Here is a 141,030-nt window from a genome sequence, read left to right as displayed (position 1 = left end):
CCATCTTCTCTGACTGTCAACTGGAACACCGTTTCCTCGGGCGTGACGTCAAAATACCCGGCTCCAATTTCCGATCTAAGTGGAAAGCAGCATAAGTTCAGTGTCTCGGCGTTAAATATTCACACTCCCTCAGCCTGCCAGTTTCTCTCTTCCTCAGCTGTTCCCAATCTCCCGATTTCCTCACTTGCATCGATTCTCGTTTTCTGACGCTTCTTTTGTGTTTCAGCTCACCAGTTTTCATTTTCCTTCCACTTCTCATCTGACCCAGGTTCCCTGTCACATTCCTTTCCCTTCCTCATCGTGATCATTCCAAACTACCGTCTGCATTTTGGTCCAGCTTATGAACCAAAACAGCTTATGTTTTGAACATAAATTGGACCAAATTACAAAAATCCCTATGACAAAAATCTGCTGGTACTTCCTCCTCTCCCACCCCTAAACACTAACAAAAAAAAAGTCCAGATACTTCTACCAAGAAATACTAAGTGGATTTTGAGATGATGTTATCAAAGCAAGTCAGGCTCTTTGGATGCATTTTGTTTATGTGTTTTGAAGGATTTTTTTAAGATTCATTATATTTCAGTTCTAAAACTAATTCAAGCCAGCAAAACATGTCATTGGTTAAATGATTTGACATTAGAGTTTTGCACAAGAAAGTAGTCCAGATCTTACCTTCTTTCAACACTTACTGTGTAAATCAGCACTATGACTTTTTTTTCTAGCTATTATTATGTCTTATGTCTTATGTAACATTTCATATGTATGAATGCGAATGTTTGGCTGAACTGTCTACTTTTTGACTGAACAAAAAAATATTTTCTCCCCTCTATTCTGACTTTTACATCCTTCAGAGACAACCATTACCAGCCGTCACAAAGGAGCGCTATTTAAACCCTTGCTCCCGTTGAAAGCAGCGGCGCTCCAAGAAAAAGACGGAGGAAAAAAAGGAAACAAAAGCCGATATGGACCCCAGGATGACATGAAGAGGAGAATTAGGTTGGTAAAGACAGAAAGAGAGTGAGAAACAGAAAGAAGGAGAACGGTACACAGAGGGATGGAGATGAGGAGGCTCCATTGGGGTGCAGTGGGCTGTGAGACGGGTCCATTCACCCCCCATCTAAACACAGTGTCCCACCGCGCATCATCGCTCTCACCCGGGCAGCCAACGCTGTGACCACAGACACAAAGTTAACCAGTCAACTCCATTACAGTGCAGGGGGCGTGTACAGACCTGCCACACCAAAGGGATCACGCCGGCCGGCCAAGAATATTAATTGCTTTTAAATGAAGTGGAAGTCTCTTTATTGGGTGTCTGGTGTTGGTTTGTTATCTGCGGGGTTGAAAAAGGCCCGACCGCTCTTTGGTCTCGCCGCCTTTGAAAGAGAAAGTGACTCTGGATGAGGTCATTGATCAGTGGGGGCTATATACTCCTAGTGGGTTTTTGTGCGTCCTGCCCCTTTAACTACCCCTATTATCCTCTGCCCATTGATGGCTCAGTGCGCTGCAGGTTAATATACATATTTGTTAATGATGTTTTCTCTCGTGCGTGGATGCAGTCCCGTAAGGATCTTTGTTTTGCAGAGTCAACATTAAAGACACAGAATTCAGTTGTACAGTTTTCTAAATTACTGATTTTTAAAATGTAATTTTACTAGACAGAGCTCCAGGTATAATATGTATTAAGACGTAAAACTATCTTTCAAAATCTTTACTTCTGTAGTTACAGTCTGAATACTGCTGTGTTAAAAAAGACAGTTTGGATTATTTTCATAAACTGTGTAGTTTTGAAACAGCACAGACCAAAAATGGGTTGAAGCAACTATTGATTAATATTAGAAATACCACAGTGAGAAAACTATGACCCATCATGTCGATTAGTACACAAGTTATATTTGGACAAAATGCAGGATTTCTTAAGATTAAATTTGCATTCCAACATAATTAAGTAAAAAACATGAAGACAATAACTTATGCTCCAAAAAGATTTAACTAAAAATGATATTTGCATTACATTATTCATAAAAAACAGTGCAAAATATTGCCTGTTAGTTGTGACCAGTTCTTTGGTCATAACATGAACGTGGGTCATACTGTAGCTAGCACACGTTCGTTAGCTTGTTAGCAGGAGAAATGTTAGCGTGTTATGTTCGTTTCTGATGTACAGCTATAATGTTCGCGGGTCAATTTGACCCGGGAACCTCTATAGTGTCAGAAAAAAAAAAATCCTCCAAATCTTTTTTGTGTCTGATTATTAACTCCTATACTAACCATTTCAATCAATATTTGTGCAATTATGTTTTTTATTCCTCACAAATAAAGGATCAATGACGACAATTTACTCATTCGGACATAAAAAAATGTGATTTACATTTTTTTTATGGCCACTGAAAAACCTAAACACAAAATAACACTAAGTATCTTTGAAAGTGATTTTTTGTAAATTTTTTTATATTACATTTAGATTTTTTTTGAAGGGGTCATCTTTATAATTGAACTTGAGACACTATTCTGCCCTGGGTCAAATTGACCCGCTGACTAAAATCAAGACAAATGAGTCCTGAAGATGATCCTCCAGGTGGATTTCCAGTTTAAACCTGCATGTCCAAAACATAACTGGGTTTTTCATCACATGCTGCCCAGATTTTTATGTCATATTTAGCTGGTGTGGAAGGCATATATAGCGTAAATGAGCAGCGACCTCTGAATGCCAGTGGTGATCTTTATGAATGCCACAAATCTTCCACCTATTGTGACATTGGAGCCTGTTTTATAGAACAGAGGAAGTTACAACCCACATGTTCCACACTGTTCTATTAGCTGCTAGTTTGTCTTGTCCATCGATTGTCAAATCAGATTACTCTGGAGAAAAGTCTCCAGAAACATTATGGCCGATAATATTACCCTGCCTGTCTCTGCATCCCTTAGACTGGCTGTTGATTCATCCTTTGACTTGAAAACTCTGGTCAGAATGAGGACCCCCCTCAAATATGCATGTAAATGCATCTGGTCCAGCTCCTTCCAGTTCTCTCCAAAAACTCGCCTTCCTTTTAGACTTGTCATTTCAACAATGATTTCCTGTATTGCACTAGGCATGAGTAGCTCAGACTGACTTGATGTTTGTGATGTGAATTACTGCCATCCTGGCATGATCAACAAGAAGTTCCAGAGCTTCCAGGGTTGTCATCTTTTTATTTCCCTGCTGCTCATTTCCTGATCTCCAACAGTGACGATATTACATGTACCTTCAGTGTGTAATGCGTTTAGGATTCCCTTGCAGAGAGTATTTATGTCCCCCCACCCACTTCTGCTGAGTGTCCACTCAGTGTGGGTGGAGTTTGCCCACAGGAACAGAAAAGGTTCCTGTCAAAAGTTGTATGAACACCTGCTTTCTGGCAGCTTCCTAGTGAAGTAAAGAGAATAGTGAAAGAGTGGGTTTGTGTGCATGTATAGGTGTGTGTGTGGTGTGTGTGTGTTCATGCATGTGTGGTGTGGTGTTTGTGTGTGTGTGGTGAAATATGTCTCATTGGTGCAAGGAAACAAATAGAATTGGACATTGTTTTAACCTTTTTACCCTTCAACTTGTATGGCGGGTCAAATTGACCTGAACAGTACGTCTGTAACAAATGGACCTAGGGGGGGCTGCAAGTGTGTAAAATGAACCATTTTCATTTTATACATAGAGTGCACCTATTAAGACAAATAGAAAAAGTTTCATGCAGAAAAAATACTTCTAACTATTTTTTTTTTATTTTTAAACTTTGAAACGGGTCAAATTGACCCGGAACATAACAGGAGGGTTGCAAACAAAATTCTTCTTTGGTCTGAACTTGTCATTAACACAACCTGCGCAACTTTTGCCCTAGAAGCATAAACCCATCATTCAATTAAAGAAAAAAAATTTGTATGCGTATGCGTACTCATTTATGTAATGGGAAGAAACATTTGTTACAAGTTACTAAATGAAACAGTTTGATTCAAGTTGTTTCTGCAGCAAAATGCCTGTAATAGTTCATATAGTTGGAAGAAAAAGCTTTATTCAGCAGTAGTTCACAAGCTAATCTCTATTTTCACATAGCAAACTTTAAGAAAAGCTACATTCATACAAGACTCAGCAAACAACAGAGCTGCAGCAATAATACAGGACTCCATAAATCATATTATTTAGTTCCTGGCTTTTCCTCTGAGTTCTTCTGTGATCGGGAAAGCTATAAAACTATCATGCTTGTTTCCACAGGACAGCAAAAGTTAAAATATTTACATCTGTATTTGGATGAAACAATACAAGTCTTACCAAAGCTTTTTTGCCACATCTATGAGATAAAACAATATTAAAGTAGGAGAGACATTTGCTTTAACAATTGCTGTCAGTGTGGAAAGGTGTAAAAGAACATGATGGAAACGCACAAGTTCACGAAGCTACTGTGAAAAATCTGTCAAATTCTTCCAAGGAGTTGAAAATCCCTGCAAATTCACTCCGATTTCAGATTGGGGTGAATAAGTTCCTCTATTAAAGTATTCTAGGGTCAGATGTTGGCCTGTTTCTCTTACACCTGAAGTTTAACCAATATTGGCAACAGCAATGGTTCCAAACACAGCAGGATATGTGTAATGGAACGGTACAAATAGGAAATAAAGGTTGCAATGGCCCAGTCAAAGTCTAGAGACAAACATTTAATGAACTAAAGCAGTGTTGAAAATCAAGTCAACCACAGTTACTCCACCATGATGGAAACTAAAAAAGTCATTCAGAAATAAATACAAAAGGATTGAAAATACACAAATTATTCAATCATGGAGAGTATTTATTGTGGTTTTGCACTTTTATTAGTAATAACAGGCTCATTTTTAGTACCTCCTCATCTGCGAAACACAGGAAGCAAAAAATAATGTGCTTTTTTCATTTGTTTGTTTTCTTAAGTGTGACTATGCAGTTGTGAAATGTCTCCCTATAGCTCTAGTGACCACCATGCCAAGTGCACACTTTTTACTTTACGCCAGTCACCAACTCGCTGTTGTTGACTGCGTTACCACCGGCCAGCCCTGCCAGGACTGCACAATGGCTGCTGTAGCTCAGATCATGTACGTTACAGTGTATCCACCACGGTGGTCCCCGCTGAGCTGTGTGTCTGAGGCCTATAGCAGGCTGACGAGGAACAGAGGGGGGTGGGAGGGTAAAGGAGAGCGGATAGAGAACATTATCTATAATTCCCCCGCGCTGTCTCTCGCTTTCTCAAAAGGGGCCCAGGCACCAAACAAAGCCTTGCTGCTAGACAGCTCTGAAGATGAAGACGACACTGAGGTTTCACATCCGCATGAATACGGCTAGATATTAATCCAGCTAAGAGAAGAAAAAACATGCTACAGGTTGCTTTCTAAGCTTTCTTTGTGGGAGTATTTCTTTGTGCTGCTGCCTGGCTCTTGAATAGAACCCCCCCCCACCCCCAAAGCCCCACCACCACCACCTCCTTTGCTTCTCACTATGTCCATTGAAAAAAAAAAAAGGCTTCCAAATAAAAGCTATTAGAATATTTGTGTAGATGAGTAATAAGTTATTAGTTGCAATTACTGGTCATCTATTAGCCTGGTATAATAGACTGATTAGGCAGTGGGCCTTTTAACTTCTGAAGAAGTAATTTGGAAGACAGCCTACCTTTGAGAAGCCAAAGAAAGGCTTCCTTTGTTCGGCCCGTATCAGGCTATTGTACTAACAGACATGTTATAATGGGATTACTAGCGACTACCATGGATGGATAAAATCAATGGCGAATGCGTCATTTTGTATAATTCACAGGTACTGGAGATGAGAAGAGATCTGTGCTAGTGAGAGGGCACTTCAAACAAGATGAATAGGGAGTGGTATATGCATCTTACCACCTATATTTAATGTAATTGACCGCATATGGGAGACGGTGGTGGGATGTTTCACTGCCTCGGCCTTATCCCGCGGACGCCCTCGATGTGTTTTTTTGACTTTGGGAGCGATTAGAGCAGCCTCGTGGTTGCTTTTTTGGGGGGGCCGGGGGGCCATGACGTGTTTAACCTTGGAGAAATGGGAAGCGTGAACTCCTCCGTACAGGTAGCGGTGCTGGTCCTTTGTCAGAGATGATGGCGAAAAGTTCCATTTAAATTCAGACTGAGCTTTTCAAGGACACTCGATTGTTGGCAAACATGCCCCCTTCGCTGGAAATTTTTTTTATTCTGAAGAACAACAAAAGCACTTGTGGTCATGGGGCAAATGTTCTGTCTTTCTTTTTCTTTTTTTTTTTTTACCTAGTTATCCTGTGCCTTCTTTGTTATACTCAGTCCAAAGAGATGCTGGTAAAATTCAAAGCTCCATCTTAACCAGCTTGTTCAAATTTTATAAAGTAATATTAGGAAAATGTGAGGTAAAATTAATATTTCTCCGAAACTTACAGAGCTGTGAAGAAATACAGATTTCAATTTTTTTTTGACACAAATATTTCACATCATTCTGGTTAGATTACTATTTAATTTAAGGAGAAACAAACTATCCAAACCAACTTGACCCAGGGTGAAAAAGTAACCCAACCCATACACTTAAATAGAAACTGTCTGACAACATGAAGTAGGATTAAAGTTCCCACAAAGCAATGCATCATGGCCCAATGTAAAGGAAAACCAGAACTAATCAAAAATGATTGACATTCATCAGACTTAGAAGGTTTATCAATCATTTCCATGGCTTTGAGTCTTCAGCAAATCTCACTGAGGGCCATTATTCACAAATGGAAATGGTACAAAATTGCTCCAATACCCCATTTCAGTTCAATCTTTCATTTCGACATCCACACACGTTCTTTATGCCTGCCTCAAAGTCGCGACATAAAGAAGCCATCCGGCCGATATTACAGCCCTGATCCACCTCAGCAGGTAGTCATGAATCCTTCGGCGGTGTGAACGGAAAGGCGTGACATGGGACTGTGGAAGGAGTGTGATGTAGCGATAAAATTCAAAGCGAAGACGGCTTGGTTGAAGAACCAGCAGCAGTCAGAAGCATGTAGTGAGAGCAGACACACCACATGATCCTAAAGACTACACATGATCTGAGAAATACTCTGTGTTTCTCTGTGGAATTTGATATGAATGCTAGCTCACAGCAACTTCTGTTTACTTTACTTGTAGAATCCAGAACAACATCTAAAGAAGGCCACTATTGCCCCTGTTCAGGTCTATTTTCATGAGGTTTGAACAACAGAGAGACTGGATAAAAATACTGTCCATCGTAGAGTTTCAAAAGAAAAAACACAGGTTGAAGTTAAACAAACAAACAAAAAAAAAGTTTCATGTTTGACAACCTTTAGTCTGATAATTCCCAAGACCGGTGAAAATATTCTTTGCACTGGTTCGACAAAAGTGGATTACAACTAAAAGCCAAAAGCATTTCAGAAAAAGAATATATTTAGTACAATTAAACATGGCGGTCGCTTAATCGTCAAAAACAATCAGTAGAATAATCGATTACTAATGTAATTATTATTTGCACCGCTACTTAGGTTAAGTCTGGTTGAAATTGGTGACCAAAAAAAGAACAAAAACAGAATAAACCTGTACAGGACCTTGTCACTTGTAGAGTGACGAAGTTTTGCTCCACGTCTCCTCATTCAGCAGCGGCCGCAGATGGAGCGACGCGTTGACACAGGGTCAAATAACCCAGAACAATATCATGCTCCTTCCACTTGCAAATGACAACAGGAGCGCATTGCCGTCTTCCTGAACCACTTGTCTGCTCTCTTTGTAGCGACACGTCTTCCCTGCTTGTTGTTTATTCTAATGCGGCCCGCGAGGAGCAGCTGGTGGTGACACGGGTTGATTATGCCGTTCTTACAGTGACATATTCAAAGGCAACAGGGGAAGGCGCCATTGTTGCCCGCGATCTGCGGATGGCAGTCCTGCCTGTTGAACCAGCTCCACTGTGGTGATCTTATGGTCAGAGGGAAACCCGCTGTGCTAGAAGGGATACGTTCAGGCCAGGCTGGCTTTGAAACGGAAAGTCTTCCATAATGGTAAACTCCTGGATGAAAAAAGAAAACTGTGTAGAATAGTCCTGCCACAACAAAATGTAAGACATGTGATTAATGTATTTAAGACTAACTAATTTTTCTATGAATTTAAGGCTTTAATTACAGATACATTAACATAAGATTGTTTTAAGGATGTGTGGACATCGTGGTTTCATGCAGGAAGATTATTGGCGGTGCAACGCCTCCAACCTCAACGTGTCGTGTTACTGATACTTAGTTTCTGAGTGAATAACCACCCACTGTAGCTTACCAGCTCGCAAAATAAAACGTTTGCATTTTTATCAAAAAACATGAGGTTTCTTTTTGTAATTTCTGTGTTTCCATTAAGCACGTTTGTTTCTGTAATTCCAATTTGCGCAATTATGTAGATGGTCAATAGAAACACAGCTAATGATGAGTCTTGAATTTTACTTTGGAAGTCAAATTTAGTTAAAATTGACAACTAAGCGTTTAAATTTTAAACTTTGATAAAGAAATAAAGATATTAGTTTTAACTGGATGAAACTGTTGATGTGTAAAGATTGTTTGAGATCTAGTGACTTGTTTAAATTGATCATCAAAGTCAACATTTGTATAGTTTAAAAATAAATATAAAGGGTCACAAGAGGTTGGATTTTGTGGCTATTAATCTTCAAAAAAATTTAATCCACTGCCTTTAAATCCCTTAATGATCATAATTACTGATTAATTCCTTATCTCCATGCCTTGGTTTTGCTCTACATTATGAGAAAATTGCATATGGAAAAGGGTTTTTGTTTCACCTAATGCCTCATCTACTCCAAGCGCTTACATGCCCTCCTATGCGCAGTGCATAAGCACTCGTATATGTCCTGAAGCACTTGCTGCGCTCTGTTCAAAAGCAAAGGATAAAACCATAAACACAAGCAAATAAGAATAGGAGAGCCAGTCACTCAGTCAGTCCAGCCTCTTCATCACTAGGCCCAGTTTGGATCATTTGGTCCGTAATTGGTGCCCACAAGTGAGCCACTCCACATGAATGGAAGTGCAGTAAAGCGACAGTGGCCATGTTCAGTGTCTGCTCCCAGGTAATAGCACTCGTTCCCCCCCCCCTCTCTTCTCCAGCCCAGTTTCCCTCTCCCAGGCTGCTTCTTCTGTTGAATGAGGGGATAAAAGTAGGAAGGACGATGCAGAGGAGAGCTGGGAGAGGAGGGGTGGAGGGGCAGCAATATAGGCAATCCATAATTACCTGTAATGAGACTTTTGTCTTGAAGCATTACGGGGATGTTCTTGAAGTCACTGTGGAGGTGGTTTTCAGATGGAAGGAGAGCTGCACGCACCTCAAGTCCTCTCGTGGCCCATCTCATCCATATGTGCAGTAATAAGTAATTACTGAAGTCTTATTGAAGTCCACGCGGAGCATCCTCCGTCCCTTTCTCCCGAGGCAGATGAATACCCGCCACTCACCTATTACACAAAGTGACACTCCTGAAGATCCGACGTGTCATCTCAATCTTCCTCTTGAGTCCTCCTCGTTCCTGCCTCCATCCCCGCCTCGGTTTGAGAAAACAGCTGGCGTCCTTTGATGTCTGACCAGCGCCCGCGCTGGGTCAACGTCACTGCTGCAGCCGACAGGGTAGCTATTCATGCCAGTCTTGGGGCATTGAAATCATTTTCTATATAGCACCATGTTGCAAATAGCTACCCCGGGCATCCTGGGCTGCTGCCTAACACCTTAGCGGCTGATAGCTCTCACACAGGGAGCAAAATTACAGAACTGCTCTGCTGGCTGTTTGGTCCTATTGGACGCTGTCTCCTAAGTCCACTTTGAAAATCTGCCCCATTGTGTCAGTTGACAGAAACCATCTTATGAACTAATTAATCTTTGTTGAGTGCTAAGTAGGTCTTATTTTGTAGCTGTTGGAGCGCAGCCACCTAAAACTTTGCTCTGAATTACAACAGTGCAAAACGTATTCAAAGATAAATCATATACTGCCATGTTCTGCACTGATGAAAATGAGGCCTTGAGTGATTTAAATGATGCTTTAGGTTCTTTTTTGGCCTTCTGGATGAGTCGTCATTGGAAGCTAGTTTGGCAGCTAGCATTGCACATGCTAAATGTAATGATCTAGTTTCTCCTCTGTTCTTGGAGTTCTACTCAAATAACATCAACTAATAAATGAGTGTTGAAGGTAAAAAGAGAGAATATTTCAAAGTATTTTGTAGTGAAGTTCAGCTAAATAGTTTCAAATTAAACACCTGTTTGCATCTTCATTTCATATATATTAAAGTTAGCCGCTCTGTAAGGCAATGCAAACAGCTACTCTGAAAGGGACCAAAACCCAAATGGGTTTTTAAAAAATCTTCCTGCATGAAACACATACTGACAGTTTGCTGTTTTTAGAGTTTCACTTTCACATCAAACTTTATGTTACTGTTGAATAGAAAAGTCACAGAGCACACATTTATATTTATTCTCAAGGTAGAATTTCCAACACTCAGAGGATTCTATTAATTTGTTGAAGATACACAGCTCATTGAGCTAAATGGGAGCGACAAAGAGGATAGATATGACGTGAGGCTGATCAGCTACATTACAGTAAAATGACAGGAAGTGATTACAGTAAAATCATTACATTCCTTCTGAAGAAAATTGAGCAATAGAAAGGTCCTCACCTTCGAAAACAGTTAAATTCAGTTTTTATTGTGGTCGTTTTCAGGCTTGCAGCTGTAAAGGCCCCGTTAACAGAGTAAGAAGATCGACTCATGAAGTCCTGCTGCTGGCCTTGACATTCTCTGAGATTGAGAAGGCTGCATGGCTTTGGAAAGACTTTGAGACTTGTATCCCTTTGACTTGAACTGCCCAGTAAGAAACATCTAAAGGCGGTGACACCATAAAAGCGTGTTTTAAGAAACAAGGACAGGCTATTGAAAAAATGTGGCCGTGCAGAAGGAAAGATAAATTTTGTTGCTGAGAGAAAAAGAGTGTCTAGAAGCAGCAATTTACTTTTCCGGCCCGTCGTGCTGATGTGGTTTTACCACGCTGTGGTAGAGTGTCTCTTTCATGCTATGTTATTTACAGGAAATTCCAACATCATATTTTGAACTTGGTGTTTGTAATGTGATGAAATGTGAACAAGTTCTCAATGTATAAAAACACAGGAAAGTGTGTTTTAAGAAACAAGGACAGTCAAATAGGAGACACTACGAGTGACAAATGGTCGTGTCTGAACCCTCAGCTATTGAGAAACGATTACTTCCTGAAGACGTGGACTCAAAGTTTCCCAATCGCTAACGTTTGCTGCTCCAGTTCAATGCTGAAACTACAGGCAGACTACAATCCCAAAGCAGCGCAGAAAATCGACGTCAACCTCTCCTGCTGTTCACTGATTGACCCGGTTGAAAGTCTACATCAATTACACTGTGAACTGGTGGCATCCATCATTTTATGCTTAATCTGGGATCGGGTCACTGAGGCAGCAGCCAAAGGAGAGAGGCCAAGTCTTCCCTCTACCCAACCACTTGGGTCAATGTCCTACAAGGAAATCCCAAGACATTCCCAAGCCAGTTGAGAAACATAATCCCTCCACCATGTCCTGGGTCGTCCTCTTGAGTCTGTCCCCAGTTGGACATGCCCAGACCACCTCAAATGGCTCCTCTTGATGTGGAGGGACAGTGTCTCTACTCTGAGTCCCTCCTGGTTGACTGAGATAGACCCTATTTCCAAAGGAGACCCTGGACACCCTGCAGAGGAAACTCATTTGGGCCTTTTGAATCTATTTCTTTTGGTCCACATTCAGAGCTTGTCACCAAGAGTCTTTTGGCTCAGTTCTCATTCGGATCATGGTTCTCTCGGACTGGTGCATTGCTCACATCACTTCCGATGCCACACCAATCCGCCTATCGATCTCCATCTCCAATTTTTTCTAATTCGTGAACACATACCAGAAATAAACCGGTGGGTGTTGCTTCAGTAAAAGTATAAAAACATGTCAAAAATGTCCAATCCTTGACTGCCAATGTCCTGCAAATATTAGATATGCCGTTGGTCTACATGCAAATGAAATAGCTCAATTACTTCCTCAGCCTGCCACCAAGTTCTACAGAGAATGACCTAATTATTCATTCAGCTTGAAGTCTAAAAGTTGTAGACACGCAGGACCAGAGATTGAGACACCTGGTCTAGACGGTCGCCTTTGTTCGAGTAGAAGAGCTGTACCAGCACTGGCTGAAATAAGCCGCAGCAACGGCAGCGCCCACAGGGAGATGTTTTCAAGCATCTTTCAATTCTTACTCCATTAGGATGAAAACGTAACCTGCTGCAAGCTGCTCCGTCGGAGTTGTGGTGAACGCACTAAAAACAGCTGTGACCTTGCTGCTGTTGGAGGATGACTGTGGTGAAAGGGAAACAAAAACACACACTGTGATGCAACGAAGAGATAAAAAAAAAAAAAACATTAAGCTGTTGCTTTCCTCATTGTGTTGTCGTGAAAACTAATTCAGTGATGTTATGCAGCTCCTGTAAAGATAATTTTCCTTCCCTCTAACGTCGACCCTCATCAATGCATTGCTCCCATCAGGCTATTAATTTGTTTTCAAGGCTTTAGGTTGACACAAGCCACCAACATGCTCATTAAAACAGGCAAAGGGAAATTCTTACACCATTCGAAGCATCTCGAAATGTGCTTGAAGGGTGGCATAATTTGAAATGCGTGGGGAAAAAAAAAAAAAAAACACACACACTTGATATGTATATATGAACTTGAAAATCGAGCTGAAGCTCTTCAGCCCGATTGTTCAAAAGACAGAAATAGATCTCTGATCTAAGTGCTGCTGTGGCTGGGAAATAAATATATGTATTTAAAAAATTAGAGGTATTTATGAACTAACAGAAACACACTGATGAGGGAGACGCTGAATGCTTGATTCTGAGCCTGTTTTCTACCAGACATTTGGCTTTCAAAGCAATAAATGACCCTCTGGTGACCACACGTGCTCAGACTCACACACCGATGTCTGCACTTGTGTGCCCGTGCAAAACAAAACAGCTGTGCGGGTGGGCCTCGTCTTTGGGCCTGCTTGTTTCTCTTTTGATGGAGGGAAGTCGCGTTGCGCTGCTGCTCTCAAAAGTGCATTCTAGGGCGAGGGAGCGTGCCATGTGGATCGGTTTTCAGGGTCCACTTGGCGCTGGGACTAATTTGCATTCCATTGTTTACGGATAAAAGACACCTATTCGGAGGACAGAGTTTACCAGCTGCCGTCCAGGACTAGTCCTTATTAGAGCCCTGCTGTTCCTCTGAGAACGCCAGCACATGTTCAACATGCGCTGCCGCTCACACACAGCCACGAGGCCCACGCATGCACAGACACGCTCAAGGACGCACGCGTGCACCCCCGAAGCTCTGGCAGCGATCCATTCGTACACAAATGGAAACACAAGAAAAACACAGACGAACAAAAACACACACAAACTTTACCAAATATAAAGAAACACTAGCGGAGGATCGAAGCGGTAATTATCTACCCCAGAGGCAGAGGTATCAAGAAGAGGAAGGGCAAAAGGTCAAACTCACACAAGTTGAACTCAGACCCCGGATAAGCCACTTCAGTTATTTGTTTGGATAGTTTATTTCCCTCCCATATTTGAAAACATTAAAAAATGGTGTGACCCATAATATCCACTAAACGTTGGCAATAATGTAGCCTGGTAAAAACCAGTCTCTTGTTCAACACTTATAGAAAGGTCTGGATCTTTGGCTATTGAGAAACAATTGCTTCCTGGAGGAGTGGACTCCCAACTGCTAACATTTGCTCACGGCGTATATAACGCGCCAGTTTGACACTAAGAAAGTTACAGGAAATGATCTGCCCTGAAAACAACCATGTGCCGAGACTAACAACATCAGACCAACATGGACTGAATAACTTCCTTCACTGCTTTTGCTGCCATTGCTAAAAAAAAAAAAAAAACTTCCTCTGAACAGCGATTGGCTTGGTAGAAAATCTACTGAAGAGAATCCACTTCAATGGGAGAAAGACTGAGCTGTGAAGAGAAATTTAAGTAATTCAGAATCGCCTGTAGCAATGGTCAGGCTAGCAACAATGACAACACTAGAAGAAAAATTTTGAGGGAGAGCATCCCAAGCCCGGCTAATGCAGTTCATGGCAAACCATTTAAACCATTGTAGCTTTGTAACACTCTGCTGTCAATCATTTAACGGCAACAGAATCGGGACAAAATGGGACTACTGTGAAGGTAAGTAACTCATAAACTGCAAATTACATTTTTGAAAAGGCTCATGAAATACGTTAAAAGTATGTCAAGTCTCCACCAGATGTATTATCACAGATGTTAACTCAGTTATTACTGATTATCATGATTCTCTCATGTCATAAAAATGGCATGCAGAGCCATCTTTTTCAAAAAAAATATAACTAATATCTAGCTTCCACCATCAGATTTGTCCTGGCGAAAAATGTACATTTGTTTATACAAATATCTCATTTAAAAAGGGCCTATTCCAATAGTGTTTAATGTTTTTCATTAAGTGAAATTGAAATGACTGTATTTCGGGGACTTTTATTAAATGAGAAGTTGCGGTTACTACATTTTTCACTGTTTAGGGAAACGTCTTTGCGGTCAGTGAACTTGAACTGAACTCCTATCGATGCTCCATACGTGACCGTTATCACGAGCTGCAGATGGAGGCAGCATAGGAGAGTAGACAAAAAGAAGAGGTGTTTAGGGGATATGCAGCTACCACAAATTACCTCACTGAGGACTCTGACCACTTAATTAGTTATTAGCAGCACTTTGTTGCGCCTCCTATCAGAGGCCTATTTGCTATCACTCCAAATGTCATTTAATTGCAGATTGAGGGGGGGATTTGGGATTGAAAAAGAGAAACAAATTGTTCAATTTAGCCTAATTAGCACAGAAAATGAAGAGGGTGTCGGTGTGACCCTGGCTTGAAAAACCTATTAAGAACAAGAAAAGAACTGTCCGTCCGTGCTCACAAAATTACAGACAAAAATTATAATTCACCTTAATAAAATAATTTACATGAAGCTCAAATATATGCCTCTAATGTCTACATTGCTTAGGATTTTTTTCTTTCTAGTTTGTAAAAGAGCTTCTGAGGTTCAGTCTGCTAAATTTGGGTTATTTTTTTTAAATAAATGTAGGATTATAGTCAGAAATACAGTGAAAGAGTGCTTGCCCTCTTCCAGAAATCTTCTGGTTTTACTTTTTCAGTCATTTAAATGTTCCAGATCAAATCAACTTAAATGTCGGACTGAAAAAAGTAAGTAAATATTTTTAAAAAAATAGCATTTTATTTATTAAGGGAAAAAAACCGATACCTAAACCAATGTTGTCCTGTGTGGAAATATAAGTAAAATAAGCCTCTATATTGAATTTTAAATTAATTATGATTAACCAAAATTTTTTTGGCTCAGTTTCACCAGCCAGGCTCAGACCTGATCCACATCTAGACTGGAAACTCCGTCAGTAGGACTTTACATCTTCCACCTGAATGGAAAAATGTGTTTTCTTTCTTCAAGGCTTCAAGAACAAACGTCATATTTGATTTTTGCAGCCCAGGTTCAGGAGCTCTCACAGATTTTTCCTGGAACAATAAATCCCTAAGAGCTACAGACAGACCAGGTGGCATTAAAAAGTCTTAAATTTGACTAGCTGAAACATGGGGATGCTCCAGGTTAGCCTAAACTAACCATTTAATAAAAAAAATAACATGTAAACTTCACACTTTGTTACTGGGGGTCTTTTCTCGTGCAGTGATCTGAGCAAATGGATACCAGTTATTCAAGCTATCACCTTGTTATGAAAAAGGAATCAGACAAAAATATTTAGAAAATTGTGCTCGTGTGTAAAAACCAAGATACAGAACACTACCTTGTGGCAACAGCAACTTCAAAAAACAGAAATAATTGGATTCCCTCAATATTGATTAGCTTAATTAAAAATGATTGTGGACCACCACTGATATGAATGCAAGTGAAAGGTAGTCATTGAACTAAATCCAGCCCTTTACTCACAACCTAAAGGTCGTATGAAACAGCTGTTTGCTGTGCTATGGTTTTTTTTTTGTAACCATTACTCCAATTGTGGGATACTCAGAAGTGAAAGTGGGGCTATGTGATGGAGTATGACCGCTGTCACAATACAGACAACAGGAAGGCATGGTGAAAAATGTAATTTCCCCTCCTCTGTGGGGGGGGGAACAGAAAAGTGGGGTGGGGGGAAGAGAGGAACCCGGCAGAATTATTGCCAGCAACTGCTAGAGCTTGTGATGATTACAATAATGATGTCTCCGAGTCAGGGCAGAGCCAGTGCCGCGGTCACACAGAAGCTGATCAGAAAATACAGAACTGAGAGGGCACAGAAGGCAGTTGCATTCCTCTTATTATTAATACATGCTAATAAGCGATAAAACGGCACCGTCTGGCATTCTGTAAATATGCAGTGAGGAAGACAACTCTGCTGGGAAGGAATTCCTCAACTCTTAGTGAAAGTTGTTGATTGTTTCCGTTTGTTTGCAGCAGTTTAGTTTTAAGCGCATGATAAAAATCTAAATCACACAACTTGAGACAGCCTGAACACACATAACTGGGATTTCTTTGAAGTGATGTGTCATTCAGAGGTTATTACGGTATTAGTTTCATATATTTTACTAATGGTAGTGTAACACTGCATAGTGATATCTAGATTTGTGTCACCATAAAATAAGAGGTCGTGGGTAGAGGAAGAGCAGACACTGAGAGGGAATAGTGTAGCTTTGCAGACTTTTATTCAACCGTCTAACCGAACAGCCTAACGCCTCCGACCCTCATAAAAAGGAGCCCCCATCAAAGAGACTGGAGAAAAAAACCCTCGAAGAAGAAAGAAATATATCCTCTGTAAGGCACAGCGCCCCCACTCATCCATGCAACATCCCCAGCAAATAACCAATCTCACATAAAACCATATTAATTGAAAAGGAAAAATAAATCATTTTACATACTTCCCCCTCTTTAAATGAAATGTCCTCATTTCAAAATGAAGTTGTTACATAAAAAAAAAAAAAAAATCCACTTTGAGGTTTTATTTTGTTGAAAACACTTTTTCCCCCTCCTAGCATGCTGAAGCTAACAGCTAGCGTCCAAGTTAGACCAAGATTTTAGTAGCAAAAATGTTTGAGGAGTTTCTATAAACCTCTGAGCTGCTTTAACATTGGCTTTAGATGTTAAATCTCATATAAGGGAAAGACTGCACTGCGTTAGAGAGTAACAGTAAAAAGTCAGCGAAAAATAAAAACAAGGAAAGTTTCTAAAATTATATTTTCCATTTTGCAGGACAGACTGCATGGTGAAGCAGTTGGTAGAACTGTTGCATGAAATGAAGAAAACCCTGAAGCATACCTTTAGTTTAGAGCAGATAGGAGACTAAATTGCTTGTAAAATTTAGCTTTGCTAGCTAGCTAACATTTAGTCAGACGGAATATTCAGAGAAGCTTCCATATGACTTAGCCTGTCTGTATCTTGTCTCTTGTTTTTTTTTTAAGCAAGCACATAAAGTTACTGAAACACAAACAATATAAATGTGGGGGGAACTTCTTCTGTGCTTAAGCAACAAAGTGTTACTGGCAATCCTGATGAGACCTTTTTGTTCAGCATACAGCAACTCAAATACTACTTCCTTTCATACTTCAAAATAAAATCTCAAACGGTTGCAGGGGGTCAAGCCCAAAGCTTTCACCTCCACACAGGGGGCTCATGATAAAACTTCAGAGTTGGTTACACTATGACAGCAGCTGGAAGACTGACTTTGCATTGACAAGAAATATGGCAGTCTTAGCCCAATTATTTATATATAAAAAAAGACACTGAAATTAATATATTTCCTGCTCCTAACCTCTCAACAGAGGTTTAAAACCCATCAATTTAAGTTAAATTAGTTAAATTAGTAAGTGAAACAGTTTATTATGTTTTCTTTTTGAAGTTTCAACCTGAAAGCAAAATGAAATAGTGGGGCGTGATTTTGAAACGCCTCCAAAATGTTAGAAAAATATATCAGAGGGCAATTGGAGCAGTTTATTTGCTCAAATAACTGATGAAGTGTTTAGTTAATAGTATGAGATAAAACTGAATTGTGTACGCAGCATGAAGCTCTGCATCAAAGAGTCCTAAAAGAACTGAAAAAAGGCCTATTGGGGCAGAGCTTAGATGTGAAAACATCCAAGGAACTTACAACAGATATTTACGCTGTGTTTCGGTTTGTCAGTGTCTTTTTGTGTGACGGAGACAGAGGTTATCTATTTTCAAAGCTTTAATCAGCACACCAAGAAAACTACTAATTACAGCAAGCTGGAGGTCACGTCCTTAAATCACAATGGTCCCACCACATATTGGAAATTTTTAATTTTTTTTAAATCACCAAAAAATGAAAAGCAAATTTAACTGACAATAGAGCAGGTGATTTATTTCATAAGTCAGGGTTCATAAAACCACATCAGGTAATTAAATACACTGGACAAAAGGGCATGTGAAATATATTTTAAAAATATTTTTGCAAACATCTTTTCAAAACCAATTCAGCTGAGAAATTTTGAATTTCTGTTAAAAGGTTATGCAGTCAGAATCCACCTTTGTGTTTTGTTTAGTGCAGTGGTTCTTAACCTTTTTTGAGGTACCAAACCCACCAGTTTCATATGCGCATTCATTGAACCCTTCTGTAGTGACAAATAAAATATGATTTTTTCCCCTCATGATTTTTTTCTAGTTGAGATCACCAAGTCTTCATAAAAGGTAGAGTCTCTGAGAACAGTTCTTCAAAATATAGTCTGTTTTCAGCACAGTTGAGGTGACTGTCCAGGAAGCACTGACTGGCTAAGCAATGTAACGTGATCCTCTGCAGCAAGTGATGGCATCACGACTTTACACAAGTGTCTTTACCTCCCCGGCAGAGGCTCCGCCGAACCCCTGAGACTGACTCAGGGGTTCGATCGAACCCGGGTTAAGAACCACTGGTTTAGTGATAATTCAGATTAGGTCCAGTAAGTTAAAAGTAACAACTAAAGGTGCAAAGTCTGAACCGAATTTCAGTAAATTCTGCAGAAACTGATAATTATTTTATAGTAAATTTAGGTTAATTTCATCAGGCTAATTTTCTCCCGCATGAAATTAGCCTGGCATTGCCTTCCACACGATTCTCATCTCCCTTCAGTGCTCCACTTGGGATTTCTCCCATTGTCTTGGATTCCTCTGGTAGAATTTTAACTGGCCCAGTCAACAAATAATAAGTAGAGTTGTGAACAATAACGTCAATTTTATGCTGTTTTTGTATTGTAGTCTGACTGTAATTTTAGCAATGGCAGAGGAAGAAGTGAACAAAGTCATTCAGTCCGTGCTAGCTACGCTGCCAAATATTGAATTCAATGTTGAACTAGCATGAACAGACATCTTGTTCAGATAGACACGTCTCCCTTCACAGTGGACAACCATCCTCCAGTGGACTGGAGGATGGTTGTTTACAGCACAGACAATTTTCGGTACGCTTCATAGCAGTTGTAGGACTTCCTTTATCTTCTGTAAAAGGCCATGATCCGTTTCTTCCTCTAGCACTAAATTCTGGCATTTGTTTTGGTTGCATTTACCCAGAATGCCCTGTGCTATAGTTTGCTTCCTGCTTTTGGAGCGGTCTCTGGTCCACTTGCATCCACACATACATTTGAACTGCGTTAGAGTTCACTTCAACCTAACCGAGACCTGGGTTTGCAGGCAGACCAGAGTTTGATTTATTTGGTTGGCATTAGAGTTCAGTTACTCATTCAAATCTCCTCAAATGAACTGAACTTTCAAGACAAATTAACTAGTTTTCGATTAAGCAGGACTAACCAGGGCTGGTGTGAATGCACACTAAAGATGGGTAAAGACTATGTCAGATATTTACTGCTCCTAGTCTGAATCCTAAGTGATCCCATGTATGAAAGCAAAACGAAGAAACTCAGCTTCCGTCAAGAAGAGTGACTCCAGCTAAAACACAGAAAAATCAGTAGTTTCTCTGCACCCCTGTCCTGAGAAGACATGGTGGTCATCCAGGGACTGTGGGCGGCCGATTCGCACAGATGTTCCCCCTCACATCCACGAGGGTGACACCGTACTCACTGGTTGGCCCCCCGATGCCTGGCGCCCGTGCGCCCACTAACACATCTCCTCTCGGGTCCCCTGTCTTCCTCCTCCGCCGCCGCCCTACGTTACACACAGCTCCGCATGAGTCTGATGGGTCCTGAAAGCCAGGAGACATACGCAGCTGTAACAACATCAATGCGCTTCGCCAGGTTTTCAAGTCAGGGGCCAGCATCTCGTTATAATTACTACCTACGTATTATTTATTTTGCTCCAGAGCGGGGACGAATTGTCATGGTGCTTCGCGGGACAGTTTTGTGTTTACCTCCCCTTCCTCCCTCCCCTCTCTCTTTCCTGTCCTCCTTTCTCTCGTCCCGGGCGGCAGGAGCGAACACAACAGTTTGGGAAGGATAGACAGGGTGAGGGGCAGGGGGGAGGTTGGTGGGGGCAGCAGCGATCTGCAAATCATTTATTTACGTTTGGCATCTGCATAATGAGGCAGGGAGCCAATGGCAGTCGAACACAGGGTGGCATGCCTTCAGTTTTAATGGGCACGCCGAGGAAACTTCCAATCCTTCTTGACGTTTCTCATAGCAAAATAAACGTGCTCCGGGTCGGAGTGTCTATTAGGGAGATAAGAGACGAACAAGTCAATTATACTTCAATGACTGCATAGCCAGGGGACCTCATTAACATGATCAGGAGGCCCGTGCCGCAGCAGCCCCCTTCATTCCCCCCTGTGTGTAGCCCCTGATTAAGTTCTGGAAGAATGACATGGCCTTTTTCATGTTGGGAAAAGGAACCATGAATATATTCACATGTACACAAGCAAGTACAAACCTACACACACACACACACACGCACGCACGCACGCACGCACGCACGCACACACACACACACACACACACACACACGCACGCACACACACACACACACACACACACGAAGCGGCACACGAATGAACCGAGCAGACATAGCCAGGACGTGGTGTCTGGCCAGCCAGCCAGAAATTGTTGACACATTCAAATACGAAAAAAAAAGAGAGAGAGAGAGAGAAAAAGTGAGAGGCATCCTCCACCGATGTTTGCGGGGAGGTTTAATCCGCTCGGAGAAGTGGATGCGTCGGGAAAACATTTGTGGCAGCGAGCTGTCATGCACAGCCTGGATGCATGGCCTTGGGTTGCAAGTGGAGAGGGGTGGTGGTGGTGGTGGTGGAGTGGGGGTAGCAGGCTGAAGCGGGAGGCGCGGGTTAAAAAAAGCAGAGCCTGGGGTTTGGTGGGCGGAGTGGTACATGTTTTTTTTTCTTTCCATCTTTCTTCCCTTTTTTCCCCTCCACCCTTCATCCCCTTCCTCTTGTTTTCTCAGAGAGGACGCTTCGATCTATTGACGTTGATGGGATGAGTGCAGACAGGGCACAGGGAGAGCGGCTTGTCTTTTCTAGTGCTTGCATAGTGTGCATCATCTCCAGCCGCCGCTCGGCTAAGGCTCTAATTATTTAATTCGAGCACTTCTCTCTGGATCAGCAAAAATTGATCAGCAGCTGTCGTATCAGCGGGGAGATGCCTCTTGCACTGCGGCGCCTCTTTTCACTTTAAAATAAAAGAAAGGCCTTAAAGCTAGCTTGAAATAATTACAAATGTATTCTGTTCAGAATATTTTTTTTTAGCAAAAATCATGCTTAGATTTAGCTTCACGGAAAATCCAGAATCAGATACAACAAAAGTAAGACACTGTGGAGGAGCCACCTTAAGGTCACCAAGACACAATCCCCCCCATTTTTGAAATTCCTTCACACTTCTGGGTTTTGTTTGCATAAAATGCATCTTATTTCCATAAAACAGAAAAGTAAAGCGTGTTTGTGAAGAGGCCAGCCTTTGTTCCCCAAGCGCACACTCAAAAAGCGTTCCACGGGAAAAAGGAAAAAGCTCCTGCACGTCACTGCTCCCTGAAACATAACTGATTTGATTATTTGATGACAGCTTATTTCTTAAATCTGTTCCGGCACCATATGTGTCTAATGTGCGGCTCGCCCGCCCGTACGAAGGCCCTGCCCTGGGGACTGCGAGAAGACCGAGCAGTTTCTCCTGAACCTGGAGGGGAGGATCGGCTTGTGAACTCAGACAGGCATGTATACTCGCTGTGCAAATGCGCATTGGACTGGATGTAAGTGCATGTTCAAGGAAATGTCCTCCTGCTGCTGCACTTCTTCTCTCTTGCTCTCCCACGTTCTGTCTGTTTTATATATATATATATATATATATATATATATATATATATATATATATATTTATTATTACTATGAATTAATAACGTTGCTTAAGGCTAAGAAGTGCTGTTTGCGAGTATCTTGGCCCGGACGACGCGGGCAAATCAGGCAGAACGGATCTACGGAAAACCGCTGTCATTATTTCCATCCCTTCCAGAGGAACAGCCTCGTTATCATAATTGGTTCCCTGTTTCTTTTGGTCCTTTTTTTCATTGTAGGACTTTTAGAAACAAGACGACACGAGCCTTACATTCAAAACTAACATTACCTGCCTTGCAGCCAGTGTTTTCAGCAGTTTAATTGGCTGCTCGGATGATCTAATGCAAAGTCGTGGCGCCATTTTTCCACGTATGTTCCACACGCCGCGTACCGATGAAGTCAAATTCTAAGATGGCCGAAATTATGAAACGGAAAACATTCAATATAAATACTTCGGTGATTATTCTCTCCTCTCTTTGTCCAGTTCTGCTAAATTCAGAAGGGTTCTGTGGTGATCCATTGTTCTGGTTGAGTCCACCAGATTTTAACTTAAAGTTTCCTGCAATTTCAAATAACATGATGTATGAGTGACAGGCCTCATAGGCGGTTTGTTATGTCTCCAGTTGATTAACTACTTATTATATATTTTTTCTCTTATGGTCAGACCAGTCAAGTTAAAATAAAATTTTCACATTTGCCCCAAATCCATCAATAACCCATCTGTCTGAGAGGTAGGGTGGCTTAAATTTCTCTCTTTATACAAAGGAATAGGAGTGATGTGTTGTAATATGAAAATATGTTAATTCTCAGAATCACAGTTTTGACGCTCGGATCAATTATGTTGCATCTTGTCACTAAAACAATCAATTGTTCTACCAATAATCCCACTAATATACTTTAAACTATATATATATATATATATATATATATATATATATATATATATATATATATATATATATATATATATATATATATATATATATATATATGTATGTGTGTGTGTGTGTGTGTGTGTGTGTGAAACAGGAAGTTGTGGATTACTTAATAAAAATTCCCTAAAAACTCAGATTAGCAAAAATAAACAAAAAATACATGTAATCAAATATTATGTGATTATTATTATTAGTATTATTTACAATTCTTACAGGATATTGTTAAATATGAAATTAAGATTATGAAATTAAACTGAATTAGATAACTACAAATGAATTTATGTGGAATTATTAAATTATTTTCCTTTGAAACTGAACAATTTAATACAGCCACAGGTCTAAAATTTGATCATTAATCTGAAAAGCGATAAACGTCCTCCAAGTCCCTGCTTTTATTTCATTCCATCCTCCCTAAGGTAAGAAGTAACTCGCAGTCAATAACAGGAAATATTTAAGTATCAAAATACCTGCAGAAAGAAATGCAGAGTCCTTCCAAACAGATGGAAGCGAAAAAAACCCCCACAAACCTAGTAATCATCAAAATGTGAGAGTTGGTGTATACAAATTGTCTAAAAAGAATTAGGAAAACCATAAAGGACATTGGTTATCTTGATTAGTTCTCTGCCCTCTCAAAAGAACTTTTTCCCCAACAATCGGAATATACCGGCCTTGGTAATTCTCCCCTTGAATCAAATCAATTCACGAGCGCTGAAAGAGGTCACGCCATGGTCTTGGGATACAAGTCTTCTTTTATCTAACTGCAAATAAAGCGCACCACCGCTTCAAGGTTTGCGCTGAAACAAAATTTCCCGTGGAGGAAAACCACAGCAAGGGCACGTTCAGACACTTTTGTCCAAATCCATTCTGCTCATGCAGAGCCAAAACCAGAAGTCGTTTCCAATCGCGGCCGAAGATTTTGTCGTCTAACTTCCATTGAATTCACACCGTGGGCAAAAGGAAAGAGGCACGATGTCGGACTTTGCAGTCTGTTGAAAAAAAGCATGTATTTGCCACTGAAGGAAGGCCTCTTCGGCTTGTCATATCTAAACTATTCAGACCTCAGAGGACAGGACTCTAACTGACAAACCTCACTTTGTCAGACCATTAGGTCTGGAGAGAAAAGGGAGCTGGTCAGGTGATTTTGAATGGGGAGCAGAATGATTTATTTTTTGTCTCTGCTGCCTAAGATCTCTGCTGAAGAGACGGCTGTAACAAGATTTGCTAGTCATGGATGACTAGCAAATCCAAAGCTTCTCGGCAGGGCGGAAAGCAAAAACAATCGGTCGAAACGTAACGATTACGGCACATAATCATCGTCTTGCTCTTCAGACGTCTGAAAGACCAAGAAGCACCAGTCAATTCAATACTGCCCCTTATATTGACATTTTCGCAGGGATTCGAATCATTGGCTCGTCTCCCACTAATGCTACTTATTACTGGGAGGAACTGAAGCACATAATATCCATCCCTGCAATAACTTGTGAGCCATACGAGAGCTGTTATTTCTGGAACAGAGGACGGCACCCTCACTCTGCCACAGCAGGAATAAGTAATGCTTTGTCGTAGTTTCAGACATCACATTTCAGATTGGTACTTTGACTCAGACATTTGCATGTGAGCATTCTGAACTAAAGGCAGATATTCTTGAGAAAATGAAAAGCTTTAAGAAGTTTAGTTCAAATAGCTCGTACTCAAACCCGCTTTGGTAAAGTGCAGTGTGGATGATGGCATAAACATGGCTGCTCTCATTCAAATATCTCAATAGCTGTTTGAAAATGGACACTCATGTTTAAGCTGTGCAGCTTCCTAACGGTGGGAGTGCAGCGAAGATTCACACCGACGATTAAAGATTAGAGTTTCAAGCACTTGGCTCAGGGATCGTACAGGACATGCTGGAAGTTTCCAAACAGGGTACTTAATATATTTACATAAAAGTCAAAAACTGTCAAAAAAAAAAAATAGAAATTAGGCTCAAAACATGACTGATTTCCACTCAGGTAGTAAAAGAAGGAACTCAAACACAAACCGACCAGACAAGACATGACCGGAAACATAAATAGTGACTGATCAGACCACTGCTGACACACAATGACTCAGAAACTGACATACAAAGACTCACCTGACAAACAAATACTGATCAGAATAGAGCTAAAAAAATAACCTTTAGATTCAACCAACACTATTAGGTCAGAACTGGCTGCCTGCAGTAGAAGAAAAGCTGAACAAATGATAAAAACAAACTTCCTTTCTCCTTCCAATCAGGACTTTTCTTTTGTGGTTCTCCATCTGCTCCAATTTAACTGCCAACTCAAAATGCAAAGAAATCAATCTGCTGCCTATTAACCACCAAGCAAAGTACAACAGGCCCAGAAATAAAGTTAACTATATGTGCGCTCTCCAAATAGTCAACTAAAGAGTTAGGCTAACGAAAATGCCAAAGATTTTAGGTGAAAAATGAAAATCTAGATCGTCTAGTTTTTAATCTATTTATTTTATGAATGAAACACAAGCCGTCACAACCCCATCAAATCCCCACACTGTTGCCTCATGTCCTTCCAGGTCGAACCGGCTACCAGCTGTAGCAGTGGGCATTATAAACTGAACTGTTTCATTACTAGGATCTAAGCTATGTGTTTATGTGACCGGACTGAGCTGACTTCATAATAATTAACTTAGTATTCATGTACACAAACTGGATCTGTGTTTTGTAAGGAGCCTCAAGACGACATTTCTTTTCAGACAAATTGAATTTAATTGTGCCATGGAATTTGTTGTCGCTTGTGGCTGTAACTTGGCGAAAGGTGGGAAGAGTTCAAGAGTACAAATACTTTTTTCAAAGCCCCGTGTCCTTCAAGAACATGGCTATTCTTGCGCTCACAATAACATTTTGTTTTAATTGAGGTCGCTCCATAAAACCAATCATTTTACGGTTGCAAACATTGCTAGGTTGATATTATATACATGGCCGTGGCACCAGGGCTGCGTCCTTTTAAATTATCTGAACCGCAACACGTTTGCGAGATACATTAGCACCCTCTCAGAGCTTGCTCAAGAGCGCGCATTGTGCAGATTCTATAGCGCTCCACTTTAATGTGTGAGCATTGTGCGGCAAAAAGTTGGACCTCAGGAATCGTTGCTCCTGCATTCATCAGTCTCCCGAATGCTAAAACGGGTCAGTGTCAAAATACTCATGTGAAGATTAGTGTTTGCTGTACTTTCACACTTCTACATGTGGTGCCAAATTGACTGGTCAGTAATTTGATTTTAATTATTCTTTTTTTTCCTCCTCCCTTTCCCCACGTTGCAATCCTTCACTTGCCTTCATGTTGTTAGATACAGAGACAAGGCCTGTTTTGATTGTCATATTCAATAAAGATGGTTTGGGGATTGGGGCAATTAATACCTTACAACATCCCAACAGGGAAAAAACAGGGAAGCTAACAGAGGCATTTCCTGAGGACATCATAAAGTCTCATTACATCAGCTCTTATTTGAGCAATTGTGCCTGCAGGGAATAAGTTTGTTTTAAAGGTCACACCTAGCAAATGTTTGAATTATCAAGAACAATGTGATCCTGAGCTATAAGCTCTGATTAACAGGGGGATGAAAAACAGAGGAAGACATTCTTGTCAAAGTAAAGGTAAATAACTTTTACGTTGCCTTTTATTGTTTTTCAGCACTTTACGCTTCATTTTGGTGCCAAATGTTTTGAGTGATAAGAAAAAAAAATGGATGTGGATGTTTTTGTTGACAAACAAAACAAGAGAAGTCGAGGTTGTGGAGTTTGACTGGGACAAAATGACTGGATTGAGGCAAAGTTTTCATGTGCCACTCGACACAACGTATCTGTTGAAACAAATGGATGTGATTGGCTTTGAATCTACTGTTCAGTACATGTAAAGCTAACACCATAAGTAGGAGCTAGCAGAAAATCAAAACAAACTGAAGGATAGTGAATGTGTTGGAAGTGACAATGAAGCATCTTTAAGTCGTTCTAACATGGGATTCTAATATATTTTAGAAAGTGATTTGATTCCGATGCTAAATATAAAACAGCTGGAGTTAGAAGGTGGAGCTCTTTGCAGCATAATGATGGATTGACATTTCCAATCAGGAGCTTTTTCTACTGAATCTTTCCTCCTCCTCCTCTTGGTGCTCCTCATTTTCATTTCCTCTTGTCATTTCTCGATTGCCTTTTATTTCAAAGGGCTCCGGCTGGACGGAGCGAGCGCTGTATACATCATCTACCAAGAATGCATTGCAGCGTAAACATCCTTGTGACAATATGTTATTTAAATTTATAAAAACTAAACAGCCTAATGTATTTTTACTGTATAGATTTTACATCTGAAATTAATGTTTCTCAAAGTCTTTTATCACAGCTGATCATAAAGGCCTTTAAGGATTTGATCTTGTAACAAATATAATTATCAAACGTCTGTTGATTTTCTCCAGTCATATATCAAAGCAGAAACTGTCAGGAAAGTCTAATGGTTAATTTCTTTCTAGCTTTGAAAAGTCCTTTCACAATCCAGTTCTTCTTCCTCTGATTTTTCCCCCTCCTGCTGTCACTCTGATACCACAACCGCTCTTGACTCTCTGGTAGTTCGACTGATATCTCTGTGTGTCAGCTCACACTGTCCAGGGTTAGTCCAGACTCTCAGAATTGTAACCTTATGATCCTCCAGGCCAAACTTAATGGGACACCAGAGTCCCTACCCGCCCCAACCAGTCCACTGGATTAGTGCTACTCCTATCCCATCACGTCCAGGCCCATCACCAAGGGTCTTCAGACCGCAAAACTGCAAATATGAAGCGGCACCTCAGAGCCCAAGACCTGCCTGAGTTTACCCATCGCCTCGGGGTCATGTGGCTGTGCGGACCTGCTTTCATGGCCTGAGGAAACGGAACGAGCGGCAGTGGAGAGGGCCTAGAACAAGGCCGACTGACCCAGAAAGACCAGCGATTTCAGATACAGGATAGTTGGACTCAACTGTTTTCCTGTATATGAAATAAAGAGCATATGAAAGGTATTTCTGCAATGAAATGTCCAGTTTGGGATTGATGTAGGATTAGGAAAGACAAACGAAGGAAAAAGGTAGAAATAAGACCGACAAAGTATGACGTGGGTCTGGTTCTGAAACGCTACGTTTCTACATTTGATTGATTTAACACTGTAACTTACTGCTTTGTAAAGGTTTTCATGTTACAAAAATATTGAATGGACTAACTGAACTTATACAGAGATGTTCCAATCATTTTGACTAATCAAAGTGCTTTACACCAGAGTCACATTCACCCATTCGCACTCACAAACGCATGATCTGATTACAACAATACGTAGATCGGTAGGCGATTTTGGGGTTAAGTGCCTTGCCCAGGGGGACATCGACATGTGGCAGGAGGAAGCTGCAATCAAACCCAAAACCTTCCGCTCACAAGACGACTACGCTACCCACTGTCGCCACAGTTGAAGTTTATAGTTGATTTGTAAATCATGGTCTTCTGGATGAGAAAGGGAATGCCCATCGATCCCTCCTGATGGACAGACTGGTCCACATCTTCAGACTGATCTTCAACAAGTCTCTTGAGCTTTCTGATGTTTAGGATTTTGTCTCTAGTGAAATTGACCGGACAGGGGTGGCTAATCACTCTGTCCACGTTTCACCTTTGCAGGGTTTTAAGTGTCCAGTTCATCGCACAGCAACACAGAGTCCGACAACCAAACCTAAACTACAAATTGCAGCTTATGGCCATAATGACCATCATTCAGTTTGGAAGAAAAATGGGAAAGTTTGGAGTTTCTTAACACAATCCCAACTGAGAAGTAGAGTGACAAAAGCATCAAGTTGTGGGGATATTTTGCTACAGGACATACTGGTGCACTTCCCAACATGAATGACATTGTGACTAAATAACAGTTGGAAGCGGAAATATTGAAGTAAAGTCTGGGTCTTTGAAATGGCAATGAGGTATGAAGCACTCTGAAGGCGCTCAGATCGAATGGCTGCATGATTTGCTCTATGCATGGGCACATAACAAAAACAATGGCGGATAGCCTGGTGCTGTGTTCGCTACTTAAAACCCCTAGAACCCGACGGACCCACCGGTGGGTCCAGCTGCCACGACCTCGGCTCGCTCTGTAAACAAAGGCTCCACGTGCCTTTAAATTTTTTTTATTTTTTATTATCCGCTAAAAGAGGCTTTGATCTTTCAAAAACTATTCCGCATAAAGGTTTTGCCCAAAATGTTAAGTTTAAATTTATTTATACCCCCTGAGGGTGTAAGATTAACCTGTTCAGCTTGAAGTGACTTCTGATAAGGAATATACATGAGGACTTCCTTCATCTGAGTTTTCTGGAAGCTATAGGGACATCACAGCTGACTCAAGGTGTTGTAGCGGGCTCCTCTAAAAGTGAAAATTTTCCCCAATCTGAAAATACCGGCGGTCTCCAGACAGAAGCCTTGTGTAAACTTTGCCCAAAATTCTGACTTTACTGGAGGACATTTCCACACTTTGTTTCATTTCGTTACAACAGAGGATGAACAGAGCCGCAGTTTTAACTTCGGAAGTGTTGTTGCTCGAGATCAGTTGACAACAGGAGACACAACGCTGAAATAAACTGATAAACATACTAACTGCACTCCCTGTAATTTGTGTTCGTGAACATTTAGACATGTATATGTACACCTGTGAGAAACACACACTCAAACACACATCAGTACACATATTATTTCGGACCCATTCTTTACCTATCGGCAGATACAGGTTTTTCTGATTAGAAACCCGGCTCTCCATTCATCACCTTTTCCATTATGTGACGGTGTTTTCAATTAGTTACTCGCTGTTTACAGGTATTGTGCTCACAGAGACCAGCGTGGCCTGGCCTCCAGGCTATTGTCGCCCTCCACAAAGGATAATTAACCATCCACCTATACGCGGCACGTAGAGGATGGACACACACTATGATTTCACTAAGACAAGGATACAAACATGCTTTCATATGTTGTATCGATTGGATTATTCTGCCTGTTTTTCTGGTGTTTTTTTTTTTTGTCTCTCGGGGATCGTTTGACCCGTGACACTTTTCCCAAGAGTCTTTTTTTAAGGGAATTTTCTGTTTGGAGTTTAGGATATTACAGTGGCCATTCAGCACAATGTCAAGAGTCTGACCAGGTGTTTTTTTTTTTTTTTTTACATTCAGGACTGTGAGATAGTCATTGAGCAGTACAATAGACGATGAATCCTCTCTAGGGGATAAAATAATGACCTCAGGCTGTTGGTTTGTAAATTGTCCTTGAGGATTTTTTTGATTTTTTTTGCACGGACAACACACCTTTGTTACAAACATGGCAACAACATAAATGGATTTTATTCCTGGTGATTTGGTGGATTTCTATAATCATTCTGAAGCTCCATCGCCTCACATTTTAGCCTATATTTCCTCCCTATGAATAAAAGCAAACGTGACAATAACAATTCGCAGAAATCTACTATTAAAATCTGGATGTATATTATCAATATGCATCTTTTGATAAGTTGGAACACGTAAAGAAGTTTGACGAAACTTAATGCAGGGAGGCAATGCTGGCTACCAGATGGGACTACATGTGTACAATCTGATAAAATATAGTTCAGGTTAAAAGGTTACACTTTATATTCATGTAAGTCTCAAATATTAAATTATGTATGATCAGCATTTTTTTTTTGCAAGATGGAATATTCATGCTACAACTGGAATAAGAAAAAAAACTCAATATTCATCAACATAATACAGAAATATGGACTTGATGAAAAGTCTGTTCAAAGGTTGTTTTCAAATAGCCTAAGGGCCAAAATTCCTGCAAAATATTGTGCCAAAAATATTTCACCAAAATCATACAGTTTAAAAGGGAGCTGCACCAAATGCTAAGAAAATATATTTAAAAGTCTCTCCCCACTGTGATTATGGCATTTATCTAATCTGAATAATCTCTGTAATTTATCATATAATTGCAAGATTTGACATTCCGAAAATAAATGAACTGGAAACGCAAATATTTGGAAAAAATTTGTTTTTGATAAAGTTTTGTCAATAGCACGAGGTTTTCTTTTCTTCTTTTTTGTGACTTTATCAAAGTGGTTTATTTCTCTGCAAAACTGCAATGGGAACACTGTTTTCACATCACACGAGTCACATGTTCAACAACCGAATGTTTGCCGCTGGCGCAAACCACGAAGAAGAAAACAACAGGAAGTAGTTGGAGGATCCTGTTTTTTTAATGAACAAACTTATTCATGTGTGATTTTAATTGCATTTTTTTTTCGACATTAGCAAAATATTGACAAAGTTTTGTGCAGTTAAAGTAAACTGCGAAGTGATGAACTGATCGGAAAGAATAACAAAAAAAAACAAAAAAAATTGAGCCTTTGTTGGTTGTTTAATGAATCAGGTGGATGGACTCAGGTGGAGCCTTTAGCAGGTAAGGAGATAACAAAGCAGGCAGATTTACATGCCACAACTGATGCTGATCACTTCAAAGAGGACCTGGCCATTAATAGGCAAAGGGAAAAACACTGGATCAGCATCACATATACATCTGACCGCCACAGTGACTCACATTTTGTGCAGCAGGACAGGCACCATGACCACACAAGCTAACGGAGACAAACTACTTTTTATACCCCATAACAACCAGGAGCTGTTGTTGCCTCTCACAATTAATTAGGCAACTTATTGAGCTCAAGATGCAATATGCATGTTAATTTAATGGGCTAGGTCTGGTTTCAGAGAGAATGAGCAAGTGCTTTGATGTTTACAAAACTTGGCAGAAAATCACTGGCGGCGAACAATTACAGAATTAATGAAGATCAAAAGAACAATTGCAAAAGGCTATTCCTGCAAATACATGCATGCTAATATCGGAGGATGCGCGCATGTTGAATGCGATGTCGGCCCATCGCGAGCGGCCGAGCACATTCAGGCTGAACATCAATGCTCTCCTACCGGTCATGAGAGCATGGAGTGTGTTGGTGGGCTTACCTTTCTTTGTTAATGAGTGCTGTTTGTTTTGGAACAGGTTCATACTCACTGAGTATACAATACAGGAAAGAAATGCACCAATCATTACAAAAAAGGCAAAGATGTTGTATTTAGATATCACCTTGTGTTAGATAAGGTACTTGATAGTACTTGTAGAGCGAATTATCGCACCAATCTGATCAGTTTTTTTCTTTGGCGGCGTGTGGGTACTTCTGGCACCAGGTTTCCTAGAACCATACAAGGATAAGTAGGCATGGATGGATGGATGGATGGATGGATGGATGGATGGATGGATGGATGGATTGAGATAGCTTCTTTTAGATGTGGATTCATGCATTGGCAACAAGGACACAATAATATGTGGTGGGGGATATTAACTCAAAATCTTCTAACTCCAAAATCAACTGAAGTTTGCAGTTGTGCCATAATCTCTCTCTTTTCGGATAAAATATTGAGTTGTACTCCATGAAACTATTGTCATTGTTATCCAACAAACCTCTTACATCTTCACAGAACGGCTGCATTAATCGTAGGGCTGTCCATGTTAGCTCTGGCGAATAATCTAAAAAGTCTAATGCCTTACATAACACAGATTGATCGCATTACCTATTTTGACCTACTTAGTTCGCAGAAGGTCTTGTACTGCAGTCAGCAATGCAGAGTCGCAAGAGTGAAAAGATGAGAGTCAAAGTGGTGTGCTCAGCGGCAAATATCGCTTTAAAATGTTGACATTTTGCCTCATGTTTTCCTGTCAGATAACTGTCAAATAAAGGCCACAAAGGCCCCCAAAAAACAACAAAGTACTGATGGAAATTGGGGTAAGAGCTTGGTATACTACTAATAGCAACAACGTCTCATTCTTCCAGTTTATAGTTAACATTTATAAATTACATTTGAAACAAAATGACTTCTTTTGAACCTTCCTGAATATGAAAATTGAGATGTTTGGCTTTCAGCATATTCTTAAACAGTTTTTGAAAACTTAAATTTCAAGCTGACAAAGTTAAGCATCGTAATTAATCATATCATTAATCTGAATGAATTCTTTAATTGACTACTAGTAAAAAGAAATTTAGCCTTTGAAATCAGGTTGTCTCTGAATGCTGTTATTTCATCTAGGAGTATCAGGTTAAGGGGAACTGAATACAGAAAGCACTCCACACTTTTCAAGGGTTTTTTTTGGGGGGGGGGGGGTGAGGTTAAATTTTTTTTTCGAAAACCATGTATCATTGTTCTTCCACATCACAAGTGCATCTACAGATTTATTCTGTATAAATCTGAATAAAATGAAATAAGGTTTGCGATCGTAATGTGCCAAAATATGTCAAGAAGGCTTATGAATCTTTGCAGGGCACCACAATGGAGATAAGTTTAACAAAAATGTCCCAATAAACCGCTATTGAGATATGTAGCAAAATTCAAAGGATGTCTTATAATGCTTATTACTCGTCTTGCTAACAGTTTGCTTTTTGCCCTTAAAACATTTTCTCATATTTTCACTCATTCCTTCAGATAATTTCTCAGCATCTATACTATACAGTTATTCTTACACTTGGATCATGATCTTATTACATTGAGTGAAATATTAGTGTTGGGTAGAAGTATAAATCGTGCAAGATCTGTTCATATATTTTGTGTGTAGCCATTCTGAGGATATAATCTATCAGAGTAGTAGAATAGGAAAAATGAAGTGTTTATTTAGCAGATTCCATTTTTAGGCTGACTTGTTGGCATGTTGGAGCAGGAATGAGCGATTTGGGTCACATGCAAATATCCTGCCTTTCACATTTTTACCATGTGTTAGTCCATCTGGAGCATGCAGCAGAATAATAGGCACAAGCCCGTCTACCATGTACGTTTACTCCAAAAGCGGCAAACACATGTTCGGCAGCTAAAGGCATTGTAATGTAATGCCGCTTCAGTAAATGTTGAATTTTCATCTCTCTCTTTTTTTTGTCTCTATTTTAAAACTGTTTCAATCTGCGTGCTTAAGCTGAAAACCTACAAAAACTGGGGCTTACCACCTGTTGAGTTTGATGTAAAACACATAAACATAAAAAACCACTCAAGTTCTAAAATGACAGCAAGTGTCCCATTTCAGTTTGATTTAGTTACTTTTCTTTTTTCTCCGCCGTGACGAGAGCTGCAGGGACTGAGGTCGGAACGCCTCGTGCTGCGGCAATAAATTAATTAAACACGACTCTGGGTCGTGATCACACATGTCACGTTGGATTTCGGCGTCGGAGTCCTCCCGAGTGCCGGGTGCGGGGCCTTGTCTAATTATGGAAAAGTTGTCAAGGCGTCGGCGCTCCTGCTTGGTAGCCGCGCGTGGTACCCGCCTGAGAAACAACAGGCTGTCGGAAACCTGCGCCCACCAAAGGCCCGTCGGGCTGAAACCTGTGCCGCGCGCCCGCTCTTGCGTTGCGTCCGCGAGACAAGGGACGTCTCTCTGAATTATCCCCTGGATGATTCACAGGGAAGGCCGAGCAGTAGGAAGCTGCTGAGCAGAGGTGGTTTCTGGGTAAATGGTCCTTGTTCAGTCCACCACCAGCCAGGCCGAGCGCTGGAAATTTTGCTGAGGGAATAAAGTCTCTCCATGTTGCAACTATGCTAAGCTAAAGCTAGAGCAGAGTTTGAGGTTGTTCAGTTTGTTTCAGGGTTTATTCTGTCTTGCTTGGCATGTTTTAGAGTGGGATCAGAGCAGAAGTGCATGTTTAGGTTTTTTTATGACCTAAACTTATAGCAAGAAAAAAAAAAACTAAGCGAAGAGCAGTAAAGATCTCTACTAGCAGTCAGTATTACAGCAAATTTGAAGAAGCCTCTGACTGAAGTCACTATTTTCCAAGACAGTCTGATGAACAGGACGGTCAGGGATATCCATAATTTTCTTGATTTTATGTGATCTTTCTTAAAGCTGAGTTAAATTGGAAGGAGAGCATAAGTGAAGATCTATTTTCATCTTTTGTTACTTTTTGTCAATTACATTTAGGACTGTACTTTGACTGAGCCATTGTAGTCCATGGAATTTGGAGACCCAGAAGAAAACCCAGGGCGCATCGGAGGGACTGTGTCTCTCAGCTGGTCTGAAAACGAACTGGGAAGTTGAACCTTTGCCCAGGCTTACACATTTCTTAGAAGTACATTCATGAGACACAGCATAAGACAGACAATCTGTGGAAAAAAAAGAGAAAAGAAATTGAGCTCCTCTGCCGTCTCCCAGTACTAACTACGGAAATACACAGCTTGGTCAGGAACAACCAATATCAGAGCCAGGAGGAGGGTTCTTTGCACTGTCAATCACCTTTGTGTGTGCGCTGCTCACAGCCTGCCACTTTCTACGTTACAGCTGGTTCCCACACAACAGAGCCTGCCATAAATGCTAAGGCTAGTTAGCAAAGCCACCGATCACAACAGACAAACAGCTTTCCTGTAGCACATTGAGCAGCATTGATTGACAGCACTAAGCCCCGCCTCCTGGTTCAGATTGGTTGTTTCTGACTGGTAGTGGTGGATTTTTGCAGAGGGCAAAGGTAGAACTGGGAGGAGCTTGATTTTTTGTTTTTTACATGTTTCATACTTGATTGTCAAGACATGGTGACAGTTTTAATAAATGTGTAAAATCAATATTTATTTTGTAACACTTACGTACTGCAGCGTTAAGAGATTTTATCGCAGGAATGTCCTGAATTTTGTTCCACCAATCAACATTGACTAGTTTACCCGAAAAATACATCCCCACAGTATGACACTGCCACCACCATGCTGCATTATAGGGATTTCAGTGACATTCTCTTCACTAATGTCCTTTAGCAAATATACGAGTTATGCACAAGTTTTTGTTGGCATGTAGAAATCCAGTAGAAACACAATGTCTGCAGATCAACGTGAAGAAAAATGAAAAAGTTTAACGAAGTCGATACTTTAGCGAACAATCCTGCCATGACTCTTCTTTCCTCTTTATGTTTTGTTTATTTAAAAAAAAGAAGTTTTTCTCTGTATGTGGCAGAGAGCAGCAAAGTTAGTGAATGGAGTTTTTCATGAGAAACCGAGGCGAGGTGGAACACTGGCTCATCTTTTAATTGGGTTTTTGTGCCGATATCCATTCTGGTCGTGAGTACGTTGATTTGAAAAGGAGGCCGGGAAAAGTTGCACGCTTGCTGCATTCCTTTCATGTTTACTGGTAACACTTAGCGATCAATACGTTTCAACTTTCAGCCAGCCACCATCAGCTCTCACAAATGTGCTCTTTGTGCCTGAGAGGAAAGCAAAGAGAGCGGCGCACAGGTGCACAGAAAATCCTTGAGGCAGCCTGAGCCTCCGCTGTCCTGGCGGACAACAGAGGAGCCGCACGATTCCCACCGCCGATGGTAGGTGGCTGGAACAAAACATTTACCTTCATCCAAATAGTTTCTTTTCTCTCTCTCTCTCTCTCTCTCTCTCTCTCTCTCTTTGCTTGTCAAGGCTTGTGGTTCTGGGTGTTTGTGTCGACAGTTTTATATGATTAACCTCGAGGTTTTTTTCAAACAGAAAAATCTTTTCTTTTTTCCCGCTTTTTGTTAAGTTTCTTGTTATATAAATATATACATATATTTTTTTTCACAGTTCATACTTTCAGATCAGCATCCATACTATAAAGTTGCTCTTACAATAATTAGAGCATAAAGTTACTACACTGACCGAAAGGATTGCATACAAAAAATTACAGCCAAAATCAACACTAGAGTGTAGCTCTGAAATATATTTAAATCGTGTAAAAATGTTGATTTATGTGGCACACACATTATTAGAAACTAGGGCTGCAAGAAACAATTTTCTTAGTAATCGATTATTGTTATGATTAACTGATTAATCATAAAAAAACCTGACAGTTCACCTGACACAATATTAGAAATACATCAAAAGATGCAAACAAATAAATTATCTTTTTACATAAGAAAATAAATGTTTTATTGCCAGAAATGCAAAGCATTCCTTTAGTGAAGTGATACTAAAACTATGAAACTTTTGGATTTTTGGGTGAAACATGTTTGTTTTTTTATCTCAAATGCAAAACGTATGTTAATTTAGTACACTTTTGGTTTAATTATATCTATTTTTTTCTTTTAGCGAAAAGGCATCTTTTGAGTCTGTATACATTCCACTTGTCGATTAATCTATTACTAAACGAGTCGTCGATTTTTTCAATAATTGATTCGTGACGATTAATCTGATTAATTGTTGAAGCCAGCACCTTACTGGCTCTCCATGACATGGATAGTGTGTCAGAAACAGTTGAGATTTTACTTCACTTTGGTACGACAACGTTTCTCAGTTGCTCCATTACGATTGAATGACTGGAGGATGGAGCTGGTCATCAACAGTATTTAGGCTGTGGCGTTTAGATGAGGCTTCAGACTTCACCAAGACTGTACCAAGGAAACCAGGAAGCATACATAACACAGCTTCCTGTAAGAGTAACCGTTAATGCTGGATATTAAATTAGTAAAGACAGCAAAACATGCACATCTGTAACATCAGTTCATGATTACATAAAAACCATCACAGGAGTAAAGGGCAGCAATTATTAAAATGTTGATATACTCCTATGTGTAACATTTAGGTGATCATTTACAATCTACATAATCCAATAAGTCTCATTAGTTCAGGTTATCAGTATCATCTACAGGGTTTGTTTGCTCTATAAAACTCACTGGTAAAAAGAAACATTAATCTTAAGAGAAAAAGCAGTCTTTAATAAACTTGATTTGAATACAGCATGTTCTGTATTTAATACATGTTACTGCATCTATGTGGTTCTAACCTCAGACGCATCAAACAGCGAGGGAAGCTCAGAGCGTCTCAAATACCGTGTTAGTGCGCCCTCTGCTGGCCATCTGCAAAACCGTAGAGCGCACATTCACTTGAGAGAAGTAACTGAGTTGTTAGTGTTTAACGACTTTCATAGCATCAGTAAGATTAAAAGAGCTAAGCTAACCTGAATAATAAGAACAGAGAAGGAAAGAAAGCTATTCTGGTTTCATAGTTTGGCGGAGATAGAGAGGGAAGAGGGAAATGTCACACGGGAGAGGACAGGGAGGACGGCTAGACACAGCCACACTAGCAAATATCCCCTCAGGGTTTGGTGGGGGGAGCTTTACTGATTAGCACTAATCAAAACGTCCAAGTAAGGTGCCATTTAATGAAACTGCAAACAAGGTCAGAGGGGTGTAAGGTTACAGATGCCAGTCACAGAGTCTGTCTGTGACCTCCGAGGTGTCAAAGGCCTGCAGGGCCTGCAGGGCGGGGCCAAAATGTGTCAGGCAGAAAGCTTAAAGTTAGCTCAAAAACATGCAGGCAGTGCCAAACCAGCATCAATACCCTGCTTCTCCTAAAGAAAAGTAGACAGAAATAAATGAGAAAACTCATCACCGTATTTGAATGACTGCAACTGTGACAAATGAATAAAGCAGGATGAGAATGTTAGAAGGAGAGGGAGTGTGATCTGCTATAATTGTTGTGATAAAAGGTGGAACGAGTTGTAAACATCAGACTTCATCTTTTTGAGTGGTATTAAGTATAAAAGCTGAAATATTTAGCAGGAGACTTGGAATATTTCATATGTACCGTTATATTTTCTTTTAGGGATGTTCTGCTAAATCTGCCCCTGATTCACTGGGTGCAAAACACCAAGAATAACTTTTTTTTTCTAGAGGTACACGTACAAAACTACCTACATAGCATATAAGTAGATTTTAATCAATCAATATGAGCAGAAATTGTCAGTGCAGTAGCTTAAAGACTGTAAACTTTTTTTTAGGACAGTTTTGCTCATTTTGTTGGTTCTGCCATGTTAACAACAAAACAAAACAAAATCTAAAACTCACATATGGTTAAATATTAAAATTGTTGCAAAAATGTATTATATCTATTTCAATAAGCTGGCATTATGACAATTTCCCTGGCAACCACAGCCAGGATGCCATTCACTGAGAATGACTAGCTTAGCTAGATTAAGCTTGCTAGCCAGCATTAGTGCTGGTGCTAAACTAGCTGCAGCCGGATACAACCTAGCACAGAAACTTGTTTAAAAACAATCGTTAACTGTTATGAGGTTGATTCATTCATTCCTCAACTTAAACATTTTTAATGCCTAATATTTAATGTAGTAATAAACCAACTACCTACTTAGGCCAACAGCAACAACAGCGAAAAGTTACATATCTCTGAAAATATGAGCAAAAAATGTGAGTTTCTAAGCTGTGCAAATACACTTAAATCTGGTGACAGTATTTCTGATAAACACTGGCAAAGGATCAAAACCGTCTGCAGCCTGCACACTTAAACTGGCCCCTGCTGACATTGAGACATATTGATCATGAGGACAGAACTGGGGTTGCCTGAGGCCAAAATGGGGGATTTAGTGGCTGAGCGAACGAAAGAAATTGGGAGGACCAAACGGCTCTGAGAGCATCGCCTGAGGTGGGACGCCAAGCACTGGATGCTGGCTGGTCTGTTTGCTTACTGGGAGCACTGGTTTCAGACGAGCCTGGGCAGTGGGCCAGCCGAGGCCTCTGGTAGCCCACAGACTGTTTGACTAGTTATTGATGGATTAAATAATGTCACTCCCCCCTCTCTCCACAGTTTAACCCACACCACACCATATACGGCAGGATCACAAAACGGTTCAGTTCACCTGCTGCATTTGTTTGTCTTTCATTCTGCTCATATTTTTGTGCTTTTCTATGGTTTAATTTACTTTATTATTAAAGCTGAGAAGAGAATATTAGTTTTGGTAAAATTACTAAACACAGTTACATGAAGTCACATGTGGAGTGCCTCAGTTTTGACAATCCATTTGTCACAATGACATCAACTGACCACTGGAGGGAGCCAAAACATCATCCACACGTTTGAGACGAACAGGGAAAATACGGGATTTTCTTATGATTTCTTCAGCCAGAAGAAATCATGAACGTTATAGAACTTTTAACCTTTATAACTCTGGGAGCATTAAACTGACCAGAACACGTTTAATCAAAAAAAAATTTTTATTTTATTTGGCAAAGTGTCTTTGGATTTTAGCCGACACAGTCATAAAATAACTATTACAGTACAATTAAAAAGTTAAACCATAAAATAACATCCCCCTCTATGTAAAACAAAGTGGCGACAGCAACTGGTGCAATATTTCATAATGCAAACCAATAATGCTCGAGTTGTCTTTGGTGAATTTAAAGTACATTAATATAATCAAAAGGAAAGTTATGCATACATCTTTTACATCCCAACTCCCGATCCTTGGATAACATTGCACCTCAGTAGTAATGATCCCTTTTAAGGGCTTTTTTTTTTTTGGTTTCTGTGTACAGATCATCAAAGTTTACACGACTGCACAGCTACGCAGTCCTCTGGCCACTGGTACGAGTCAACGGCGAAGTCGTCGTAGTCGGTGCTGTAGCAGATCGAGCGAACGTGCGCTTCTTTGTCGGACGGCTCGGGGCGAAGAGCGGCCATTTTGTGGCAGTAAGCGTAATCCATGATCTGTAAACGGAAAATTTTTGGGGCAGGGTGGAATTATACTTCTTGCTATGTTCGCATGTTGACGTGGCAGGCTGGATTTAACTTCGTCTCACCTTAGCAGCCAGTTTAAGAGAAACCTCCCTGATGGAGCAGAGAGGAGGATAGAGTCTTCCCTCGGCGAGATCCTTCTCAGTCACCTGGTCAGCAAGGGCCTGCAACAAACCGCTTAAGTCAGCGTAAAGAAGCTAATCGGGCTGCTAGGAGGAATTGCTTTTGTTTTAAGATTTTTCAGAACCTTTATAAACATTTATGGTTAGAAAAAAAAAGAAATAGGCATCTTATCTCATAATTACGAGATTCAGATCTTGTAATTACAAGAGAAGAGCTTGTAATTAGGAGACAACTGGAGAGGTGCCATTTAAAGACACAGAATGACTGGTAGTCTGTCGCTCTCATGGTCAGGGACTCCCACGGAGAACCGTCGCTTTAATTAGGGATTGATTTTCATTTTCCGAGAATGAGAATGTACATTACCCGCCGATGCTCGATAATAAACTGTTTGTGGAATGGCTTTATTCTTTCAGCATTGTAACGTAGTCTAAAGTATCGACTTTAGAATGTAATAAAACCAAATTATGCGACAACTGACAAAAATTGTAAGCAAAAAAATATCCTTGAACACATTTTGTAATACTTTCTCCTGCAGTATGTAATAATGTTATTATATTTTGAACCGATTATTAAAAATGCAGCCTTTGCCATTTTAAAAACATTGACGGTTTAATAATATGGCCCATCAGATGATATGAGCCATAGTTTGTGTTCGTCTTGATCAATATGCTTCTAAGAATAATCACAATTTAGATTATGCATTTTAAACTTTGATCAATAAATACCAAACTTTTAGTTGCCGACACTCAGACTCTTAAACTCACATGTCATTCAAGCCAAAACAATCAAAACGGTTGGTTTTTTTTTACGAGATCTTATCTGGTCTCGTAGTGACCAGATAAGATACCTGTTTTTTATTTATAAATTTTTTTTGGTGAATGCAAAATAAATTACATCTAGTGTAATTGCAGGATTTCAAGCTAGAATAATGTAAATGAGATGATTTATCTTATTATGTAATGCCGCAGTGCATTATGTAGCAATGTAATGAAATAAGGAGTTTAAATGTAGCGAAACATCATTAAAGCCACCTTATGCAATAACACACACAAAATATAATAAAATCCTTGGATGTATTTTAAGGTAGAGGGTTCTGAAGATGAGTCTGAAAAGCCACCTAAAAGACCAAAAATTCTGTGTTTATTGACCAAAGTTTCAATTTAAATCTACAACATGATCGTTATTAGAAGTGTAATTAACAGGATGAACACAGTTTATGATCGTTTATTCCTCCATTCCATCATCACTTCTAAAAACATGAACTTCCTCCTCATTTTGTACTAACTGCTGCAAAATGTAATGTTATTACATAACGGGCAGAAAGAAGGAAAAAAAATGCATTCAAAGAATTTTACAACATTTTGCGTCTATTATCACATCAAGTTGTTTTTAACAATCTTTCATTACATTTTGAAGTCTGATTTATTACGTTGTTACATAATGCGGCGTAATAGCCCAGCCCGTCTCTAAATCCTCAGTGTAAGCTTTCATCATTCAATTCAATTTTTACAACCGTTTGTGCATCACCTCTGCAGCAGTCAGGAAGACATCCTCTGTGATGTGTCGCAAGGCACACGCGGTGACGCCCAGGCCCACGCCGGGGAAGATGTAGGCGTTGTTGCCCTGACCGGGATGGAACGTCCTCCCATCAGGCAGGGTGACGGCGTCAAACGGACTGCCGCTGGCGAAGATGCCACGCCCCTGCAGCGAGACAGAGTTCAATATAATGCAAGTTAACCTCAGCACAGACATGCATAAAGCACTATATATCATACTCAAGATTATCATGGAAATAAAACCATAATTAAAAGAAAAGTCATACCTGTGCTTTACCTGTGCTAAACTTCATAATAATTTTGTCTTTGTTTTTAAAATAATAGTTACACAATGTTTTACATAGCCATCCATTCACACAGCAGTATGTTGACTCTTTGTGTCAAACAAAAAAATAACAATTACAGCGTTAACCACAATGCAGCACTGCGTACCTCTGTGAATGTGTAGCATTCCTCAGCAGTACACTCGGCTTTGCTTGTTGGATTGCTAAGGGCGAAGATGATTGGTCGTTCATTGAAGGAAGCCATGTCCCTGATGATCCGCTCAGAGAAAGCTCCGGCAACAGCAGCCACACCTGTGATGTGAGAGCACTGAAGGTCAGTGGGATCCTCGGTCTGGAAATGATCTGCTGATGTCTGACAACATGAACAAAAGTGTTGCTCACCAATGATAGCTGTGGGTTTCAGATCCCTGACCACATCCTCCAGGTTTTTCATCTGAGGATGCTCATGGGCGAATCGCTCCTTCTCATGGGTCAGGTTGTCCCGGCCCTAAGGATGCAGAGTGAGGGGATCAAGTTTAAAAATATTAAAGAAAGAAATAAACATATAAAAAAAAAAAAAACAAATGAAACAATCATTGGAAAAATATGATTAACCTGCATCTTTTCTAAAATTGGTCACAAGCCTACTATGTTGGTTTGAAATGCACAAAATAACCTGAATAGCTTTCCTGAATATTTGAACAGACAAAATCTTCCAGGGCAGGTAAAGTAACTTTTATAGTTCCCTAACCCATAGTGCCACAAGGTTTTCTTAACTCTACCAAATACTTTTAATCATTCATCCATTCCAAGGTAAAGCTCAAAGTGAAAACCAGGATTCAAAATTTTGCTCTTTAAAACTCCAAAGTTACATTTCTTAAAGGGGCAGTATTATGTAACAATCCTCTTTTTTTAGCTTTACATCATGTTATAGTGTTATTCTCCCATTAAAAACATACCTGCAGTGTTGCGTTGATTCTTTCATGCATATTTGAGACACTCTTTGATCTCCCGTGGCAACCAATCAGCTGTGAAAAACGCCTGTGTGAACCTAGTCCTGCCTTCGAGACAAAGCTCCTCCTTAGAGCTGCAGCTTCCAAGCTTGGTAGCTTTTGCCTCACAGAGCAGCCCTTCCCCATGTTTCCCCCACTCAGCTCCTTCAGACTAGCCAGCAGCAATTAGCAAACACCTGGTGAAACTGTTGAGCTCATTATAGGAGCTACTTCTCAGTGAAACGCTGGTAAAGGGGTAATAGAGGAGCCATGTTGTGATAACTTCCTGAAGGTAAAGATTCAGAAAGAGCAGGCGCTTTTAAAGAGACAGAGTCCCAATTTAAAGGCATTGAATTACAAAGTAACATTTATTTGAAATAATATTTAATATATTTTAACAGTTTATTGATTGTGCTATAAAAACACACAAAACTGCCCCATTAACGTTTTCTCACAGCACGAGGTTTGCATCGGTCACTGCTGTGAGAAAATAAATTGCACCTTGCAACCCAAGTGGATTTTCTTAAGCTAAAATGTGAAGGTAACAAAACTCTCCAGTGGACCACAAGGCTTCTAACTGAATATTAATATGTGAAGACTTTGGATTGGAAATACATGGGGTCTCTGGCCTCAAAAACAATTAGCTAAGGCAAATCGTTGCAAATACCTGCATTCTGTTCGGTTTAGTTGGTGTGTGTTTGGGTGCGTGTGTGTTTTCAGTCCCACTAAGACACCTTGACGATGAGTCCCTTTGAGTCAACCATCCAGATTTTTTTCAAGCTTTCTTCTTTGCCGAGTCCCTCCTTCTCCATCGCCATGGAGATGAGCTCGGCAATTCCCATCGCTGCCTGGAAACAGCAGAGAAGGAAGGGGAGAGAAAAGGACAAGAGGAAAAAAGAAAAAAAACAAAAACAAAAAAACTGAAAGTTCTGGTTTCAAAACGCCTGACACTGCACCTCATTGGTCACATTAAAGACTAGACCATGATTTATTTTATTTTATTTTTTTTACGGCTGATGCACGAACCTCCCCGGCTCCTTGGAACACAATGGTGTGGTTGCTCATTTTGCTTTTGGTGATGCGGAGGGCGGCGAGGAGTCCGGCTACTGCTACAGCTGCTGTTCCTGAAGAAAGAGACCGGAGTCAATTAGACTTTTCTAACACTGAACTCAGAGTTTATAACATTAATGTTACTGTTTATACGTTCAAAGACTGAATTTTGAATGGATTTGAAAGAAATAAAAAAACAACAGATTAGAACTGCCGTTAGTTTTAGGGTGAATACTGTACATGTAAAAGAAAGGTCTGTCTTTTTGTCCTGAGCTAAAACCCTTCAAAGAAACGACTGTCGTTCAACACTGAAGACTCGGCTCCTCATTAGGCTTATTAATGACATGAAGAACAACAAAATGTTCCACACTCTGACATTTTATTGGCTCATTGTTGACTTTATTGTTCTGCGGCGTCTCAGCCTTTCCGTTCAGAACAAACTGAAGTTCTTTTTGCCATGGTCCACCACGGCTCTTGGTCCATCAGTGGCGTTACGGTGTAGAGATTGTGATAATTGATTTATGTGTGGAAATGTTGTCTAGTGACTTGTAGGAACTCAAGGGAGAAAGTTTCCAGATTTGTGTCTTTTTACGGATTTATAAACTAAACTTTCACTTAACTCCTGAAGAGTTTTGTCCGTCAGGGTTGGGAGACCAGTTTATGCCCAAAACTGAACTTCCTGTCTTGAGCTTTTCGTTCAGTTTTTTCATGTAATGTTCTTTCATTGTGATGCCATCTATTTGGTGGAGTGCACCACGTCCACCTACAGTAAAACACCCTCACAACCTGATGGTGCCACTGTATTTCACAGTTGGATGAAGGTTCAGAAGATCATTATGCCAAAAGAGTTGTATAACTTAAAAATGGTCTCAAAACTGCAATATTATCGTTTATCTCGATAACTTCTCATGACAATTTATCGTCCAGCAAAATTTGTTATTGTGACAGGCCTAGTCAAAGTAAACTTTGTATATGTGGACTTAAGTTTGAAGGAAGTATTGAAGCACTTTCTAAAATTCTGTCCATCAATATTCTGGCGATAATTGAATAGAAATAATTTTGGTTGTCCCGACTGATGTAAAACAAGAATAGATGAGTTTGATTCAATGTGATATAGTAGGAAAAAACTATACATGTAAAAATCTGGTTTCAAATGTATTCTCTGTGCTGAAAAAAAACATCTTTCTTTTCTTTTCCTCGTCCTTCTCATCTATCTTTTCTGCCGCTTTAACCTCACTTTTTCTCTTTATTCATCATTTTAAACCAAAACTCTTCATACTCTGTCGGTGTAAGGTGAACGGTTTCCCCGGTTACCTTGGATGTCATCGTTGAATGTGCAGTATTTGTTGCGGTACTTGCTCAGGAGTCTGAAAGCGTTGATGTTTGCAAAGTCCTCAAACTGAATCAGACAGTCCATGCCGTACCTGCGAGCAGAAGACATGCATTTTATTCGTGGCTAAACTGCCACGCTGTAAAGTATGCAGTGGGAGAAAACAGACAAGGCATAACTCTGTCAGAGGGAGGAGCTGCCGCTCAACGTGGCACAGCAACACGAGCAATCAAGAGGAAGTGTTAACGTTTTGCTGTTAATTGAAAATTAGGCTTTTTGGAGAGAAATGCAATAGAACTTTTTCCACCTGCGCGCCCCCATGTGATTTTAGAACACCTCAGAAGGAGTTTTAATGAGGGAGCTCAAACACGAAATAAAAAGCCGGGTAACAAACATCTAATTTCAAGGGAAAGAGCCAAAGCAGTAAACCAGCAGTGTTCGCTTTTACAAGTTGCTGCTTAGACCACCTGTGCTACCCAGACAACACCTGTAAGCTTCCCAAAAAATACCCCATCTTTTAACAAAGCATAAGCCCAGCACTACAACTCTGTGAGTTAGATTCAGTAGTGACAGAGGGGAAGGCTTCCCAGGTTTCCAAGGCTTCCAGCAGATGCTGAGAAGTTTACTGGAGGTTTGCAGTTCACAAGCAGCATCTGGTCCTATGACAAAGAAGTTTCTCCTCCGTTAAAACGAGAAACAAAATGATTCTCTTCTTCGTCTCATGTGATTCTCTACATCCTTTAGCCTTTTCTGTAATATTAAACATCGTCATCCTCCTAAAATAATGACCTAGGTCTGTGAAAGTATTTCAACAAAAAAAAAAAAAAAAAAAAACTTAACAAAAAATGACTTGGGCTGTTATTTTAGGAGGATGACAATATACAATATCACTTTTAAGGGAAATACTGTGTTAATAGTGAGAGTTTTAATGTCTGTGCAAAAAAGGTTTTCTGCCTCATAATGACAAACAGGTCAACAGTATCAACAGACTGCGATTTTTCCTTAAAAAGGTAAACGAGCCTCATTGTATTGGCAGGAAACTAACACTGCACATCTCCTTGAACACGTTGCCTCCATGGTCAAACACAGTAGTGGCCGGGTCAGAGTGTGGGGGAAAGGTTTCTGTTTTGCGCAGAAGTTTAGGGAGAAATTCTGCTCTGAACTCGGCACATTCAAAACGAGGCTGTGGAAAGAAAACAGGAGAAGGTTCGTCTGAACTGGAAATTTAAGACAACACAGCTTCTGTTCCAGTGACGGAGCGATGGAGGAAATTGGGGACAGGCTGGATAAACATCAGTTTCCAGGACCGAGGCACTGGATAACAGTGAGAGGTGCTTGTTTTCAGAGCCATCCTTTCCTTTTTGTTTCCAGGTATTCCGGTCTCCTTTGCTACCCTAGTCCTTTGTGAGGAAAGCATTGTTATTGACCAGCTCAGTAAAGCGGTTTCCCACTTGTTATGGTCACTGCAGAACCGCTTAGGTTTGCAAAGAGCTGGGCGGAAGTGAAGCAAAACAAACAAAAAAAAAAAAGAGATAAATTTCAGATGCAATAAAACTTTATGTCCTGATGAGAGACTTCTGTCCTGTGACTCACAGCAGGACACTGGACGCCCCGGCGCAGACGCAGACAGCGGCGCGAGCTTCCTGCCAACACCGGAGCAGCGCCGACACGAGAGAAATGTGTTTTCTATCAGACACGCAGCGCTGCTGAGAGACGGCAACAAAGACGAGGAATTATGAGGCCAAAAATGGGAGCTATAAACATTTCATTGTGTTTCGCCTCGAGGACTCGGAGACGGGCGACAAGGCGCGGGGTGGATGCGGGCGCTGCCCTATCGCCAAGCAAAACAGCGCGGCCGCTGTTGCGAGCGCGAGTTCACGCGAGTTCACGCGAGTTCACAGGCTGGCTTAAGATGATCCGGAGGAGAGCTGCGTTCGCCTGCTGCTGCTCGCTGGGAAGGACCGAGCTGCTTTCTTTTAACTTAAGCTCGAAAATAGATCTTTTAGTGCAAACCCTAATTGCCTCTCAGATTGAACATAAAATAAACGCATGCATACTTATGAGCTTTCGGTGACCACAAATTGCAGAGTGAATATCTGTGATTGTGGTGTTAAACAAAGGAACACCACTCTGCTGAGGCGCTTCGTTCTGATGTACGCACCAATAAAGATAGGGTTCTTGTTCGGTGTTTTATTTTATTTAACAACGTGTATGTGTGTGGGGCAGAGTTTGCCAAAAACGAAGCTTCTGTTCAGCGTTCGGTGTCTTTGTAACTTTCACTGGACACCCTGGGGACGTCAGAAAGTCCCAACGTGTTCCCATGCCAACTAAATTTAAGAAATGACAAAGACGCAAAATGATTTGCTTTTATGTTCTTACGGAAGAATTATGGGCAGAAACCTACGCAGGCCAAGGCACACCCAGGAGATTTAAATAGCTTGGTATTATTCCTGACCATGCTCTAAAAAGCAAACTAATCCCTGAGCAGCAGAGGTTGTACCCAGCTACTCTAAATCCACCAAAAAACAGGTGGATTTGTGATCATTGACCATATAAATTGGGTAACTTAGCATTTTGAAAATACATTTGTATAATGGGAGTGCGTCAATTAAAAAAGAAAAAAAATGTGTGATGGCTTTTCTTGGCTGTATCGAAATTGATTTATTTCGCAAAACTGCAATGGAAACACTTTTTTCGCATCACACAAATCACATTATCAAAAACCGGATGTTGCCACTGGTGCAGACCATGAAGAAGATGATGACAGGAAGTGGTAGGAGGATGATGGCTTGACATGTTTTTTAACGACTTACCACGTGAACAAGCTTATCCACTTTCGATTTCAATGGCATTTCTTACTTAATGGAACCACTGTAACTGTGAAATTGTGATTTTTCAACATTAGTGGAATACTGAAAGTTTTGTGCACATTTGTAATAGAAACAGCTACCGATGCAGAAAAAAACAACAAAAAAACAAAAAACAAACAGTCGATGTGCAACAATGGGCGATTCAAATCTGTTTTTGACTACCATCTTATTCAGATTGTCATTCCCACTTCATAAATGATGAATTTTAAAAAATGCAAACTTAATTTGCATACCAGACAGGTGTCTGTCTCCTTTTAAAGCTGGGGTATGCAAGTTTTATATATAGATATATAAAGAACTTTTTTAGATATTACTTAAAACTGTCTCTATGCCGTGACAGTGTAGTACGAGACAGATAATCTGCGATAAGATTAAACTCCTTCATCTCCTCCCAGTGCTAACATGAAGAAACGCACCAATCCAGGTCAATCAAAGTGCTTTGTGACGCTCTTCATGGTGAGCTGCACTCCAGAGAACTAGACAGCTTTTAAATATGAAACCTTTCATGCATTTTTTTCATACATCACAACATTTAAGTCATATGTCTGTTTGAAGAAATTTGAGCAATAGAAACTCATAAGTATTGAAACCAATATGGGGCAGCGGGGGAAACCAGTAGTCTGTCAAAGCAATCTGAGCCATTCTACCAAAACAACACAAGACTGTTTTTTGGCCTTTAACTTTTACCTTCCTGTGATTTATGAGTCACCACAAGAATATGTTAAACAGAAGCAAAGAAAAAATAAATTCAATCCAGGGTTTGCAAAAACTTTATTAAGACTGCTGAGGTTGTCTTAGGGGATCTTTTAGCTGTCTTTAAGAATCTCATCAAGACCTACTAGAGATAATTGCAGATGGAAAGATATGACAAAGCAAACATTCCTCATTTCCGTGTGTTTGTTTAGTCTATAGCTCTCATTTAGGTTCCTATAGATGTAACAAGTGACTCTTTCAAGAAACTCAATCTGGTGTTATTACAGCTGAAATGTGCCACTACAGGGAAGTAGCGCGATGAGCGTTTCTTCTCCTTTCAGTGTCGAGACTGGAAACTGATGAGGAGGTACGAACCGATTCATTTGGCTGGAGCGCCTTCATGAGGGCCGGACAGCCTTAGACGACCAAAACAAAGGTCACAGACAAGGGCGCTCTGTCCAAACACAGCTGTTGAATCTGTGTGTAGATTCAAGCATTTGTGTACAGACACACACACGCACGCATTCATAGGATGTGTGTTACCTTTGTCCCTAAGGGGTTTTGTGGAGGAGGCCTTAATAAATCCCCAGCCCACTCCCCGTTCTCCAGAGAGCCAGCATCTCTCAGCACACATTATTTCTCAAATCCCTGAGCCGTCATTAAAAAAAAAAGAAAAGAAAAAAACAAGACACATTCTGCATTCTTTCTTTCTCTCCCTTTCTGCTGCTCCCTCCATCGGCCTGTCTGCCTGATCCTCACTTTTTTTTCAGTGCCAAGAGTTTTAAAATAGCTGATAGCATTCCTGTAGTGTTTGTATGCCAACCAACCTTGTTTAGGAAATGTCTCGAATCCCCAACCATTCAAAAAAAAAAAAAAAAAAAAAGACAGATATTAACTGGGTAGTTCAGTTTTGAAAGACTTCAAGTTTCTGGACAAACTAATGGTATATTCACACCAGCCCTGTTTGGTTGGCTATAATCAAACTCCAGCTTGTTTGCCTGGGCGGTTTGGTTCGTTTGGGGAATGTGTGAATGAGCAATCAAATTCTGATGCAGACCAAACTCTGAACTCTGGTCCACATAAAAACTTGGGTTTCGGTTCATTTAAAGTGAAGTTTGGTGCGGTTTGAATGCACGAATGACAAGTGGACTGGAGGCCGCTCAAAAGCATGAACCGGACCATGATGCAGGGTATTCTGGGTAAATATAACCAAAACAAAGTAGTGTGTGTCTGGAGCTAATTTTACCAAAAGGAAAAGAAATCCTACAACTTCTAAAATCTGACGCCACTCCATTTTTGTTTTTTGTTTACATTTAGTGAAGAAGAAAGTTGTAATAAGTGTCTTCTTCAGAGGTTTTCCTTCAGTGGTTCTTGATGCAGCGCCACCACAGGCGAGGAGGTGAACAGGTTTTTCAAAGGATTTGGTTAGTTTCTCACAGAGCAGTGTGAAAATGAAAGTATAGAAATGCCCAACCAAGGACTGGAATTGCAAATTTGCTCTTGGTGCAACGCATCAGTTTCAGACTTGTTCTGTTCTATTTTTGTGTTAAGTAAATGAATGACTGAAATCAGAAGAAATATATATTATTGGGTTATCCTGCTGGACGTTTTGGATGGAGAAAGATTCAGTTGTTGATAATTCTGGCAGTCAAAAATGTTTTTTTTCTTAAATATTTGAATAGCTCCATAATAACATGCAATGAAGGACTAAATCAACTTAAAAGTTTCTCATTACTTTGATCCAGAAAATCCTAACATAAGAAACGTTCAAATCCTCTTCTACGTTTGTCACAGTCTTGCAGTATTCAGTGGTCTGCTGAAACGCTCAGCACAGTTCAGACTCATTCACAAACATTGTTTTTAAGCCATCTGAAAAATGCTGAACTCAAGTCACTTCTGGCTAAAAATATTTAGTCTGAAAGCAAAATATTTCTTGCACTGTCTGTGAAATAAGAAGTTAAGTGTAGATTATTATAATTTTATGCTAGGGTCTCAATAGTAAACCTACTGCAGTTTCACCTCCGATACCAATATCTGAAGTTTAGTATTGGCCGACACCGATCCGATACAGAAAAACAGCTGAAATGAATATAAATATATATATATTTTAAAACAGACATAAATGTATTTGATAACATATTTATTTGATAACTCTCCACCAGTACAGCACATTTAAATACACCAACAGCTTCACAAATTTGGTCAAACGTGTAAAAACAACACAATTTTAATATGAGACTCAGTGCAATTAGGAGTAAAACAGACAATAAAAAAATAAAAATAAAAAAAATAAACAAACTGTAGATAGAACAATAGATTGACTATCTTGGTCAAACATGTAAAAAAAACTGCAACAAACCTTCAAAATGGTTCAGAAAGTGCAATTGGGGATTCTAAACTTGATGTAAACTATAATGAAGCGTGACGTCGCTCAGAGCGCAAAGCATAGAATTACACTAAATAGATCTGCTATTATGGATTGGACACATTGTCAACAATACCAGATCTAGAATTTTTTTTTTTTTTTTACATCGGGACCAATACAGATGTTAAAATTGGATCGGTGCATCTTTGATTTAAACTATTTGTGTATTTGTGCCTGGTGTTTAAATGTATCAAACCAGAGCAAGAGGAAATTCTCAAAACTCCAGAGTCTCTCCTTTCTTTCTGTGCTGTGAGTGTGTGTAGTCATGTTACTGGGACCATTGTGAAAACTCAGGAGCTAAGCTGGACGGCCTCAAACCAAACACGAGACTGCATCACTAATCGATCCCCCTGAGCACAGGATAGTTTTGACTAAAAGACTAAAACTCATTTTATCCCAAACTCCTGTCATCGATGATGACTCCGTGTGGAGTATTTTAGCCCATGTTTAGATTTCTAAAAAAATGAACGTGAATATTACTTTGGAGCTGTAATCATTCATTGAACGTCTGAGCACATAATTATTCATTTTCCACCAATCTGGCTCCGGTGGGGAGAAGAAGAAAAGAAGAAGAAGGAAAAAAAAAAAAGAGTCAACTCTGTTCCCTGCATTTGGGAAGCTACCCGGTTATTAAAGTCATGGTTTCCTGTTGCCAGTTGGAGCGGACCCAGACCCAGACTTCTCTCCCTGGACTACAGTCTCTGTGGGTTGAGGATGAGGCTTATCCAGGCCAATGTGTGTTCATGTATGGCTTCGTGGCACATGGGCACAGACATGATGGAACGCGGGGGAAGAGTGTACAAAGGTTCTAATCAGAAACATGACTGCAGGAAACACGCAGGGTAATAATCAGACCAACCAGACTCAATCTGTCTCAAACAATTCCAGCTCCTCAAAGGAAGGTACAGCTCAGATGAGACTCAACCAAATAAGTAACACGTCCAAGCAGTAAACTTTAACAGAGGCTTGTGCAGTCTAGTTAAAGAAGAAACAATGAGCAATATAAAAATGTTTGACGTATTAACATGGCATTATAAAACAACATTAAATATGTTCTTTGACTCAAAGGGGTTTTAAGTACTTTTCCTGGATCCTGCTACCAGGATAAGCAGAGAAAAACAACAAAATAAAGGTGCTCTTACCCTACTGTACTCCAGCTCTGACATCCTCAAAACACTCTTTGGTGAGAGAGTTGTTACTGAATGAGGAGGACTCCACGGTAGCTATTTTCAGTAATGGTGCGGTGTTTAAACTGAAGTCAGAGGAGGTGCAGAGGTGGAAAAAGCTTTTTGAAAGAAACTTACCATAATGTCTGTCGTCCATTTAAATAGAGAGCAAGAATTTCAGCAGGTGTCAGGAAGGCCTAATCCAGTATAGCACAGTTTCTCTATTTTAACTATTTAAGCTTCAACCTTTGTTTTTAACATGCCAACAGTTTTTCAGAAGCCTCCAAGTTAAGGAAAGTATAAATGTTATAAAGGGAATCCACAAGTCCAGGAGACTCAGTTTGATTGGGGACCAAAATTGCAACATTGTTCCATTTTTGGCTGGTGCGGTTCACTTTCACACTGCACTGTGTCAAACAAACCAAACCCCTTGAGCAACTTGTTCCTCCCTTCTAAGTCAATGTGAGAAAGCGCAGACGGAGAACTGAAAGGGGATAATAATCAAGAGGAATTGTCCAGGAAGGCAACGGCTAGGCTACATCTCCCCAAATGCATCTGACTTTCAAGGCAAGCCAACTAGAGTTCAATGAAAGTAATGAAAGTCACACCAACAGGGTGCTAACTTATATAAGATAATTATACCGGTATCAAATGTCAGCATTGTATTCATTTTGTCTGTTGTTTTAAACTACAACTAAAACTCTGTTTTACAGTGTCTGGTCTTTCACAAAATTATCCCATCGTCATCCGAGAAGCGACAAAACAGTGACGAATAAAAACTTTTGCCAACCAGAATATCAAATTGCTTGAAAGGAGGTAAAACTGAGTTAATGTTGAGGTAAACTCCAGACCTCTGAATCCTGCAGCATCTGGTCACTTTGCATGGTAAACTGCTTAACATTTTTCTTTTAAGGGCCCTGTGCGATTACCGGCCCGAAATGATGATAGCAGACGGAAGAAAGGAAGTGGGCAAATGACGACTGGAAGGGTCAGTGCGGTCATCGTACCTGTCCGAAACAGCTTTCATAAATTCATCGATCAGGTCATCGTAGGCCTGGCCTCGGACTCTCTTATGCCTCAGGCCGATGTAGAAGGGGTCCTTCAGTAGTGCCTGGAAAATAAATGAGTAATAAAAAAATCGATACATAAAGGAGGTGGTAATTGATACCAGAAATTTCTTGAGATTTTGCAACATTAATTTTTACTGCGAGCCCTGCTGCTAAGCTTCCACACCTTTTCTGTGAGACTTCATGGAAATTGCTCTGCAAATGCAATTCACACCAGATCAGCAGTCCCAAAAATTACTCAGCGATTCCATGACTGATTTTGTGTACTCCTTCTGCTATTTAAAAAAGTGAGCAGAAACACATCTCTGCATGAGCTCTGACTTGTATTCGTACAGTTTTTGGACCTCTGTGATGACAGCCACGTGTTGTAGTAAGTGAGAGCGGTTCGTCCAGTGACATAAATTCACACCAATCTGCAGACACTTCTCAGAGTTAAGCAAATCTTTCAGTCAAATGATATGGTCATGATTTATGAACAGTGGTTATTATAACTATGCAGCACTAGAAAAGCTGTGCTATTCCTCATATTGTGTTAATTTTGAAAGGAGCATGCATTGCTTTAAATCTGTAGCTGTAGAAAACAAGTTCAGATTGGGGACAAACCTAACCCAGTGGGAAGAGCAAATCAGAGGGAGGATTAATTTGACCTGTTGACCAGAACATTGCAATTTTATCAAGAATGAAGGAACACCAACGTGAAGTATGAGGAGTTAGGAACTATATATCAGAGTAAACCATTCAGAAGGAAATGAAAAGAAACAGAAAAGAGACTTTTGAGTCAGGTGCAAGGAAACGTCATCAGTACTTCCTTGACAGATGCCTCTAAACCTTTTTCACATTCTGTCAAGCTACACACACAAATTTTAATTTTCTGGGTGTAGTGTTGTGTTTCAGACAAAATATTCCAGCTCAGTCAGATGAGATGGAGAACGTCTCTTGCTCTCAATTGGATTTAGGTCTGGGAAATTCAAACTCATGGTTCTGCTTTGATCTAAATCATCCCGTTGGGGTTCTGGCTGTATGTTTAAGGCCATGAATCTCCCACTTTGAAGTCTTTGACAGCCTCCAACATATATTCTTCCCAGCATTGCCATGTATTTAGCTCCATCCATCTTCCCTTCAACTACAACCCACCTCTCTCTCCCTGCTCAACTAAAGTACTCCCACAGCATAATGACACCAACACCATGCATTTCCAGCTTGACTGTTGAGCTCTGTTTGTTTTTCAACCAACTCTGTCCAAAAGGTCCAAAGCATGATCAATGTACATGGCCCGTTGCTTTAGGCCTGTCTTGTCTACTTTAGATGCCTCTACAACTTTCTTCTTGACCTGTCTACTTTCTTCCTTGTTCTCCATGATGTTTGTTCCCCATGTTCTCTAACAGACCTCTAAGGCCTTTACTGAACAGCTGCATTTATACTGAAATTAAACTACAACAACATGGACTCTTTTTACTGGTTGGAAGACTTCTGAAACAAGATGTTTCCACAGGATTTAATTTCAGAGTATGACTGTAAAGGGAGAGTAAAATCAAGAGTATTTTATCACCTAATAGTCCGGTAAACTTGGTTCAACTGGGGACCAAAATTGCAACACTTGTTACATTTTCAGCTGGTGTGGTTCGCTTTCACACTGCATTGTCAAACAATTGAAACCATTTGAGCAAGTTGTTCGCCTCCTTTGCATGTGGTGGCGCTCGGCTAAAAATGAAATGACACAAAACCCTCTGAAGAAGACACTAAGCGCACATTCGTGAGGGTGTGAGATTTTTGCAGTTGTTGGATTTTTCTTTTGTTTTTGGAAAAAGACCACAAGCCATTTGCCCAATTAGTACTATACAAGTGTTTGTTTTTATTGTATTTATCCAGAATGCTATGCATGGTAGTCTGCTTCCTACTTTTTGAGCAGGAAGCAGGTCTCCAGTCCTCTTGGCATTCATATATATGCATTTGAACCAAACCAGAGTTCACTTCAACTGAATCGAGACCTAGGTTTTTAGGCGAACCAGAGTTTGCCTAAAAACTCTGGTCACCAGTGTTTAGTGACTGATAGACGGTAATCAAACACTGGCTAGGGTCAGTGTTCGATTAGACATTCAGACCTCTCCAAAACAACAGGACCTTCAAGGCAAACAAATCACAGTTTGGTTAAAGTGGAGTAAACAAGGTTGGTATGAATGCAGCCCCAGTTTTAAGTTGCTTACTGGTTTTATATGACATGGATCATTTCGTACTTCCCAGAAAGTTTACCTGGGATGTACGAAGGCTCACGTTTTGTCCAAAAGGTCAGTGAACTGCTGTGCAGCTTAGTCATGCTGTACTGGCATAGGCAGCTCTACTTCTAGACATGTCAAATTAAAGGCTGCCATGAAGATGGGCATGACTTTGAGAAGACATAAAGCAAACTTTCCATGGCATGGTCAACAGTCAGCACATCCAAGAACAGCTCAAAGAGCTTATGCTGGACATTTATTTAAAGATGGCAACTCATTTCCTGGCAACTCCTTAACAGATAGTTATAGGGAGGGTTTGGCCGAGTTCATTGGTAACTAAAGCAGGGGAAGCCTTTTTCTGGTAAGTAAGTAAAATTTATTTATGTAGCGGTGTCATTATGCCGTTTCTCAAGGAAACTGGTTTTATGTCATTGTGAGATTATAAGAAGAATTTAACACAAGCGATGCAAGAGCTTGGGAAAGAATGAAAAGCTCAATGAAAGGCGGTGGATTCTATGAGTTCATTTAGAAATGGGGACCAAACCTGCTTCATGGGTGAAAGAGAAGAACCCCTGAGTGGTTTTAAAGTGGTCTGGTCTCATTGACCTGTGATGAGCTGCTGACATGAGTTGTCCTTCTGTCCTAGATTATCTTCTGTTATTTGACTGAGCTGTCCTTTCTATTCTTCAAGCCCCTTTCTCTTGGAAATTAAACCTCTCATGAGAGGCAAAGCTATCTTTGCTCACTAAGGCAACTATTGACAAAATGTCAGCTTTAGGGATAGTGATATGATATGTTAATATTAATATTTAATCTATTACTTTATTTGTCCTGCTCGACAAAGTTTCAGTAGTGAAGAAGTTTATGTTACACATTGGGCTGAAACCCAAAGAGTTACAAGAAATCATGAGATCCATAACAGCCAAGAACTTTATCTGTAAAGTCCCATCAGTGATCCACACACAAACAGCACATTGTCCAGGATGACATGGTACACTCATGAGCCAATGTTTGCGTTGAGCTTGGTCCTAAAGATGTTAGACTGAGTTCTGCCTGTCTCACTCATAATTTCTATCTGACAATGCTAGCAGGGCACAAGGACACGGAGAAATCTAGAAAGATGTCATTTATTTTGCACAGACGGAGGAACTATGAAATATGAGTTTAGAATTACAGCTTTGGAAGTACTGAAAGATTTTGCTACTTTGGTTATATAGTTAGTTTTCAAATGTTAACATATAGTTAAAAATTGACATCTTAGATAAACCAAGATTATGTTTGAAAAGGATCGCTGACCGCAACACCAAGGAACGTCGGATGGCAAAAGGACACTGCTTGTTTTCATTATTACCCAAGAGGGGCTTGTTTTTCGAAGCCACCAGCATGCATTGCCCATAACTCCTTGGCTATTGCCTGTAAGTCCTTGGCTAGCATTGCCCATAACTCCTTGCCAGACATGCATTCAATAGTAACCAACCACTTTACTGGCTAATGGATAGTTGGTTCACTCCCATCACTTCCATGACCACTTTGGGCTTCAATAATACACCACAGATCCAACATTGTCTGCACGCAAGTATCTTCACCCAAGTTTAGCAATGTTGTTGTGGAGTCAGGCTAATTTTTTTTATTCTTCACTATCATTTTCAGGTCTACTTGCTATGTGGGTAATTGCAGCTGTGAATGATCCCTCCTATAATCCAGGGAATGAAGATTAGCAATGAAAATTTGTGGTGCGATTGTTTCAAAATGGTCAGTTTTAAAACTGTGCCTGGATACTCTATGCCTCAAAACATGCCGCATTCTGTGCAGCCCTGATCAGATTGACCACCTCCTCAGTACCTGGGCAGGCAGGCTCTCCTTCTTATCAAGTAGGTTTCCATCTTCCATGTAGGAAGGTTGTTATAATATCCATTGAAAAACAAACCAAAAAAAAACAAAAACTCCTGCATAACTATGTGCCTCTGTCCTCAAAATATAAATGCTAACATAGATGCTAACCAGCTGCTGACTTTACAATTACTGCTAAGATAAACTGTCGCCTGGCTCATCCAGCGAAAGCCACAAAGTAAATAAGTCCTAAAACCTTAAATTATAAGTTTGTAGAAAAAAAACTTCAACGTTGTGGGATCTGTCTGTTTAAGTTCTTGGATGTATTCAAGCCTCTCTATTAATCCCTACACCCACTCAAGGACAAACATAATCCTGTAATAGCAGTCATTTTAATAATTAGCCAAAGCAACCACTGCCTCCCTCCTGCTCTTCCTCCATTATGCGTCCAGAATCGGGGCTGTAGAGTGAAGCAGGTTACCAAGAGGCCACGTTCTAGCCTGCCGTCTTCATGACGCTAGTCGAGAAGAGCTACACACGCACACACACACACTCGCACACACGCACACACACACACACACACACACACACACAAAGCGGCTCCATTTATCCAATTACATCCCATTTAGCTTGTCATCCCTTCAGAATGGCAGAAATAAAGAAGCCTCTACCAGGGCTTGGCAGAATACAGTGAAATCTCAGTTATAAGCATTTGCAGGGCAGAAACCAGAAAGCCAAAAATATGTGCGCCTGCATGTATGTGTACACGGTGTCTTGTGAAAATATTCATACCCCTTTAACGTTTTCAAACTTTGGAAACTTTAATGTTTTTAATCGGGGTTTAATGCGCTGTTAGTTTTTATCCCCGTGCAAGACGTCCAAGACGTTGGGTTTTAATCGAAGTCCTGAGAGACAACTAGCTGTTCCACAGAAACTATTGCATGCACTTATTTATGATCCAAAACCTTTCCTCATTCTTTCTAAGAGGTGGTTTGACTTTTTTTTCTGAAGTCTATCTGAACTGCACAAAGGTAAGGACTAAAAACTGAGAAAGAGTGATGACTGAAAATGACCTGATGCAGTATACATCTGATTTAAACTTTTATCCAAGATGGGACACACACTATGCAAACATTTTCAAACACTAATGTTGAAAACTCTTAATGATGTAAAAAAATAATAATAAATTGAGAGCAAAGCGCATATTTCATGTATATAAAAAACATCCTTACAGTATTTATTTTTTGTTTGATAAACAGAATTAAAAGTTTTGCCATCATAAGTTAAATTTAAATTTGCGTTGTATCGATGGACCTGAGGAAATGGCGATAAAACTACAGAGAGAAAATCAAGTAGAATTTTGGGACCAAGAGGCCCATAAAGAAAGAGGTCAAGAGCTGCAGCAGAATTACTGCAAATGCTGTATCTATCAATCAATCAATCAATCAAATCAAATTTTATTTGTATAGCACATTTCAGCAGCAAAGCATTTCAAAGTGCTTTACATCATTAAACACAAAAAGTCATGCAACATTGAATCAACAATAAAAAACTTTAAATTTCATCAAAAAAAAATAAAATAAAACAGAGAGGGGGGGACTCCAACCCGCAACCCTTTTCAAACAACTAGAGGGCTCTAAACTCGCACCCCTTCAACAATGGAGGGACTGTAACCCTGTAAAGATTAAAAGCCGAAGTGGAGGATTTGGCAGACCAATGAACAATTTTACTCTCAATTAAATTTGAACTGACTATTATATCTTTTGTGTGTTTTTTTTTGTAATATGCTGGTATTTTTACGGCTGAAATGGAAACGTTTCCTGTAAGCCAAATACTAATTAAATGATCAATGGGAAAGTTCCATCAGATTGTGACATTATGATTGATGAAAAACTGTCTGTTGGCTTAACCCAGAAGGCGGCATAAAAAATAAAAAATTAACCAATTACCGACACGACTACAGCTCTCCAAGCTGCTTTTCAGCCCAGACCGGCAAAGAAAAAAAGGTACTTTCCCAACTGGCATGGGCAGAGATGCTTACCTCACCAAAGCACAGAGTGTTTCCTGATTGTAAACTGTGAAATGTGTTAGCTACACTTGGCTGACCTCTGAGGCATGACTAAGGAGGAATAATAACTTTACTTCTTTTTAAAACAACTATAGCCTTGTCAAACATATAATATACATTAGTGTTTGGATTAGTTTCCCCCATCAGATCATCAAATACATCTTTAATAGTCAGATAAAGACAATTTGAGTGAATTCAAATAAGCAGTTTTGAAATGATTCTTTTATTAAGGGAGGAGGTAGTCTAAAACCGCATCATTATGTCGTTGAATTCTGAATAAAACTGGATTCTGTTTAGGGTGTTCAAGTAGAGAGGACTGAATAAAAGCGCCACACTTCTCAGACTTTGATTTGTGTTGAATTTTTAACATCATGTCTCATTTTTGAGACATCACTGCTTACCTGGTTGTCTGTGCCGACATCCAGCAGGACGGGCAGGCACTGCTGGGGAGGCATTCCCCCACAGGCCGTGTAGAGGGCCAGCTTCCCCACTGGGATGCCCATGCCATGGCAACCCAGATCTCCCAGTCCCAGGATCCTCTCTCCGTCCGTCACACAAACAGCCTGTCAGTCAACCCAACAGTCAGAACAGAAACCACATCACTCATTCCTCTGTTAGAAATCTCAGCTAACATACTTGTTAAAATAAAAGAAGGAAATAGTCTAATATCCATATTTTGCATATTTTTTAAAAAAGCTATTTGATTTCGACAAATTAAACAGTGGTCTTGATTTGCCTAAAAATAAAACATTTTTATGTTCACGCTTGTTTCCCCAGCAGTTTCCTCTGCATGTAATTGATGATGCTGCTACACCTTCAGAATGATGTTCTTTTTCTTTTTCATACATGTTATAAAAAGGGGGAAAAAATTATAGATTTATGTATACAACCTATATTTGTGCACTTATAATAACCATGATCATTAAATATCATTACATATTAAAATGTACTTTTAGAAAAACCCACACTGCTGCGTTGCTAACACCAGCTCCCGTCTGTCTAGCTGCAACGGTTACAGCGTGAATCTGAAGAGTGTGGGGGGCCCGGAGCTGATTAACGTACCAGGCTTTACTGGCTGCTCATTTTGTTTTGGTTTCCAACACGTTTGGAAGATCGGCTTATAAACATCTCCAGCACATCACTCCTGAGACAGAATCTCACAGCCTTGTTGGAAAATGGAACAAAATCCAAAAACTTCAGAAAATGGGTATTTCTAACTAGAAAACCAAGTCATACCTGTTGGTGTCAAAGTCAGTGTCATTTTGGGCCATATCAAAAACCTAAATGTTCTTAAAGGGCTGTTTGTGTCAAAATGTGCTGATAAAATCAATTCAACTGTTAAAAATAACAGTAAATAGCTGTTTGTTTCAGCATTCAGTAAGTGTTTCTTAAAATTTAATCATATTGAACATCTTTTCACACTAATCAGTCCATCTGGGATTTTGTGATTGTTTTTGTTAGCAATCAAAGTGACAGATTTTGTGGAACTAATTTAGAAATATTTGTAAGGAATTTTTATGATATTTGTGCAAATGTAAGATGTTTAATGTGACTTTTTATTGATCGTTGATCACAGCCTTCCACTTGACATCAAGTAAAACTAAGGCAGCAGTCACTTAAATCTAATGTTTTTGGCCAATTTTGAGAAAAATTTGCAGTAAAAATCAGAAAAAAAATGTGGGAATCTGTGGATTTCGTGGGAATTTGGTTTGAACTTTGAGTAAGTTATGCAGATTTTTTGCAAAAGGCCACATGAAATGTTATGGCGGGCCACATCTGGCACACGGGCCTCGACTTTGACACGTGCTGTAGAGCGTATAGATGTATCGTTCACGAGCGATTTTACTCTCTGTTGTGAACGGCAGGACTCCAGTCTCAGTTAGAGCTGTTCTTTGTATTATTTTATTTTTTTACAATTTAGCTCGCTTTTAATGCTCCGTACACAAGCCGACACCTACTATTATTTTTATTGAATCTGGAATAAATAAAATGGATACAATGATAGAAATGGGTGAATAATCTTTATACTTAATGCTGCAAAAGTCAATTTTTGTTTCTTTATTTTGCCATGTTTGAACAAATATGAACTTTTACACTACGGATCCTAGAGCAAACCCTGCTCAGTGAGAGCACCAAATATAATCAATAAACTTTCCTCTGCTGCTTTACAGCATCGTTTATGTAACGCCTGACGTTAGAAAAGGAAACTTTTACACTTTTACAAAAAGTGTCACTGAAAGTGCAACACTTTCACAGCTTTTTCCTCCAAAAATCTCGCAATTTTTGAATGTGCTTGATTAGTTTCCATGCTGTTTTCTCTTCTGCCATCTTGCCAAATCTTGTCGATATGTTCCAGTAGCAGCTCGGGCTCATCAGAGAATGACAACCTTGGCTCCTTTGTGAAATGTTGAAAGTAGGACGTACCGACTGAGGTTACGATAAGACCACCTTGAGAACGCGCAGCAGCATTAGCAGAGCTCAGGTACAGTAAATGCCTTGCTGTTGACAGCTGTGAACAGGTGGCTGCGGCTGCGGGTTCAGCCGACATGTGAGGAATGCCTGGTAGTGTCGTCATGCTGCTCAGAGCGCGACGCCTTTTTATTTATGAAGTGCAAAGAGGGGAAGAGACTGTTGAGCTTTACTCTGGAGCAGCAGAAATCAGTCTAGGGTTGACCAATCTCAGTCTAAGGTCACCCTGATGTGAATGACTGCTCATAATTTGTATTAGTGTTTTCATAAGTGAGATAACATTTCCATAATTCTCAAACTTTGTTTTAAGGAATCTCTGTTCAGAGTAGAATTGTCTAATTTAGGTTAAAAAAAAAAACGAACATATTTACTTCAAGAAAAATAGTGAAATAGCCTTTTAATTTAGCAAAATAGGAGTATAATCAAGTACTTTAATGTCGTTCGCAAGTTGACAGTTTTGTACAGTGTTCTCTCGACATGGACTGAATGTGAATCATCCGAACAGTTATTCTTGGGAGAAGTGACAAAATGTTTTTTGTTTGTTTGTTGACCCATAACCAAGCACTTTGACACCCTGGGCAGGAAGCCATATTGCATTTATGAAAAAAATGTTGGGAAAAATTATTTATTTTCCATATCTTGGGATTTGCTTTTTGGAGGGATATGACTAATAACTGGTTCCATGGGTCATTGCTTCTCTGCAGTCGACTTTGGCTGCATTATTTTTGTGTATTTTTCTTATGGCACCCACTATATGTCAAAATTGATCAGTTGCCATTAATTAGTTCTGATCAATAAATCCACAAGATTAAAAAGTTCCACTTTTTGTCTGTAATTGCATTCGAAAACAACATATTCTGTGATGGACTTTAGTTTAAGTTCAGCACAAAAAAAATAAAAAAACTTCCAAGTCAAAGGTTTACCTTTATGTCCTTTTCTGGCCAGTTTTGGAGAATTGAAGCAATGTGCCCTCGGTCGTGAACAGTGATGAAAAGCCCCCTGAAATCACACACAAAAATACACAAACTTCAGCTTCCTTTCTGACAACGTGGTTTTGTCACTTTCTGGGTTTGTTTTTTGTAAAAAGTGCTGCGTATCCCTTAAACATTAGATGCAACACAAAAGCAGCACACCGCTCCCTCTGAGTTTTGAGTGAGAAGCAGCTTTAACCTCGGAGACTGATGTTAAGCTGGTGTTTTTCGCACAGCTTTTCTTTGTTTGACCAAAACTTTATTAAATTCTGATGTCACGTAAGTGCGACTTAAGTGCTGATCCCAGAGCTCAGGACCCCTAAGAACTGTGTTTAAGACACCGAGACAATTCAAAATATTCATTTAGCTTAGAATCACACCCTTTAAAAGAATCTTCCCTCCTTTATTACCCTCCTCAGTAGCATCAATGTCCTTTGATCCAAGACAACTTGAAGGAAAACAGTTATTCTCTGAGGGTGAGAAAAAAAAAAAACAGGCAGCATTATTCCAGTCTAATGCTCGCATTGTGTTAGAATTTTGCGAAAAAGTACTGACATTTTTTGATAATTTAGTAGATCTCGGGTCACTACTGGTAAGCACAAGTAAAGCAAAACAAAATAAATCCTGAAAGGAAATGCAGCGGGGCAAGAAACAAGCCACAAACAGGTCACACTAAAACGCTGAGCTAAGGTAACAACAGGTGGTAGTTTCCCGTGAACAACAACCTGCAAGCACAAAGAACAGCTTTAATATCTGATTCTGGCAAGTTTAAGACTTTCAACAGTAAAAAATGGATTCAACGTCAGATGTTTGTTAGTATGAATCATGTGACTCCGGTTAAACTCAGAGGTCACAGGTTGTAAAGAGCGACAGCGGCCCGAGGCTCTGGCATGTTTGCTTTGCAGGGAAAACCGAATGTCTCCTCTAATTGATCGTGCAGGTCAAACCCACCTGAGGCCATCAGAGAAGCTTACAGCTTTTTATGTTTTAAAAAGGTATAAACCTGACGAAATTGGGTTCTAAATCAGTCCTTACACACACACACACATATATATATATATATATATATATATATATATATATATATATATATAGCAACTTTATATATATATAGCTGTAGTAAGTTACATTTGATCAGTTTAATAGTTAATATGTTGTGTTCAGGGTTGTTGATTTAATTAGGCCTTACATGTTTGAAATTAAGTATTTAATAAAAACCAAGAACTGTTTCTTTAAAAAAAAAAAAAGAAATAAAGAGAAGTACTGCCCAGGATAAAGTTTGTTTTTGTGCTTCTATGTTAGTGAAAGTGAAAGGTTCAACTTAATAACTATTAGATTTTTTTTTAATATGGTGATTTGCAGTGTTTTTGAAAATAAATTGATACTAATGCTACATGCTTGAGGTGTAATAGCAACCAGAAATGATGGTTTGGTAAACAGCTTTAAAGTAACAAGGTTGCTACGTTTCAGTCAAGAGAAAAACAAAAATGTTTACATATTTTACCTTTATTCAACAGTGAACAAAGTTTGTTTGGATTTTGACAAAAATGTGTCGAAATTAACGCAAGACTTAAATCTTAAGTCTCATTAAGATTTAAGTCTTCATGAGACTTAAATCTCCTTCAAGTCCCATTGAGAACGTAAAGGAGATTTGCTTTGATTTAGTCAGTTAATAAACGACAAGCAGGTGAAGAAAATGGAAGGGAAGATGAATCATAAACCATTACTAAAAAAAAGGGGGAAAATGAAAATAGTTATGGTATATGTACAAAGGGAGGGAAAGGAAAGAGAGATTGACTTTTAGTAACCAAACACTGACTGCTGTAATTTATCCTTCCACTGCAAAGTTCACAGAAGGGTCACTAGGCCACAGACATCTGGCATTTTGCTTTATTTACATTGTAAACTTTATCTGTGCAGCGATCCACACTGACATTTCCACACTGCACTGCTGTGCAAAAAAAAACAAAAAAAAACTTTGCCAGGTGGCGCTGAGCCTTTAACGTGGCTTAAAAGACTGTTGTTAATATCATCCCAGACAGCGGTGACATTTTATTTGTTAAGAAGACTCCCCCCCCAAAAAATGAAAGTTCGAGAAGAAAAAAAAAACTAAAACTAAAATGACAGATCAAATCAGACAGGCAGACTGACAGTAATTCCTAATCTGTGCTGTCTTGAAACTCACCAAAAACATTTGGGGTTCACCTTTCAGTTATTTGCTCCTCCTTCTCAGCTTATGTTCCTCCAGTGTGTATGTTTAGGGCTGCTGTCAACCTCCTGACCTATGACCCGAGAAGCCCTTAGAACTTTAGCACCACTAATAATCTACAGACATCTCATTAAGTCAGGATTCATGCTGCTTTAAATTCATTAGCACTTTTTATGAAGGTAACAATCTCACTGAAGCAGAATTTCGCATTCATAATCCCATTATTATTTATTTTAGCATAGGTGTCAATGTTCAATGCATCATCTACTAATGTACAAATCAGTAGCTGATTGATTCAGTCACCTGTTTGTGTTGATGCTTTATGTTTGATTTTTGCAGATTAAATGGTAACAATCAACAGCAGACGTCCGGTGAGGAAAGCTCTCTTCATACGAAGATAATAACGAGAACATGAAGTGTAAAGAAAACAACCCGGTGACCCGAAAGCAACCTCCCATCTTTGACCTTCGCCCACACTAAACACCACCAGCTGCCATTCTTCACACCAATTTCATAACCTTAATCCTCGGTTTGCTGGGTGTCGTCAATAGCACACTGACAACAGGAGCACCGATCACTGAAAAAGAGCGTGAAATTAGTGGGAAAGGTCAACGTCGTGCGATATAAGGTTTCTCTAACTGATTAGGTCTTAAATCCATAATGACAGACAATGTTGTAAGGGTCTCGGGTGTCCTGGAAGAGAGCAGAGGATCTAGCTGTTGATTTTCTTCATTTATTTAAAAACAGTCTGCTGGTGTTGATACCCAGCTACGTGAATTTTTAAACAGCAAAGATGTTCACAGCATAGATTTTTTTTATGTGTTTGAAGTCGACATGTAAAAATGTGTCTCTGTTGGTAATGACGTTATCTTAAAACGGGGAAGTGTTGTGTTTTCCAGACTTAAAGTGGCATTTTGTAGCACAATCAAGTAACTATGTTTACATCAGTTGATATAAAAATGCTACATATTAAAAATAACTTGAAAGAAATGTTACTTTCCAGTTTAATGCCTTGAAATTGAAAAAACTCCTGGCTTTCTGAAACTCCACCTTCAGGAAGTCATCACAACATGGCTCCTCTATCAGCCATTTAGCGTCAACGTTTTTACCAGCGTTGCATTAAGAAGTAGGTGCTAAATTCACTTACGTGTTTTTCATAAGTGAATGATTGCCACGGGAGATTAAAAAGTTTCTCAAACATGCATAAAAAAATATCAAATCAACACTCCAGGTGTGTTTTTGATGAGGGAATAACATTATATAACATAATATAAAGCTGAAATTTTTTTACATAACACTGCCCCTTTAACAACAAGAGACTAAGGACATCAAAGGTAAAGTAAGTTTATTTTCTTCAGACTTTACCTCACTTTTGACTGATTTCAGTCAGAGAGAAATCTGTGTGGTCGGTGATATGAAGCTACATCTAACCTGAGCTGATTGTTAGGAGCAATAAATAGACCACAACCTGTGAACATCTGGTTGATAAATCAAATGTACCCTTTAACAGGATAATGTGAACCCCTTTGTCAGAGTAACAGTCTGTGGCTTACACATGTCAGACATTCTTCCCGGTTACAAGATATACCAAGTTTTCTTGAGAGTCGAGACCCAACCCAGCAGTCCGTTTTAAACTTCAAGTTTTTAGAGGGTGAATATAAGTTAAGTCTTAAGTTTGTCTTTGCCAACTGCATGTGATAAAAAACCAAGTGTGCAGCTTTGGAAAGCAGTTTTGTGCCTGTCAGTCACCAGAAATAATGCCATCGTCTCACCAACGCCCTCCTCTAAATTCTGCCTTCAACTTCTCTTTAAGAGAGAGAAAAAAAATACATTTAGGTCCTTTTAATTCTAGTCTGTGGTCCATGACAGTGACAATTGAGATGATAGAAGGGAGACACCTTCTTTGGTTTAGACTGATCAAAAGAACTTGGACCACATTTTGGCCACCGGTTTGTGGTAGATTTGACTTTGCTGTGACATGTATTCTTGGGTCAATGAATACAATACTGAATAGTCTTTCATGAATTAAGTTGTCATTCTTGGTAACACTTTATTTGAAGGGGGGTGAATAAGATTGACATGACACTGTCATAAACACCTGTCATGAACATGAATAAGCCTTCATGAATATTTATGACTTGACATTAACCAAGAAATCATTACCGTTATAAATTTGTTATAAAAGTATTACTGATTGCACTTTAAAAATTAGGTAACTTTATGTTATTAAAGGTAAAGTTTAAACAGTAATGATTTTAGTTAATGTCAAGTTGTCATAACAAAGACATTTTGAATAATGTCAACTTTGTATTAAAAGTGTCATAATTTACCGAATGACGCTTTATGACAACAGTCATAAATATACATGAAGGCTTATTCATGTTCATGACAGGTGTTATGTCATGTTTATGAAAGTGTCATGACAGTCTTAGTCAACCCCCTTCAAATAAAGTGTTGCCTCATTCTTCTTAGACAAGTCTGGACATAAATCTCCTGCCTCGCTCCTGACTTGTACCAGCCATCACCTTTAACCCTAGAGATGGTGTGTTTTAGATTACGTAAGATTTTTATTTTGAAGATTTTACAAGTTTTTTGGGGGGCTTTTTTGCCGTGGTTTTGGAAATTGGCCATCTGACGTAACAACCCCCTGCTTGCTGTAAGACCGTGACATTTTTCCGCACTCCTTATGTCGCATGAACACCACTGGAGGGCTAAGGACAAGAGTGCAGTCAAGAAAGCCCAACTGACTGACCCCCTTTACTTGCACTAAATCCTCCAAAATCCTCCAAGGCAAAGAGATTACAAGCTACACTGACTTACCATCTTGGGTCCAACTGTACCATCGCTTTACTGACCAAATATGATCAAAAATAGTGAAATACTAAACAATTTGTTGCTCTTTTTAATTTTTGGTGTCCAAGGTATTAACAAATCAACTATTTGCAGATATTTTAAACCTACTTCATGTCCTTTTATGTTTATGGTTGAACTTTGTCTCCTGCAACTTTTAGATGTGTCTCAACTTCAGCACACCTGAGTCAAATAATGAGGTCATTAGCAGGACTCTGAAGAACCTGACTCCACTTAGGAGGTGATTCAGCTATTGGATTCAAGTGTGTTGGACCAGGGAGACATCTAAGAGTTGCAGAACACCGGCCCTTGAGGACCAAGACTGCCCGACCCTGCTCTAGATATTATCAATAGATAATGGTCTTTTAAAGACATGCCCATATTTGGATGACATGTTTTCACACCGAAAATTGCAACATTTGCTACATTTTCAGCTGCTGAAGTTTGCAATCACATTGCACTTTCAAATGAACTAAACCCTTTGAACAATCTGTTTCCTCCTTCACCTGTGGTGGCGCATCACCAAGAACCACTGAAGGAAGCAACACAAAAGCCTCTGAAGAAGACACGGACACAAATTCTCTTTTCACAAACTGTAAAGAAAAATGGAGTGGCATCAGATTTTAGCAGTTGTAGGATTACTCTTATCATTTGCAAAAGACCACGGTCCATTTCTCCAGCTGTTTCCATTACAAAGAAACTAATAGTGAATCTCTATGTTCAGAAGTGTGCTTTGTACTGGCTTTCCATTACAATGTGGTGTCAAGCACAGTACAACGCCCTTGGTATATAAAAGCTGACAGATCTCCAAAATATGCTAGTGAGAGGATCAATTTTATTCGGGGGCTGGAGGGGTGGGGGGTTCCTTGTGGAGATCTCTGGCTTTTGGAAAGTAGTTCAAACAGGATCATCCTTCCAAAATTAACACACTAGATCCGGCTTCCAGACCAGTTGTTGGGATATTTAAGGTTTCATTTTATTAAGCCAAGGAAGTTCAGCAGGATCTTGCAAGAAGGCAGTTTTCATTAACAGGAGATTATTAATTTGAATTTCCTTAGAGGGGACTATTTATCTTGGTTAGAGTTTAAATGATGATTCAAAATAAACACAAAGGCTTAAAAAGAAAAGAATAATTTAAATGAGACTTGTTCCAGCCAAAGTTTAATGTCAGAAATAAGCAAAGTGTGATCTCTATCTATTTAAAAACACAGGGAATAATGTTTATCATAATTAAAACATTATTGGTCCAGGGATGTTCAGTACTGTTGACTCTTAAGCCAGTTTTCATTTATAAAAGGACAAATGTCTATTTTAAATATGCTTGCCTACTTTGGTGTCATGGAAAGTTCTGCTAACAGGAATGACCTCTGTCATATTGGCCAAAACTATTTGCTTCACAAAGTTTTGATTACTTCTTCAGTATTATATTTCAATCTGATTCTTTTCCCTTCATCCCATTAATGACAGATTTTGGTGCAGGTCATTTAACTGTAATAGATCTGAGCAGAATCTGAGCACAGACATTCAAAGCACCTTCATGGAGACAGAGTTCTACGTCTGGACATGGTATCTAACCACAGGTTGTAGAAAAAGAGAACGACAGCCCAATATTTATGCCATAAAACTGCTGGTTTCCACTTTCATGCTTCCTTAGCTGCAATTTAATAAATTAATGGTGTTCAGCAGAGAAAGGAGAAGTCATTCATTCTGGCTCACTTCACAACCACTAGTTTCAATTAACTTTATTGGGATATTATGTGATAGACCATTATGAGGTAGCCCATAAATTGTGAAGTGGAAGGTAAAAGATGCAGATTTTGCGGACATTTTTACAAAAAGAGAGCTCTGAAAAAGAGTGGCAGGGATTTGTGTTAACCCCATCTTACTTTAAAGATTAGCGAACAAACAGTGGCAAAACCCTACGGTGGCCCTGAGGCGCAAACCACTTCAACAATTCACTAAACACAACTACAAATTTCAAAACACAACAACATCCAATACAAATTAAGAAAACACAACAATAACAAAACAGAAGACATAGGTCCCAGCGGGAAACCTGAGACTTTGCTCACTTTACGACACCACTTTTGACTTTACCACTGGAAGTTATTCTGGCCTTAGTGCGTTTGTTGAAAATATTACCAGTGATGCAAATGACACTGAAAACACGGTGAACATGTGGAAGGAAAAGTTCTGATCACATGACACATAAACATTATGTGTGGTGAAAAGCTGACACTACACATTAATCTGACATAATGAAACATGGAGGCAGAATAAATGTAACTGTAATGATATTGCTGAACATCTTTAGCATCATGTTTATTGAAAGTAATAGTCAAATGAGGGAATCAAGGGCAGTGAAAGTCTATCCAACAGGCCAAAAATATTATGGTTATGCAGAATTTGCATGTATTATACTTAAAATGCATCATGTAGCCCTTGTTTTCATGTGTGAATAGTTCAAAGGAAAGTAAAGTAATACTTTTGCAAGGCAAGACATATTGCTACATAATTTGGCTGTAAATCACCACACACACACGCACACAAAACTGCCACGTAACTCTTGTTTTCATTAAGAGGCCTTCAACAGAAGCCTAAGATTGAATTAGGCTAGCTTTGCAAAAACACGCAGAAGCTACGATTCCGTCAGCCAAGCAGCTGACAGAACCAGCACAGCAGAAACAAAATAAAACTCAGCAATAACATAGGGTCTGGCATGGTGGTTTAAAAAAAAGAAAGAAAGAAAGAAAGAAAGAAAAGAAAAATCACATTCCTGCAGCAGTTTCAGTTGACACAAACTGTTTAGATTAAAAACACCACAATAAGAAGGAAACCAAACATGCAACAGAGCTTTGAATGAACACAAAAATGAGTTTGAGGAACAATCTTGAATCAGCTCAACACACATATGTACCCATAATCCAGCATTTCATCTCTGTCCATTATGTCTATTATAGTTCAATCAGGGAAGAAAAACTAAAGGGAGAAAAGGGATTAAGAGAACTGCTAGGTGTGGGTATTTTTCTGGGAATTTCTCAACACACTAAAAAGGCAAATACCCAGTTATTTTTGTTATTGTCACTTCAAAATGAAAAACGACAGGCAGAAAATTTCCACTGATTCACTTTCCTTTTGCTTCACGCCCTCCTTTCATTGTGCAGCATGGCTTTCTAGAGATACAATCCTCTCCTCTTCTAAGAGGGTTTAACAGGATTCCATTATATAATGAGGTTTCAACATGTTGCTTAGATATCCTTGTCTTTGCACACCAAGCGAGAGCCACTTCCAGGCATTGGCCCCAGAAAACCATAACCCAGCTCCCACCTCATTCCACTGCAGCCCACTGAAGACATTCACACTCATAGAACTTTAGAAAGCTTTTCCAAGCTTTGGGAAGCGGGTAACTGCAGGGAATTCAAGAGGAATGAGAAAATAGTTTACCAAAGACGACTGACCGTTGCTCATTTAGGTTAAGATAATGAGACAAAAGTGCATGAAAAGACCACGGCCAACCTACAGGTGGCACAAAAAAAGCAAGAGAAGGAAGTGAGACAATAGACTTCTCTAATTTGTCTTCCATAGTGGCAGTTTCTCTGCGTGAACTCAGGACTGAGAACTTTCAGGAAAAAGTCTGTTCTGGTCCAAACGCCTTGCAAAAGGAATAAAAAGGGACAGACCTGATGAACCCAGCTGGTTAACAGATGAGATTCGGACGTCTGCGCCCAGTTTTTCCACTCATCTCCCTTCTGGCTCACACGCTGCGCTGACATTTGAGGAACGTCAGTAACGTTCGGTGTGGGATGTGACGTGACATTCAGAGGAAACCGGTCGTTCCTCAAGTAAAGACCGACCAGAAGTTGGTTGAATGCCGCTTTGTGTTTCCAGCGCTGGTTTGACAATGCATTTTGGGAATGTTTGCATCAGCCCAAATACAAATAGCTCTTGTAGTTTTAAAAGTAAAACAACAGACAATGATGGAAAAGCTAGAGCTCTTGTAAAAGGTTGAGGACTGACTGAATGACAATGATTCATGGTCCATGACATTGTCAGTGACAGTCAGACAAAAATATGGATTTCCTTTTCAGATTGTCTGAGGTGGCAGCAGGGTAGCTGCTAGCGTCCACTATGAAGCAGATGGAAAAGAGCTTTTAGAGTATAAAATTTTTCACTGTCTACCACTAAGGAGATAACTCATGGAGTATATGACACCAAGTGAGAATGCAAATGAAAAACTAGTATATACTTTACTTTAGATTAATAGGTAAAAAAGTCAGGAGCCCCACATGTTTATGTTCTCAAAAGCATTTTAGTTTGCTAAAAGATGGCCTTTAAATTTACATCGGGATTGGAGAATGTGGAACATTGAGACGGTCGAAACCTGAGGCCAACTGAAGGAAAAAGTTTATGTGGTCATTAAATGTCTCAAACCAATGCTTAAAATCAGCAAACAAACTACTTCATTAAGGTTTTATTCATCCCTTAAGTTATTTTCGGGTCTAATTATGTTGTTTTATTCAATGTCTTCTAAGAAAGAGATTTGGTCCAATGGATCAACAGGTTTTTGCTTAGATTTGGATGAGGGTCCCTCCACAAAGCGATGACTCATCATGATACTTCAGGCATTATGACGCCTTTGTAAAAGGGATTGTTTTTAGGAGGTCTGTCCCGCAGACTGAAGCTAACCACTTAAAAAAGAAAAACAAAAAAAAAACACCCCTTTAAAAAACGTAACTCTTGTCAGGTTTGAATTAGATAGTTATGTGCACCGAGGCCAATGAGGATTTACACGAAAACCGTGGGCTACGAATGGGACAGGAGTTTAAAAAAATCTATTTAAAAAACACATTTTTGCCATAACATACAACTCTGGAAAAAATTAGGAGACCACTGCACTGAACTGAAAACCTCATGGTTATTCCACCAAATATTGATTTCTGATCTCTTCTTGAGTTAAAACATTAATAATGTTGTTCTAAATTAATATGAACTGATAGAATAAAAGAACAATAGATAGATAGAAACTTTATGGAACCCTTTGGGATTTTCCCTGAGGGAAAGTGTAGTTCCCATCTCCCACACAGCACCAATACATCAAACACGTAATGTTTTTCTTTTTTAGTACATTAACAGCCCGGTCCTATAGTCCCTCTGTTTCTGTTGTACTCCTGTTAGCCCTCCTTCCAGTCTCCAGAGAGGAGATGAAGAGATTTATTGCACGAGGGACAAAGAAGTTCCTCACAAGAGTCTTGTGTCTTTCGCTATCAGCTTGTGTTTCACATAGGAAGATCACTGGTAGCTACCAATGACCCTACTGCCACTTCCTGTGCCAATAATCATTTTTTCTGTAAATAATCATCTAACCCAGACATGCTGACAGTTTCAAGTTTTAGAAAATAGTGTTTGCACAAGTCACCTTGATGGATTTGTTTGACGATAGATGGTCAGTTTTGTCTTGGCTCCACTTAGCTCCATCCTGTTCACCAACTAATCTAGATTAATACTAAATGAAGACTCCATGAGTTATCACTTGTAGGCAAGATATACAAATTTTTTTTGCAAAATCTCACTTCAAAATTGCTCACCATGGTCAGAGACATGTAGGATATGTGGACAGCAACGGAGCTCTTTTCTGATTGAGCACATATCACATCCAACTCCAAACTTTTATTTTTAAAGCCACCATACCCGTCATTGACTTCAAAAGGCTTTTATGTGTCTAACAAAGTAACAGAAACTCTGGCTGGAGCAGGACGGAGCCTGAAATCAAAGTAAATGTTCAGTTCTCCTAAACGGACATCAGGTCACACATCATGAAAACATTTCAAAGAGAGTCTAAGGCAAGTCATCCGGGGTCCTTTTGTGACTCCTGGAGAGGTCTACATCAACACTAATGCTGCGCTTCACTTAACTCGGAAGATCTCATTTATTTTAATGACATCACATGCAAATTGAGTGAGGTCCACTTTCAAGTCGGAAAACTGGGGGATTTGCTAATTGTTGTGGTCAGAGACCAGGCTAACCACCATCAGTGATCCAAGCCCGGCAGCAGATTTATCTCCCTTTTATGGAGTTGGACTTTAGGAGCACGTTCAAAAATATGCATTGTGGCAGCACTAACGCAACACAAAATGAACCAATGTGTTTGTTTCTGCAACTCTCCTGATTTTTCTTCTTTTTCTTTGTGCGGAGGACGTATTGAATTTGAACTTTTCAGGCACAGCTATGACAACATCCACTGGATCAGTCATACAGTGCTTTTTAATTCTCTTTACACACTTTTTAAAAGGGAAAATACCTCAATCAAGCAACATATAGGAAACACTGACTGCTGCTAAAGCTCATGTTTCCTGGCATGCAGTTTTATGGAAGAACAGATATAAAAGCAGTGATTAATGAACACTCTGTTGACTTTGCTCTTATCAGTATTAAGGAGGGTCTCATTTCAACTTGAGGCTGGCCCAGTTTTGAACTGGTTTGCTCCATGAAAAACAAAATAAAAAAACATCTGCAAATTGATCTGAAGGGAAAAATAACTTGTTTTAAGGGTGAAGTTTACATTTGTTTAAACAACCATGCACATAACACACATAGTATGTTCTGTCTTAACCCTTGTGTTTACAAATGGGGTCCAACAAACTCATACCCGTAAAACTTGTATAATTTGCCACAGTCCTCTACGTTTGCCTCAGTCCGTGCACGCACAAGGGTTAAAAAGGACTATGCACTGATGTTCATTCATTTTTGTACCCTAATCCTAACTTAAACCCAAACTCAATTCGCACCCTAGTCCTAAACCTAAACCCAAGCCCCAAACCAGCACCTCTTCTTGTGGGGTACGGGATTTGGGTCCCATAAGGAACAGTGGATCCTCACAGCGCAAGTATTTGTTGGAAAAATTTCAGGATGATGTTTTTGAGCCTACTAAATAAAATTTTTCCATAAAATGTTACAGGTTTTTATGACTTGGGTGAACGTTATGTCACATGATATCTTTTCGAATTTAGTCATGCTATTCATACAACGTCAGAGTAATAATATTTAAAAAAAAGTCAGACTCCAAAACTGAACAAACTTTGCTGTTTGCGAGTCTCACACCAGCCTTCAAACGGGAAGGAGATGAAGATGTTAGATCTTAATTGTTAGCGTTCTTTAGTGGTTTGGTTTCTGCTGATTTTTTATGCATTTAGAAGTTTAACTTTAGCTATATTTTTATGTATTTAGCGGTTCAGCATTAGCTTCAGCTAATTCTTTATGTTTAGCGTTAGCTTCAGATAATTTTGTATGTGTTTAGCATTAACTTCGCATAACCTTTGTGTGTTTAGCATTAGCTTCAGCATTTGTTTTGTGCTTAACAGTTTAGCATCCGCTTGTGCAGTTTTTAATATGTTTAGCAGCTTAGCATTAGCAGAGCAAGCACTTTGTTTTACCTTTAGAGGTCTAAAATGAGCAAATTATGATTTGATATAATATTCCTGTGTGCTTTACTGCAAAACTAAATGTTCCTTCCTTGATCATCATGGCAGCCATATTGAATTTTTCAGTGGCTCACATTATTTCTCGTTTTTACAAAAAGAAAGTTCCTGGGATCTGTGTCAAGTAAGGTTCTTGTATCCACATGTGAAAGATTTTGCTGAAATATTGAATTATGTGGTGATAAATAAAATGTTTAACTATATGGCATTTACATGTCCCAAATGAATTGAACCTGTGTAGTTCAGGGGTTTGAATCAACTTTACTCAGACAAGGGTGATGCTCCTAAAATAGCTTTAAAAAAGAGCCACATAAAACATCTGCTTTGGCTTCCACACATTATACACACACACGCATGCACAGTCAACCTTGACCAGAGTAATAAAGGAATGAAATGAGAGTTTCAATTTGTAGTCCAAGTTTAAAGAGACCCTGCAGCAATAACTGCAGACAGACAACGCAGTTAAAGCAGAATATATTAGCTCAAGAGTTGGAGGTGGCAAATATTTGCAAACAACTGACTTTTCCAAATGGAATTGAATTCAACTCAACAACTTTTCCTTATTTTAAGTTTGAAGGTGCAGATAGTTTGTTATTTTTCAAGGCTGAACACATTTTGTACATGCTGAATTCATTATGTTTAAATCACTGCTACTGCAACTTTGTCCTCTTGTCCCAGAGCACTGCAAGTTCCCGTCAAAGTCATCAGAGGACTTTGTGGCCAACCTGCGTGACATGTGCTGGATACATTTTGAGCTTAATGCCGCTAAAACACCACATGGTTGGCCCTAAAACTGCAAACCAGACTCTGTGCGACTCACCCAGAATATCAGATAAGCTCTAAAGGATATTTAGCAACTCCCTGTTTTCCAGTGTGGGCTGGTGAAATATTACCACTGCTAACCAAAATTTGGCACAGCAGCCAAACAAGCTCGGCTCTGTAATTTTGTCCTCTGTGAAGATGTGAAGTCCTGTGGCGCAAAGGCGACAATAATTCTCAACCGGCATGTTGTTATGAAAAGGAGAGAAAAGATTTTGGAACAAATGATTAGAAATAAACATCTAGTGTCACCGTTTGGGAGTTAGTGTGTACCACAAAACAGATTTCATACACATTTAGTGGACTATCAGAAAATACGTTTCAGTGTTGTTAAGTTATTCTGTCCCCACACATGCAGAGCTACATGTAGTGACAGATAGCTAAACGGGTGTCTGACTCAGACATGAAAGTAAAGTAGACATACGTTTACTTATTTGTCTTCATCTCTACAACTTCATTAATAGTGTTTCCATGACAACTCTATGTAACTGTAAATAAAAACATAAAAATGCCCATAACAATCATTTGTCTTAGATGATTGGTACTTAAACTACTTGTGGCCAAATGAGACTAAACAATTATTTATGAAACATATTCAAACTAAAATAAAGAAAAACAATATACATCAATACTGTGCTATTAACATTAAATATAAACTTACAAACAAAGCTTCTCCACATCCACACAGGTGGATGCTAATGGATGCTATCCAGCTCTTCGCTGCATGCTTCCAATAAACAAAATGGCTGACCTCCGCACGTGATTACAAAAACCCAATCATTGCAGTTCCCAAGCCAGCCACCTTGAGCACTGTAATGTATGCGCACAACGTATGTTTTCATTATATTTCAATGTAGAAGCATCATCATGAAGACCATGATGGTGTACCACAGGTTAGGGTTAGTGTTGTGTGGAGTTGGGTGACAAAACCTTCAAACAGAACATTGTTTGCTCAATCATCTGACAATGTAAAGAAACATAGGTACATATTTAATTCATAAGCTAAAAATCTTATTTGAGAACTAAATATTTAGCTTTTCAATTAAGTACTTAGTTTGAAACTGAGCTTATATTGAATTTTGAACTTAATGACATAAGTGCATAAATAACATGGCGAATATACAACTTTGAAAAATTAACAACCATTTTTTTTTTTTTTAACTCAAATATTGATGTTAACTTTTTACTGTGTAACTTATATGACACCCAATATATATGCAGTACCCTAGTGTGGTGGGAAAGAAACAATGTTTTCATTCTAACAGCAAATTAATTAGTTTAAAGCTCATATTATACCCAGCTTCTTAGTGTCACTTCTACCTTCCTTTAGCATCGTTTGTGGCTCTTTCATGATGATAACACTTTATTTCTTATTTTAAAACATAAAAAATGAAATGATACATTTTAGACCACAGCTTGAAGGTTGCAGGGGCGTGTGGAGGTGACGTGTTCCTATTATACATGAGGTTTTGCTCACTAATGTTCTCTTACGAACCTCCAAGGCCTTCACAGAACAGCTGTATTTATATTGAGATGAAATTACTCGCTCCATTTATAAACCAGGTGACTTCTATATAGTTTGAAAATCCTGCAGTCCTTCCCTTCTCTTGTGAAATGCAGACAGGTTTTTCTTTTCCAAGTGTTTTTTTCTAAGTGTTTTGTCTAACGATTGGATCTTTTACTTTACTTCCACCTAAACGAAATGCACATTTTCATTGTGCATTCCTGTGCTTCGATAAATATAGTCTTCAACATCATAAAACTTGAGTCTTGAGTAAATTTTTGACTCAAAAGTAAGATTTTTAAAGCTGCAAATTCAACATGTCTGCCTACTTTTTTCAAAAAACTGAGTTGACGGACTCTGACTGGATCAAGATCAACACAAAGAGAAACTTGTCTGCAAGGTAGAAAAACCACGGACGGATGCTGCCAGGCGAGCTTTTAGGCTGACAGAAACAAGCCTTACAAAAAAACTCGAAACGAATACTCCTGCAGTGATTTTTCGATTTTCCAATGGAATCAATGGAAAAAAAAAAAAAAAAAAAGTGAACTTTTTCCCAACCACCTGGCTGTCCTTGCAGAACACAACACACACATGGAAACATGTGGCAATATGAATTTTCAATGGCCCATAAAATTCTGGGTTGTACACGATCCAGCCAGGTAGTCTCAACTGGGAAGACAGCTCATAAAAGCGTACATTTAGCTTGATTGCTTTCCATGTTTATATAGTAGATTGTACCACTGAAGTAGATTTCATCTGAGCATTAAATGCTACATCATTTATTGTACTTTGGAGGGAAGGAAGGGAAGGACAGGCAGGGAGATGGGCGACGGCTCAACTGTGCTCTGAAATTTTGTTGCTGTCACAAACTGAAGATGTTTAACGGTCATAAGCCGTATATTTTTATGCAAGTCATCAAAACCCAGATTGGAACAACTTCCAAACGTCTGACGAGGTCAAAGCAAACCAGAACCCGACTTTCTACATCTCCACATCATTGATACAGAAATAACACGTCATGCAGTTATGTGATCAAATAGAGCAGTATCTGTGGCATCCATATCTGGCCTTAATGGAAGACGTTTTGTACACATCTGTAATTAAAATCAAATGAAATGTCTCCTCCCAAACACTTACAGTAACTGAGTTTCCATTACAAATGTGTGCAACACTTTGCCAAGATTCCACTAGTGTAAAGAATAAAACAGTTTTGCAATTTTAATGTTTCCGTTAAACAAGAAACGCAATAAAAAAAAATTATTAAAAAACACACATCGTCCACTTCCTGTTGTTGTCTTCGTCTTTTATGCCAGTAGAAAAAGCCGGTTGCTGATCGCGACTTGTGTGATGCGAAAAAAAGCAGTTTTGTGAAATAAAACAAATTTTAATATGACCCATAGATCACCTAACACAAAAATGTTTTATCAAAAAAAAACACAAAAAAAAACGAGTTGTTTTTCAAAATTGCCCTGCTTCCATTAAACCAATTTATTTTTGGAATTCCAATTTGCTTAATTATATGGTCAATGGAAACACAGCTAGTGTTATTCTGTGTGTGGCCTTGCAATGTCTTAAGATCACATCCTTAAAAAAAACAAAAAAAACCTAACCTAATCTGTAGAGTTGGAACGCTTCATCATCCAGCATGTGTCCTTTCAGAGAAGGCCAAGTCGCCTTCAGCTGATACCTCTCATTAGAGGCTTAAAACTTCCTGCAGCTCACCCTCTGATTTCATCAAAGCGCACTCCTGAAGACTTCCCATGGCTGTCTGCAACGCAGTCCTCATCGCGCTAATAACTTAAACATCACTTCGTTTGGTTTGCGTTTTCAGACTGTCGGAGGTATGTCAAAGTATTCACATTCCTCAAAGTTTTCCACATTTCCTCATTTTACAGCCACAAGCTTTGAAGTTTCTGAATGGGGTTTTAAGTGCTACAACACTTGTTTTTTATTCACAACAAAATTGTGAATAAAAAATAGGAAAAAATGCTGGGGGCTGGGGGGGTGTTATTTTAACTATAAATAACCCATTTAGTAGACTTCACCAATTAGAAATTTAATTGCAGGATAAATACAGCTGTTCTGAGAAGGCTTTGGAATCTAATGTTGATATTACAGCTGAAGTTTTTATGGTTCCCTGCTGAACATCTAAAGGTTTTCATTATTCCAATTTCTCTAGTTTCCCTTAAAAAAATAGTGCTTGACATGCATGACGGGTTGATTTTGTTCTCCTTTAACTAGAGCCCTTCCTTTTTTCCATGTGTTATATCCCTCCACTATGTGGTTTGTTGCAAACTCCATGAGTCATCTCATGGCTTTTTATTAATTTAATCAATAAATAACCATCTTAAGTTGCGGCAACCTCTTTTTGTTTTGAGGTTGTTACCCTGGTTCCTGCTAGCACACCCAAAATGGAGACTTTTTTCTCCCTCATGAGCTAGTTAATAAATTATATAGACTCGTTCTGTTTTTATGTCTGTCTGGGGTTATTTTTGCTGTTTATCATGACTAAAGAGCAGTGACAAACAACAATACTTTGTCTAATTCACTTTGCTTGTCATGGTTCTCTGGTCATGACAAACAAAGTGAATCAGTTTATTTTAGTTACACCCAGAAGGGTTTTAGCTCAGATCCCATAGTGACACAAATTTGTCTGTGATACTTGTTTGTTAGTATGATTTAAAAGTTAAGTTTTGTTTTATTTTGTTTTGTTTTATCAAATCTGATATTGGTCCCATGAAACCCCATTTACGGAGATATTTAGGTCTTGCACACATGTAGCTGGGTCTTTTATAAAAACAAATATCTCAGCCACACCTTTTTAACAAACACGGTAGACGCAGAATTGCTTCAGAAAAGTTTTTAAGTCACGTGAACCCGCACAAATAGACACAAACACATAGGGAGAAGTGTAGAGCAAAGCTAAAACCTATGTTGGCCAATCAGATTGCTTCAAAACAACCACGACTTCCTGTTAGGAATTAAGCGTGGCACCAGGAGGTTCATTTGTGTGGACCCATGTTTAGGTTCAACTACTTTTTAATAGCATATTATAATATAAAGTTACAAAACACAAGACAATGTCGCATCGGGAATTATGTCAAAGCAAGTATGTGGATGTGTTGGTGCAATTTTTGTCGCAGAGTTTTCATAAATAATTGGTTTTCGTGGCATAAAGCAGATTTTTTGCGTAGATGAAAGGCCAAAATGCATAAAGACGTACCAGTTTTCCCAGATATCTGACCAAGTCTGGTCTGGGTCTTAGATTTGATCATGAAATCCCTGTAAACACTTACTAAGGTATGTGTTAACATGATTTAAATTCACACCGGAAATGAGAGACGCCCCAGGGAACACCAATACATTGTTCACTTGAAAACAGTTCCAGATACCTGCTTTGGCATGACTTATTCAGCCTTTTATGTCATTGTAGAGGAATTTCTGCTCTCTCTTCTTCATAGAGTTGTGCTGTTACAGCTGTGTTTCCACCAAACACGGTGTTTCTATATGCATGTTACTTGACTGTCAGTAATCTTTCCCACTGCAAAAAGCTAAGTTTTCCTTCCCTGTCTTCTCTACAAACTTGGAAAAAGAAAAAGATAGCACTTGTCCTCGCTCTCTGAGTTTCTGAATGCCTGGCTGGCTTTTATTTTTCCAGATCCTGACAGACAGCTGGAGAAGTCAGCCAACTCTTCAATCTCAGAGAGGGGATCCACCCCTGGGATACTAACATCCATAATTCTCCATCAGCCAGATGGATCGCTTTGTGTCACTTCCCCCAAGAAGCCCTTGAACAGGCAGTCTTTCTCTGAAAAGAACATTATTGGTTTATTTAGACGGTCTACATGAAGCAGCGTCATGGAAACGCAACCTCGCAAATGACTCAAGCAAGCAGAAGAGCTTTCATCCTGAACTTGGGATTATTTTTCAACAACAAAAACATCATCATTTATCACCGGTTAACACTTCCAGCTGTCAAACAAAATAAAGAAGCTATATTTACGGCGAGAACAGACTTCAGCTGTGATAAAAAAAAATAAATAAAACAGACCAACTTTTTCTACATAAAACCATGTTGGTTAAAACAAATTAACAAAAATTAGAACGCCCACTAAACTTCCCGTGATGTGAATATGTTTCTTTTTTCCTCCAACACTACGATCCCCCCTCCGACGCATCTGAAGATCAGAGAGTCGGCCATATTTTGACTCTTAATGGCGCTTGACCTTTGGCCTCCTGCGCACGTCCGGTTGTCGGAGTGTTTGGTCTCAGTTCAGCAGATTAAACTGGTAAAGTCAGGCAGGACAAGGAAGGACCGCTGCTTCTACACAGAAAGTCTTTATACCTGAGAGGCTGTGATTAGAGGGCTAATCTGCTACCATGGTGGTCCGGACACACACACACACACACACACACACACACACACACACACACACACACACACAGACAGAAACTTAGTTGAACATATGGTGACTTCTGTAATCTATTAAGAGGATTTCTACGGCGACGCCTGTGAGTAAAAAGTCAAATAGAAACTGAGCTGTTTTCCTGTTATGGTGTTTTTTTGTAAACAAATAATTCCTTATAATCTTTTAACACATCAGTATAAAATATATTATTACCAGCAGCGGGACTTTAAAACAGTTATGCAAATAAACAATGTTATTCTGCTAATAATATGACAACAACATTGTCTAATTTTATTGTAAATCTATTTCCACTATTTTGTTATATCTATTTTGTTCATATCTGGAATAAACTAGGGATGCTCTGATCTGAATATATCGCCTGATATACTTTTTTGAGAACTATAACATAAAATGATGAGAGCAGCGTTCAAGCCTTCTTCCTGTGACCAATTGTTAACTATTTCTAGAGAAGATGCAAAGGCAACGTCACACAGAGCGAGTGAAAGAATTCACTGAAAACAAGGACTTTGCAATTTTACAGCAAAATTTCAACACAGTTCCCGGTTTTAGTCGCCATTTGCATCTTATTTTAACGGTCTATTCGGTTAACTGCAGCCATGTTGTTGAAAATACAGGTACAAGATTTTGTTATCAGATTGGAATTATTAATGAGTTTTAATAGATCGAGTAAGAATAAATGTTGCCGATTCCTCTGTTTTAAGTTAATATTGGAGAAATTTCCACGCAGATGTGCTTTTATCAAGGATATTTGCAAAGACAGCTGCTCAGACACTTGCAGATGATGGCAATTGGTGGAGAAAAGACGGACAGTGAGGCATGCTGGGAGAAGATTTGATTAATTCAAGTCGACAGCAATGCATTCCCAATAAGGAGGAGCGCAACTCCCACCCATGGAATAATCTACGATCCATCAGGGTTAGGAAGGAAACCGAGATATTTTTCACCTGAGTCATCCTTGATATTGTCCTTTTCCTCAGTCTGCTTTGTTTCTCTCCAGTTTACTAGTATTTTTCTGGGAGGAGGTCATTTTGTGCTTATTTTGTTTCAAGGAAATATGTATAGATTAAAAAAATAAAAAGTTGTGGATTTTCGGAGAATGGGCAATGGCCTGAGTACTTTCCCAAACCCAAACTGTTTGTTTGGTCTGCTGTTCAGAGCGGCAGTTGTCTCGGCGAGTTTGTAAAACAAAAGCAGTTGCCATCGGTAACCTGCATCCAAAGATGCCGATTCTGATTAGAGACAGAAACGGTTTGAGTGGTAGTTGCTTTACAAAAAAACTGGGATCAATAAATAAAAACTGGCTGTGAATGAGAACAGCGAAACGAACTATGTGTGTTCTGATATTTGTTTAGATTTAACAGAACGCCTCGGAATAAATTCAGTTCAACTTAATTTTATTTAAGATGGATAAAATATAGAAAACTGGAATATTTTACTCACATTAAGCATGTGAATTTGATTTCCCCACGCATTCCTCCAAAGCATTGTGTTGCATCTTTTGTTGTGAGATTTTGTGAAAATAGTACAATAAATGTCAGTTTTTTATTGCTATATCATATTATTTGTTTGTTTTTTTTAAAATAAATTATTTTGTGTTACATCATTGGATATACGTTTCTCGTGTCATTTTATAGCAAAATTAAGTAACTCTGTTACCTCAGTTGTTACAAAAATGTTATATATGTAAATATCTTAAAATAATTTTGACCCCTTGAAACTGGCCTCTGTGTCTTTAAGAAGCTCCTGCTTTTTCTCCTTCAGCACATCATCATTTTTCCATTATACTGTTTACAACCAGTCTTAGTTGTAAACAGTATAATGAGTTGGAGTGAAAAGTAGTTTGCATGATGAGCTCAGAACAGGTGCAGCTCCATCAGGTGTTTGTTAATAGCTGCTGCTGCTAGTCTAGAGGAGCCGAGTAGAGGAGGTGCAGGGGAGGGCAGCTCTGTGAGGAGGAAGCTCAGCTTGCAGGAAATAAATGGCATTTTGTGAGAACAAACGCTTAGGCACCTCGAATGGTTGCCACGGGACATTCAAGGATTTCTCGAACATGCATGAATGAATCAAAGCAAAACTGTATGATTTTGATGAGGGAATAACATTATGACATGATGTAAAGCTTAAAAAAAGTCACTTTTACATAATACCACGGAAGAGAAATGACTTGACTGAAATCTGTTTGGGCTTGTCAGAAACATCCCAGCTGGATTCTGGTTAACAGACCCCTGCCCAAATAAATAAAAAAAAACATATTTCCCATAGAAGCTGTTGGATCTGGCAGAAGTACCTGCTCACATGCACAACCACTGAGGCGGAGTGTAAAAGCTGACTCTCCCAGCTAGCTGAGTGTGAGAAGAGGGAAAGCAGGATGGAAATAGTTTCCAGTAAGTTCAGCGTGGATGGAGAAACAGGGAGATGTTGGGTAACGGTGCTGTGCGCATGGGAGAATTTGGTTTGCCAAGGCATTTCTAATAAAACTATTTGGGCATCATTAGGAAAACCCGTCATTCCACAACTAATCATAAGCACAAGAATAGACAGCATGAATGTCTGCATGAACCACCAAACAAAGCAGAATTGCTGCAGAGCGGATGGCCAGTTGGGGGAACATCCTCAAACGTCTACGGCTACTTAGAGCCTTGCTATATTCCTAAGCATGATATTCTTTTAAGCATGATTAAAAGAATATCCATCCTTTTAATCGTTTAAAACAGCAGTAAGTGTGCCGTAAGCGAGACTATGAGGGTTCAAAACACAATTAACTGGGGTGGTCTTCCTCCTTTGAGGCTAATTAGAGTAAAAACACTCAAAACCTCATGAATCTGGTTAACAGCAGGGAGCAGATCCAAGTAAAACAGATTGTAGCCCTGAATGCACCACTGGCAGGAGTAATGGGGGGCGTGGCTATCAGCTGTTGCTGCTGCTGGGAGTTTTGGAGGAGTTGCTGTCAGGGAAAGACGTAAACCAGACGACCCTACAGGGAAATGCAAATTTTAAAAAAAAAAGGTTTTGACACGTGTGTGCATATTAGTGAAAACTATTGTTTTAATTGATATGTGCAATCAGAAACGTCTTAGTGTGTTTATGCATTTTTACACAATGTCAAAAATGACATTTGCCGCCATTTGCTTGTTTCACTAATCAAAGTGTTCATGATGTGCTATCAAATTTGTGTGGCCTACCACTGGGTGATTTTCTAACCTCCCAAGTGGGAGTTTGAACTCATGTGGTAAAGATTTATCATGTTTTCCACTGTCCTTTGTTTTATGAACAAGAAAAAAGAAAAAACAGGTTCTCATCTCAGAAAGGAAAAAAAGCTGGCAGCAGCTCCTGCATGATAAGTCAATTCCTTCCACTGGACTCCATGTGCTGCGTTTGTACAGAGGCTGGCATGACTAGTGGAGTGATTTTGCCACACATGCAGCGACGCAAGTGTAATGGCAAAAAAGAACAAGGAGTACTGTACAGCAATTAATAAAAACTGGGTGGGGCCACGCTCCCATGAACTAAACAATGGGAGAAAATAAAAACACGTCCTTCCTTTTGAGATGCTTTCAAAGACACTGAGGGAGTAATTATCAAGGCATGCATCTGATGTTACCAGATTTAAACAACACACCAAATGGAGGTAAATACACTGGACTAAAAATTAAATAGAACGTCAGGGAAGAGATGCAACTCCAATATTGATGCTCCACAGCAGATGCTAGCCTTTGTGGTTTAAGCAGCTAATTGTTAAAAAGTCACCACATCCTCAGCGTAGTCACAGCGGCCATGTTTCCATCGTTTATTTTTTAAATACGCATTTTGAAGTATCGCATTAAGGAAGGTCAATGGAAATGCCAAAATTTAAAACAAATTCTTCACCATAAGCACAGAACTCTGACAAAAAATTCTAAGACCAGCTTGGCTGGGAGGTATTTGCTCCACGCTAGTTTGCAACTCTACATCTTTGTTTATGACAGCCGTACTTAACACCAACACTTGACGAAATTACACTTTAAGTAACCTGGTTAACTTGCTCCAAACCAGTAGCTGGAGACACGGCTAATTCGCATTTTCTCTTTTGCAATATTCTAAAAGTTCGCTCAAAATTCTCAAGACAATTGGGAGGAAACAAAGACCGTTTACATTTGTGTCTTCGTTGACCGTTTCCTTTCTCTACCCAAAATGCTACTTTGCAAATAATTTAAAATCAGTCAACACATAAACAACTTCCTGCCTTACTTAAAAATAAAAGCCTAAACCAGAGATTCGACAAGGTAGCATAGTGATATTTTGTGGTTTTTAGAAAGACGCATGCTTACAGCAAGTGGATGGTACTTTGCAAGACATACTTCATGCAGATAAAGAACGTACTGGCATTTTGATGTTACAAGATCTTCTTGCATGCACACAGAACATGTGACAGAGGAGCAGAGAAGACAAACTGAGGAAAGGAAGGTGAAATCGAACCAAAACACTTTAAGAAAACCAAATCCAGACCTATCCTAATGGACCATCAGACAGCTGAAGAGTAAAGCTATCGTCAGGAATGTGATCTACCTTGGTCTTCTAAAGATGAGGCCGTACTGCTGGCAGGCCAGGCCCACAGTGGGAGTGTAAATAATGGGCATGAATCTCTCCACGTCCGATGTTATGACTCGGTAGAAGAGCTTCTCGTTCCGGTCCATGAGCCCGATCAGGAACACGTACCTGCAAGAGTCAGAGGATGAAGAGAATCTGTCAAACCTTCATGCTCTCTGCATCTCAGTGATGACATTTGCTAAACCGAATAACTTTTTCTTCCCTCTTTCTTACACTCAGATGTCCATATGGGTGCAATCAATATACCATACAGCTAAAAGCGCTGCGTGAGTGAACTGCACTCAATCCCGATTTCTGCAGAACAATTATTTTTAAAGCCGTTTTTGTTTTACTTCCAAATAACTGAAAAAACATACAAGATGAAAGTGGACCTACAGACATGTGACACAAGCTCTTTGTTCTATAGACCGAGCGGGAAATGAAGGCATGTGTGTGTGACCTAAATTAAGCGCCGTTTGCCAGAAAGGACTCAGTTCCTAATCAGGGAGGTTTCCATAAAGCCATGAACACAAGGTGCCTGTTGTTGAGAGGAGGAGCAGCCTGCAGGTTTTGTCTGTTTTAGGTTAGGGTCCACCAGCTGCTCTTTGGAGATCTGCTGCATAAATATATATTTAAAAGGGTTAATTAAAAAGGTAGATAAAATTAACATTAGAAAATAAAAAAACTTGTTCTTGCATCTTATTTCCTTACCATCTGCTTTATGTCTGTCAACTAAACAGCAAACTGATGAAAGATTTCTGTTGCATGGAATAACAAGATCAAACTGCTATTTGCAAAAATCCAAAGTCTGCTGAGGGAAACCAAAGGCTGTGATGGATGGACAACAACCAACTGAGGTTTAAAGGGGCAACATTATGTATTTTATAGCACAATCAAGTAACTATCTTACCTTCGGTTGTTATGAAAATACTATGCATGTCAAATATTATTTAAAGGAAATTTGATTTTGTAATTTAACACTTTGAAACTGGGCCTCTGTCTCTTTAACAAGCTCCTGTTCTTTCTGAAACTCCGCCTCCAAGAAGTCATCACAACATTGCTCCTCTATTAACAAAATCTATTAGCAATGTTGCACTGAGACGTAGCTCGTATAATGAGCTCAGCAGATGTGCAGATCTACCAGGTGTTTGCTAATTGCTGCTGGCTAGTGTGAAGGAGCTGACACTGAAGCTGAAACTGCATCTCGAAGGAGGAGCTAGGTCTACCCAAGTGTTTTGCACAGCTGAATGGTTGCCACAAGAGATTAAAGGATTTTTCAAACATGCATGAAAGAATCTTGGCAACACTCCAGGTATGTTTTTGATGAGGGAATAATATTATAACATGATGTAAGTCTCAAAAAAGTTGATTTTACATAATATTCCCCCTTTAAAAGTATATGCTTTTTCACAAACCTTGAAACTTTGGTCAAGTCTGCATTGGGTGTGAATTTTCTGAGAAACTGTCACCAACGATCTTGTGTGAAACATACTAAGAATTCAACCTTTGACACGTCTCCTGCTGGACTGACCATTAAGAAGAAAAGTAAAGCATTGCAGAGCTGAGAGTTATTTTCAGACCTTAGAAGTTTATCTCAGTCATGGGCTCAATCTGACAAGCACTTAGAATCAGTTTCCAACACCAACTAATCTAGATTTATACTAAACAAAGAGACCAAACCAGCTAATTATTTTATGCTTCCAGTAGAACCTCATTTCATAAACCAATCTGAACTTTCCCTGTAAATCAGTCACCCATCATAGTACCATACATCTTGCTAATGTAGCTTAATGCATTAAATGGAGAGACATGTATAATTTTTTTTACTAGTAGTGCTAATTTTTCTTTAACGGAGAGCAGTAATGAACTAATCCCAGATGCTTTTTAAACTTGCAACTGATACAGGGTGAAGTTGGGAGGGAGTGATATTATTCCTAAATGAGAGTTACAACTTTTACAACTTTTTTGGTAAATGGAATGCAGCCTAAGTCACCACATCAAGTTCCAACACATCACTGCAGATTGCTACTGCTAAATTATGTGCTGGGGACTGTTAAAAGAACAGTGGGGAATTAAAAACCATGGTGGGTGCTAGTAATGCCTCGGGAAGAGCAAGAGACACACACCACTGCATTCTGAATTTTGGCTTTTGAACATCAGCTGCTTCATTTTAGAGCTGCTATGGAATAGCTTTCCTTTTTTTTTCTTTGCACTAATTGCATGCATATGTCTTCATTACAGTTTGGAATCCACCTCTTCTGATAGCAGAGTGGTCACTCCATCAATCAAGATCATAACCATGCGCTTGCTGTGCAGATCTCCTAAAATATATACAACAAAAATGTGAGGCGACTGGTGAAAATAGAACCGAAAGCCCATATTTTAAAAAGTCATCTAAATAAATGATGGCATCTGGCAGTCAGTACCAAAACAGAGTTACTTTGAAATATCACGGCATGTTTTTCAATGACTTATTACGCTAACAAACTTATTTGTGTTTTGGATTGCGTTTTTTATTTAATGGAAGCACAGCAATTACAAAATTGCGTTTTTCCGAGATTAGCGGAACATCAACAAAGTTTTGGGCACATTCGTGAGGCATGTGCAGCTAGTGACACTGAAAGCATGGGAAGGAATTGCTGTTTTCAGATTCCCATTGACTGTCGTTTCTACACTTTAAAAAGACAACAGCCCTGCTCCTTTCCACTTTTAAAGTCACTTTTTCTCCCTGAAAAAATGTAGAAAAGTGCATCTGTTGATCGAGGGTTGGGTTATGGAAAAGCAAATTAGCTGATGACTTCAGCTGCTCAAAAAAGCCCAAAATGAAAGGTTAGTACGTTGGTTGTGTAATGCTTGCTGCTAGTGGACGTGAAATGTGCAAGTTAGCGTGCAAGAAGCTTTTATTTCATCACCTAGGATTTTGTAAAAACAGAGAAGACGGACTAAATGGAGGAAGAGTGGAAAAGGAGATCAGGGAGCATGAAGTAAAATTTATGGTATGAGAAGACGGATGATCTCAGAGGACAGATAGCTAATCTGCCTTCTGTGTTTTGAAAGGCTCTGCACAAAGGATCTGGTTGCACAAACAGAGGATCAGATGAGATTTAACTCTTACACAGGATAACATACGAAGTCTGTTGGAACGCACCGCGACATCCTGGCTGGTTTTGTGCGGAAGCGTCTCACCTGTCCAGGTCGTCCCTTTTCATGTCGTAATTTTTGAGGACTCTGAGCAGCTGGACGTCCTGGCTGATGAAGCAGGGCGGCACCAGGCCGTGGATCCCCAGCTGGAGACGCTCCTCCAGGGAGAAAGCCATTTCCTGTAAGGACAAACATTATGACATGATGCGGAGGACGTGTGACGATCACCCAAGACAGAGGCTGGAACCAAACAGGGCCAGTGTCCTAACTCAAATCTATTCCAGTGGTGGTGTAAAAATATTTATACCTCTTTGGAGTTTCTCAAAAAGTTCATAGGAAAAATCAGCGGTGGTTCTAGACCAGATTTACCGAGGGGACCAGGGTGGGTTCAGTGTTTTTCATGGAAGCACAGAAGAAAGGATCGGAAAAAAAAAACAGCCAATATTTCCTTATTTAATATATTGAAGCTTCAACAAGTATGACTGAGTATGACTCAGTTAATCTTTGATTAAAAAAAAAAAAAAAAAAATCAAGCTCCTCTGCCTTCTCCTTCTGCTTACTACAAACAACCAATCAGAGCCAGGAGGCGGGTCTTAGTTTTGAATGCTAAGGTTACTTGGCATAGTCACCAATGATGACATTTGAACAGTTTTGCTGGAAAGGTAAACCACCATTAGTGTACAGGCGGTTGATAGACAGCTCTAAGGCCCTCCCCCCGGCACCGATTGGTTGTTTTGTCAGGAAAGGTGGAGGAGATCGATCTATTCACAGATTATCTGTCTCATATTATACTGTGACGACTTGGTGACAATTAACAAATATGTCAAAAACATTTTTTCAATTAAAAATAAAAGTTGCGTGCTCCAGCTGTAAGGAGCCACTTGAAATGCTCTTTCAAGGCCCAGTCGCCCCCATTTCTAGAATCGTCCATGGATTTGTGGATTTTTATGAGTAGTAGTTCCGTCAACAAAAATTTCCTCCTCTGCTATGGATCTCTGCTACTTTTAGCTCTACGTGTTTATAGGTTTGAAGTCATGCCATGCTGAATGAATATTGTCACCTTCCTAAAATAATGGCCCAAGTCATGTTTTTGCCAAAAGTAGTTTTTGCACTAAAAGTCATCACCTCTGTGATTTATGCAGCTCAAAAAAGACAAAAAGAGAGAGAAAAAAATCACTTTTTGGGAAAAAAAAAGAAAAAAAAAAAGACTTAAGCCGTTATTTTTAAGAAGAGGATGATAGGATATGACACTAAATTCTGAAAGTGGCTGGAAACATAAGGATGCTGGACAGATGTTTTTTTTAAAAGGAAGAAACAAAGAACCACAAATATTTCCTTCAGTTCAAAAGTGAATTCTGGACATACTCTTTTTTATTTTATTTTCATTTAAAGTTTGAAAAGTCTTATGTATACCAATTCAAAAGCAGTTAGGAAAATCCCCGACCACAAAAGGTAAAGCGAGGCACAAAAAGAATGTTGTGTTTTTATCAAAGCAAGAGTTAAACTTACTTACTTTGCATGGAGGGAGAGAAATCACTGGCCAAACAGTCTTACAGGACAGGATGTTTATTCTCTGGCATATACTTCAGGGCAAGTAAGACGAACAGCCGGTCAGATTAACTCAACAAGTTACAGGAACGTAGGTGTAATAGTGGTTCAGCACATGTATTGTGTTCCATCAAAATTATGTGTTGCTTCAATGTTTGACGTGTAGCGCAGACAGTTTTCTACACTTTGGCATGCTTCTGATTATGCCTAAGAGATTTAGTTCCCCCATGTTCTCAATTTACAAAAATCTGTACCATAGTAAAGTAAAAGCAAAGCATTAGATTTTTTTTTTTTTTTTTTCAAGAATCCAAACGTGATTGATCGTCAAGGCTGAATGTTCCTCCCAAAATTGTTTAACATTAACCGACTGAGAAGCTGGAGTTGGAAACTCCCTCATTAACCTTTGCTTTTTTTTTTTTTTTATAAAGAAAAACAAAGAGTTCAGTTTCATTGAACCACAACCAGGTCTGATTACCGTCTGTAGAATCAAGAGATTTCTTAAGTAGAACCTGTTTGACAACATGAAGTAGACCTTAAAAGGCATCACAGAAATGCACTAAAGAAATTCAGGAACAGCCTGGAAAAGGCTGCAAAGGTGTTTCTAAGTCTTCAGGACTCTAGCGAAATACAGTGAGAACTATTATTCACAGATTGAGAGAACAATTCATGACTGACAATAAAGAACAAAGAGACTGGGGGGGAAAAAAGTGGGATTAACGGGAGGCCAAAACCACCTACGTCACAGTTGGATTAGAAAAGTACAAATTTTGATGAACCTCAAGACTTTTTGGAAAATATTCTACATTACATTTACTATCTCTGTCTGATTTTAAAATGTGCTAAATTATTTGAGACACTTTTGTGCAACGAGAAAGCAAAAACAGTAGAAGTCTATGGGAAAGCCAAAACTTTTCTCAAAACAAAACAATTTTTCTTTTGAAAAAAATATGTGTGTGAGACATACAGTTTAGCTTTTATACGTAATAAAAACACATAGAACATAAAAAGTGGTGTGCTAAGCCGTGGTATGCGGTGTGTGATTACCGCCGCGATAAGGAATTCTGATACATAAACACAATCAGCGGAGGCATGCACTTGTCTGTTTTACTGGACTCCTGACAATCCTAACAGGTTGACATTACACACATTGTTAACATTTCTCCAGCTTGTAACAGAACGGTACAGATTGATTGGAAGCCATTTCTTTCTTTAAAGTGAAAAAGTTCATTCTGATCCATTCTTTGTTGGAACAGAAGGATTGGTATCTGAGGTTATGGGATTTTTAAATGTGTGAAGGAAAAATGTCTATTTTCTTATACACAAAGCAATCACTTATGTCGCTCTAAAGTTTATGCCATGGACAGGAATGCTCAGAGAAAAGATTTCATAAATCCTCTGACCCGCCAGGTTATTTTTCCCTGAAGGAGCTCTGTGGCAGCCTTGTGTTAAAGGGACCGTTGTTTGCCGACAATCTGGTGTGATCACCGCTCTCAGAGTCACCGATTCTTAAACAAACTGCATACAGAAGACGGACATGAACGCCCTCTGACCTTCTATCTTGCTCACCTTTGACACCCGGCTGGAAATCTTACAGGAAGTCCCACACCTGCCGTGTCGCGATTGTAACTTTTGGGGCCGTCTCACCTTTGACCTTTGGAGGTTATTTCAAAGAGAGGACACTGATCTCCTGCCCACCTGTGCCATCATTTACTAATCAACTCATGTGAGGGAAAAGGGTTTTTTTCCACAGATTGACCACTCAAGAGGAAAGTAATGAAATCTGAAAAAAGGTTGTTATATCTCCCACAGAAACAGATAAACAAATAAATAGAGGACGGTAGAGGAACACGAAAATACAAGTAAGAGTAGCACTAATTCAAGTCAAGTAAAAGTAAAAAAAATAGCTATCCAAGAAATTACTCAATGGTAAATAAGTATTTCATAAACAGGTGCCTCAAGTACTGAATAACTGATCAAAACATCAATCATCTAATATTTAAAAATGATATCATCAGCAGGGCCAAAATATGAAGTTATGTGGAAATTTTTAATCAAAAGGATCAAAATGAATGGTTTGTTTCCCCAAACCAGTTTCTTTCAATATAAAACGTATGAAGCTTTAACAAAATCCGCAGGCGTGCGTGTGTGTATGTGTGTGTGTGTGTCTGGCGAATTGTTGGTTAGAACTAGCTTCTTCTTCATTTTCATTCAGCAGGTTACTAACAGCACGATGAGCATCCAAAGGTTTTACTAAAGTAAGGGCCGCCAAACTTCAAAATAAAATTACTCAAGTAAGAGCAACGTAGCAAAAAATACTCCAAAAAGTACTCCCCCCCCCAAAAAAAATGTAAATGTAACTTGCTATCCAACTCTATAAATACATTATAATGTTGGATGCAGAGTGGCGCGATTGATAGGAATGTTCCAACGCAGCAAGACGGTCCCAGGTTCAAATCCCTTTTAGCAGGAACAGTTTGTAAAATGTGAAGAGATTTATTGGCAATGAATGCTGCTTCAAGGAACACTATCTACCAGATGCTGACTACCACGAAAAGAATGAAGTCAGGCACTTATAAACTCTGCAACCTGCAATGTTTACAGTCTTTCAAAGCCGCTGGCACTTTAAGCATGTCTGGTTGTGCTGAAACATTTCTGAGGTATTAAACAAAAAAACAAAAAAAAAAACAAGATCGAGATCAAATGCAACACCTAAGCAAAGTAGAGAAGCATTTGTCACCCAATAATAAGTTCAGCAAAACTGGAAAAATTCGATTGCAGATGGTAAATATTATATTATTCCTCTGGAAAAAAAAAAAAAAAAAATCCAGAAAGCGTCAAAGTTGTAGACTGAAGATTTCATCAAAATGACTGACAGTAAAAAGCAAACACAAACACACAATAGCAACCAATTTCCATTTGGCAGCACATCTGAAATAATTGGCTTATGTGCTTTTTTGACTGTCTGCAGGACACTCTAACCCGAATGATTGTATGTAATTACAAAAACCAACACCGTGTAAATGTCAGCTCACATAAGCAGTCTTAGTAATTTAGTCGACAGGACTAGATCTATGGCTGACTTAAAAAAAGAGATGAGGAGGAAGAAGAAGAAGAAGAAGAAGAAGAAGAAAAAGGAAAAAAGAACACACACACACACACACACACACACACACACACACACCAGTTGTTTGAGAAAATGAAACACACGTCTAGAACTGTGTGTTACATGAGGCGGGGAGCAGCCTGTACTTAAGGGACCTCAAATAGACGGACTCAGCTCAGAATTACAACCTTCTTCCATTATCAAAAAACATTTCCTATTTTCCAGAGAGCCATCTGTTCACATCAGACCCAGAGTGTGTGGAACAGCAGCTGGTTCGCCGGCGTTCCTGCTCTCCGCAGCAGCTGACCGTGAGCAAAGAGAGAGAGAGAGACAGGGAGAGAGAGAGAGAGAAAGAGAAGGAGAGAGATAGAGAGAGAGAAAGAAGGAAAAAAAGAAAAGAAGTGGGAACTCTTAAAATACAACACAAGGCAAACTGAATTTAGCATGGACATTTAAAAGGAGAGCCTCTCCTTGGCTTTCTGTGGTCTTTCATTAGTTGGGATATATTCAAATCCACCCCTAAAGTTGACTTTGTAGGTTTATGACACAAAGTACAGCTGCTCGTATACGAGAGTTAAAAAAAACAAACAAAAACAAAACGAGAGAGATATCTGGACTTTTTCAGTGAGAAAAAAAAACACTTTATTCATGCAGGCGTGAACTTCTCACTGGACGTAAGAGATTTCCACACATTTCTATGTTTACATTTCACTCCTCTCCCCAAACACTTTTACCGTTCCCAGGCTAAGTCAGACTTGGGATTTAAATGAGTGTCGATTTCACCACATGCAGGCAGGTTAGAAGAGGTTGGAGAAACAAAATTTAGTCATCGGATCAAGAGAACCCGAGTGACTCACACCGAAAAGCCCCAGAAATTTTTTAAGCATCGAATTAACGCAGTTTGAAGTGGAGTTTGGTGAGGATCAACCCGGAGGGAATTTTTATGTTTACAGAAGAATTACATAGCTCGGTTGCACAATTTCAGCTTGGTTTAAACAATCTGGGTTTCTTTCAGATGGCTGAAAAAAAAATTATATCTAATGCTTCTTTTGACTAAGCAGGATTAAAATTAGTACATAGCAAATAATCACACTTGAATTAGTCAGACACATTCTCTTTGGATTAGCTGTTTAATCAGCTTTAGCAAGATATGAAGCATCTTTGAGCAACACCTACAACATCAACATCTTAGAAATATGTTGTTTAAAGGGGCGACTGAACTGATGACCTAACACATAGATTCACAGGCTACTTACAGTAAGTTTGGGCACAAACAAAAAACCTGTGCCAATAATTTTTTGGACTACATTGCACACCGTTTCTTAATATTTAACATATAAGTCACATCTAAAACTCCATTAGGAAGTGTAGCAGAAGCTTGTGCTTCATTTACCACATACCTTCATTTTTTATTTTACATTAATTGCAATGAATTAATGTAAAATAGATTCCCGCATCAAGAAAGAGTAAGTTAACTGTGTTGTGCAATCACCAACTTTTTTTTTTAGTTTTGTTTTAATCTAATTACCAGTTAAAAACCCAACATTTTCTACAAAGTCTAGAAGTACGTGCAAAATGTCAAATAAATATAATATATTTAAAGTGGATCCTATTCCTCAGCAGATCAAGCACTCAGCATTCCAGGCTGTATAAGTTTCATCAGCGCAGACAGAGTGTCTGCATGAATGTAGCAAGTTTTGATTGGTTAAACATAAACAAGTTTAAAAAAAAAAAAGCAAAGCTCAGTTTATTTCATCTAATATCCGCCTTAGAAAAAGACTTCAATTATGACAACACGTTTTGGTGTAGCTCATGTTTAGGTGGAATGGATTGTTCACCTTTCCACTGTCATTGTTACACCATTCTACATAACTACAAAGTGAAGAGAAAGGATCAACAGTTTTCAAAATGTCAATACTTTGGCAAAGAACAATTTGTAACAATTGTAGCTCCAGACCTATTTGGAGAATGTCTTGATCAACTGTACACATCAGGAAACTGACATATTTGGTCATTTTTCTGCACTACACAACTCAGGCTAAATAAGGTTAGATGGAAAATGTCTTTGCCAAGTCTTCCCACAGAATCTCATTAGATTTAGGTCTGGATCTGAGCCAGACTAATTAAAACCACTAGAAGATGAAGCAGTTTTTTTGTTTTTTTTAACATAGTCCTTTCAATTAACCACACTTTAACTAAAGAAAGATTTTTCATTAGGGCATCCTGAAGAAAAATCTCTTTCAAATCTCACTGATTTTTCATGAATAAAATGGAGGCAGAAATTAGAAAACATGTCCTCTGCATGTGAAAAGCAGAGGATACTTTTCACACGGAAAATAATCCTCTCTGCTCCGTTATTGATGGAACTCCACCCTGAAACCCCCTGATGCCGTTTATCATTCTACGTTAAGATTCCTTACTGGAGATAGCTGTGGGACACATCTTTGCTTTCCTAGAACATCAGGTAGTATTTTACAGCTGTGGCTCACCTTACAAGTTAAAACGGTTTGTGAAGAGCAGTGGTCGGCCCGATGTTATCACACATCGCAAATCTGGAATATGCTACAATCAAAGCCTTAAACTGACATCAGTGTTTAGATTTAAATGTCTTTGTCATTCATTTTTGAAATATTTCTATCTCTATGATAGTACTGAATTCCATCGTATTAAACATGCTTTGAAAATTAGAGGTTCTCCCTCAACGGGCCAGGAAGTTAAACTTTGACTCCCCTACGTTTGATGTGGTTCCTAAAACAGCTTTGAATTTTCTTTTGCCAATAGATTTCTTCCTTCCACTCTTCAATAAAGATCCAATTTGTGGAGTAAATGAGAAATAGTTGTCCCCAGAGATACTTCTACCGTGGGTCAGTTTAGGTGGGCGACCATGTTTTGGTGACTTTGTTAAATGGAAAGAGAATGGCAAAACTGCAGAGTGAACGGTGATCTGTGACATGTTCAAAAGCTCAGGATGTTATTTCACTGCCCAACTAAAACTGCTGATTTTATGCTTAGATTTTAATTTGGGGGTATTGCAGTCGAGGTGTCTGAATACAAGTGAATGTCTCATTTTTGAAAAGTTCATAATTATTATTAAAAAAGGTCATGTTGTATGAATATGGTTAGTGTTTCACAGACATTCAGACAGAACGTGGCCATAAAAGTGAACTTTGCCATTTTCAAGTGAGTGGGGAAACACGCAAAGTGACAAATTATTCTCTCAAACAAAAGTCAAAGTATTTAAGTATTCACAGAAGGAAATGTTGGACTGTGTAACTAAGGATAAGAACAGAGAACACCAAACTATACACTGTTGATTGAGGAAGGGGAAGTCAGGGCTGGGGTGTTGTCTCATGGACTGTCAGGTTAAATATTTCCTTGTAGTTGACATGTGAAAAGAAATCTTAGATTTTTTTATTATTATTATTTTTTGATAGGTTTGCATATCTTTCAGTCAGACTTTAGTATGTTGTTCCATGTGAAAAATTAAGCAGGACTTTCCCAAGTATAAGCCACAGGAATGGTCCTGTCAATTAAACAGAGGAAATGTTTATTTTCCCATTGAAACAGGGAGAATGTCTAATGATTGCCATAATTACAGTAATGCAAGGCCCAAAGAAATCAAATTTATTATAATCCAAAGTCTGTTTTATGTTTTCCCCCAATTCCATTTTTAATAATTTTTTTTCTGAATTCCTCTTTTTGCATTGTAATCATATTTATGAACCCAAAAAGGATCGTATTATGGTGGGAAAATGTAACAAATCAAAGTAGAGACCTACTGTTATTCTGTAGAACAACTACAACAGACTGTATCTCTGATTTATTTAAATGTTCAAGAGTTAGCTGGCATCACTGTCTGAAGCTAGCTTCTTGTTCTATGTTTCTGTGCTGAGAAAATGTACAGAAACTCACTGACCCGGAGCATCGCGGCAACGTATTAGAACCATTTTAAATAGGGAAAAAGGAAGAGTAATTTTTTTTTTTGCCCAAAAACTCTGAAATTTTGAGATTAATCTCCAAAATCTTCTAAAAAAAAACAAAAAAACCCCCCAGAAATTTCTGAGTGAAAAATGTTCAACTTGAATTTCAATGTTTATTCTATAAAATTTCTGGAATTAAATCTCAAACTGAGTTTTTTCTAGCACATATAAACTTTTCAAACCCAGAAAATTCCTTTTTTTATTTTTGTTTTTTCTTGAAAGCCCAGCCAGGTAGAGCGAGTACGATAGCCGCAGCGGCCAAACCACTACAAAATAACCTCTCACTAATTCTGTAAAAATTCTGCACTTTACTCTGGATTTAATTTTGTTTATTAAATCCCACAACTCTGTCATAGTTTTACATTACAGAAATTGTAGAGTCTTATCAATGCATTCAACCAACAAAGGTACGAGGTAGTTTTTGCAGTTTCAGCTGCTTTTCAATTCTGCTAAAAATCCCCACAAATGGAAAATTCGGATGTAAATTAGCAAAATAAAGCAAGATAGAAATAAGAAAGATCGGAAATAACAAAAAGTTAGCATTTTTTTAGTCTTGATTTATTAATCATGTTTTCTTAAACAAAACCAAAGTTTGGTGACAAACACATTTACTGCACCACATATCCAAAGCCAGTCATCAGGAAAATGCACACACACACACACACACACCCCCACACACACACACACACGCACACGCACACACACACACGCACACACACACACACACGTTTGTTTTGCTATCTTTGTGGGGACTTTCCATTGACTTCCATTCATTTCTACAGCCTAAACCTTACCTTTACCCTTTTCCTAACCCTACCCATCACATACCTAACCCTAACCCTAACCAAAACTCAATTCATACCTTAGCCCTAAATCTGACCCCTGACCCAAAAACAGGGATTCCCCTCGTGGGGACCAGACTCCGGTCCCCACGAGGAGCGATTGGTCCCCACAACGTAGTATATGTCAGGAAAATCACAAACACACACACGCACGCATGCATACACATAAACATCCTTGGGTTTGTTTGTCTGAACATGAGTTTCGGACTGCAGCGAAGCCCGCTCTCCCTCCCTTTGGGAGTTCTAAACTGGGCTGGGTGGAAGAAACCCTAGAAAGCTTCCACATGGCCCTGACCACATCTGAAGTGCCCGCACCCCGTGCCAACACTTGTGATGCCCGCAGCTCCGCGTCCCAAGCAGCTGAAGTCACAACTAAACCTGTAATCCACCAAGCCAGGCAGTGCCAGCCCTTAACCTCAGACTGCTGCCATGCCTACCCCAAAAAGCACTTGGCGGGGAGAGGAAACAGCCAATTAGCTTCCCAGATGGCTAAACAAGACAGATGAAAGTGTAGGCTCTCTGAAACTGATAAAGGGCCTTTCTGTCCTTCCCAGGGAGTTCAAAGAGTGAGTTTTCAGTTAACATTTCAGTGCAAAGAAAGCTCAAAACATTCTGGTGCCTTTTAATTCCTCCTCCCCCTCCTCGACCCTTCAACCACAACCGCACAGAGCTCCGTCTAACAGCGAGCTTGTGAGCCGGCTGACAGTAAGGCCACTCCCTTCTTTACCGAAATTCCTTAATGCCACCGGAGGAGAGAGAAAAAGAGAGAGAGAGAGAGAGGAAGAGAGACAGAGAGAGAGCTTCTTATCACTGTAACAACATGACTCTAAAGTCTTCTCCCACACCACGCTCTCCCGTGATATGACGTCTCATTTTTCACATTCCGTGTGAAAATTGTGAAGCAAGATCGGCAGTATTTAGAAAATTACGCAGTGACAGATTGCAAACATGAGAAGGAAAATTGCAGAGCCTTGCTCTGAAATAAGAGGCTGCTTTTAGCAAGCATGCAGTTTGACATTCATTCGATAGACACAAATAGACTACTCACAACTACGCGTGTCTGAGATCTAGACCCAGCAGCTTCAAGGTCTTAATCTGTACCAGGGGCAGCAAGTGTACACACACACGCACACAAACACTGTAAGCACTGCAGTATTCACACCTGCGTGTTTTATTGTGAGTTTATGTAATAGACCAATGCAAAGTAGTGAAGAGTTAGGAAGTGGCACAAAAGGATACTATCTATGTTTGACAAAATTTATATCACAGAGATAAAAAGTGTGGTATGGGTTTTAATTCACCCCCTTTCACTACGAATCCCCTAAAAATATACAGCTAAACAAGCTGCGTTCAATATCAGTGTTTGAATATTAACATCAGTCACTCCTAGAGTTGCAGAATCTGTTGATGGGACTTTATGGATGTGCAGAAAACAGAAGACCAAATGTAACAATTCATTCTCCATATCAGCCTAAACACACTGGGACAGGTAAGCTGATTGGAGTTTCAACCTGGAGCTTAAATCGGAATGGATAAAAATCAAAAGACTCTCATGTAACAGGACCTGAAAGCTGATGTTCACAGAGTCCTTCCATCTAGTCTGAGTGAGCATAAGCTGTTTTGCCAAGGAGAAATTTTCAATATTTGAGTTTTTAAATGTGCAAAGCTGTTGCCCAAAATAACTTGTAGCTGTAATTTTACACACTTTTCAGATGTAAAGGAAGATTGAAAACCGAAGATTCTGGTAAAAATCGCCAGTTGTGCTACAGCATGTTACCCTGCAAATTCGCTGTCAAATACGTTCCAACTAGAGGCTTTAAAAAATGAAAAGTTATTGCGATATGAATACGTTTGAAAGGCACCAACTGTGAGTACCAGCAAACATTTTGACAATACCAATCCCCAAAGAAGTTTCCCAAACGGTTTGTTGTGCAGACGTTGCCACAGACGTTTTTGAAAGGCTGGGGAAAATGCGTCACACTACTCCAGGGGTTGATGAACCATCTTTTTTTCATCTTTAAAGAAGCTGGTAAATCAATCAAACCATTCTAAATGGATTGGAAAAGGAGACAAGAATCTGAAGTCTTTTCTAGAGAAAAAAACCCAAGGTGCTTTTATTGCTCCTCCCCCTAATACACTTATCGTTATGTAATTACAGAAGCATTTCCCAATCATTTTAAGTGCTGCCTTTCGTTGACTATGGTTATCCCAATAGCAATTGTAGTTGGCAGTACTGGGTGATGATCAGCCCTAACAACACAGGCACGTCAACAAAAGACATTAAGGGATTCATCAAAGCGTTGAGACTTCTAATTTTGCCACATCTACCGCAGCTACTAAGGGGCACTGTCACTGACTGAAAGAAACTCCTTGCACTAATGACAGTAAACCACCTCAAAGAATCACTCTTGTTCATTTTCTACATTCCTAACCTAACTTTGCTCTCATTAGAGTTATCCCTGTTCAAGATGGGCTAACACGTGTAGGAGCTGCACAAGAAATGTACAAGACAGTTAAGTGCACGCAGTTTGGTACAACCCATTAGTCAACAAATCTTGATGCACAGCCTGTGAAGATCTACATGTTGCAGGAAACTAGATGGCCCTTCTCCAGCTGGTATGCAGATGCATTTGACGGCTGTAGATCCGTCTTCTTATGCACACCAAGTGGATCTCTGACTAGTTTTGATGGGAGACCTTCCAATTTCTTAGCCTGGTGATAGGGTGTCTTTCTCCTTTTTGTCTTCCCCTTTTCATGTTTTTGCCTTTGGAATTGCTGTGCTTCATTCTGTTGCCTGAACTTGGTCCGGTCCATCGCACCAAGTCACCGTGAGTATATCCCATTTTACTCTTAAAGAGTAATTAATGTCCAAATCAATTTTTTTGTGATTTATTTGCAATGTGGACACAGAGTGGAATGGGTATGCTCTGCTCTGACAAATGGAGACGGTATGATGTTGAATGGACAACTGTGTTAGACTCAACTGCAGTGGTTAGGTAAGTGTTGCCGTAAGTCTCCAACAACCCCGAAAATGAATTACTAACTTTATCACTAGTTGGTTTTTTGATAAAAAGTCGCTAGGGGTCATGAAAGTCACTAAATATAGCAACAAAGCGGATAAGTTGACAACAGTGTGTCTTTCGTCCTGATCACAGCCCCACTCGCTCTCTCCATTCACCCTCACTCTTCTGTTTCTTGGCTCCGCCCACTTTTCTGGAATTTTTCAAAACCTACCAGGGGCGGGGCTTAGCTTTCAGAGAGCAGCTAGTTACACTTAAAGTGCACCAATGCTGTAAGGTACCAGCCTGCCTAAGCTCCAAGGACCGACTAAGCTAAGTTAAGTTGTATGGAGCTACTAGGCTGCGTATGTTTGGGTGTGGAATGTGATTTTAAATTATGATAAGAGTTAAAGTCTAATGGGGCGAATATTTGTGAACAACCCAAAGAAACCAGAAATCAGATTAATACAGCCTCGACTGCAAAAACCAGAACTAATTCACTAAATCCTGAGCCTTTTTTTTTTAACTCTTAGGGATATTTCCACTTTAATCTAACTGTAATATATCATAGTTGTGCTTGACTCTGCTAGAGTGAGTGAATAAATAGCATCATTGTGTTTTCTCTGAGCTATCAACGGAAAGTACCAGAAAATGTTTGTGTTGGCAGTAATAACGAAGCGCTCTTTGGAGGACTTTCAGCTAAAAATGCAGTTTTTAAAATAGCCCTGAATTGAATATGTGAAGACCAAACATATGCAAAGCGTTGAGCTGGACTGTGAGAAAAAGCCAGCCAGCGTGTTTGTGTTCGACCGTTCTTTTGATAAGCCACACGGAGCGATGTATCTGGGCTCGTTCTCTTCTGGTGACGTCGACGTTCCTCAAAAACCCAGAAGCCCCTCTGCAGCTGACCAAACAGGGAACAGCAGACTGCTGAGGTTCTCCCCTTAAACAACACCATCAGCGTTATTTACTCTACCCCACCATTATCGCCACGTGTTCTCTGCACCCTACACTGGGCTTTCCAGACTGTTGCTTGATTAATCATATTAGTCCCGACGAACAGTTTAGACGGAACGGTAATTAAGTCCAAAGAATAGATGCAAACATGTAGACAGGGATTTGGGCTTGGATTGAAAGCAAAGAAGTTCCTGGCCTCGAGGGTTCAGGCAAGTCCATGCAAGCCTCAATGTTCTTCACCCTGAACATGATACGAGCTCCAGACGTGCAAAGCGAGTCCGTTTGGAAACCGCAGCACACGAAGGAGACGGATAAATACTTCAGAGTCAACAGAAACGGAATTAGAAGCTTGCTATCACAGGAAACCTCCTGATGAGTTGACTGGGCTGGCTGCCGGTGACCCATACTGGGATAGACTCTGGCTAACAGCTGGAGGAAAGACTGAGTCACCGGCCTCTGTGCTTCTATAGTCACTGCAGTCTCTATAAACACACACACGCACACACGCACACCTAATATACACACACAATACAAGTATGATGATGATAATGTGAAAATCATCACAATCTTTATGCCAGCCGTGTGCTTATTCATGCAGACGGTGAACACACAGGCACACTCTGATGCTTCGCCAACACAGTTTACATTAAGCCGCCCTTAATGTACACTGTACTCACTCTAATAGTGAGGGCTTTTAATCCTGCATCAGGAGAAGAACCGCGCTACATGATATTCTCATTGTCCAGCAGCATACCGTGCCCACCTCTTGTTGCATCAATAGGGGCATGTGTGTCTAGACACTGTAAAAACAGCTGGTGTGGGTAAACGGGGGAATATTCCAGTGGAATGACAGATTTACTCTGCAGTTACGGCAACTGGGATTAGAGAATAGGACTGGATTCAAAGACAAGGTAAAATGAGGTGATGAAGGAAGACAACAAAGGAGGAGCAAATCAGGTATTTTGTACTAGTGGGGAAAGTGTTTCTAAAGGTTTAGAAAATCATGTACAGTAAGTAAGGCATGAAATGTATTCCAACAGCCATCAGACTATTTTTCTACATTGCTAAAAAAAATATGCAGCAGCACACTACTTTTGCATCTACATGAATTATTACATTTCCTCAAATGGCCGTTGCTCTCCAACCCGCCACCCTAATTTAGATGTTTATTGGCCCCTTTTACCCTCTACATGACAACAGCACTCCAAATCCGTGTCCAAAACCCAGACGTAAGTCAGTGTCATGACATCACACATCCACTAGCACGCCGATTGTGTTATTTCATTGTACTAGCAAGAATATGCATTGCTCTTTTTGACAGCTGTATTTGTCAAAAAGCAAAATGAGTTTAAAATTTTGATGCTTTCAAAGACAGACAAGGTTTGAGTTTTTTTTATTTTGTTTTTTGTTTTTTTATAAAATCTTGACTTTGAGAACAGCTGACAACATCCTTCCTCATGAGTTAAAATCACTGATACTAATCTTTGCTACTATTTTGACCATATTTACCTGCACAGGAAAGCTAAAAGTCCCCAAATATATTAAGGTGCAGGTTAATTTGTTTGCTCTACCTACAAACCAACGTGGAGAATCTGCCTGCAGCAGGCAGATTTGATAGTTAGACCATAAGCCTTCAGTTTACATTGTTACATTCGAAGTGGAAAGGAAAGCATTATTGACAATGTTTCAAGTAGGGAGGCACCAATCCACTTTTTCCACTTCCAATATCTATACAGTTATAAATGGTAACAAATCTTCTTTCAAATGTCTCAAAGGACAATTAGGCTTAAACATAATGTAAAAAAAATAAAGCATGACATCACAATGCATAGGATTAGTCTGAATCACAGTGACTGAAGTGAAATCTACTGGTAACTTGGTGCAATTATAAAACTGTATAGAAAGTGTGTTTGTTGTTGCAGGTGAGTTGCAACCATTGGGTTCATGTGCGATGGCCATAAGGGATGAGGACTAATCCTACTAATGTGGTGAGAAACACAAAGGTGGTGGCATTATTGTGTAGGGAGCCATAGGATATGACTTCAGCTAACTTCAAATTAGGTAGGTGGTTCAAAGGGCCTTATGCCTATGACATTCATCCTCTCTTGTCATTAAAAAGGGCATCTTCTAACTGATCTGGAACATAAAGAAACACTGGTTTACACAGTTTAGCAAAAAAAAAAAAAAAAAAGAGAGATGCTGTTGGTGCAACAGCTGCAAAGTTTCTGGTTTGCGTCAGTATGCAAGTAAAAGCAGATAAAAACATGGGAGAGTACTAAAAATATACAGAAATCTCACTTTGGAGAAGCGTTATGAACTGAGATGGCCCACGAGAGTTTTACTGGAGACTTGGCATCTACAAGAACTGCGCTGTCATTTCTCTGACAGTAGGAGTGCTGCTGTGACTCCCCGGAGTTTCTGTATGACCTATTATACTTGGCTACAAAAGGATGATGTAGCCATCTCCCCTACAGATCATCACGAAACACAGCATTAAAGCTTCTACCGTGCCATCTCACAGCAAAACAGGGAATGCAAGGCCAAGGGAGTACCATGATGGACGTAAGAGAGCACAGAAGAGATTCAGGGAGAATTCGGGAGGGGAAGGGGGAGTAAGGATTGTAAAACATCTGAGGCTGGAACCAGACAGACCACAAAAGCAGGTCAGTCATATACACCCTTTTAACCCCTTGAAAACTAAGCCTGTTTTTTTTTTTTGGAGATTTCTTGAAAATGACACTTTCAAAATGAATTCCAGGTATCTCAGGAACTACAAGGTGTGTTTGACACACACCTTGAATATGAACAAAGGTCATATTCCAGACAACATTCTAGAGGTCTAAAAATCAACATTTGTATTACTGAGTAAGAGCAAAATCATATGGCACACAGTGAAAAAATAAACAATTATAAATTCAAATAGAATACCCTCTCACTCCTTTAACTGAATTGGTCTGTTTTAGGGGGCAATGGGGGATAAATCTCAAATTCAACTTTGGTCAATTGTAAGTAAAATCAAGCTTTAACAATTTTTTTTGTTTTAAATTAAATTCTTAACAGATTTTTTCATCCTAAACATAACTTTTGGCGTCCAGATTTGATGTATTACCTTTACTCACTGTTCATAAGATGGTTTTCTTTTAATCTTTAAAGCTAATCTTGTAATTGTTTCAAACTGAAGAAACCACAACCAGGATTTCACTTGCTGTTTGACTGAGGTACTTAAGTTATATAAGGTAGTAAGATTAAGTTACGCAAGTTTTTTTCCTAATTGGCTGACTTAATCTTGTTGATGGCCCCTTCTGTTTCCAGTACGACTGCGCACCAATCTCAATCCATGGATCATAACGTGATCTCAGTTGAGCTTTTGCAGTTACAACAGCCTCAGTCCTTCTGGGAAAAAGTTTTTCTACAAAGTTTGGGATGATGTTTATGGGAAATTTTGAAAGTTTCTTCCAGGAGCGCATGTGTGAGGTCAGACACTGATGCTTGGCGAGAAATGTTGGATCGCAGTTTTCACTCCAATTCATTGTAAATATGTTCCGTCTGTTTGTGAATTCAAATTATTCTTCACCCAGCTCGCCTATTCATATCTTTGTAGGCCTTGCTTTGTGCGCTGGTGCGCAGTCATACTGGAAACAGAAGGGGCCATCAACAAAGAGGTCACTACTGCTCCAGATGCTAGTGGGAGCATGTGGAGATCTTTTCATAGTCTTATGATTCCACTAATAATTGATAGTGATTTGTTTAGGAGCAAGGAAGGTAAATGCCTTGACTTATTGCAGAGATACCGTCCTATCAAGACACCATTTTGGAATTCAACAAACTCCAAAGAGAGAAACATTTTTTCCAAATCGGTTTTTAGAAGCAGTCTACAGGACGTGATCTTATGCACCATATATTTGGAACACCATAATTCATTCATTTGAATGGATTGCCTAACTATTTTTGACAATGTGTTGTATATTCAGATGAATTAGGTCATGTCACTCTAGAGTTTCAAACAAGGCACACAAAATATTTTGATTGGTTCTTGGTCTTCATTACCCCGCCCCAAGATGCTAATGAAAGGGGTTCCATCCTCTGGCCCAGCAATGTCTTATTGCCAAGATGCAACCAGTTTTTTGGTACCACATTGAGTTATTGGTGTGGTAGCTAAAGAAAGCTAAGCTAGCACTAGCGTCATATGGGTTCCAGTTTGTCACTGTGGGTTTCTCCATGTGGTGGAGAAACCCACCTGGAGATTAAAAGCAGGAACTGAAAACAGGTGTTACACCTCTGTAGCGCATCTTCAGAGGCTTCAGTTCGGTGACGTGCTACATGTTCTCATGTACTCTCATCCATTTTACATCAGAATAAGTGGCTGAGTGTGTGTTGAATGCATGCTAAAAGAAGGGAAAGGGGGGAGGGGAAGGGAGAGAGAGCTAAAATGAATGCATTCTTTCACGCTAGTGTGTGCAAGTGAGCGTTCACGCTCCCCCTCTGTTTGAACTGCTACACAGAACGGCCATGAATTCAAATGGTGGAGGGAGCTGGGCTCGTTCTACTCCAACACAAATAATGACCCTCATACTGAAGCTAATGACCCGTCCACTTTAACTCTCTCCAGCATCCCAAGAAATACTGGTCCTCTTCATCCAAAACTGCCCTCCCTAGCCATCCATCTTCAGCTTTAGAAAGGACACATCAAAGAGTGTTAAATATAGATGTCGCACTGAATGATGGGATAAATCCGAGACCATGGGAGGTCTACAACTCGGGATCAATGTCTGTCATTCAAACCGTCCCACTAAAAGGAATCTGTTTCTCCGTTTCAGAAGGGCTAATTGAGCAGGTTTCATGGAAGACTTGAACCAGCAACATGTTAGCGCCCACACGTTTTGAGGAAGCTTCAGCGAACACACCGGTCCCAAACGGCCTCAGCAGACATCCAACACTATGGAAATTCCTTAGGCATCACCAGCCAAGTGGAAAGAGATGCAGTATCAGAAAGCTATTTGTCCTGAAACAGAGTCATGCTGTGGTGTGTGCATAGCGGCGCCCACGTTTACCTCTGAAGAATGGGATCTAAAGCTTAGTCTTAACACCATGTCGCATTGTGATCCCAGCACATTTTGCATATAAGACATGCATATGGGAGCACTTTTTAATGCAGAAAGTTATAATAATTTACTATTTAAAAAGCATGGAATTTTTGAATCTACGATATAAGGCCTTTTGTTCTTGATTATATATTTTTGAGAAAAAAAAAATCATAAAAGTGGACCATTTTAATGATCTATTTGATGGTGACAAAAAAGATGTTATAGTTTCTGAAATGTACAAGGGAAAAAAATACAGTATTCTGTGGCAAATGTCTCAATGGAAGTGCTGGTAATACCTTTTATAGTTGATTTTAGATTATAAAAAGTGCAACTTAGATTTCAACCAACTGAATTGTGTATACCATAGCGTGATACACAAATAAACCTTCTTATTTGTTTTAGCAGTGATTCTTGAGAATAGGGACAAAATGGGTTTTAATTTTCCCATATTTTTTTTTATTATTTCTCAACCTTATGTATGCAAATATGACAAATAATGTTTAGAAAATATGAAGATGCTAAGGTACAGGCTCCCAGTTGCAATTTTTTTTTAAAAATTACATTTTTAATCGACCTGACCCAAAACTTTGTCATCACCATCTGACAAAAATAAATCTAAAATGATTTTTAAAATACCCCATTAGTGATATTTTTACTCAATTTACAGAGAAATGCTTCTCAAGAAATAAAATAAATATTATTTAAAACAAAAAACAAGAAAAAGTCCATCTGATGGAGTTGACAGTGGATGACGGAGTTGACACAGAACTGAAGGTGGTGACAAACTAGTGAGTAAAATGAAAAACTTGGTACATGTGAAGTAATGCAATTCATGTAAAATACATTAAAATGAATTAATTGCACATTTAAGTGAGATTTGACAACAATTTCACTGAAAGAGTCAGAAAAAGTCTGACGGAGTTGAAATCTGACGGAGTTGACGAAATGCCAAACTACCTCAATTTATATGATGTTATTCTGAAGGAGGCCATATTGTAGCTCGTCAGGTCCATGAAATCTTTACATTATACCAAAATTAAGCTTTTATTTCGCAAAATTTCATCAAAGTTTTGTAAATTGTCAGTTATGGAGTTGACACATCATGGTTGTGACAAACAACTTAGGAATAAAACAGAAGAAAAAACTAAAGAATAACTTAAGCTAACCGGAGCTAACTAGCCCTCCTAGCAAAGGAAGAGAAAAGACAACGTCATGGGGTCCTCAGAAGTTCTGGTGCCCCCCAATAATGCCTGATTTTTTTACATTCTTTTCATTTCTGACGGTGTTGACAAAAACTAAGGACAAATTTCAACGGAGTTGGAAAATATCTAAAAATTATTTTTAATTCAATTTATCGATACTTTTATAATTATTTATATGACTACTTATACTTAATTGTCATAATATATAATTTTAGTATTTCTTTAATTGTTTTAAACTATAAGAATGTATTGAGTTCTGCTCTGATACAAGGGTTTACAGGCATCATCCACCGACTACAATGTTTAAAATAAAAAAATATTCAGCAAAAAAAAGAAAAATATACATTGTTGTGCTCACATGACCCAGGTTGGTTTAGTTAGATATTTGAAAAAAATATATTTTGTGTATATTTTATTCAAATTTCATGCTTTATCCATAGGACCTGTTTTGTCCCTATTCTCAAGAATCACTGTTAGGTGATTGTTTTTAAGCTCCATTGGCCACTATGTCATAAAGGTCTGCAACAGTACATAATCTTACTGGCCACTTAAACCGCTGTGGAATTGGTTAAGAGTTTTCCTGACATCTCTTTATCAGAAATGACAACCCTGACCTCTTAGATGTAACCCGACCTTAACCAACCAAACAAATCTCCTGTCAATATACCATTACTCTACACTTATTATCTGTTCATTCATCTGTGTAGCACCCTCTGACCTACTCCCCACACAATAAACGTCTCCCTCTTACCAGTCTGGACTTGTGTAAAACATACAAAAACCATCAGAAGAAGAAAAAAATCTTACTGGTGGAAAAAAAAACAAAAAACAAATTGAATCAGATTTTCTGATAAATCAGCTGCACCAAAAACTCAGATTATTAAAGAAAAGAGACAAGGGGGGACAATTAAACCAACACACATTATGTGACCCAGACGGAGACACAATAGCTTTTGGCTGCAAAATACTTACGTACTTTCGTACTTGGTCAAACCCAGTTTATTGTTGCTTGGTAACAACACGGTACCATAATAGGACTGCTTTGGTGAAATTTCAGTGAATACATTGCAAAAAGATGGACAGTGTTTACAACCAGAAGAGATGAGAAGATTAAGTTCAAGGCAACAATGAAGTAGATCAGTATCTGGGTTTCCATTGACCTTGAAATTGCACAAATTGGAATTACGAAAATAAATTTGCTTAATAAAAACGCGTCAATTTGGGTGGGGAAAAAAACCTCACAGTTTGTTAAACCTTTTTCTGGTAAGATGAGGTGGTTTTTCAGCTGGATCGAAAGTTTGAAAAACTGTGATGGAAACACTTTTTTTCTGCATCAAATAAGTCATGTGATCAACAGTCATATGTCACTACTGCCGGAAAAGACAAAGTGGTAGCAGGATGATGGCACTGCAGGTTTTTTAATTTATCCTGATTTTAATTGCGTTTCTTATTTGATAGAAACACCGCAATTGCAAAAGTGTGCTTTTTCAACATTAGCAGAACATTAACAACGTTTTATGAACATCTGTAATGTAAACACAGCTTGTGTGGCCATTCTTTCCTCAGGTGAGGCCCCACTATGCTCTCTGATGAAAAACAAGTACAGACAGTTTTTAGACCTTAGTGTACCTACAATGAGACTAAAATTACAGGTATTACATTGATGAATGAAAAGCTCCATTGATAAAAAACTAAACCTCTTATCTCACCTTTTTGTGACCCACACAGTTGGTGCTGTTAAATGTTTGCTATGGCCTGGTCAGAATCTGTGGACCATTCCCATTCTTTACATTCGCTGCTTATCTTCCATAAAAGACATGGGGAAAATTGCAGGAATGTGCAAGTCATGGAGGTCATATGAAATGCACAGAGAGGCTGTTAATCATTCTACTCAAGTAGAATAGACCCTATCCTCTTGCACACCTAAATAAAATCCTGACCAACTAATTGACGTAAGAAGAATTCGTAAATCTTCTTATGAATCCACTTAATCCATCTGTGAGTAATCCAATCTCAGCAGAAATGTGGCTCTATTCTCTGAAGATTTCAAAGGTTTGTTAGAGAATTAGTGAACAAACACCATCATGAACGTGCTGGACAGGTCAGAGATTAAGCTGTGGGAAGGTTCTGAGCTGGCTCAGACAGAGCCGTCCACCTAAGACAGGGCCGTCCACCTAAACCGATAAGAGAACAACCAAAAGGCCCTTGTGGAAAAAAAACTGATCTAGCCATCAAGTAATAATGGCAAAAGAAAGACCCATTTGCAGTTTGACCATTCAAATTCATTGAAGAATCTCTGGTAAGAAAGAAAAGTTGATGTTGACAGGCACTCTTCATCCAGCCTGACTATTTTTGAGCTGTTTTTTGTTGTTGTTTTTTTGCAAAGAACAGGCAACAAATTTCACAAAATATGAAAAGGTTTAAGTGGAATGAATACCTTTGGAAGGGTATGATAATGAACGAAAGAACTTCTGTGTGCCTTTCCATCATGTCAATTCTGGATATGTTTGTTTCTGGTGTGAGGACATGGAACGGCAGCTTTCCCTATTGTGCAGAGTCAAATGCCCTCCTTGCCCCCCCTCCCATCTGTTTTCTGCTAAAACAGCAGCTGTAGCAAGGTTCAAGAGGATTACCCTCATAATAAAGCCATTTAAATCCGTCCCTTCCTCTCAGGAGGAAGAGAAACAGCACACATCAGCTCCCAAACATCTCTTCAGGATTCTACAACCTGACTAAGCGTTTCCCAACGAATACCTCGACACACCGCACATGGTCTGCCTGTGCGCCCTCATTTCTAAAATCCAATGGACAAATATGGGTTTGTTGTTTGGATTTGAAATTTCCAAAGTGTGTGGAAATTTAAAATCCACACACTTTGGCTTCCATACACAACAGATTTCTTTGTTGTAATCCTTAATAACTCTATTATGTCACAGAAATTACTTCCTCTCCAGTCTCAGCCTGAGTCTGTCTTATGTAAGTGTTTATAAAGATAATAATCCTTACTGAAATACGGATGGCTCTTTGTTTTTGGAGTGCTGATAACAATCAAAATGAAAAAGAAAAAAAAAGAAGATCAGTATCGCACAAATTAGATCAGGGTGTTTCAATTTCTTGAATGCTTTTCCAGTCATAACATCCCTATTCAGAGATATAATCTACTGTACAGCACTGACTCAGACTTAAAAAAAACAAAACAAAAAAAACTAACTTCTATATTTATGAATTAAAGTTCAAGTTGAAATCAAAGTCACGAAACACAGAGAACTAAGTTTGAAGTTCCCCGTCAGTTGTTCTTGCTCTAGCAGCTTTCAGGTCTCTGGGTGACCGGGACTTTGCCTCCATTCACTCCTCCCTCCAAGAGTCATGACCTCCACCTCAGCAACGCCGACTTCCAAAGGAGACCAGTGGACCGTCGTTACCGCCTCGTCTCGGGCAAACATGCTGACGCAGGGCTCCCTAAATCAAGAGGTGTCAAGTTGTGAATGCACAGGCACACTTGTTGGTCAAACAGCCTTGAAAACCAAACTGCTGTTGACTTAGGGAGGGCAGCCTTAAAGCGGGTGGAGGAGGCACAGCTCCCTTGAGGCAGCCCCTTTCATCCCGCGCCGTTCGGGTCCCCCAGGAGCCCGAGTGCTGCTGGGAAAGGGTCCAAGGCAATCAGCGATCTCTGAAGCTCAAAGTGTGCACCGCTGTGCCGGCTGGGCTTCAAGCTTTTGAGATGCCATCCTGTCACACGCTCAAGGGCCTGAATAAATACTTCGCCGGGAGAAAAGCTCTTACGTTAATAATAACCATCTCTGTGGACTTCATCTAGCATCCTGGCCGATGAGCTGAACACATGGGGAGAAAACTATGATCAATGTTTTCTACATAGACTGCAGACTCAGACGCAGACTCATTGGATTAGGATGGACTCCACATAATAATGGCGCCACTTGCCTCTGGAATCCTCCCTTATTGATGTGAGCAGCAAAACAGCAATGCAGCGAGGCAAAGTAGAGGAACTGCTTATTTACTGAATGTCATACAAATTACAAGCTTGTTTTGATGCATTAGTGGGACAACACAAGTCAGTACTCGCACTTAATCACCCGTCTGGTCAAGTTCATTTTCATCGTGTGTATGTCAGTATGTCATTCAAATGTAGGCCTGCAGCCAACGGTTATTTTAGTTATCGATTATTCTGACGATTAGTCGGATAGAAGAAAATGCATGTAGCTGTGACATAGGGGATCTTCTGCCTTGATAAAACTTGTTTCAGGTATACTGAAGAGTCTGCGGTTCTTGGTTTTACATGTATGTTAAAGGAAATTCTTCTAGAATTAGGAACATTCTGTATGAGGGGTGAATCAGCTGATTGTGAAGATGTCTCACACTTCCATTTCACTGGTAACATTTACAGTCTAAGATTTAGAAACTAGTTAATTTGTTACTTATTTACTTGAGGTTTAGGTTCACCGGAAAAAGAAAAGAATTCTGACTTTCTTGGAATTCTGACTTTGTGTCAAACTACATCAAAATACAAATAAATAGTTGACATACATTATTGACATTGATGTATGACAATTATGTCAGTATGTCCTTGTTATAGGATTTGTAAACCTTAGGTAGGTTTGAGTTGTAAGACTAATGATGCCTGATGATGCATTTACAGTTCCACCAAAAACTGATCAACCTTTGCTTGGTGAGTCTAAGGTTTAAAAACTAAATAATTTGCTACTAATTTATTCCAGAAATGAAGTTAAAACAGAGGATTCAAGGCCAATTCTGAGAGGGAAGTCAATCTCTTTCAAAATCCATATGAATAGACAAACATTATCAGGTGTATCTCAGTTATACACAAATAATCACATAATGGCTTCTTCCTTGCAATCTTTTGAAGACTGGAGTTTTGTAGATTTCCCTGATGATTCATAAACAATTCAAACAATTTTGATTCTGAGATTAAAGTCAAAATTATTTTATTTTCCTGCTGCCCCTAATCATTTTCCATATTAAATTAATTAATTTGAGTAAAATATTTACAAAGTAGGGAGAATTCACTTAATTCAGTTCAGTATAAAAGTATTGGGATTTACCTACATGACTTTTCAAAATTTTACTTTCTTTATTTTTCACTGCGAGACTTCCATAAATTCTAAGATTTATTATACGACAAAAGCTCCCCTACTGTAACACGGCAGACAAGAGCAGTATTGAGGTGAGCTGAAAGAGGTGAGATGCTTTAGGTGAGCTTGATGGGCAGGTGATGAGGCTCAGACAGTCTCCTTCATTCTGTCTGGGACAAACTAATGGCTTCTCCCTTGTATTTGGTGCTGAATAAACCTGGCATTAGAGCGCTTATGATTGCAGTCAGCTGAATTGACAGACTTATCAAATTACATTCTGCTGCCCCAGAAAACAACCCCGTTAAGAGCATGCAGAACAGAAGGTTAACAAAAATATTCAAGTGTGTGTGTATACAGCTTTCCGTCTGTCTGGGCGATCCACTCCAGTCTATCACAGGAATGTCTAGTCACCCGCAGCGTGTGCAGTCAACCTGAAACACCTGGCCACACCTGGCACAATGCAGACACACACACACACACACACACACACACACACACACACACACACACACACACACACACACACACACACACACACGCTTCTGTGACACACGCATGCATGCATTGAGCTCTGCAATCCATCTACAAGGTGCAGATGTTTTCTATGAGGCCTGAACAAAGACTGACCTGTCACGGTTTTCAGTTCACTTAAGGGAAGGATTGAAACCTAAATGTTGACCTTGCTGTATTTAGCTTTAAATATGGTCACTGATCTCTAAACAGACTTTTACAGGTGCACACACACACACACTGAAGCGGTTTAATACCTGTCTAGATGAAAGCAATTTGCACCCTGTCCACACTTTTGATCTTGATTCATTCTTGAAGCACTAAATGCTTCTGTTCATTTCCATGGAAACCTAATTTGAAATTAGTGATAAAGTGTCCAGTTCAAACATGAGCTCATAAGTCAGTTGCTCAATGTCTCTGTGTGTGTGTAAAGCATTTTGGTGTCGTTGGGTTGACAAGCTGCTATACAAATATGCCATAAAGGAATTTACCATAAAGTTAATATCTGGAACTGATCTAGTGAGTTGAAGGAAGTAAAGAAACTTGCATACCCAACAGACCAGCACTCTATCCAGAGGTTTAAAAGCACTTTGTAACAAGCCCACATTATGCACACAGAGGTAAATGGCAGCTTGTAAAAAAAATGTTAAGTTAAAATAAACCTGATTACTGCTGGAATTTACAGCTCTGGAAATCGAACCCCATTGAAAACCTGGTTATTCTACCAAATACTGATTTCTGAACTCTGCCTGAGTTAAAACATTAGTATTGTTGTTTCTAAATGAACATGAACTGATTTTCTTTGCATTATTTGAGGTATGGAAGCACTGCATCTTTTCTAGTATTTTGACCATTTCTCATTTTCTGCTAATATACTAAATTTTTGTTTGGAATTTTGGAGACATGTCAGTAGTTCATAGAATAAAAGAACAATATTCATTTTACTCAAACATATACCTATTAAAAGTAAAATCAGAGAAACTGATCATTTTAAGTGGTCTCTTAATTTTTTTTCCAGAGTTGAATATCTGACTCTAGCAGTAATGTTCCAACCTTCCAACAAAAGAGCAGTTGTTCTCTGCGCTTTCAGGTGATGAATCATCTTAACCCTTTCATTTAGAGAGGCGTGCTCCGAAAGGTTCAGTCGGAATTAGGGAAGTATTTTAAAATTACTTCTGTCCTCTGAATAACAATGAGACACCAATTGTAGGGAAGTTATTTTCATGCCTCCAAAATATGTAACTCATGATGATAATGTTACTTTGAAGAACATGTTCACACATAAATGTTATACAATACTATGAGCGTAATTGATAAAAAAATAAAAATAAAAAAAAAGCTCAGATACTGATTCTTAAGCTGCAGAAAATGAGAAAGTATTGACTACAGTTCATATGGGTAGCAGTCATATCAGATTCTGAATTCAGGGGCCGCTCGGGAATCATTGGCTGTCCTAATTAGTATTTTAGTTGCCTTTTATCTGGATCTAGAATTTGGAAATTCCTAATTTGGTTCTGGTTCTGGTTCTAGCCTACTCTGCACCTACAGAAACAGAACTAAACAGGGATGAAAAAGTATCCAGCTTCTATGCACAAAAAATCTGGAATAATTGTTCTTAAAACTGCAAAATATCTGAAACACAAACAAGTTGATGCAAGCTTATCCTATATATCAACTTGCACTGGACCCGCAATAACTGGATCAAGATATTTGATGCGTATTGATGATTCTCATGATGGCACTTGACAAAATATAATGTCTGCTACTGGTTTCACAACTGGTGACTGTTTGATGTGATCAGGATGTTTTTGTTTTCCTGATGTAAATCATTTTGAACTGCCTTGTTGTGGTATGTGAATGTGCTATGCAAGTAAACTTGATGGACTGATTAAAAAATACAAATGGTATGCACCGCATAAAGTCTTATAAAGTCTCACCAATTCTACTCTTTTTTTTTTTTTAATCGCATAATCTTCTATTAACAACAATATAAAAATAAATGTGAAAAATAAATGTGAAGATATCTTCATCCTGTTTTCCTACTGCTTAACTTTTGTTTATAGTTTCATGATTGGACCAAAGTAGCATTTGTCATAACTGAAGTTATTAATGATTCGTTTTTTGTATTCGTCATGCTAAAAGAAGCTTAAAAACGAAGCTGCTACTCAGCATTAACGGAGGAATTTTCCCACACAAAAAAAAGGATGCTACATGTTGACAGGAAGCCAAGGTGGGAATGAGAATGACACAGTCAGTAAAACTACCAAAGGACATGGGAACCTCAGCTCGCAGCATAAACAAGACACCACTCAGTTTTTCCAACAAGTGTCAGCAAATAAACTTTTATAACCAAAAAATAAACTTCCTACTTTCATGCTGATACACAGAGAATTTCATGGAAATCCAAGTTGCAGATGGCTGTTTCTGAAACGATACTGCTTCGATTTTTGCACTGGATACATTTTAATAAAACTGTGATATGTCCCCGTTTGAATATATGTGTGGAAGAGCTGTTTGGCTATGTGCAGAAACTCAAACATACCATACAAAATTCCTCTAAAATAACAAAAAGAATCACAAGTGCAAAGTTTAAACAAAGTCTGACATGTTTTTTATGATTTAAGTACTGAATGTGAATGCTTTTGCATAAAGGAAAACTCCCAAGTCTGCAGAGCAAATCTGAGTGAGTGAAAGCAGCAGCCAAACCAGAGTAAGTCTAAACTGGGAGTTAAACGTTGCTGCACAGAGTTATCAGGACCGTCGCCATCTGGCATCAGAGCCTCACTCCCTAATCATCATGCGCTGTTCAGCACATGCCAGAAACAAATGCCCTTAAATACAGTGTTTCATGGTGCAGTGTCGTCTGCGGTTGCAAATGGCAGATCTAATTCAAACGCTGTCTGCATGTGAGCTCTCCATTTAATTTAGTATTCTCAGCCCTAAATGATGCATGCTGTTTGTAAGTTTTATAGACTTCAATAAACACAACTTTGCTCTTTAGTCTTGGGGATCAACACGAGTTTTGTGGGATTTAGCATTAAAGGGATGAATGACAGCTTCATTTTTCATTTCGTGGCCCTCTGTTTTAGAATGTAGGTCATTGTGGGTCTTCTATTCAGCATCTATTCACTAAGTAGTTTTTATTTTTTGCAGCTTTGCAAGCAGGTAAAATGTGCGTATAAAACAGTTGCCATGAAAGGCTGCCGGCCATTTTACACTTTCAAATTTTGTGGCCTGTGGCCTGTTAAAATCTGACCCCACTCCATTTTTGTTTTGCATTTCGTGAAGGAAGTTGCGCTCAGTGCCTTCTTCAGAGGTTTTTGTGCCGTTTACTTCAGTGGTTCTTGGTGCAGCGCCACCTACAGGCGAGCGGCAAAACAGGTTGCTCAAAGGGTTTGGATTTTTTAACGCAGTGCAGTCCACCAGATGTAAATGTAACAAATGTAGAAATTTTGTCTACTTGACAATCAGGTGTGAAAAAACCCTAAGGAAAAAAGGATTTTGGAAAAGTCTGAACCTAAATCTAATTGTCATTATGTGTAATTACCCCAACAAGCCTGCTTTTAAATATTGAATGAGCCAAAATTCCTACACAGGAAATCACAAAAGCCTCTAAACTGCAGCTGTTGCTACCAAGGGTGACATAGCAAGAACTTTTAGGGATAATTACTTTTTCATACATGGGCAAACTGGTTTGGTTAGCTTTCTTTTTTGCCCCAACAATCAATGAAGTTAAGAGATGGCAACAGGAGGGTAGGAAGTAGGGCTACAAATTGGCACCACTGTGAAATTATACATGAACACAAAGGAAAACAGCTGCAATTGTCGTTCTCTTAATCTTTTCCCATCATCTGTATTTTCCAACTTGAGCAACAGCAGAAAACCAGTGAATGGTCATGTGTTACATCAGTCGGGTGCTCGACGTGATTACACATCTCTAATTAGATGACAAGACGGTTTCTTTTTCAAATGTTGCTGTTGCTGTCCAAAGTGGCACCGGCAGAGAAGCGAGATGCACACAGATACCTCATTAAGGTGATCAAGCATCGCGACAGAGGACTTCTGTGGAGCTCTGCTCACCACCATAGAGGTTCCTTTCTGCACCTCATACCCCACTCTGTCTCTTTATTGCGTACAGAAAGCACCTATAATATCCACCCATGGAGGGAGGGAGGGAGAGCGGTAGGGCTGTGTGTGGGTCCATACATCCGTGGAGCGAGGCGTACGCGAGCAGAGAGATTAGAGGGAAACGAAGCCTGTCGATGTGAGGACAGGCTGCTTTCAGCGCTGCATCCCTCAGCATCAATTAGCAGGTTGTGCCGTGACTGGTTCCTGTTAGGGGTAAAGTGGACCAGCTAAGAGAGGTAAACACACCTCTTCCCAAGGGCTTGCAGAAAGCTGGACGAGGGTAACAATGTAGCACTGCCTGAGCCACAAGGACCCGCCTGTACCTGACTCCCAACATGCTCCAGCAGTCATTTCCTACCTTCTCCTTCAATTTCCTGGCCTCCAGCTCACGTAGGAGAACCGACAGTGAGCAGTTCACCTGGCTGCATAGGCGACCATTTTTCTTCCGCTACGCTCACCTGGGTTTGGGTTTGGCATGGCCGGTTCATCAGGTACATCCACCGGCTACCTGGTGTCTACTTCAACACACATACAGAACATTTGCTTTTGTTTCTTCCGTTTCTTTTTGCAGAACAAGCCGTGTGCCAAGAAGAAACAGGCACATCGCTCTTGACTGCTTTTTCCTAACTAAAAGTTTTTATACAAGCAAAAATCGCCTTATAAAAGCAGACTTTGTTCCAAAACACAGTTAGCTCATTTAGGATGGCCAGCTTTGAAGTGAGATGAAAAACTACCTTGTAAAAGTGAAGAACAAAAAGACTGTGGCTCATAACGTTCACTCTTCACACCACTTGAAAATAAGAGGGCAGATTGGGAGAATAGAAAAAAATAGGAATCAAATTATGAGAGGAATTGATTTAAGTCTGAGATTTTAAGGTAATAGTCTGTAGAGGTAATTTAAAAGATTAGTTAAGGTCAAGCTCATGAGATACTTTGAATGTAAAAGATTACACTCATCAATAGCACAAAGAACATTTTGATTTTGTGCCTTTAAAGACCCATTTTACTGTTCACACATGTAACCTAAATTACATTTGAAACCAGAATTCAGGGCCTAATTTGGAATTCGTTCTAAAGTTTCTAAACTTCAAACGTTAAAAAAACATTTCAAACACTCAAATATTCCTGAGCAAGTCGTACACAAGCTGGAGACCACTTTTAGCCATCATTAAAGAAAAGACATTTAACCGCTTCTTATAAAAACGCAGGGCTCATTTAAAATTGGTTGCTTTCATACTTTCGAGTGAGGTTGCTTGGTATTATCCTGCTTTAATCATTCCATTGCGTGTGTGGGATCATTTTGGAACACCCACTTGTGTTCAATTTGAACCTTGTAGCTGTTTAGTTCAGGTGAAGTTCAACACAATAGGAGTGGAGATGCTACCTCAAACTCTAACTCTGTCTTCCTTGAGGATTGCTACAGAGTTCTTGGGACTTAAAGTGTCGTTTTGATTTCAGCAAACATTCTTCCCCATTGTGGCCAGAAAACACAATCTTGGTCCTGACTGACTGTAAAGAGTAGCTTTACAATCCATTTGTATTGGTATTGATTTTGCAACCAAAGTGGAGGCATGTAGCTTGTAGCTTGCATATTCTCCCTACGCATGAATTCTAGTTACTCTGGCTTTCTTCCAAGCATGTTAGCATAATTAGCATCTCTTCCCAACAGTGCACAGACAATGAAAGGGTGTATACAACCTAACCCTAACCTTACCCTAATGGATTTCACTGATCAAGAGGTCAACCAATTTAAGTTTCTATGTTCCAAATTTATATTATTCAAATATTAGTGTAGGTGTGTGTATTTTTTTATCCTGTATGTTTGACTCTTTTAAAGTTATTTGGTGTACACTTATTTCATCCTCAAAGAACAACTCTTCAAGTGTGTAGAAATTATATTTGTGCCCATGGCAAGTGTATGTAAACTTATGACTGGTCAGTCTTATTTCCATGTAGATCCCTATATCCAGCCCGTTGAAAGAGGTTTCACTGTTCACTGGGCGTGGTCAGTGGCCCAAGGCGTAACCTGAGGCGTAAACAAATACTTCACAGGACTAAGACTAAACGCCGAGGCTATAGGTCCTTAGGGAAGCAGTAATGTAAAGCGGGGATGATTTATATCAAACCCGGTATGCATTCTGATGAAAATTTGTTCCAACAGAGTACTTCGGAAAGAATTCAGGTCAAAATTTTAGGTTTTTTTTTTCTAACTTAGCTTTGGACTCAATGTTAAAATCCCTTCGTAAGTAAACAAGATTTTCTTAAAAACTAAATCATTTGTACTTAAAGAGACAATGTAAACTTCTGAAAAGAGAAACTTATCAGGTCCATGAAGAAAATGTTTCAGCTCCAACAAAATTAGAACTGAAACAATTAATAGAATTAATCTGATTATTCGTGATTAATCAATTATTGAAATCATCTCCAACTAGTTTAGTAACCGATTAATTGTCAACTGGACTATACAGACTCGAAACAGCCTGCATAGTCCAGACTGGTGAAAAGAAAAAAAAAACATTCAGAGCAGTAATTAAGCCAAAACTATAGAAAAAATATACATTTGAAATTAAGATAAAAACACTTTTGTCTGCAAATATGTCTTAGCAAAAACTCCTCAGATGGACAAGCTTCACCTGGTTTAGATTTACTAAAGGTATGCTAGAGTACTGCATTTTAGGCAGTCAAATGTTTTTTCTTATTTAAAAACGAGAATTGAATTATTAATTTAATGTATTTTTAATATTGTAGTAAAATGAAAGGTATGTAGAATGTGACATTTTTTAATGCGGTAATCACCAGAATAATCGACAGATTAATCAATTACTCAAATAATCGTTAGTTTCAGTCCTAAACAAAATACCACAAAGGGAACTCAGAGAACAAAGGAGGATATTGTGACAGATGCTGAGTCGGTAAAACATGTCCCTGCTGTATGACGTGTTCAAATCAAACTTGAAAGCAAAAAGACATCTGACTTTTTTTGGATTGTTCTTTTCAGGAAGTGTCAAAAAGTAAAGTCAGAGAAAAACTTGCAACAGTTGCTACATTTCTGCTTTGTCAGCGGAGTCCTGTCATGCCTGGGATACCTCCACAGTGAGCATGGAGGGCCATAGCATGCAAGGCAGAAATTATTTTGCTTATCATCCAAAGAATTGTTGGTCAACATAAAATGAAGTGCACTAAATTTTAACAAAATCTTTCTCCTACAATGTCTATGTTTTACTATTAAAAGCATATGAAGATATGGTACCTCTATGTTCAAACCAGACAAATGAGCTTTTCGCATTTAGCGCCACATCTTCCACCAGAGTACACACACATGCCACTGAACTCCATATTGCGATACAGTAAATCAAACATGTGGTGCTGGTGGGCAGCACTGATGAAGCCATTAGCAGTCATCAGCAACTCTGTGCACCAGCTCACTCACGCCACAGATAACGGCCTGCTGGAGCTCCACTATCCGACTTATCAAGAACCTTCCTGACATCTCACCCAACCACAGTAAACCAACGGCCACCTTTATCAACTCTGAACACCTTACTATGTGAAATATATTGCTTCATGGTCAAACTTCAAGCTTCTGGGTGTCATATTAAGAACACAATGCGTTGCTGAATTGAGAAGTAGAGATTACACAATGCGTGGTTCTTGTTTGTATTTAGTCCCTTTTATTTACTCTGGTACCCCTTAATAAAATCCAGTGCAACCGCACTGTCCTCAAAAGTGACCTAGTTACACATCAGCCTGAACCTCACGATCTCCACTCTGACCCCACGGCGGTGGGAGGGTCAGGCTTTTGGGAGAGTTTTGAGCCACAGTGGCAGGGAAGAATATTTTTCAGATTTGTAATTGTAAAATACTTTTGAAAACCATCCATAATTTCCCTACCTCTTCACAATTTTACACTACACTGTGGACGATCACACACACAAAAACATTCCAATAAAATACGCTCAGGTTTTTGGTTGTAATGCGGAAAAGATTTCAAGGTGTGTGAATACTTTTGTGAGGTAATGTGTAGCGTTTTAGTATTACAGTGCATTTCTTCTGGAATAAATCAAATAATTAAAATACATGTTGCCCTTTTTCTCATTAAAGGAACATATGTGACAAAAAGAACCCCTCAAAAAAAAAAAAAAAAAAAAAAGGATCCTAAAAGAATTCTAATTTTTAAAAAAAGAAGAAGAAGAATTTCTAAAAGAGAGCAGTCAGACAGCACTTTGTGGACTGAGTCAGAATGACGGCGCCTGTTTTGCTGGTCAGTCAGCACCATAGACAGAAGCCCCTGTGGCCACAATTTGACCTCTGGGGCCCCAGACCATCATCAAGCCAAGAGAAAACACTGGAAAGCTCACAGGCACAAATGAGAATCAGCCTATGTAGCTAATTTAGGTCTACTTACATAACCCATTGTGCATTGTCATTCCAATACAAATGACAAAATAAACAAAAACTGAGGAAACATTGATGTAAAATATGGGAATGAATGAGCAAGCTATGAAGTCCAAACACCAGTTGGCTTCTTGTTTTTTTTGTTTTGTTTTGTTTGTTTTTTTAATTGGGAGTAACAATTGAAGTCACTGCCGGACATTTTTCTGAGGAAGTTACTCAACATTATTTACTGCCTGGTTATGTAACTTCTCTATCTTAGTAAAGCTATTTAACATGATAAAATGCAACATGCTGAATCATGCTCTTTCACATGTCCTTTCGTTGAATTATTGCTTCTCTTTTACTGTGTTTGAAGCAGTATTGCAGCGGTTTAACTGAAGTACCCCCTCTCTGTGCAGAAGCAGCGTTTGGTCTCTTTAAATTCTAAATATAACCGCGTCTAAAGCTGATACCCAAACGTCCTAGCTAATGTGACGTTCACTGGCTGCCTCTGGGCTCCGTCAGGGCTCTGTGTATAAATGCAAGCCATCTAAAAGTTATAAACAAATGCGCCACATTCGTCAACATTTTGTTTAGTAGTTGCTTCTTATGTAATGGGTAAATTGATTACGTCATTCATAATGTAGGAGACACTAAAAACGTTGAAAGTTTACTTTAGTTCGGTTGCTAATTAGAAAGCAAAACTTTGTTGTTTTGAAGCAACTCGCTGTTTGGGAAACTTCACCCTCTAAAGGTTTTCTAAAACCAAAAGAAAATGATATGACAGACAAACACAATATTTTCTTGCTCGTAGCGCTAGCTTAAAATACGTTGACGTTTTCGTACCGAGTAGTAATATCTCCCACAGCGCCTGAACTCAGCAGCTTACTTGCCAACGCTTGTTGTTCAAAGAAACAAGCAGAAAACTCCCACGAACTCCCACGAACACCCACCTTGTTGAGGTGGGGATTTCTGGTGACATCGTAGCCCTTCTTCTTGGTGTAAACGAACGTCTTCCCCTTGTCTTCGGATTTGTGCATCTCTGTTTCCACCGACTCTCGTCTGACCAGCCCGCGTGCCATCTTGTTGCCTCTTTAAATAGAGTCGCTCTGGTTGAACCGTTGGGAACTCAACAAGTGGATGCGCAGGTCCAGCCGCGTAGCTCTGGTCGCACGTCCGCCCAGGGGGGTTTAAGAAGAGCAGGAGTCTCCTTATCAGTGGAGCTGTAAGGTCATGGTATGAGCAAAGTGTCAGCCTGCGTGGGGTGACCCAACAGGAGCCTATCACTAGCACTAAATGGTTACACATGAAACACGCTTGAATTGTTTGAATTATTTCAGCCCAGTGCAACAACATAATAATAAAAAAACACATTATTGTAATCAACAAGTTACTGTATTTAAAACCACATTCAACATTTGCTGTTCCATTCAAATTTGAAGCACAGGTCCTAAATTAAAATTAGCTAGTGCCTTACAAAATATATATATCCACACACCGCTAAATTGCTCACAATTTGTCACGACTGCCACCAGCTTCTATACATTTTTGGGGATTAATGTAAAAAGTCATCACATTTATTCTTATATTTCAGCAATTAGGCAGTTCAAAGTGCTTTTACATGACCCATAATGAACAAATAGTTCATTTTGTCAAATCCCTTCATTAAAAATAATCATTGTTAAATATACATCAAAGATGAATCAATGTTCCAGTTTTTTTTTAATCAAACACAACTCTACACAAGTGTGTTTTTAGTCTACATATATAATGTATATAGGAACTCAGTATTTTGCAGTAAGTTTGTTCCAGATTTGTGGTGAATAAAAACTGAATGCTGCTTCTGCGTGTTTGTTTGCAACCCTGGGGATGCAGGGTGGACTCAAACCACACACTGTGCATACCGTTATAAATTCATAATATTACATAATTGCAAATTTAAAGAAAAATGATTTTAACATTCACACTCTGTAGAAGCACGTCCCGCAACAGTTACAGATGCAAGTTCGTTTTTTAGAAGGTATGATTATTGCTATCCATTCTTTGTGAAGACAAAATGCATTTTAAATCAGTCCTTTAATGATTAACTTAGATTGATGTCTGAAGTTTGTCACTTCACTGCATGAATATGCTTTAATTTAACCCATTTCTTTACACTTCTGGCTGCAATCTTCAGGTCGTTCACCTGCTTAAACCTCCATGCCTGTCTCAAATCTTTTGCAACCTCTTGGTAGTTTTCTCGCAATATTTTATTTTATTTGTCCCAATCTATCTTCCCATTAACTCTTAACAGCTTAACAGCATCTCCACACCATAATACTCCCACCTCAGCCATACAACCTTTTCCCACATGTTTATTCTGTCCCCTATGCTTTTGTCACGGCGAACCGCAAATGTAACTTCTTGTGGCTTTCTTTCAACAATGAGTTTTCTTCTTGCAATTCTTCCGTAATGGTGAGGAAGAGGCGCTGCTTTTGTTTCTAAAACACAGAGTTTGAAAGATTGCAACAGAGTCAGTCATATCCGCAGCCAAGGTCAGCCTGCAGCCTTCACACAGTTACAGTAGGACGGTGTTGCAACACTGAGCCTGGCAATTTAGCATGAAAAGAAAAGCTACTGAACCCTCGGTCCACGTGTCTGGTTACAATGAGGTGACTGATTATTATGCTCTGCCTACATGGGAGCAGAGTCTCACATGGACGCAGCAGATGATATGATGAGCTTTTGCTCTCCAACTAGTCTTGATTATTTTTCTGTCATCTTATAGTCTCTAAACACTTGTCTAACTGCCAGTTTGTGTCTTGTTAAGAGAACTTGAACTCTGGACGTTGCTCATTGGGGGTTTCACGTGTGCGCAGGGTGTGAACGATCATTCTGATAAAGCTACGATATCTGCGGGGTAGAAGGTGGAAGCTCTGTTCTTATTCCAGGTTTTTTTTTTCTTTCATTTTCTTGATATAAATGAGAAGATCTTGCATGTCACTTGACAACAAAGATTTTGTTATATTGCGTGGCAAAACACAAGATGGAAAGTTTAAAGTTTTGTGTGTTTATTTCCTTACATTTCCTGAAATGTAAAAAAATAAAAACTAACTAGACACAGGAGTATGAATTTGATGGCTTCCAGAAAAGGAAATTAGCCTGTATTTTTAAGTTTATTGGCATAGATTTAACGTTATATCCAAATATTCAGCTGTAAATGAATGTCAGTGTGTGGGACAAATCAACGGTGACTTTTACAGACATGTCAAACCTCAATTGACCCATACAGTATGTACAAAAAATGTACCATATATATATATATATCTATATATATATATTGCTAAAGAATGTACAAAAATGCTCTGACAGTACTTTTATAAGATGTATAAAAAGTTGAGATGGTGATTTTTTTTTACTCATTCTGTCAATTTGCTGCAGAGGAATCATAGTGCGGAACCAGGAGGCTGCTGTCTGTGAACACATTTCAGTGACGCATCCAAATATTAAATTAAAAGCAAAATGAAGAAATAAGAAGGACGGGTATGATGCTGGTCCCTCGGAGACCAGGCTGTTTGAGGAAATTCCTGGTTGTCTCACATGGTTTCAGCATGAAGTGGTTCCATTTGGCCGCGGGCTAACTCACAGACCGCTTTTTCCTCAAATCAAACTTCTTCTTCTGTCAAATGGATAAACCTGAATGGCCTCTGTGAAACCACTCTTGTTTCTCTGGACTCTCACCGATTAGCAAAACACACCCTGCTTGGTGGGAACATAGACTTTACGGGGACTTTTATAAGCACATGTGCTCCCAAAAACTGCAACTACAGATTTCATTGGAATACTAGGTTTGATTGTTAGATTACAAGTACCTTTTGAAAATTGACAACCGTTAAGGAGATATTAAACATACTTTTCATCAAGGCTACATTTCTGTGTTGACAATTTCTTTTATTGGTCTGATATAATATTCTAATTTTAAATGTCATGTTTTCATCGAGCATAAGCAGAAAATCATCAGAATTAACAGAAATAAAGTCCATCTGCAGTGCAGTTAATCTACATAATGCGTTTGACTCAGTGACAAAGTTCTAGAAATAAATGGGCTTCTCAATAATATTCTAATTTATTGAATGGGTCTGTGATGTTTACATTTAGTCATGTAAACAGTAAATATTTGTCTATCCAAAGGTTCTATAAATCATGACATGATTTAAAAATTGAATGTTTTTACTGTTTTCCATCTTATCAGTGTATTGAAAAGCAAAAATGAAGCACATTAGAGGAACGTTAAAACCATTCACGCATAGAAAGCATACACCCACCATTTTGAATTTGTACTGTGTGTGAGGCGAAGGATGTGCAGCATCAAGACGGGGTTCACCACACACTTTGCTGTGATGTTTAGTTTTAAGTTTTTCCGACATTTCAGGAACAGCTGAGCATCTGGGAATGAACTGAGCGTCACTGGTTAGACAGATACTTATTAGGCGACTTCATCAGAAAGTAGGTCGGGCTGCTGTAAGTTGGAGCTACTCCAAGAACTTAGTTTGAATCTTTATCTTTATCAGAGTGAGCACTTTCATAGTATAGCATAGGATCAAGTTATGTTGTTCTCTGCAACTTTAGTGTTTCACTTTGTGTGTTGGAGTTGTCTTCAACTAAATCCAGGCTACGTCCACACAGCAGGTCTTGATGCTCAATTCCAATTTTTGATGAAATCAGATTTTTTTTTTTTTTTTTTTTTTGCTTGCACATTCATACTACTAACCCAACTGCAGTGAGACTTCTGTGTGAAACGGTTGCATCCCCAAAGCGACCCACATTCTTAGAAGAACACTGATGTCACACTTTAGCGCATTATTTACAGAAGCGATAATGGATGGAGCCATTCATGGATCGATTTTAAAGTTTATTCAGCAATGAGAGCCAACAGTATTGTCACAAAATCATATGAACATGAAGAAAGTGAATAAAAAGAAAGCACAATTAATTGCAACAACCTCTAGTGGAGCATTGACTGCAACTTAGAAATTTGTTTGGACGTGTAGTCAGAGCCATGAGGGGCGGGACTGCGACGTGATGCACTTCGGCGACACAGACTTCTTTCATGATTTCACAATTATGAAAGATTTTGAGCCGTTGTTTACGACATGATTTAATGCATTTGGCTTCCGCTGGTACAAAATTACGACATGTCTCAATGGCACAAAGTCCGGAGAAAAAACAATATGACCGTTCAGAATGCAGATACTTTGAAAAACTAACAGATATGTAGAGTTATATACCTAAGGCCATCAAAAAGCAAAGCAGACATTTTTTGTGTTATCTGGTGTTAACTTCAGCATACACCACCCCCAAATGAACAACAAAAATATATATTGTACTTTACTATTGAACATATAATCCTCATGCATTCAGATTGTGGAAACAATGTGCACTGACTGACCAGCAGTGACGGTGTGCACGCCTTCAATAGAACGACGCCTTGGCAGGCCGTTTCTCTACGGCAGCCAATGGAGGAATACATCTGCAATGATTTTAGAAGAGCAATTACTGTTGTCGGTCAGTCTTGGAAGGGTTTTGAGGCCACTCTCAAAATATTTGGAATCAATTGTTTTACAGCAGGGGGAAAAATACGCATGAATGGAAAACACTGAAAACAGATTCCAGTCTTTCCAAGAGTGGACGTCTCCGTTAGCCTCCCTCCCCTTAAACCCAAGAGTTCAGATTTCAGACACTGCAGTTAGCATGCTGCATATTAAGATTATGAAAGTACATTTTGGAAAATGAGTAGAGTTTTTTTTTTCTTATGGTTTTGCTGAGATAAAGCTTTTTCTGTGTTAAAATAACCCAACACTATGGCTCAGTGAAGATGAGTTTAAGCAAAGGGAAAATGTCCTTCACACAGATATTTGCTCATAACTCTTAAAGTTAGAAAAAAATAAAATCAAAACAAACACGGCGTTTCAGCGTGATCACCTCACAGCAACAGTCGGTCACGATCGGGGGTGGAGAGGGGGTGGAGATTTGCCATTCTGGATCTGAGCATGTCGTATCATCGGATCGACTTTTGTAAAGTAATCCAGAGGTAAATGTGAGATCATCTGTTTGACAGCCGAGGTTCGGCCGGGTCACGCCAGAGTGAACCCAAACACTGCAGCCATTTTGCAACTGAGTGGCTAAAAATAGACAACAATCAATATATTGCTACTATATCCCAAAATCCAAAATAAAATGCTTGGAGATAATCTAAGGAAATCTGGATGTATTTCCTTAGATTATCTATTCTAAGTAGTATTCAAACTACTTACACAACAAACCTCAGTGTATTTTAATGGGATTTTATGTGTTGGAGCAAAATATACCAGTGCATGACTGTTAAGCAGAAAATTTAATTAAATGCTTTTTAATATTTTTCCAAATATTCTGAAAGATTTGTGTATTTGAACCAACCCCAATCAGTCTGATACTCCTAAATAAAATCGAGTTTAATTAAATTAGTTCAGAAGTTGCATAACTAGTGGAGCCAATGTGTGTGTAATTTAACTGGAGGCTACAAAACAACTACAGCTGAGGTTTTACCTTCTGCCAGGAGAACAACCAGAAACAAATAGCCAGAGCGAAAGTGGCCCAGTAAAAGTCCACTAAGTTCAGCTGAGAACCTGTGGGAAGACATGAAAGTTGGCCTTCTCCACACCTTCTCTATTTAAACTGACATGAGCGATCTCTAGGGGTGCAAAGCAGGTGGCGACAAACCCCTAAATACTTGCAGCTGTAACTGTAGCTAAGTTCTTTCAGTAACCTTTGCCCTTTTTTCACATCTATGCGAGCACTTTGTGTTGGGATGTCAAATAAAATCCAAGTAAGATGCATGAAAGTTTGTGGCTGCATTACAGCAAAACGTTAAAAAGTTCAAAGGGTACAGCTAATTAAAAATGCTTCATGAACAAATATCTACAAACTTGAATCTGGGGTTAAGAAGTCTCTCAAGTTTGAGGTCGTGCTGTTGACAAGTAAATAAATAATAAGGTGTAATATTGTTTCTAATGTAGTTTTGCTACATATTAGAAAGTCTTATTCTGTACTTTGTAAAGTAGACAAAATCAGCCACTGACAGTGCAGGGAACCCAGACTATTGCAACTTTTATTATCCTGTAGAATATTGAGAGTGTGTATAATTAGTACAATTTGCCAGTTCTTGTAATTTAGATATAAACAAAGTTAAAGTCTGATTAACAAGCTAAATGTAACCCAGGAAAGATGAAAAAACAAAGTGAAATTGGCAACAGCTCAGTGTTTGATACCGATCAGCGTGACCAGTCAATGTGTTCCTATACACAACTGCATCCCTCTCAATCAGCTTGTTTATCACGCTTTCTCGCCATGTTTAAATAAGCAATTGGAACGATTAACGTCTGCCATCTGTTTCTGTGCGAAGGACGGGAAGTTGTTCCTGAGCTTTTCAGGCAAGGGGCCAGCTGGCAGGAGGATGGCATGAGGAATGCATGAGAGTTTGGGACACGCCATAAGCCAGCCAACTGGAGCTCATCACGGCACGGTGCTGGAGCGATCAAAGAACTCCTCTACCCGGACGGCGATGGTGGGAAGTGTTTATTGTTAATCTGAAAGACCAGAGTCTGGTTATGAAACTGTGATTATTATTATTATTATTAATAAACTTTAAATTTTCTCTTTTTTTTTCTTCCTTTTTTTCTTTTTAGCTTGAATTGAAAAATGCAGGAACAAGCAGAAGCCCCAGGAAACATAACAAGTTCTTAGTCCAATAGAAAAGCTTCGTCTAAAATGAATAAGCAATGGGATGGCTTTAAAGCGTGACTACTGTACAGAGTTTTTTTTTTTTTTTAATGCAAAGGATGGAGTAAAATCTTTAACAAGTTAAAGGGGCAGTATTATCCAAATTTGACTTTTTTATTAAATCATGATGTAATGTAAATATTTCTCATCAAAAACATACCTAGGGTGCTACCTTGATTCTTTCATCCATGTTTGAGAAATCCTTTAATCTCCCATGGCAACCATTCAGCTGTTCAAAAAGCCTGGGAGGACCTAGCTCCGCCTTCCAGGATGAAGCTCCTCCTCGAAGCCCTCCCACACCACTGCCCCACTCAGCTCCTTCAGACTAGCCAGCAGCATTTAGCAAACACCTAATGGAACTGAACATCTGCTGAGCTCATATATGAGCTACTTTTCAGTAAAACACTGGTAAAGGGTTAACAGTGGAGTTGTGATGACTTCCTGAAAGTGAAGTTTTAGAAAGAGCAGGAGTTTTTAAAGAGACAGAGGCCCAATTTAAAGGCATTAAATTTTAAAGTTAAATTTCTATCAAGTCATGTTTGATATATGCAGTATTTTTATATCAACTGAAGGTAACATAGTTGCTTAATTGTCTTATAAAAATGACACTATGTGCCTAGAAAATACACAATACTGCCCCTTTAAACTATCCTTTTGTGATAAATATCATAAATCCAGAATAAATTATGATCAAGTAAATGTGATAGCAATAACACAGAGTCATGCAGCTCATCTTCTTAAGGTCTCTTAACATTTTATGAGACCAGGTGTTCAGGAAACCTAACCACCTGTTAGGCCGTGTTAATAACACACATGCAGCATCTCCAGGATGAAACTTCCTCAGTTTACATTTCACATCCATACATACCCATCTGTTCCCACTTTCCCCCGACCCTGTGAGTGTTTTTCCTTTTGTTTATCCTCTTGGGGATTTTTTTGGCCAGGAAGAGAAGCAGGCAGCAGACAAAGGCAAATACAATTACCGAGAATGGAATCGCACACAAACACGTGGGTTTTTTTTTTCTCTTAGCGCCGCCTCATTCGCTGCACACTGACAGCAGCAAACTTCCTGTGCAGTAGCCGATGGTGATGGACTCACAAACATGCTCATTAAAGGCAATTACAGCTAGCCTCTTTGGAGCTAGGAAACCATAGCTTGTGGCTGGATTGGGACATGTCAGTATAAACTGAAGAAAGATTGTTCAAATGACTCATTAAATTAAATTGAGACGTCACTTCATACAGAAGCTATAAGCTGTAGCTGGCTGCAGCTAATGTAGCTCAGCCTGTGCATTAGCTAGAGAACGTTGTATCACGAAGTGGAGGAAGTTGAACGTCGAGACTTTTCGAAACCAGGTCCCAGAGTCGATCAATTTCAAAACGTCTGCTTTGGAAGACGACGTTTTAGCTTCATCTCTGTCTCTCTCTGTCTCTCTATCCCACAGGCGCCTCACTCTCAAATAATGGTGCGTTCCAGTTGTAGTGCAGTAGCAAAGATGAACTGGAACGGTTAGACAAAATCAGACTTCCTTCTGGAAGAGCGGGAGCAACTGCAGCTACACCCAGTTATGACTCGTAAGGCCGACTGTGTGTTTCAACTTGGCCGCTCTTCACGTCAACAATAGTAAGCTGTGGTGGAAATGTGTTTATTTTACAAGACGTGTGTAAGAGTACGTCTAAGATCAATATTTCATGTATTTGGTCAGCATCCTTTGTTTTCTTGTCATTGTTCTTGCACAGCTGTTGCACATCTCACACGTTTCCAGTCCAGTGACCCCCACCACAGTGTTTATCATTTTTCTCTCAGTCATCAGCAAATCAGCAGAGTTTCCATGATATCTCCCTGATTTCCTCTCTGTGTTGCCTCCAGTGTTGCTGGTAAGATTCTTTCCAGTCTCATATTAACAATATTACCCGCTCAGCTTATTTTCATCTACGCAACATCAACCGTCTTCGCCCTTCCCTTACTTCCCATTCCGCTGCCATTCTTGTTCACTGTCTTGTGACATCACGCCTGGACTATTGCAACTCCCTTCTGTTTGGTCTCACCCAGAAATCTCTTCATAAACTTCAACTGGTCCAGAACTCAGCTGCCCGTATCATTACTAAAACCCCATCCATGCACCACATCACTCCTATCTTGCAAAGACTTCATTGGCTGCCTATCAAGTTCCGCATAGAATACAAAATTCTTCTGTATACTTTTAAGGCTCTTTACAATTTTTCCCCACTATATCTTTCCAATCTTATTCATATTGCCATTCCCTCTCGTTCCCTCAGATCATCCTCCTCCATCCATTTGTCTGTCCCCTCTGTCCGTCGTACTACCATGGGGAGCAGAGCTTTCAGTCGCTCTGCTCCCCAACTCTGGAACTCATTACCACCCCACCTTAGAAACATAAAGTCATTCCCTAAATTTAAAACTGAACTTAAAACACACCTTTTTAGATCTGCCTTTTCAACATGACACAATTGGTTTGCTTGATTTTTTATATAGATTTTTTACATAGATTTATATATAGATTTCATATAGATACATTGTTGTGTATTTATTCTATCTATTTTTAATTGCTACATTTTTTATTGTTTCTGTTACTTTTCGCTCTTTGTACGGTGTCCTTGAGTGCCAGAAAGGCGCCTTTGAAATAAAATGTATTATTATTATTATTATTATTATTATTATTGTTTTTGTTTTGTTTAGTTTTTTTCTGCAAATTGCTTAATAGTAACCTTTTTTATTATTTCCTATCTGTACATTCTTTCCAATTCAGAGGGTGAAATGTACCTTTTGGGTTTCTTGCATCTTATCACGCTATATGGCCTTGATTCGAAATAATTTTCTATATGAATTTTCTTTTCTCTTTTTTTTTTTTTTTTTTTTTTTTTTTACTTTTTATCTCCAGACATAAGTATTAACCATCATGTCAAACCAGGACAGTGAGATTCAACTGTTAGGGGCATCTGTACATTCTTTCATCTTTTCTAATAAAGTAGAAATAAAACATGGGGACAGGGCAAAATACATACATGTAATTTCAACCATTTTTTGAAGGTAAAGAAAGAAAAAAAAAGCTGCTACTTTGGAGATAGATAATGTAAAATAAATCATAAAAAACTCTTGAATGAAGCATTAACTCTTGTTTGAACTCTCAACAGAGTAAATGCACAGACTGGCATTGGGCCTGTGGTGCACCTTCAGCTGCAGCGGAGGAAGTGGGTGGATGTTTTTGCTTGGCTCCTGGGGGACACTCAAAGCCAAGCAAGCCATACGCCCAAATATACATGACTGCTCTCACTCCTTTAAGATCTCTGCTTCTCCTTTGAGTCCACGCATGACCTTCCACCCCCACCACCAAAATCAATGGGCCCTTTCACTGATTGCCCCTCATAATGACCCCCTGTTTGAGTCCAGAGTTATCGAGGGAGCTGGAAGAAGAAACAATTTCATTCTGCGACTTATCTGTGGAGCACAGACATAAAGTAACAATAACAAGATGGAACTTTATATTTTATTATCTCGTGAAGAGTGCTACAGTATATACTGTAAAATGGAATTAAATTTCTGTTTTATTTTTTAAAACATTTTTTAAAAAGTGCTCAAGATTTAACATTTAAATGTCGACTGCATGTATAAAGTGTATCTGTAAGCAAAACAAGTACAAGCACATTTTTAATTTTTACAATGCTCTCCATTTGGTCTTGTGGGGAATATTACGAAAATTACCTTACAAAAGCAGTACATATTTTTGCTCTGAAAAGGGAGACTATCATCTTTTCTTTATTATTAATTTTGAAAGGTTAAATGAATTGAGTTTTATTTTGGTAAGGGTATCATTTTAAAACTGTATGCAGCTCATTTTTATAGACAACATCCTTCCAGCTAATAAGGCCTTATCCACAGAACCAAGGGAACAGAAAAATCGTTTTTCCGTACTTTCCTCCTTCTTTCTCAGAGAAGTCCGGACAGCATGTTGGAAAATGATCACACCTCCTTCAGCCAGATCCCCTCGACGAGTCCTTCAGAGATAAATATCCCTTTTATTTTTTTTTCTTTTCTTGTTTGTCTCCGTGTGTCTAAACAGCTTCGCCTCAAGTGGGAACACACTGCAGATCTGTTTCCTCAGCTCAACAACAGCAACGAATCGGAGGCTCTGCTTTGCTTCCTACTGCCAGGTGCTCCTCGCTGGTGTGATGAAACGTCTGCTGTATAATCTGCAAAATATATGTTTTGTGTGGAGGCTCCCGCTCAGCACAGGAAACAGATTTGCCATCAGCCGACGCTAAGTGCAAACGTTTGTTTGAAGAGCGCCTGTGAAATGGTCTGACCGCATTTTCACGGTGACGAGAGACGGAGCCGCCGTTTCTCTTTGGCTTGTTTTATGCTTTCAATCAGGTTCTTAAAGCTGCAGTATGTGACTTTTATTTTTTTTAAACTGTTTTGTTTTGTTTTTTTGTTTTTTTACAAATTTGTTGAAACTGATCCTATGTTGTGACAGTAAATGAGGCAGATAATCTGTGGAAAAATCGAACTCCTCTGCTTTCTCCCAGCGCTAACTAGCAACAACCAATCAGAACCAGGAAGTGGCTTAACGCTGTCAATCATGTCACTGTGCGTGCTGCTCACCCCACTCCTCGCTACTCCCCTTAATCTCTGCTACTATAGAGCTTCTCCCTGTTAGCAGAGCCTGTCATGAATGCTAATGCTAATTACCATAGCCCCCAGTGACTGCAGATAAATGGTTTTACTGTAACAATGAGTTGTTTTTACTCCATTAGCATGTTCACAAGGTTGATTGACAGTGCCAAGACCCTCCTCCTGGCTCTGATTGGTTGTTTTTGGTTGTGCATTTCACTCAGTCAGCAATAGCAGCTCAGGGAATTGGTGGAAGAGATCGATCTTTTCACAGATTATCTGTCTCATATTATACTATCACCACATGGTGACAGTTTTAATAAATGTTAAAAAAAGGGGAAAAAAGTTACTTACTGCAGCTTTAAACAGGTTCTAAAACAATCAGTCTGAGCAAAAAGGTGAAAATATTTCCTAACCAGAAAAAATTTAAATGAACTTAAATGGATTTAAAACTCAATGCTGAAGCAGTCGGCACTGAAATGTTGGCCTGTTTGTGTTGCAGACACATAAGACGGCCTTTGTGTGTCACAGGGAGGTCAGTAAAGGAGCACTCCTATATTTAGGTCCCTGTTTAAGGAAGAAAGAAGACTCTGATCCTAAATGTCAATCCCTGCGTGTGATTTGAGGCTGCCGCACTAACCATCACTGTACAGGAGCAAAAATTATAACCCCATCAATCACCACTGGAAACCTCAGGCGTTCAAATAGTATTCCCAGCTGTCCGACATGCAACAGGCGCTCTGTTTGTTCCCCCACGGGGCGAAGGAGAGACCGGGATTAACGAACTCTGCGCTGGGTGTCTCGGGGTTGCGACGTAGAAAGATATTTTATGTTTTTATTGCAAGAAGAAATGAAAAGGCGGTCAGCGAGAACACGAAGCGATGCAAGAAAGATTCATGTAGTTCGTTGAAAATGGATTTGTACTCCTGGAGGTTTTTTTTCCATGATTTTTTTGCAGATTACAGCCGCAACCTTCAGTGTGTTTTGCCATTTTTATTCAAAGCTTTGTCCAACAAAAAAAGAAAAAAAAAGAGAAAGAAAAACCTATTTGTTACGGCAAAATATGCTGATCCAACTCTTTGTAGAACCATCGGCTGCTGTAGTCAAAGTCGCAGGGGTTGCAGGGCAGGTTTCCATTTGTTCTTCATGTCAATTAACTGGATTTTTTTTTATAGCTAAAGCCCGCATTTTTTCACTGTGGGATACACTTCAATTTTAAGACTAAATTTTAAAATGTGCATTTTTTCTCGAGGGGGCAGTATGACATGTTTTCCAGTCACATAGTATAACTTTTCGGCATAATCAAGTAACTATGTTATCTTCAGTTGTCATAAAAAATACAGTACCGTTCCAGTTCATCTTTGCTACTGCACTACAACTGGAACGCACCATTATTTGAGAGTGAGGCGCCTGTGGGATAGAGAGACAGAGAGAGACAGAGATGAAGCTAAAACGTCGTCTTTCAAAGCAGACGTTTTGAAATTGATCGACTCTGGGACCTGGTTTCGAAAAGTCTCGACGTTCAACAGTTTTGAAGTTATGAAGTCAGATTTCTTTTAAATCGTGTTTGATATACATAGTACTCTTTAAGTACGTCCTGCTCTTTCCAACACTTTGCCTTCAGGAAGTCATTACAACTTTAGCAACATTTCTCTGAGAAGAAGCTCCTACAATAAACTCAGCAGATCCTCAGTTCCACCAGGTGTTTGCCAATTGCTGCTGGCTAGTCTGAAGGAGCTGAGCGTGAGAGTCACGAGGGAGGTGTGTGCTCTGTGAGGCGGAAACTCGGAGGATCAGAAAGAAGCTCAGGAGCTCCTCCTCCAACCGAGGAGGAGCTTCGTCCTAGAAGGCGGACCTAAATCCAACCAGGCGTTTTTGCAACACTGAATGGTCGCCATGTGAAATTATTTCTCAAACATGGATGAAAGAATCAGGGCAACCCTCCATGTTTTTGATGAGGGAGCAACATAGTAACATGCTCATTTATTCAAATCGTTTAGCGTTATAAAATCAAACCCTCCTTTAAACTTCTCTACAACGTCCTCCTTCTCTTGTCTGCTGTGTTTCTTTGTGATGCTGTTTATTCACTAATGAGCTCCGATATTTATCATTTATGCAGTGATAATAATAATAATAATAATAATAAGAATGATAATAATAATAATAATAATAATAATAATAATAATAATAATGCACTACTTTGTATTGGTACTTATCAAGCCCTGAGGGTTGAGTTTCTTCCATTTCAGATGTTTGCTTGGTTCAAGACAACCTGAATCGAATAAACAGGTTATCACCGGGTTCGTGCAGGACTTGGTGCCGTTTTGAATATCTAATTCAGCCCTTGAGAACTGGAGTTGGAAACCCCTGGTCTGATCCGTGAAATTCTGGTTAAAGACATTGATATTTGTGTCTAAATGACAAAAGGTTTGATGGTGTGAAAGTACTTCTGCAAAGGAGCTTAGAGGATGCAGGCAGGCACACGTGTTTTAAAGGAGAAATCCAAAGCTAAATAAAAAATGTGCATATCTGAAATGTTTTCAACAGAATTCAGACAGACTGGTAGAGACATGGTTGATTTAGTCAGACTGACGGTTCTTTTGACCTGAGTCTCCTTACTGTGTCCGTCTTCGACACTCTGCTCTGCGGGAATTCCTGAAAGCTCCTAACCAGAGATAAAACAGACAGCAAGCCAAATTCAGCCATGACATCACCGTTGAACAATTTGTGAACAAGATCTGACTTATAATCTTTGTGTTCTTAAACTGAAAAGGCCATGCACAAGAGACAAGAGACTCTCCTATCAAATCAGGAACCTGCTCAGAGTTTCAAATGGTTTTCACTATGTCTGTTGTAAAGAATTACTCAACGAAAACTAAATCTGGTTTCCAGAACCCTAGCTTTCACGTGACCGTGCTTCTGCAGATGTCACACTTTCTGCTAAAGCAAAAATATTTGCATTAGACGTTTGAACAGTGAATGGGTTACAGGAAGGTTTGGCAACAATGAGACACATGGAAGCAGTTTGTGGAGAGAACCAAGGCGTTCTGGAATGGCCAGACTTTTTTTATTAACAAAGGTCTTCAGCGATTATTTTGAGCCGAGCTGTTCTAAAAACCATTCGAAGTCCCGATGTTCTGCACCGGATGTTTCAATAAGCAGACAGAATTACTTAATGGCTAATTTAGATAAGCCGTGCATGCATCTGAGGCAGACCGCATAGCGTCGACATTATTCCTGGAGAAAGACGTATGATAACAACCTGGATGCTTGGCAGAAAAAAAAAAAAAAAAAAAGAGAGAGAGAGAGATAAGTTGATTCGGTGAAAACAATTTCCCCTCTGGACTCTGCCAACATTTATACAACCAGATAAACAATTTAGCAGTTTTTAAAAGGTTTTTGAGCCACAATAGAGAGCTTTATTGAGTAGTTTATTGGGGAGCCTGGGCGAGGGGGGTGAATGCAGAAAATGTTACCAAGTATTTTTGGTCTACTTTCTAATGCAAATATCTTATTGCACTTTAGTGAACTTGAAATGAGAAAGGCTGGCTTACCAGTAACTTTTAAGTAAGATCCAGGAGCTTCTTTCAAGTCAATAATTCCTTATTATTGGTGAAAAATTACTTGTTCTATTGGCAGATTTTTTTTTTTTTTGCTTGTAACAAGACATTGTCCCCATGTTACAAGTGAAATAGTCTGCCAGTGTTCATCAAAACAAGCTCCTATTTCTTGCTGAAAAGTTCCTTTAGTCTTTTCTCGAGAGTTCAAAGATATTTACACTGGAAACTAAACTAGTTTTTGCAGTG

The 141,030-nt window shown here is 39.3% G+C and overlaps 1 protein-coding gene across 1 annotated transcript; it reads right to left on the bottom strand.

The window, feature by feature from the left end:
* Window positions 1–40,337: 40,337 nt before the first annotated feature.
* On the bottom strand, window positions 40,338–126,004 carry me1 (malic enzyme 1, NADP(+)-dependent, cytosolic). Its single transcript, XM_014967447.2, has 14 exons — window positions 125,748–126,004; window positions 91,002–91,135; window positions 87,795–87,944; window positions 63,915–63,990; window positions 60,924–61,085; window positions 54,352–54,455; window positions 46,175–46,284; window positions 44,837–44,934; window positions 44,545–44,658; window positions 43,221–43,326; window positions 42,988–43,130; window positions 42,527–42,700; window positions 40,942–41,040; window positions 40,338–40,849 (listed from the first exon to the last, which is right to left on the bottom strand). The coding sequence occupies exons 1-14, from the start codon at window positions 125,874–125,876 to the stop codon at window positions 40,682–40,684; spliced, it is 1,767 nt and encodes a 588-aa protein (XP_014822933.1). The 5' UTR covers window positions 125,877–126,004; the 3' UTR covers window positions 40,338–40,681.
* Window positions 126,005–141,030: the final 15,026 nt, after the last annotated feature.

The sequence above is a fragment of the Poecilia mexicana genome, unplaced genomic scaffold (assembly GCF_051168715.1).
Source record: "Poecilia mexicana isolate PSO_F unplaced genomic scaffold, ASM5116871v1 scaffold_16, whole genome shotgun sequence".
NCBI classification, from domain to species: domain Eukaryota; kingdom Metazoa; phylum Chordata; class Actinopteri; order Cyprinodontiformes; family Poeciliidae; genus Poecilia; species Poecilia mexicana.
The sequence above is the reverse complement of the archived record's forward strand: the minus strand, read 5'-3'. Positions and strand labels throughout refer to the sequence as shown.

Excerpts from the sequence above, each read along its gene's own strand:
- me1 (XM_014967447.2), bottom strand. The coding sequence starts at position 125,876 with ATGGCACGCGGGCTGGTCAGACGAGAGTCGGTGGAAACAGAGATGCAC. Across the intron at positions 87,945-91,001 it reads AAAAGGGACGACCTGGACAG|GTACGTGTTCCTGATCGGGC; the intron begins GTGAGACGCTTC and ends TGACTCTTGCAG. Across the intron at positions 42,701-42,987 it reads AATGCTACACATTCACAGAG|GGGCGTGGCATCTTCGCCAG; the intron begins GTACGCAGTGCT and ends GTCTCGCTGCAG.